A 140,687-nucleotide genomic window follows, 5' to 3' on the forward strand; every position below is an offset into this window, starting at 1 on the left:
GGACAGCCAGGGCTACAGAGAAGCCCTGTCTGGAACTGCCTTATTCAAGCCAGGGTAGTTTAGTTGGATCATGAGGTCCAGGGCAGTCTAGCTGAGAGAAAAAAAAGTTGTGTCTTCCCAGTACAATTTGCAGTTCACTGAGTCAATATTCTGGCACTTCCTACATTCATTTGAGTGGTTTATTGAAGCAGGTGATTTTCCATATTTTTGAAGCTGATGCTGTCAAGTTTCGTCTCATTTGTTGGCTTATTTTACTTAATCGTTCGCTGGAGTCCCAAGTTGTCACTTTTTCCAGCTGTTGCTGCTTCTGGCTATGAGCAGGGACAACATCTAGCAGAAGGACCTGGGATGGGACTGAGTAGTAAGCAGGTGACAGCTGAGACCAAATTTGCCGCCTTTGACTTCTATGCCCTTTTAAAACCTTAGGGTGTCCTGGCCCGAGATGCATGCAGACTGCTTCTTCGAAGGTTCAGTCTTTGGCCAGAAAGAGTTTACAATTGAATATATCCTTATTTATTTAAAAATATAAATATGGAAAAATAAATAATTTAGAAGACTTAGAGTGGATGCCCCTAGGTGTCTGTACATTCAAGGCTATGTCTGAAGGGGTGGGAAGATTGAGAACAATGGTGAGTCCTAAGCTTGCTTTCAAGGAGTGAAACCCAGCAAGGTGCTACCAGGCAACACAATTTCTAATGCCTTTCTGGGACTAGCAGCACAAAAGCAAATGATCTGAAGCTGCTAAAAACTTGAGTTTTTAATACAGCTGGGCTTGGCCAGTAGAGAGGAGAGGAGAGGTCCCTACTCAACTGGGGGTTGGGAACCTGGGACCAGGATGTAGAACCTCAAAGCCTGTCACAATGTCTGTAGGGAATATCCCAGAATTCTAGTCCTGGCAGGTTCTAGAGGTTGCCTGGTCCTTTCCTTCAGGAAAGGAGCCATTAGGAGGATACAGATCTAGAACCTGGGCTGTAGCATGAGAACAGGAATAAAAGGAGTTTGAAGAGATGGCAGTGCTCAAGGGCTCAGGATTGCTCCTGTAGGGTGAAACTGCTGCTTGGTGTCCACATGCCCCACTCAAGTCCCTGCCATGTGCCTGTGGGAATGGGATATAAATGAGTTTTGTCCTAGCCATAGCCCACTGCTATCCTGAGGGACAGGGTCTGTGGTGAGAGCAGGGGAGCCCCTAGCCATGGTTTATTAGAACCCTAGCATTACAAGAACATCGGAGAACAAGCTCATCTCTTTGCAGTGACCTTGGTCCCCCAGCAGCAGTGGCCAGTCCTGGTCTGGAAACTTCAAGACACAGTGCAGACAGCACTGGAGCTCTGACTCTTCAGTGCTTCTTGTCTCTGAATCTCCTTTGAAATCCGTCTTTTAATTCCTATCAAGTACAGTTCTCGGTCAAACTTGCCAGCAGCTAATGGGATGCTGTGAAGGAAAGACCTTTAATAAGAGCCGTCCTCAACTTAGCTGCACACCTGCTGGGCCCCACAGAAAAAGGTCCAGAGGTTGGGGTTTATCCCATCTAGGTTGCCCTAGCTCCAACCACAACCCTGAGTATGCAAGTGCCAAAAAGTGATACAGATGCCTCCTTGGACCTGCTGCTCCAGAGGCTTGCTTAACCCCAGGGAACCAGGCCACAGAACAAGCCACCTCTCATGCCTTTACAAAGGCTAGTAACCTGGGAATTACCCTAGGAACTGCTAGGACCCAGGCTCAGGTGAAAACAAACTCGTAATAACCTGGGGGCTGCGTGAAACGTTGGCATGTCCTCTCCTAAGCCTGCCACCATCCCCCAAAGTCATCCGAGAACTGGCAGGAGCCCCCTTTGAGGGGTGAGCAGGGGCTTACTTGTCTCGTCCTGGCCTCACTTTCACCCGGAACAAGCCATACACAGGACGGTGGTCTGAAGTCTTGATCCCAGGGCAGGAGGAATACTTCATGGGACAGATGTCACCCTTGTGGCGGCTTTTGTACAGGACTCGGTCCTTCAGAAGAGATGGTGAAGCAGAGACTGCGTCATTCTGCTGTACGTATACTGTGCAGCGCGGGGTAGCCTGCAGCCCTGGCCTAGCTGTTTGAGTTAGGGAGTCCTCCCCACTGAACAAGATTGTTATGCATTTAAAGTCTTTATGTGGATGCCATCTATTCCTTTCCAGCCCTCTGAGAACAAGGAGCTGCCTTGCTCTCATGACTGTTCTAGGGTCTCCCAGGTGCCACCAAAGAGTCAGGGTCTGGTGGAAAGGCCAGGTGAGAGTGAGGTGTTTCCCACTTGTTCTCATCTGGTGCCAGGCAGATGGACTCGGGTGTGAATCCAGCTGTGACCCGTACAACATCCAGAACACCATCCTCCACTGTGCAGGCTGTGAGCATGTAGTCACTGGCCTCAGGACTGGCTAACCTGGCTGGCTGCTGTGTGCTGAGTGTCCAACACTGCTTGACTGGAGTCCCGAGGCAGGCCAGAGTCACACACTCACCGTGTAGGAGGGCGTCCTCTGCTTGCAGGTGCTGTCGTAGGTGTCCTTCCCAATGTCAAACTTGTAGGACGGGAGAAAGTGAATCTCCGCCTCCTCAAAGCCCCTGAAGATGGACCCTGCAACACAGGCAAGTTCAGGGAGGGCCGGCCGTGCCTGAGGGCCTGCTCCCCAGGCCACTCACCTTTCTTCATCTCCCGAGTGAGCTGGTCATGTTGCAGGAGTGCTAGCACATCCACCTCTGGCTTCTGCTTCAGGAAGGCCTCCACAGCCACTCGTCCACCACTCAGGCGGAAGTTGAAGTCCCCAAACCAGAAGACCTCATCAAAGCGGGTAGTGACATCCCCTGGGCACATGTGGGGGAATACATTGGTGCTGGCCTCCCCTCATCTGCTATCATCTGCTGACAAATGGACAGGCTCTGGGCCAAGTGACAGGGCCTCCTTTGTTTTGGTCCCCTTCCCACAGAATCACAGCTGGGTGGCAGCTCCCCCCAGGAAACGAGTGATAGGAACGGCAGAGGCCAACAACTGCCGAGGTTTGGGAAGCTCTCTGCAGTCTAGATGCAAAGGATGACCTTGATACACACAGCAGGCTAGTCATCTATTAGCTCCTCACAGTTCAGTGCAGGCCAGGAAGGGGTCAGTACAGAGGACTTGGGGACAAGCCACTAGACCTGAGCTCCCATCTGCCCTGCTGCAAACCCAATGGCTATTTCAGTTACAAGGACTCCATGATTCTCATAAGTCCTCCAGTGGTTTCTGCTAAGCTGCCAGGGCACAAGGGACAGAAACAGTCATGTTGCCAGAGTATCTTGTGCAGCTGTAATCCTCACCTGCACTAGAGCGGTAGGGGTTTGTGTCTGGCACGTTCCGGGGCAGGGCTAGGGCTTGGATGGTTCTACTGTAGTCCAGCAGCCGCTCTGCTACCTTCCCATCTCCAGCTAAGGGACAAAAACAGAATAGACACAAGCTGCCCCATACCCTGACTGTCCTCAAATACTACCCAGTTGTCTGCTGTAGGCTCTGTCTCAGAGGACTGGGGTTGACAACAGGGAATGTTCTGAGTATCAGACGCAATCAAGGCAGAGCCCACCATTACTAGCCCACAGCAACTGGCTCCGAACCTGGACAGAGGCTCACAAGCCAGTGCCAGGACTATATATGACTGGCTTGCAAACACTTACAGGACACTGGCTTGCAAACACAGGTGAATATAACACAGGACTATATGACTGGCTTGCAAACACAGGTGAACAGGACTATATGACTGGCTTGCAAACACAGGTGAACAGGACTATATGACTGGCTTGCAAACACTTACAGGTAAAGTGAGATGTGATGAAGAGGAAGGAGGTGCCAAAAAACGTGAAGCTGACGCCCAGGGCCCCCTTGGTCTTGATCTGAGACACGATGCGCGTAGTTACTGTGGAGTACTCGACCTCTGCAAGGCAAGGATCAGCGGTTCAGGGCCTGCACAGGCACAGCTACACTAGGTGTGTGTGCACGTGTGTGTTCCCAGACATGGGATCCCAAGCACAAAGTGCACATTTGCCCGAGAGGGTACAGGTTGCTGTGAGGGCACCCATATGTAGACAGGGTCCATGTGTTATTGAAGCCTGTATATGGAGACACCTAGAGTCCTGGCAAGGGCCAGCAAGATGCTAAGCCTGAAGACAATACCACAGTTGATTCTAGAACCCATATGGTGGAAGGAGAACTGACTCTTGTAGGTTGTCCTCTAACCTCCACATGTGCTCTGTGGTATAGGCACATATGAGAGAGAGACAGACAGATACAAAGAGTGGGACAGAAATGGAGAGAGGAGGTGGGGAGAAGCCCCATGGTATCACCTACCTGAGCAGAACCAGATGAGGTCCCTACGGATAAACAGGGACATGTACAGGACCCCATGTGCTGCTGATGACAGCAATACATACTGAGGACCCAGGGTCTCCTGCAGGCGTGTCTCCCACTCCCGCCTGTGGGGAGGAGGCAGGTTAGATAGGGCCTTTCAGCTCCACCCTCGCCCATAGGCTGCCCAGAGAGCCTCTGGAAACATTTTTTTCTTTTTCTTTTTTTTTTCTTTTCTTTTTTCTTTTTTGTTTTTCTAGACAGGGTTTCTCTGTATAGCCCTGGCTGTCCTGGAACTCATTCTGTAGACAAGGTTGGCCTTGAACTCAGAAATCCGCCTGCCTCTGCCTCCCAAGTACTGGGATTAAAGGCGTGGGCCATTTCTAGGGGACCCCATAACTGTGCCTCATCTTGTACTGAGAATGACCAGGCTAGCCAGGCAGTGGTGGCGCACGCCTGTAATCCCAGCACTCTGGGAGGCAAAGGTAGGAAGATTTCTGAGTTCAAGGCCAGCCTGGTCTAAAGAGTGAGTTCCAGGACAGCCAGGGATATACAGAGAAACTCTGTCTTGAAAAAACCAAATCCAAAAAACCAAAAAACAAACAAACAAAAAAGAATGACCAGGCTAATCTAATGGCATCGTCATGCACCATGAGACCCTTCGGGTTGGCTTCAGGCCCAAGATCTCAATCTGAGGGCATATGCAGATCTCTAATCCCACCTGACTATGCGAATTATCAGAGAGCTATGGGCTGGCAGAAGTGGGTCCCATCTCTGACAAGCTCCCTTCCCCAGAGCATACATGGTCTGCTGCTATCCTCACACAGGCCAGGAAGCCCCATAAACTACAGTGAGGAGCACATAGCTGTGGAACCACTTTCCAGGGAAATCAGTTGGTGCCACAGGATATGTAACCAGAACAGAGGCAGCCCAGAGCCTCTTGGCTGCCTCTGCTCCCTTGGACAAGTGTTGACAAAACCTGAAACACTACTGACTTTGATACTCATTTTAGTGAGGTGTGGAGGTCCCTCATCTGGCCCACCCTGCTTCAGTTCCACGAGGGCCTCAGTCCCTCTCGAGTGCTCTGTCCATACAGGACACGGAGGCTGAGTAGAACCTCACCTGTCAGAGCAGCCCTCCTGAACTCCAATGACATACAGGTCCTGAGTGTAGTCAGCCTCAACGGGGAGCAGAAACTCATCCAGGTTTGCTGGGAGCTCCTGCAGTGAAGACCACAAAACAGTCAAGACCACTGGGATCCTGCAGGTCAAGGGCAGAGGTCCAAGAGCAAGGCCACACAGTCACCTGGGAGTTGTCCCAGGAATAGTGTCTCTTCAAAGAGAAGTGTGCACAGCTGTGTACACAAATGTCATGTAGCCTTGACATTTCAGATACTTCAGAGTCCCTCTTTGAGCACAACTGTTCACTGGCCACTTCCCAGCCCGGCGTGCCTGGCGTGCCCGGCGTGCCCGGCGCCCCTTCTTACCAGGTGCTTTGTGACTGCGCTGCCTGGGAGGTATGACCATCCTCCCAGGTGCGGGCCCAACCCTGATCCCTCACGAAGACTCATAGAGACTTGCCTATCTTTATGACTATGCTGTGACCAGTGAACTGTGCTGGGGCCTCCTGGGGCAGGACTCCTGTGTCACCTCACCGTGACCCCTCACCTTCTGGCCCTGCATGTTCCAGGTAGCGACGAACAGAGCCACGCTTCGGTCTGGGAAGTACCTGGCCAGCTCGTCTGCTCCTAGCAGGGCCCCACTGGCCAGAAGACTTCCCTCCAGATAGCTCCTACAAAAAAAAAAAAAAAAAAAAAAAAAAAAAAAAAAAAAGGCAAGTGAGCAGCCAGCTTCAGTGAGGCCACAGTGACCCAGGTCGGGACAGGCACCTTTGGGGTCACCCTCTCCTAAGGTATCAGTCCTATAAGCCACAGGGCCTATAAGCCATTAGTGTTGCCCCTAGGGTTGGGATTTCCTTAGCCAGCGTGCAGTACCACCTTCACACCAACACAGATGACCCCCATCTCCTCCTGTATTAAGTCTGTCTCCAGGTCTCAATGGAATGAAGCTACATCTGTCAAGCTGAAATACAGTCCTAATAGTGTGATGAATCTCTGACCTACCCAGGGCATATGTGTGCACCACACACTATAGGGGCTGCCCAACCAGCCTATACAGAGATATTGAACATATACAGACATTTTATATATATATATAAAATGGAGAGAGAGAGAGAGAGAGAGAGAGAGTACAGAAACATGAAAAGTTCCAGAGAGAAATGATAGGTATGGTTGTGTGCCCAGAAAGCTGTGTTTACAAGGGTGATGGGATCTGAACCTCAGGGCTGGAGACATGGCTCAGCAATTAAAAGTACAGGCTACTCTTCCAGAGGACCTGGGTTTAATTCCCAGCACCCATGTGACAGTTCATAACTGTCTATAATTCCAAGTGGTTTGACAGACTACTCACACAGACACGAATGCAGGCAAAACCCCAATACATGTGAAATATAAATAAATCATCAAGAAATCAAAATCTTACATAATTTTTCATACACTGAGAAATACTAGATTTGTTTTCATTATTCTCCAGCATTTAAGAAATGGAAGTCCTGGGGCTGGTGAGATGGCTCAGCAGTTAAGAGCACTGACTGTTCTTCTGAAGGTCCTGAGTTCAAATCCCAGCAACCACATGGTGCCTCACAACCATCTGTAATAAGATCTGATGCCCTCTTCTGGAGTGTCTGAAGACAGCGGCAGTGTACTTACATATAATAATAACTAAATCTTTAAATTAAAAAAAAAAAAAAAAGCCGGGCAGTGGTGCATGCCTTTAGTCCCAGCAATTGGGAGGCAAAGGCAGGCAGATTTCTGAGTTTGAGGCCAGCCTGCCTGGTCTACAAAGAGTTCCAGGACAGCGAGGGCTACACAGAGAAACCCTGTCTTGAAACACACACACACACACACACACACAGAAAAAAAAGAAACGAAATGGAAGTCCTGGAGCTGGAGAGACGGCTCAGTTGAAATCACTAGCTACTCTTCCAGGACCCAAGTTTGGTTACTAGTGTCCCACATGGTGTCCCAAACACCCTTAACTCCAGTTCCAGGAGATATATTTTATTTTTATTGTATGTGTAAGAGAGCTCTGCCTGAATGTGCCTGGTGCCTGTGGAGTCCAGAGAGGGTGCGAGTGAGCACACAAATGCATAAAATGAATCTAAAGAAAGACATTTAAAGTCCCTGTGAAGCCGGGCAGTGGTAGTGCATGCCTGTAATCCCAGCACTTGGGAGGCAGAGGCAGGCAGATTTCTGAGTTCAAGGCCAGCCTGGTCTACAGAGTGAGTTCCAGGACAGCCACGACTACACAGAGAAACCCTGTCTCAGAAAAATAAAACAAAAAAGCAAAACAAAACAAAACAAAGTCCCTGTGAGCTTGGTGCATGTGCACTCAGGCCGCAGTCACCCTGGGAGCCACTCCTCCAAATGCTCCCGTCCTGGATCCCCACAGTCCTGGATCCCCTGGATCCTAGCTGTCCTCTCCTCTGCACTCTGCTTGCCTCACTGCCCTGCCCCCGCTGCTTGGGCTGAAGCCTCTGAGTGCTCCCTGCCCACATGCCCTGGAGGCTGCATCTGACTAAAGGAGGCCCAAACTCTCCGTTGGGTTCCCCTTCTCCTGCATTTCTATCTCCCAGAATCCCAGGCCCCCTCCCGTTTCTCCCAAGGTAATTTCCCTCTCGTCCTCACGCCCACCCACCAACCAGTTCTACCTGAAGAGACTGCCACAGTGCAAGGCAGGGTCTGGGACACACTGAAGCTGCCCTGTGGCACCTCCAAAGGAAGCTCGCTGGTGCCTGTGCTGGGGTTCACTTTGCTCCCACTTACTATGTTACTGCCCTTTCCTAGGGCTCAAGAACACAGCATCACCCCAACACCAGCTGAGAGGAACCCTGAGGGCTTTTCACGTCTCTGGCCTAATTAAAAACAAAACAAAAACCATCCAAACAAACAAAAAACCGACTTATTTTATTTATGTAAGTGTTTTGCCTGACCCCCTAGAACTAGATCATGAGCCAGCATGTGGTTGCTAGGAACCAAACCCAGACCTCTGCAAGAACAGCCAGGACAGCCAGGGCTCTCAACTGCTGAGCCATTTCTGTAGCCACCTCTGACTCCTATTTTCGGTGATGCTAGAGGTAGAACCCAAGGCTTCATATATGCTCCGCCAAGCCCTCTACCTCTGAGCTACGTCCTCCGTCTTCTCTCCTTTCTTTCCTTTCCTTCCCCTTCCTTTCTTTCTCTTTCTTCTTTCTTTTTCTTCTCTTCCTCGTCTTCTTTTTGTTTTTTTGAGACAAGGTCTTTTTGTGTCCAGGCTGATCTTCAACCTTTAACCAAAGATCTTCTGTTCTGTCTCTTGGTAGCTCCACAATGCTTACCCTAACCTTTCTTACTGTTTTTGGCCAAATCTGTTAAGAATGCATGAACAAAACCATGTTCCTCTGAGTTTCAAATTCTAATCAAGTCTTTAAAAACAATAGGCAATTGGTGCCAGAACCCATGTTCCTGAACCCCATGGGGCAGAACGTCCTAAGGGTGCAGCTCTATAAGCCTTCAGGAGGTAGCCTGGCTGCCTTAGGGAGGAACCTTCATGACCTCCCCTCCAAGCCGGTGAGTGAGAGTCACTAACATGTTAGCTGGGTCCACACACTGACCTGGTAGGAGCAAAGTCATCAGTCATATAATTTAGGAAGGAACCACTGAGCACAGGGCAGACAGACTAGCCCTTCGGTTGGCAGCCCAAAGCCCCGCACCCTTCCTTGTAAGCTGTCTCTGTTTCCTCCAAACTAGGGAGTCACACAACATGACTGGACAGCAGCAGGGTAAAAGCTCGTTCCTGTGCCCAGCCTCAGGGAGCACAGCTTCTTCTCAACCCACTCAGGGCAGGACACTCCAGATCTTCTGAGGAAAAGTGGCATAGAAGCCTTTAATCCCAGGAAGCAGATATCTCTGAGTTCCAGCCCAGCCTAGTCTACACAGCAAGTTATAGGCTAGCCGAGGCTACATAGTGAGACCTTGTCACAAGAAAGAAAAAAAAAATGGAGGGTTTGGCTGGTGAGGTGATTCAGCCATCCACCTGATGGTGTATGTGTGATTTCCCACATGTACAAAAGGGCCAACTCCCACACTGTCCTGATTTATATGTGCTCGTGTTCACTATGCAATCCCATGAGCATGTGCGCACACGTGCATGCATACACACATAAATAATGCAAGCTTTTTTCTTAAGTAGTAGGTGAACTACTGTAACCTCTGGGAACAAGATGCCCTGGAAGGAAGCCAGTGCCTCTTCTGAAACAGCAGTGGCAGACTCACCTAGGCCTGATCCAGCCACTAGGAAGAGTTTTCACAGAGTTGGAGAGCTGCTGACTTAGCAGTTAAAAGCACTAGATGCTCTTCCAGAGGTCCTGGGTTCAATTCCAGCACCCACACATGGCATCTCATAACTATAACTCTAGCTCCAAAGGATCCAATACTCTCAGACACACATGCAGGGAAAACCATCAATGCTCATGAGATAAGCAAATAGTTTTCATGCTTTTCAAATTGTTGAAAAAGAAAACAATAACACTATTTCATGGCTTGTACAAATCCAATCTGTGTCCCACAGTGCTGTGTTGCCAACCCCGCTGTCCTCTCTGCCACACTAGTACCAGGCACTCTCCCGGATGAGGGGCCACAGGCTAAGACCGGAAGAGCTGAGAGCCACACCATGCCGACCGCTGATCTAGAAGAAGCTGCAGTTGTGAGGTGTGAGGCACAACTGGAGGAAGCCCTCCTCCCTTCATCATGTCCCTGTGGCCCATGCAAGGCACTCAGACTTATTTTCACATCCTATGGATTGCACAAAACAATGCTTTGAATGTAGTGGAAACTATGCTTTAAAAAGACCCCCATGAGGAAGGATTGAGGCCCCGAAGGGGACAGAGACTCCACAGGAAGACCAACAGGATGAACGAACCTGAACCTCCAGGCTCTCAGAGACCGAACCATCAACCAAAGACCATGCACAGGCTGCACCTAGGCCCTCTGCACAGATGTCGAAGACGCACAGTCAGCCTTCATGTGGGTCCTGTACAACTGGAGTGGGGGCTATCCCAAAAGCTGTTGCCTTTATGTGAGATGGGTTCTTCTAGCTGGGCTGCCTTGTCTGGCCTCAGTGGAGAGGACGCTAGCCCTGCAGAGACTGGATATGTTAGGGTTGGGGGAGACCCAGAGGGGCCTCCACCCTTTCAGAGGAGAAGGGTAGGGAGAGTGGGGGAAGGGACTGTGGGAGGGGAGACTGGGAGGGTGGGAGGGTGGGAGGGGAGTATCAATCTGGATGTAAAGTGAAAACAAAACAAAACAAACCCTTGGGACTGGAGAACAGGCAGAGAAGGTAAGAGTGCTTGCTTCAGGCAGTGGCAGCCACACCTTCAGTCCCAGGACTAGGGAGAGGCAGGTGAGTCTCTGAGCCTGGTTTACTGAGCTGACAAAGAAACGTCTCAAAAACAAAACAAAACAAAAACAAAAGCTTGCTGCTTTTCTAGAAGATCTTAGTATGATGTCCAGTACTATTGGGCAGCTTACAATTACCTATACCTCCAGCTCCAGGGAATCCAACACCTCTGATTTCTGCAGACACACACACAAAACACACACACCTAATTTAAAAATAAGAATATTTAAATATTTCAAATATTTAAAAGGATTGCTAATGACCTGAGGTGCTAGGACACCAGGGCACGCTGTGGAGGAGCCAGGCTTAGTGAGGAGCTGTAGCAGAGGGCTGTGTACAGGGAGGGTACCGGAAGCAGGCCACTCCAGCAACTAAAGGGAACTGAATAGTGGTCCCACGCAGATGTGTCCACCTGAGGCCTCTCAATATGTGGCTCTCTTTGGAAGCGGTCTGTGCAGATATAAGCACCCCAGCATCTCCAGAAGAGAGCATTTCAGTTAGCAGGCCTGGAGTCACTGACTGGAAAACTTAGAAATGACCACCTGGGGATACAGGCAGAAACTAGACTGCAAGAGACTCCATCATTCTCAGAAGAAAGGAAGGTTCCTTTGGCCTAGATCAAGGCATCCTCATGTCACTGTAGGTCTCTTATACGAAACCTTCTAGCACCTGTTTAGGTGGCTCCTGGAAATAACACGGGAGCCCTCCCCACTCACACTGTCCCACCCACCGCATGTCCAGCAACATGGTTGTGGGAAAGCTTTAGGTAGGATACACCTTACAGGCCAAGACCAAAATCCCAGAAGGGGATCAGCTTGGGAAAGGAGGCTCCAGATCTATAGAGGCCATGCTCTGGTCCTGTGTCCCCCATGGTAGATGTGGCCCCAAGAGAGGGGAGCCAGCAAGGGGAAGACATACAAGAAAGGTCCGTCTTGTGATGGCTCCTGGGCTCTCCTCAGTATCAGTCCATACAAGTTAATTACTGGAGTCAGAGAGGTTCTGTACAGTCTCGGGGGTGTGTGTGTCAGGTGACAGTCTCAGTGGACATCAGCAAGTGCCCATCTCGGACACTGGGATCCTGTGGCTCTAGACAGTGTGGAAGCTCTCCCAAGGGCACAGGATAAGCTAGTCAAGCCTGCTCCTTGGCCCTGTAAGTGGCCCCTGGGTGTCACTGGTTGAGTGGGTTAACTGGTGTCTAAATGGTGTGATGGGACAGCATCCAGCCCTCCTTCGGGTATCACTAGAAGCCCCTGAGTGCCCCTCATGGGCAGTGGTTTAAAAAAAAAGTACAACTAAAGAAACCTGTGACTCTTCACACAGAGAAACAAAGGGGCCAGTTCAGAGACTCACTGAGAGAGCTGCCTGACAGCACGCATGGAAATACAAAATACAGGTACAGCAAGGGCGTGATGGGCGTGCTCTCATCTGCCTACGTAAAGAATGAGGTAGACAAGCAACTTTTATGTGTTCATAGTGTCTGTGGATGACACTGAGCCCCAAAGAAAAGGTTCTGGAAGGATACAGACAGAGGAGGAAGGCATGATTTCTAAGAGAGGACAGGGGATCTGCTTTATTTTCCATTTCTAAGTCTTAGGCATTCTCTATTTGAATCCATTCACATAGCCTTTGGGTGGCTTGTCCTCTTCTGTTTATATATTTATGTAGATGGTGGCTCACTGTAGCCCAGGCTGGCCTTGAACTTGTGATGATCTAACTAACCTCCAGCCTTTTAAGATCCGGGATTACAAGCAAGAGCCACCACGCCTGGCTCAGTTTGCAAGGGCCTGATTAGATGGGGCCTCTGGATGACAGCCCCTCCCTCCCTGACCCTCCCTCCTGAAGGCCCTACCTGCTCCTGATGTCCTTGGTGCGGATGGGGGCCAGAAGGCTGAAAGAAGATCTGGCTGAGTGAATGGAGTGGCTGTCACCAGCCAGGGGGCTCCGGGGTCTGCTGGGGCCCAGGTTGCTGTGAGCCCTGACCAGTCTGGTCTGCATTCGGAGCTTGTAGTCCTCGTGCTCAGGGTCAACCTTGTTTGCTGTTCTCAGGGAACTGGAGGCTATGTTGAGGTCCATAGCTGGTGGTGTGTGTGAGGCATTCAAACTTGCCAACCTGGAGGGGGGCCCACCTGAGGCAGCCTCTCTGTGCAGGAGGTCCAAGGAGGTGCTGATCATTCCAGAAAGACAGTCACTCCACAAGGACGGGCTCCCTCCCTCACTGCCTGTGGCCCTTCGGGGCTTAGGTATCTCCTGCAAGGATGTGCTAAGGCAGGGCAGGGGACGGCTACAGGCAGGGGACTGGGCTACTGAGTCCTGCAGGGAGCCCCTGCAGGGACTGGCCCCATTCTGGACAGCCAGATCCTCCTGACTACCCCGGAAACGCCTCCTTCTCCAGCCTTTGTCATCCAGGGACAGGGTTCGCTCCAACTTGGGTCTAATGGGTGGCTGTGGGGTGGTGAGGTTTGCCTTAGCTTGTGGGTTCTGGTTGCTTGGTTTTGCTGGAATGCTGAAAGGAGACATGGGGTTTGTCTCTGAACCTTGACAGTCAGTGGCTGCTGAGGAGCCTGGCGTTGGGATGAGCTTCTTTTCCGTATTCGGAAGCTGTCCCTGGAGCATTCTGCCTTCCAGCTGCCCAGGTGCCTCCGTGTGACGCAGGCAAGCTGACTTGGACGGCATAGTCCGGACCTGGCCAGCCCTGACCCACTCAGCCTGGCCCTCCTAAGGAAAGGGATCCTTTCTGGGAGGTTAACAAGCAACTCTTGTTGTCAAGGATGCACGTCAGAGTTCGCCAGCTGGATGCCATGAAAACTCGGGTGGCTCTCTTTGTGGCATGGGGCGGTCCTTTTGGAGCAGGGCCTGTAGGTGCATGGCTGGAGACTTGAGTTCTCACTGATGCCTGAGGAAACCCAGAAAAATCTCTTAGCTCCTCGAAGCCAGCTCGCTCGTCTTAAAAGCGACCTCGTAAGAACAGGCACCAGGGGGCCGGGGCTGCACTTCGCGGAGCTGCAGAAGTCTGTCCAGCACCCCCGGCCAGCCCTCCACCCCACCGTGGCAGAGTAGGGCAGCGCGCTCAGCGTCCTAGGCTCACCTGCGCCCTCCGTTCGGTCGCAGACCCGCCGCCGGATGCCCGAGGTCTGATCCAGCCGGGCCCGGCGCTGGCGGAGGCGGGCCTAGCCCAGTCACGGTGGCGGCCGGAACAACGACTGCGGCCCCGTGCCCTGGCCCCCGCCCAGGGTTCGCCCCAGCTCAGTCTAGTGGTCACCCTGGCCCAGGTCCCGCTCTGTGGTCATCCTGAGAACCGCCCGGCCCAAGACCATACCGCCGCCACAGCGCCTCCTAGCGGCCGGAGGACCACAGCCCCGTGCCTGGAAGCCACGCCCCCACACGAGCTCCCGCCCTGCCGAGCAGAGGCCATACCCAGACACAGGCAGTCACACCCAATGGTTGCCCAGCGCCCCACCAACACTACAGATCTCGCTGGCCTGCCCCTCAAAACACAAAGAAAGCCATAAATGAAGTTACTTGAGAGCCCAAAATATTTTATTTAACAATGTGAATTTTGGAAAAATAGCAGCTCCCAGGGAAGAAGCTTCTTGAATCAAAAGTGGTTGGTTGGCAGTCAACACAGAGCCTGGGCAGGGTTGCACCAAAGGCAAGGGTCCTGCCTGGTCCCAGCAAGGACACAAGTTGCTACTGACCCATAGGGGCAGGCCTTTCTTAATGACAGGAACAGGAGGGTCCAAGCACACTCATCTATGGAACGTTCTGGAAGCCATTCTGTGAGTCTTTCCTCGATGATGCAGGGAACCAGAAAACCAGGAAGAGCTGTACTAATTCCATGTTCTACAATTTCTAGATTTAATACCAATCAAACCATTTATGTTTTCTACCTGCTGATTTTTATAAATATTTTAAATCTCTTTTCCCTCCTCTTTTAGGTTTAGGAAGTCAGTGAAGCCTTAAAGCTGAGTCTGAATGTGGCGGGCCTGCGGGCCGGCAGGCGGGCAGGTGGGCGGCAGCTCCTTGAAGTGATGTGGACGAGTCAGAGAGTAGCTGCTGAAGGTCCCCGGTGGGCTTTGGGGTAGAGATGCAAAGTTCCAGAGTATGTGCTAGGACAGCCACTCCAAGACCCCACCAAGTCTCTCAGTGCTGTCTGCAAGTGCAGGTGACACTGGGTCAGCTAGAGGGCTCCATACAGCCCCCTGGGCTAGGAGGCAGTAGGTGCAGCACGCAGCCAGTTTCTGACCTGCTCAATCAGATCAGCAGCTCCAGAACATCAGCTCCCTGGGACTCTCCCCAGAGACTGGGCCGTGAGCAAAAGCTCTGAGCAGGAAAATGCACCCAGCACTAATCAGGCCACAGAAATGGAGTGAGGCTGGAAACTCCTGGAGATACATGCCCTTGTAACCACTTCCTCCCCAGCCTGTGAGCGGCCCATCTGGTGAGCCTTTCAGGAGCTGCCAGGTCCCCGCCATGGTTCACAGGACAGGGCAGCTTGGGGCTCCTCTCGGGCCAGACATCCCAGCAGTCAGTCCTCTCCAGGCAAGCAAGCAGCCACTCTTCTCTCAGCACTAAGGAGGCCTGGCTGGTGTGCACCACTTCTCAGGAAACTGTGCTCTCCTCTGTGAAGCCCTGTCTAGCTTCTCTTCAGGGGTGTTCTCAAGTGACTCAAACCTTAATTTGTCTAAAGTGACTAAAAAAGAGACATTGTTCTTTTACATAAAAGACTTTGAATTAGATTCATTCTATCCAGCATCTGAAAGGAACCTTGAAATCAATTTTTCAATAATTCATATACATAGGCTGCAAGGAAGGAGACACACAGTATGGCCGGCTCTGAGTTACTGCCATGTCCGTCTGGGATCCACGAGACCTGAGGCAGCTAGTTTGGTTCTTGGTGAAGAACAGATATCTAGTCATCTCAGGGTTCCAAGTAAGAATCCAGCAGCAATCCTAGTTCAATGCCGCATATTTTCTTTGGCCAATTCTCCCTGGCCTTGAATTCCCCGAGGTGACAGAGGCCTGGAACAAAGGAACAGCAATGACCTACATGTGTCCAGCTGTCCAGCAGGGCGGGGTCCAGGGTAAACCCCAGGTCACTGACAAATGGGCAAGCGCTGTGTTAGCTTCAAGTCTAAGACCTTCTGTGTGTGCCAAGTTTCTGCAGCTCAGCATTTCCTAGCCCACAGCACTGCAGGCATGATTTGCTTTTGTTCTGCAAATTCTAAGTAAAAAGAACTGAGCTAGTGCCACAGAGCTAAGGGTTCACTGAGTCCAAGGGTGGTCAGCGGCCTAGGGTTTCCTGTTCCTGAAAGCATGAGATGTGACATGCTATGAGAGAACACTGTAGGTATTCTCCCTTACTAGACCTTTGTGGGATCTAAGCCAAGAAATCTGTCAGAACTATTTAACTACAAGGTCAAAAGAAAAATGAGATCTTGTAGTTGAAAATATGGACAAAAATGTTGATAGCAGCAGCCTCATCTGCACAGGGTCTAGCATAGGGCCCCAGGCCTCTCAAGAGGACTAAACAGAGAATGGCCAGGGCCGGGTCTGACACAGCTGAGGGCAGGGTTCCTGTTAAGAGTGGCTGAGAACATCACATTCAGAATGTCAAGATATCTGCCCAGGTAACTCATTTTGAGCTCTTCCTGGCTTCAAAGAATTATTGAATTACTTCTCAATAGACTTTGTATGGCACATATGAAAAACAAACAAACAAATAATTACTACTCCTCCAGATAACCTGGGTTCAATTCCCAGCACCCACATGATGACTCACAACCATCTATAACTCCAGTTCCAGGAGATTTGATGCCTTCTTCTGGTCTCTATAGGCACTAGGTATGCAAATAGTAGACAGACATATATGCAGCAAGATACCCATACACATAAAATAAAAATGTAAATAAAACTTTGCTTACTTGTCCTTTGATTAAAAACAAAAACAAACACAACAAAAACCCCACACATGCTGCTTGCCCCAGGGCTGCATCTCAGTTTGCAGAGTCCTTGTCTAGCATGTTTAAGACTCTTGTCCCCCAAAATAAAGATGCTTGCCTAGAGCTTGTCCCCTCCACAGATCACACACAGAAGGCAGACTACACTTCTCCGAAAGATGGTGAGGGAGAGAAGCTATACAGCACATTCTAGGCTCTCCTGGGCAGGGACACAAGAGCTATGACTGAGGGGACGGGTGTACAGACCCTCGAGGAAGATGCTATTCCAGCCTGCAGAGGCAGAGAAGGGAGACCTGGGCTCTTACAGTGGGCAACAGAAAATGGCACTACCACTTTCAATCTGAAAACTGTACCCAGAAAACTCTCAACCCAGCACCTAGGGCAGACCCAAAGGATCTTCAAGAGTCAAGTGCTGAGGTCCAAAGCTACTGAAGATGGTGTCACTCAGACAGAGGGATTAATCAGAAAGGAAGCAATAAAAAATCCCAGACCAGGGGTCTCCTTGGTAGAGCTGCTCTTAGGGAGAAGAGGAGGAGGGGGGGAGGGAGAGCACTAGCTTGGACCTGTGAGCTATGGCTAACCTGGGAAAGCCATGCATCCTGTCAGTGCAGGGATGGCAGGTTGGCAACAGCGGAGCCAGCCTTCAGCCTCGGAGAGTAACGAAAGAAAAGCCCTGAACCTGAAGAGCCCTTAGCTGCAGTGAGAGGACACGAGACAGAGGATGCAGATTAATCAAGTAGGAGACCTACAAAGTGAGTTCTAGGACAGCGAGGCCTACACAAAGAAACCCTGTCTTAAAAAAAAAAATGTAACAAAACAAAAACTCCCAAAAGAACAGGCAGGGAACAAAGGAGCCTCCTTGAGGCGGCAAGCTGGGGCTGTGAGGAACTGAGCAGGGGTCACTCACCTGCACCAGCTGAGCAGGGTTGTAGAAGGGCACAGACCCACCAGGAGGGAGCCCTGCAGGATAGTGGTCTCCAGGAGCCTGGGGAGCACAGAGAAGGACCTCAGTAAGCCAGTGTTACACAGTAGTTGCTGTCCCAACAGCAGACACAAGCCATACCTCAGGAAGGACCATTAAAGCTCCAAACGGGCCAGAGAGAGAGAGAGAGAGAGAGAGAGAGAGAGAGAGAGAGAGAGGAGAGGGCGCTCTGGTAACACTTGGTGGGTCATGGAACAGCCAAAGTCAAAGCACCATGCAGTAAAATAATTTGAACAACATGCAGACAATGAGTGCAGGACACTGAGATTTCATTAGTGCTGGTCAAGCAGTTAGGAGGCCTGGACAGTGTGCCTGCTCTAGAGCCATGGGCAGTCAGAAATGCCCCCTGAGACTTTCCACTGAGAGCTATTGACACAGCCTGGCTCTAAAACAGAAGAAAAGCATCCCTTGTCTCCTTGGTTACATGATGGCTACCATGTCCACATTCCTACTGGCCACAAACAGACTTCCTCAAGTCTCAGGAGTAAGAAGAAATCTTTCTTCCCAAGTAGTGTCCTAACCCAGGAGATGTTGACAGCATGGTAGGGTGGGGCTCAGGCCACTTCACAAGGAGCAAAGTTAGGAAGCTCACCTGAGTATTCTGAACCCTGTGAAGCGAGTCCACCACCAGCACATCTAGACCCAGGCCACTTAATAAAGGAAAACTGCACCTTTGCCCACATGATGCTTGGTTAAGACAAGGGGTTAGTGACAAAGCAAAGAGGATGACAGACTCTCTAAGGGACACATGGGAGCTCCACAGCCAGCCCCGTGGAGGGAGCCAGCAGCCACAGGTACCTGATGGAAATGCCGGCTCACTTCCTGTGAGAGCGAGCTCAGAGAGCTACAGCGCGAGAGCTATGAACAGCAAGAACACACACAGACACAGATGTGAAGGTCAGCGTGCGCCATGGCTCCAAGCTGCCAGCTGGTTTCAAAAGCTTTATGATGACATCAGAATCAATGTCACTCTAATGAAGGCAGCCAGAGGTAGCTTCAAATGTCTCCCACCGTTTTGGTTAAGAAAACCATCATTACACTGGGAGAAAGGAAAAAATCTGTCTAGCTCTTAGTTCATACTTTGTGACACCTCAAAGTTCTGAAATTGCTTAGGATACTGTGAGGGAGACCTGGCTAGAAAGCCAGCCCCACACCTGACTCAGAGCTCTGAGCAAAAGTGATCATGCAAGTTAAAGTGTTACTGCATCAAACACAAAAGTGTTGCTATCCTGCACTTCCTTCTCCTACTCACTTGCACACACTTCTAAAGAGTCACCACAGGGAAGTGCACTGAGCTGGCTGAGCCTCCATTCCAGGCCATAGTACGCTACCACACCCACATACACCCACATAGACATGCGACATGCACACACCCATGCACATGCATGCCCTCACCTCCTCTCCTGCACACACATAATACACAAATTCACAGGCAACACACACACACACACACACACACACACACACCAGCGGTGTTCCCTACCTCTCCTCCCTGGGCGCCATCTGGTTTGGAGGGTAAGAGTTCAGGTCCAGGGACTGATTCTGTAGAACTTACCACCTATGAGGCAATATGCAATGTAAAAAGTGGTACCTCTCCACTCCTAAAGAGTCTCAGCTTTTACACCTAGGGAGAAGAAAACTGCCTGCTCCTGTAGCACAGCCTAAAGACTATTCTGCTATGCCCTGGTACCTCTGAGAGGTCACACACAAGGGGTTTTCTCCAGGACCCCGCTGTCCTGCCTGGAGTGGCTCTTGATGCAACAGCTATCAAATCATGCTAGGCACAGCCCACAAGCCTGTGTGCACCCCACATGATTGTCCCTCAACTCTATGGAGGACAGCGAGGAGCATGGAGCCAGGCCAGGCTTTCCTAGAAACACGGGGATTCATCTATTCTTTTTACCCTTCTTTACTTTTTGTACTGCTACTTAATTCTTTGTAACTTTTTTCTAATTTTAAAAACTTTGGTGGCTGGGCGGTGGTGGCACAAGCCTTTAATCCCAGCACTTGGGAGGCAGGGGCAGGTGAATTTCTGAGTTCGAGGCCAGCCTGATCTACAAAGTGAGTTCCAAGGCAGCCAAGGCGACACAGAGAAACACTTTGGTAAAATATGTTTAACATAGAATTACCACCCATACCACTTCAAAGCAAGAAACATTAATGAACTATACTGTTAAAATAACCATCACCCCACCTTTAGAGTTTTTCCTCTTTCCGAACTGAACTTTGAGTGCCCTCCTCAGACCTTGCATTCACCTGCTAATGTCTCTACCAAACAAATATAGACAGTGCAACCAGAGTCATCACCCAACACTGATATGCAGAGGGCAAAGGAATCCTAAAGGATACAGGGAGCCCCTCACCTTCTTCCCATAGTATTGTATATACCTTGGGTTCCAGGGTGGGCTCTGCCTTAGACTGAGTCCCAGCTGGTGCCTGTCCCCTACAGCCAGTCCCATCTGCAGACTGTGGCTCTTCTGCATCTAAGAATGAGGAGACATGAAGTCATCACCCCAGCCCAATCTCTGGGACATTCTGTATAACAGTAATATGTAAGGGTTCAACCAGGGAGGAAGTCCAATTGCCAAAGAAGTAGATGCAAGCCTTTGGTCCTTTGCACCTTGGCCACAGGCTCACAGATGGAAACTGATCAAGAGCAGGGCAAACACATGGGCTGCCTACCTGGGTTTGGTACAAATAAGTTTGAAGGGATTGGCAGTGGGGCAAGAGGAGCAAAGAAATCTGCAGGAGCAAGAGCTGGTTCACTCCGCTGTGTTCCACTGGGGTTCAGAACATCCACATAGCGAGCTCTGGACCCCCCTACCAATGAGAGGGAGAGTCACATTCAGTTGAGCACTAAGCAGCCTCCACCATCCAACAAACTTGGTTCCCACTGAATCAGAAGAACTAATGAGGCTCCACAGTAGAATTGACTATTGGGCTTCATTTCCATCCTACCCAGGCACACAGGCTGCACATTTACTAACAGACAACTTGGATCTGCAGGCCATCTAGTTACATCCCACCATGTACTGGGTAATTGGGCTTTTCTCTCAAGGGTGGAAACACACACTCCCTAGCAAAGACAGTGTGAGCATCATGACAGCTGACTGAGCTCTGGATGCTACAGGACAGTGTTCTACACAAACATCTCTGATTTCTGCTGTAGCTATTACCTGCTTTTCTAGAAAACACATTCACGGAGGCTGTGGGTGGTCCTGCAGGCCCAGTGGGAGCCACCTGGGGAACCCTGGGGAACGATGTTGGCGGTGGGGGTGGAGCCTTCTTCTGCAGAGGGAGAAACATCTCAGCAATGCCTTTAACACGATGGAGACCACTGAGGACTCTCCAAAGAGAGGCCTTGCCCAGGTGACAAGAAATAAAGCAGGCAGCCTTCCCCTCAAACAGGGACCTAAGGATACTGCTTACCTCCTCCTCTGGTTCGTTCAAATTCACCCACTGGTTCTTCTTTTCATCCCAAACAATCTGCCAGGATTTTTAAAAGAAAAAAAAAATCAGTACAATGAAACTAAAAGGAATTAGAATCTTAACTCTTTCAGGTCTGTTCTGAATACTAATACATGGCACCTATCAAGCAGTGACGGGCCACCGTTACCTACCCACCCACCCCACTAAGCGACTGCCACATCTGGACAATACTCACTGATTTGTTCTTGTCATCTGGTAGATAAGCTTCTGTCCTTTTCTTCCCAGGCAGCCAACGAGAGAACCAGGACTCTGTCTAAATAAAGTCATCAGAAAAGCATAAGGACACTTCCCAGCGGGAGGAGCTCAGCACTGTACAGCAGCCCTGCATCCAGAGATGGGATGCGGGTGCAGGACAAGGGCTGAGGAGTCAACCATCATGGAGGATGCTCTGACCATACAAGTCAAAAGGGTTTGGATGTGCACTGACCTGTACACTTCCACAGGGCTGGGACGGGACTTGGGACCTCCCACATGCTAGCAAAGCACTTTACTACTGAATGACACCCCACAACCCTCAGTGTATCTTTTTTTGAGACAGTGTCACACTACATAGATATGGCCATCAGGAAACTCGCAGGGATGCCTCTCTGCCTCCTGAGTGCTGGGATTATTTTTAACAAACACGCTCAGGATGATAACATGCCACCTACAGAAGCATTCCACATCCAACCTCTGACAGACAAACTGAGCATCAGGCTCTTCCCACTCCAGGGGAAAAGGAAGCTGGGCAGGATGGCCTCCACACAAAGGCCCTCCTGAGTGCTGGGATTAAATCATACACCACCATCAGCTCGCCCCTTGAAGATATCTTTATGTGTTCCTGGAAACCAGAATTATAGTTGGAGCTTTCCTGGGTGTTCTGGGTCCTGCTTGGGGGAAGCAAGGGTCTTTAGGATAAGATTGGCAAGATGTGCCAGGAGCCAGTGTAGATGGAAAGCCTGGAGGTCATTCCTAGCTGGCCTCTGAATGGCACAAAGGTGAGAAACAGTGACTCCAGGGGCCATGGTGCCCATGACATTCATTCAGTCAATCAATCAACTTTGGCTTCTTTTTTATGTTTTAGACAAGATCTTACTATATAATTCTGGGAACTTCCTCGCAGAACAGACTGGTCTCAAATTTATAGATTAGCTTGTGTCTGCCTCCAGAGTGATTGACACCAGGCATGGCCTCCTTTTTAAAATGTCCTTGTGTCAGAGCAGGAGAGCTCACCCAGCTGCAGCACTTGGGCGAGTGGGCCCCAACCTCCACTGGGCAGCAGGGTAGAGCTGGCTCTGGAGGCATGGGTGTGGTGAGCCAGCCCCAAGGCATGAGAGCAGGAAACTAGCTCAGCTACTGCTCAGGCCCAGATCTAGATCCAGATCCAGGCTTTGAGTTGGCCCACCCCAACGTCTACATCAACTGTTAGGGCCAGTGAAAGGGTTAGGCCTGCTGATCAAAAGCTGAAGGGTCTCCAAGACACAGGGAAACAGGATAACTGGGAGGAGTCTCAATGAGGAGCCAATATTGACAAAGAGGTAACACACTGTGACACAATACTGCTTCCATGACGACAAGATGCTTTCTACACTTTGTTTTGTTTGTGTGGTTATGTTGGATTCCATAGTTTATGAATGGATTCCAAGGGCAGTGAGCAGTTATAAGAAGACTGGTAGGTATGATATGAAACTCACAAAGAATCAATAAGAAAAATATCTCTTGTACAAGAACGGTCCATACTATTAACTATTGAGCTACCTCTCTAACCCTTAAAACTATCTTGGGCTTCTTTTTTGCTTTGTATTTTTCCCTGTACTAACTGAACCCTGGGCATTGTGCTGTACCACTGAACTATACCCGCAGCCTTCACACATTTTTAAAAATTAAACTTGTGTTTATTTTCCAAAAATTGTCATGGAGGGTATCTGATAAGCTGACCTTTCTTAAAGTGCTAAACTGTGGGAGAGAGATGGTCCAGTGATTAAGAGCATGCACTGCTCTTCCAGAGGACCTGATTTGGTTCTCAGCAGCACCAACTCTGGGCAGTTAACAACCTCTTCTTGTCTCTGTAGGCGCCTGTACTCATATGCACATACCCACCACACATACACACATAATTTTACAATTATATAGCTTTTTTACATTGAAGAACTGTATTCTTTGTTACATCATAAGACATCATATGAACAAAAAGGTGGTCTGCAGATTGAGAGGGGCTATGCCCCCCCACACTCATTCAGCAAAGGGCCGCACCCACCATGCAAGTACTCTCACAGATCACTGAAACACAGAATGGAGAAACCTTAGGACAAGTGCATGGCCAATGAGCACTGAGGGCTAAGTTTGTTTCATAGGTGCTCAGCTTGGCTGGTACCAGGAAATACACCGGCCTTACTCTGGCTGCCCTGGGCACAGATGACAGACACACTTGCCTAGCTGTGACATGCTTTACACACTTAATTTCATGTATGTTACATCTTGGGAAAGTAGTTTATGAATTTTCATTTTAAAATAAATGGTCTTTGCTTTGCCTCTAACTCCCAAGGAAAGCTGCTTCAGGTATTGAGCCTCCGTCCAGCATTTGCCCCACCTCTCTGCAGGACTGAGTTATACCTTCTTGGGCTCCTTGGGCTCCTTTTTGACAACTTGTGCAGGTTTCTTCCCTTCAGAATCAGATGTCAGAGACGGCGGCTGTGTCAGACTGGAGCTGCTGAGATCCCACACTGGGGAGGTCTCCAAGTCCTGTGCTGTTCTGGAGGAGCCCTGCCATGAAGCATGAAAACCAGGTCTCCTGGAGCTCTTTGTGAGGAACGGAAGGGGGCAAGGAAGCACACCTGACTTGTGTCTCCCTAGTAGGGCAGAGAACTGACGCGAGCAGAGAAGAGGGTTCACCCTGGCCGGCAGGCTAGGCACGTTGAAACCTTCCCAGCCAGATAAAGAAATGCCAAGCACAGCCAGCAAACACCTAGCCAGGAGTGCCACACCACTCCAAGAGAGGAAGTGTACGCATGCCCTGAGGGTGGGACTGCTTAGAGCTGGGAAACAGCACAATTTAAATATCCTCCCATGAGCTGAGGAACGGCTTAGTGGTAGGCACTTGCAACTCAGGCTTGCCAACGTGAGTTTGATCTCTAGAACTCACATGAAAGTGAAAGAGGAGAACCAAACTCTACAAAGTTTCCTCGAACTACCACAGGCAAACTGTGCGACATGCACCACCCTCATCAGCATAATGTTAAAAATAAAATAAAGGGGGTGGGGAGATGGCTCACTTATTAGGAGAGCTTATTGTTCTTGTAATCAGTTCTCAGCACTCACTTCCAATAGGTCACAAATACCTGTAACTCAAGCTCCAGGGGATTCAATGCCCTCCTCTGGCCTCTATAGGAACTCATGCATGCATACACAAAAATAAAAGTTTTTAAAGAAAAGTGATCCAGCCCTGGGTAAAGGCATGATGACCACACAGTGAAGCCCTCCCTGTTATATCTCAGGAACAGGCTATCTGAAATGAGGAACATCTACTGATGGCACATCCATTTAGTGCAGGGTATCTATAAAGAAATATGCATCTATCCCTCTTGGTTGAGAGCAGATAGAAGAGTATCTGCACCAAACCTTGTGTGCTGCAGTGACTGCAATTTGAGGGAAAGCAAAATACCAGGTTCTATTGTACAGTGAGGATAGAGATCAGGAAGGTTCTCCATCTTTGAAAATTATATCTGGAATTTCACTATAGGTGGGTCTTCTTTCTGCTTAAAAGAACTGCTTTTACAACACTTGATTCCCTTTTTGCCTTTTTCTCTATCAACATTTTTACCAACTTTCACATTTGAAGAGTTTAAAGTAATTTTTAAAATTACTACTTTGGATGTGTTTTGGGGCACATGTGTGGCAGTCAGAGGGTAATTGGTAGGAGTTGGTTCTCTCCATCTCCCATGTGAGAATGATCGTAGTGGCAAGCACCCTTAACAAATGACCCATCTCCCTGGCCTCAGCTACAATGATTTTAGAGACACTTTCTCTGTAAGAATCCAATTTAAGAATAATTTCCTTACCTTCATTACCTTCCTATTTCAGGCTAAGAACAAGAAGCCAAAGTATGTACTGGACAAACTCACAGAAAACAGTTACAAGGTATGGGAAGTACCAGATCAGCGAGGTTCTCGCCAAACTCCTCTTCACTGAGCTCTGGAGGGGAGTGTCTGACAGGTGAGCCCTGTGGCACCATTTCTGTCAAAACAAAAGAGAATGACTGACTGACTAGGTCCTGGAGCTGCTGTCGCAGGGCCAGAGGGAAGCAGGGCACTGGCAGGGCACACACTGAGAACAAAGTGAATGCCAGGCTCAGTCACCAGTGTTTCTTTCCCATAAGGAAAAGGAAAGTTTGCCCAGGTGTGCGGCAACTAACTGCTTTGCTCTTTAAAGCAATTGTATGGTTTGTTTTGCTCAGACAGTCAAGACAGGTACAGGATCCATCAAATTTCGCTTCCAGAGAAACTCTGCCACCCCAACCCATGCAGCCCACAAGGACTTTAGTACAGCACCAAGACAGACCCTGCAAATGCCCCAGGACCATTCTTTTACACTCTAAATGGGCAGTTAGGCTTCAAATGATTGCACAAGGCCAAGCCACAACAGAACCAGCATTACTGTTTCGACTATAAAGAGACTCCTAGCAGTTGGCAATGCTGGAACTTTTAGTGCAGACAGTCCCTTCTGCCAGCTACTTCCTTCAACACCAAGGCCAACTAGCTGTGCTCTCAGGACTACATCTACCCTCGGCAGACATACCTGCTGGGTCTGGGCTTCTGGCCTCCTGCAGTGGAGGCCCACTTTCCTGGAGACCTGGTGTAGTGGGTGGCAGGGCCCGCCCAGGATGCAGCACTGCAGGATCAGATCTGGAGGATTCTGGGAAGCCAAGTGCAGATCCTGGGGGTCCATAGGCAGGACTCAGCTCCAGGGGGCCATGAGACATTGGCACTGGGAACATGGGCACCCTGGCGAGATGAGCAGGCTGGCCATCAGGCAGTGTCTGAGGAGCTGTAGGGCACAGTGGAGAAGAGGAACTCTATGGTCACTGTGGCTGACTTTCCAGGCAGGCACTTCACAAGCACATAAGCTGCCCTGCACAGGTGCGTCTCTTTTATAATGAGGCAGCTGAAAAACAGCACCTTTCAGTGGTCTATGTTTATGTCCCAGGAGTCAGGATGGGTACACCACCCCCCATCAGCCCATCAGCAGATGTGATGTGGGGCAGGAGCTGAAAACTACATCAAGTGACCCCTAGCACAGTGCTGCTTTGGTAGTATACTTTGCCCATTGCTAGGGTCAAATAGACAACATTTATGTACACAGGCATCTATCTATACAGCTCAACTGTCTAAGTGAGTCCTCTCTACCAGCTCAACACTGGACTTAAGGCACATACCTATGATCTCAATTGCTCAGGAGGCTTAGATAATTTGTGAACCACAAGTCCAGACCAGCCTGAGCAACAGTGTGAGATTCCCATCTCCCAATACAAAACAAGAATCCTGCTGCAGGGAATGAGCCAGGGAGAAGGAGCAAAGGCACGGAGGAGTTAAATCCAGTGTGGTGACAGGAGACATATAGTAGTGAGGACTGGCTATTCAGTAGGGACGAGAGGCTACAGAGGGGGCACCTGAAGCAGTCGGAGTCAAGAGTGGCTGGAGTACCAGGTGGGAGGGGAGCTTTGGAACAGAGGGTAGGAGGGTAGCAGGGTAGCAGGGCTGACTTCTTATCAGGTTGGCTGAGGATACCTGCTGAGCATAGGCGGACTGAGAGACAGGACAACAGAAAAGATGCTTGCCTAGCCAGGAATGAGAGAGAGGTCTGCACCTCAACTCCCGGAGGGATGGGTAACCCTTCCCAAGATGAGGATGATGGGAGAAGCAGCTGCAGGATGAGAAGTAGCAGTGCCTGTTCTGACAGAGCTATGAGGCACCACAGGAAGCAAGCAGCTAAACAGCAGCTGGAGTTTGTCAAGGGCCAGGGCCAGGGGACACAGGCACTCATGACATCAGCAGGAGAACATCTAAAGGTCTGCAACTTGACATGCTCATCATATGAGGAAGCATAAGAGAAAGAGGGAGGAAGTCCAAAGAGCACCGAGCATCATGGTACACAATGCCCCACTTTTGGCAGCAACACACTCTCCTTCAAAGAAGACATCAGTAAGCAAGTACATGGCTGCTGTGGGTCCCACCTGTAGGCAGCAGCTGCACGCCATGCATCAAAGGCTCAGCGCTGGGCATCAGTAGAGGGTTGTCGGCCCTTGGCCCTGCCTGCTGGTTGAGTCCAGGGCCATCTGACTGCTCCACCTCAGAGCCCGATGTGACGTGACACTGCTGGGGTTCTGTTCCGTCCTGGCTCCACAGCACAGTGCCCTCCTACAGGAGACAGGATCAAGCTGCAGCCATGCCCCACAGTACATGTGAGTACGAGTGTACTCTCCACATCAAGAGATCCGCACTGATGCTCTCCTGGGAAGGGGGGCTTCTGTGTGCACACTTCTGAAGCCACAGTGCCACCATCAGATGCTTCAGCAAGGAAACAATAGGGCACAAACCCTCTCATCAGATGCTTCCAGGCATGTTCTAGGACAAGGCTGTGCTGTCAAAAGGCGCACCTGAATCTGCCTCTCCACGTGCCGCAGCTGCACCAACCAGGCAGGCTCCACAAAGGACTCCTCCTCTGGTTTCTCCTTCAGTTGAGGATCGAAGAGGCGTAACTGGGAAGCCATCTAGACCCCAGAAAACAGAGGTCCTTGTTATTGCCAAATGGCACCAACAAAATGTTCCCAAGTGCAACACACTGGGCCTGAAGGAGGTCATGTGTGGACTGTGCAAAGCTGAGTGATCAGAGTGCTTCCAGGGTGGAGTTCACACTTATACAGATGTCAGCAGACCTGTCCAAGTACTCAACTAACCAGGGAAGATGAAGTTCTTTGATAGAACCTTTAAAGGATCTGAATGGATCAAGATGAATATGCCAAGTAGTGACTATTAATGATGCAAAGTACAAAACAGCCACCCAAGAGCACTGAGGTATCTAAAGTAGATTCTGGATATCTCTTTGTTAAATACCACTTCACCACCCCCAAGCCCAGCAAGATGAAGCCTGTCCTTCCCAGCATTAGCATCTTGCCAACAGGAAGGCACCAGAAGATCCTACCTGAGTCAACTGGCTAATCAGTACAGGAGAGTATGCACCAGGCTGTGTCAGGACACTCTTGGCGATTACTTCGCAGTAATGGAAGGCCTGTGTGGCGAGTCCCATTTCAGCCAGGCGGCACAAGTAGATGAATTTAAACACCTGAAACAACAAGTGTATCAACACAGTCCTGGGCTTCACACAAGTGCACTGTCACAGTCCTGGGGCTTCACACAAGTGTACTGTCACAGTCCTAAGACATCACACAAATGCACCGTCACAGTCCTGGGCTTCACACGAGTGCACTGTCACAGTCCTGGGCTTCCATCACCCCTGAGAGCTTATATGCTGTGCACCACAGCAGCCCCTGTGATAGTGTAGAGTCAAAGTAGATAAACACCTCTGACACAGTCAGCAGTTCAGATTTGATGTCCTACTGCTGCCACACATCTAGACAACTGGCTTTCCTATGGGCAAACTATAATAAACCTTTCCTACTAATATATACAAACATATATACACAAACAAACCTACACACTCACTGACCTCCATACAGACATGCACACACACAAATGGGCCAGATCACACCACAATTCTCATTAAAAGTAGCTTATATATAAAACCTCTTAAAATCTAATCTGAAATATTAAGAACAAAAATATAAAAATTCCTCTATTTAATATAGCATTTTGATCAACTGTATATTCAAGGTGTCAAAAACCAAACCGAACTAACCAAACAAACAATGGAAAAAAAACCCACAAAACAAAACACCTCATCATTACTTCTGTGAGAATTCAAAACCATAGCAAGCAAGCACTGGTGAGCACTGGCCGCCCCTCACAGCCCCTGCTCACCTGGAAGTTAGGTACAGAACAGGTCTGCGCCCCAAGGGACTGAGCATACTCATAAGCTTCCGTCCTTTGAATGGCTTCATTGGTGGCAAACTTTAAAAATGGCAAACTGTGGAAGAAGTGAATTATTCATTTTGAAAAGTGGCCAATTACTGGCACCATAACCCTTAAAGCAGGTAAACCCAAGTATGCCCCATCATGTAGCAAAGGTGCAAGGCTGGCCATTTCTAAATTAACTGAAGGACAGGAGTCATTTGCTTCTTGGAGGAAAACGGACACTGCTATATTGACTTGATTCCTTACCTGTGATTCGAGCCTATCAAGACAAGCTTTGTAGTTTTCTTTGTATAAACCCCAAATCCAACCTGGGCCATCAGGTAGCAGAAGTGTGCAGCATCCAGCAGGCCTTTTGATGCTGGAGAGAGAGAGAGAGAGAGAGAGAGAGAGAGAGAGAGAGAACCCACATCTCATTAGTCCTTGGAAACTCTTCAGGGGCAGTGCCAAAGAGACACTGGACTTAGGAAAACCACGTCTCCTATGGTTCTAGCACAGTTGTTCACACAGTCAGACTCTGGGTTCTATCACATGACAGCCAAAGGCCTACCTCACACCTGACCCACCTAGTGTATCGCCCATCGTAGCCATGGTCCTAGATTCAACATCCATGTTGTTGTTCAGGTTGGACAAAACCATTGCAAGATGTGGCCTCCAATCTCCCCATTTCTCATCTCCACAACACTGTGGAGTAATGAGAAGTAATGAGAAGAACAAACAAATTCTTATCCTTCAGAGACTGTCTCCTTTAATTTCCTGATAGCCAAGCCCAAGCCCAATGAGAAAGCAAGAACAAAAACAGGTTTCAGACAGACCCCATAGTGAGCCTGACTATGGGCCTCCACCAGTGACAGCCCCCCCCACCCCACTCACCGTGGAAGCAGCAGGCATCCGTCCAGACATGAGCTGGTAGACAGTCTGCAGAGGGTCATTGATTGGAAGACTGTTGGCAAACCTACACGTACAGAGAATGGGGAGATCTACCTCTGCTTCAACAACAAGAAACCACAGCCCCATTCTCAGCCCTTTATCCAACCATCAGAATGAAAAGTTCACTGAGGTTTTACAGAAATATTAAAGAACACCAGGTAATAAGAAGTTTAAAATGTCCTCAACAGTATAGCCTGAGAAAGAGCCAAGGAAGCCCACGAGACCATGGCTGAAAGCTGATAGCAGAGGAAAGATGTTTATCAGGTTATTGACTCACCTGGTCATGACACGGGCATGTGTCCGGCTGTCCATCTTACTTGCAAGCAGCAGAGCATGACCCCATAAGCCATTTTTCATGGCAGACTCCAGAGCATCCTGCAATGAATTTCAGGGCTCGTGTGAATAGTCAGTGCTTACCGTGGACCAGGTAGAACCACATGGAGTCATGCACACACAGAAAAAGATGACTGCGGTAGGTAAAAAGACAAGTGAGCACGTGTTCCTCATTTATGGACGGCAGCAGAGTCTTGTCCTTCTGCCCTTTCCCTCTAGTGAGTACCTGTAGATCCATGCTGCTTTCATTCCCCACCCCTGTGAGGAACCAGCACCCCAGCTAGAAACAAGTGGCAGCACTACTCCTGTGGGGTGCAGTGCCAACATGGGTTCCCTCAGGTGTCATGCAGTCTCCTCAGGTACTCTCCATCCTCAATCTAGCCTTCCAGTACCCCAAACAATCTATGGTACAGTTTGGCACTTTTAGTTAGGAGGCAAAACTTGGCAATAGAAGAAATTATTCACAAAAGCCAATAGGGTCATATGATTTCACTGGGCTGTGAAACTCCATGTTAAAATTCCAAGGACCACATATGAGCTTTCCCTGGGCATGGGGGCACCACTGTAGTCTCACCTACTCAACAAACAGAGAGAAGGAGACTACTGGAGCACAGAAGTTCAAGACCTGTCTGGGTAACACAGAAAGACTGTTTGTTTCTTTCTTTCTTTCATTCATTCATTCATTCATTCATTCATTCATTCATTATTTATTTATTTTTGAGACAGGGTTTCTCTGTGTAGCCCTGGCTGTCCTGGAACTCACTCTGTAGACCAGGCTGGCCTTGAACTCAGAAATCCGCCTGCCTCTGCCTCCCAGAGTGCCGGGATTACAGGCGCGCGCCACCACCGCCCGGCTCAGAAAGACTATTTCATAAAAAGATATTTCTAGTCAGGTGTGGTGGCACACATTTGAAATCACAGGGCAGGAGGAGGATGATTCGAGGCTCCCCTGGGCCACAGAGACCCTATTTTAAAGTTAAAAGTCTCTATGTTAGGGAGTAGTTGAGAATATCTGCTTATCATGCACATTGCCCCAGTTCAATGCTTCGATCCAAACTAGACGAAAACCATGAACTCTGTGAGCCAGTATGATGTATCTCCCACTATTAGAACACCTTCTGCCCTAATAGACATACTTTCACACTGGTGTGCACACTATCAGCCTCAGGTCTACAGAACCCTGTTTTTTTTTTTTTTAATATTTATTTATCATATCATATGTAAGTAAGTACACTGTAGCTGTCTTCCGACACCAGAAGAAGGAATCAGATCTCTTTACGGATGGTTGTGAGCCACCATATGGGTGCTGGGATTTGAACTCAGGACTTTCGGAAGAGCAGTCAGTGCTCTTACCTGCTGAGCCATTTCTCCAGCCCTACAGAACCCTGTTTTAACAAAAATACAGACGAGTGGTTTGATGCTTCAGTGTGTAAGAAGACGTCACCCTGACTCTATACACAGATGAACAACCACACTCTAATGACTGTAAACTGAGCTGGCCAGATTTCTTCATTGCTCTTCTCAGAAGAAACACTACTGATACCTTCAGATATGTCAGGCAAAAGGCCAGATATCACCCCTGAGCAGCACTCACACAGTCGCTCCCTAGAGAAGGTTGCTCTCTTCCCTGGGCCAATAGATGGACACTTAAAAACATGTGCAGGGCTTCCTACCTTCTTCCGGCCGTACAGCAAGAGCTCACGGAACCGCTCAGTCTCCTTCTCCAGCACGCTGGTGGTCACTGTCTGACTGTCTGTGAGAAATGAGAGCTGGGCCTCCCCTGACTCCTCCTCTTCCACTTGTTCCACAGCCTCGTTGGTAAAATCTATCAGGTTTGCTTCATTGGGTGACTTCCCAGGAAGCCACACAGTTCTATGGTCCCGTAACAAAAGCTCTGCAATGTCTGTTCCCACAACAGTCTACAGGATCAATGGAGACAGGATGGAGAGTAACATAAGACTAGAAACAGGGTTTCCAGCCAGATAACATGTTAGAAAGATCTCAAGAAAGAAGCCTGACTCTTCATGTCACACTTCAGGGACGTGCTGATCCTCAGCCTCCCACAAGTGCTGAGGTGGCAGCTCACCCCCAACTCTCACATCTCCCTTTTGTCCTACTTTCCCAGGTTGCTGCCCCGACACTCTTCCTGGGGAGGCATGGCACGGGGTAGGGTGCTCTTCCTGAGGGAGCATTTGATGGCAGGATTAATACCGACTATAGCTCTGGATAGGAACTGGGGACAGATTTTGAGACTAAAGGCAAACAGGGAGAATATTCAAGAAGTAAAAGGGAACATACCCCATTCTGTCTGCATAACAGAATAATGAAGTTCCAAAGAAGACTTGCAGACTCTTTGTCAATTAAACTTTCATTCTGCAAACATTTTGTCGCTTTGTTCTGTGCGAAGTTAATAACGTCTACTTTGTGGGTATCATCTCTGGGGAGAGAGTGGACACCCAGTGAATGGCAGTTCTGAGACTCAGTCAAAGTCATCAGCCGCCATTATGGCAGACACCAGGAGACATCACGACAGGGAACCTTACTTGCCGAGAGGTCCTGGGAAGGAACGCATCTCTTCCTGTTCAGGTGTGTGCTGCAGCAAGGTCTGCAACAAGACAGGCAGAGTGGCTCACGTGTAGTTAAAACCACGGCAGTTCTGGAACCACACCCACACCTCTACCCAGAGGGTGAAGGTACTTGGTACAATCATAAGAGCATGAACTACAATGGATATTTTCAAATTTTAAATGAAAACCCTATAAGCCTGAGCTTTTCAAGAAAGCCTGTTTTCCAAGGCCATGGGGTGCAGAGAGCACCACAGAGCCACGGTTACCTCTAAGCTGTGGATCTCCACCAGTGCAGGCTGACCTTCTGAAGGCAGGTTGGGAATCACTTTAAGGAGCTGACCACCAGGACCAAACCTGGCACAGACATGAGGCACCGTAAACTTCTCAGGAGAGGTTGGTCTTGATGGAACTGAATTTAAAAAAAATAGGAAGAGACACCATGAGCTGGCTGGTTGTGTGTACAGCTTCTAGACCAGATCCCCAGCTCAGGCTTCCTGCTGAAACTCAGACTTTCACACAACACCCCAGAGCAAAGGAGCTGAGCGACTCACACACAAATGGTCTCTAACACTGACTAATGCTTCACCCAGGAGAGCTTTCATACACTTTAGGAGGTGAAGACACAGGACAGTCAGAATGGGACACTGGCACAAATCAAAACAAGAGTCTCTCAGGGGAATTGGGAGTTCCACAAGCGCTCATCCCATAGCCAGTGGGGAACACAGAGAAGAGCCATCCAAGGCTTGACTAGAAAGGAGACTGGAGCTGGGCAGTGGTGGTGCACGCCTGTAATCCCAGCACTTGGGAGGCAGAGGCAGGCGGATTTCTGAGTTCGAGGCCAGCCTGGTCTACAGAGTGAGTTCCAGGACAGCCAGGGCCACACAGAGAAACCCTGTCTCGAGAAAAAAACCAAATCCAAAAAAAAAAAAAACAAAAAAACAAAAAAAAAAGAAAGGAGACTGGACTTCAAATTACACATTAATAATGCACACTGGGCAAGTAGACAGCGCTTAGACCCAGAGACAAATGTCAAGCCAAGGACCAGCATCGGCCTGTACCCACAAGCCACAACCAGGACCGGGAGCAGAGTGCACAGAGGCGCTGACTGGGCTCCATTGTTCTATCCCAACCTGGTGGCTGACTGCTGAGATGCACACACCTTGCTCCACCGCAGGCCAGGAGCTGTCTGCAGGGTAGCTGTACTCTGGAAAGCCATGGGCACCGCTGAAATTGCTGGCATATGTGCCATAGGCATAATCACCATGAAATGAGCCTGGAGCATGAGGGCCCTCAAAGGATCCGCCAGTTACATGGTGGCTTCTGTACATCTGACTCTTGGGAAAGAGATCAAGTGGAGAAAGTGAGTTCCCATGAACACCAGAAAGACTGTGGGTACACTGTTAGCCCTAAGGAGACAGTGCAGGCCAAGACATAAACACCTGCTCTTCCCCTGCCAGGCTGCCCAGCACACCTGGTGTGAGTGGGAGCTGAGGCTGCTGCGGCGGCTGGGCAGGCTGTGAGTACTGCGCAGGCTCCGGGCCGAGTGCTCGCTGTGGATGCTGCGTCTGTCTGCTTCTTCTCCATAGGGGTCCCTGTGGAGGTCAGTGTCGTCATCGAAGCTCCCAGTGAAGCGAGGGTCGTACCTCCAGTGATCATCACATTTCTCAGGCCTAGTGTAAGCAGGGGAGCAAGGCCGGAGATTAGAAGGGCAGCTCCTTGGGACACCACGCAACTACCAGGAACTTTCTAAGGTGCAGCTAGCTCTCACTGCTCACTGCCCTCCCTCGAGCCTGAGGCAGTCTTCATCCTGAAGAATGTTAGGTACAGCTAGCTAACCTTGCAGGCCTGGCACAAGAAACCAAATCCCAGGTTCAGACGCAGGTGATCTCCGAGAATACAGTAAAGGTGCAACCCAAGGGCAGTCCCTTTCCTGGGTCATGAGTAGGATGGAGGAGGGACACCGAAGAAAACAAGAGGCAGCCCTCTGGTCCTCTTAGAGCTACTAGGAAGAAACACACTTGAGCCAGTCCTCCTGTAAGCTGGGGGTGGGGGTGGGGATGGCCAGTGCTTCCTCTTTCAAACACTAGATTACTTCTCAGAAGCCTCAGAACTAGAGCTAATTACTCCCAACGACAGGAGGAGGACAAGCAAAAACAGACCTCAGCTTCCTCCAGTGTTCCTTCTTTTCACCAACCTGTCACTGTAGGCATAGTGGTCCTTCCTGTATGGCTCAGGGTCAGAGTCATACCAGTACCTCCGGTCCCAGGAACGAGGGTCCCTAAAGCGAGACCCATAGTAACGGTCCCAGCGGCTGGGGTCTGTAAAGAATAAAGGGATGAGTGCAGTAGACACACATGGAAGACCCATTGAGCGCCCCTTAAGCAGGCAGACAGCTTAGGAGTAAAGGACAGGCCTGGACTCGAGGCCAAGCCCTGACCTGGAGAGGCCAGCTGTCTCCTGCCCATGATGGAGCAGTCACTGGCTATTCTCTCAATGAAGTATTAAGCTATATATGTTCTTTTTCACTTATTTTGGTTTGTTTTACGATGTGAGGAAGTAAACCTAAGACTTCAAGAATAGGCAGATTATAGCTAGATGCCACAGCTATAGCCCCAGCCCCAATAATACTTTTTTTTTTTTTTTGGATTTGGTTTTTTTGAGACAGGGTTTCTCTGTATAGTCCTGGCTGTCCTAGAACTCACTCTGTAGACCAGGCTGGCCTAGAACTCAGAAATCTGCCTGCCTCTGCCTCCCGGAGTGCTTACAGAGGATAATAATACTTTTTTAAGAAGGTTTGTTTGTTTGTTTGTATGAGTACACTGTAGCTGTTCTGAGCTTTCATATGGTTGCTGGGAGTTGAATTTAGGACCTCTGGTCCCTCCAGTCAGCCCCACTCACTCCAGTTTATCTGGCTTGCTCAGTCCCTGCTCGCTCCGAGCCCAAAGATTTATTTATCATTATATGTAAGTACACTGTAGGCATCAGATCTCATTACGAATGGTTGTGATCCACCATGTGGTTGCTGGAATTTGCACTCAGGATCTATGGGAGAACAGTCAGTGAGTGTTCTTACCAGCTGAGCCATCTCACCAGCACCCCCGATAATACTTTTTAATAGTTAATCTCAACTAAGATTATACTAATTATCTTCTGAATATGATACAGGATATATGTATATGCATATGTATATGTATGTGTGCATATATATACACACACATATATACACATACATCCACACATATACACATATGTATATGTATATTTATTTAAACATTTATTTATTTTTATACATACTGCTGTTTTGCCTGCATGTATGTCTGAGTGAGGGTGCCACATCCACTGGAACTAGAGTTATAGACAGTTGTGACCTGCCATAGGTGCTGGGAATTGAACCCACATCCTCTGGAAGAGCAGACAATGCTCTTAACCACTGAGCTATCTCTTCAGCTCATGTTTCAGGATATTTTAAGAAGATAATTTCATTAAAAGCAAACTCTAAGCTGGGTGTAGTGGTACACACTTTTGATCCTAGTATTCAGAAGTCAGAGGCAGGCAGAACTCTGAGATGGAGGCCAGCCTAGTCTGCAAAGTGAGTTCCAGGACTGTTACACACAGAGAAACCCTGTCTCAAAAACTAAAATAAAAAGCCAAAAGTCAACTCTAAAAAGAAATATTAATGTTATAACAAACACAAAGTACTGGTTTAGGGGAGTATATGCAATACTCCTGTTTAAAATTCATACAAATGTTTATGGGGCAAAGAGTTCCCTGGGAGACAGAAAGAAACAACATGTGGATCTGTCAAGGGACTACAGAGCCTTGTGGGAAAACAGCACACAACAGGGTTGCTAAGGGAACTCATGGCTTTTCCTAGAAAATATTTTGTGAAAGGGATGTCTGAAAGAAACTATAACTGCCACAGTAAGCAGGCTATAGCTATCACCAAGGAGCAAGTGTCAGCCTCAGGTGGCTTCTGAGCATTTAAGTGTGGCAGTGTGACTGGGGAGCCAGCCTTGCACCACCAGCCTTCTTCGCTTATACTTGAGAAGTCACATGTGGACCAGAAGCCTCAGAAGCAGCCACTGCACTTCATGGCAATACAACAGACACTGTGCTGTGGGTACAATGTGACCTTTCAATGAAGTTGTTAAAATGATCATTTCCAGATGTGCAGATTTTTTTTAAAGATTTATTTTTTTCATTTATATGAGTACACTGTTGATGTCTTCAGATACACCAGAAGAGGGCATCAGATCCCATCACAGATGGTTGTGAGCCACTATGTGGTTGCTGGGAATTGAACTCAGTGCTCTTAACTGCTGAGCCATCTCTCCAGCCCACAGAATTCTTTATTATTTTGGCTCTTGGGATAAAAACAAAGTGAAAAGAAAAGTGGCCTTTTTTTTTTTTGGTTTTTCAAGACAGGGTTTCTTTGCATAGCCCTAACTGTCCTGAACTTACTCTGTAGACCAGGCTGGCCTCGAACTCAGAAATCCGCCTGCCTCTGCCTCCCAAGTGCTGGGATTAAAGGCATGTGCCACCACTACCCGGCTAAGAAAAGTGATCTTGATTCACCCGCCAGACCATGACTTATACATGGTTGCATGGTCACAGGCAGTGGTTAAACCCTGCTAATGGTTACAACTTGTAAACATACCTCCATAATCATATTGGCCAGAGTAATAATTTGCATAGTAATCACTGTGACTGCTCCATCCACTCTTGGAATTATAGTATCCTTCAGGATATCCTTGCCTGAGGGCAGAAAAAGAGCTGTTAACCATAGATGTCTATTTCTTAATGTGTACTGAGAAATTATCCAACCCAAAAAGCACATACAGGCATTCATGAAGATACCTCGGCTATGGAGAACTCTAACCAGGTCACAAGCAGAAACAAAGACGAGACTATGGAATTTCTTATTATGTAGCTGCCTAAAACTGAATTCATCAGGATGACTGCTGGATTGTGCTCAGCAAGAATCAACTCATCTTGTGCTTCAGGGCTGCACCCTGCCAAGTTTCTGTGTCATACTGAGCAGGAGCAAAGCACTAAGCCAAGACCAACTCCTATTGCCTTTTCTTTTCTTTTCTCTTCTCCTTTCTTTCCTTCTTTCCTTCCTTCCTTCTTTCCTTCTTTCCTTCCTTCCTTCCTTCCTTCCTTCCTTTCTTCCTTCCTTCCTTCCTTTCTTTGAAACAGGGTCTTACTGTATAGCTTAGGCACACCTTAAACTCATGACAACCTTCCTGCCTGCACCTCCGTAGTGATGGGATTGCAGAGGTGAATCACAACAAAATGACTTTACTAACTAGAGTGCTCAGTGTGGCCTTGGAAGAGTGGATCTATCTGTGAGGTGGCCCAGGGCCAAGGCCAGCAGAGCAATAAGGAGTTAGCTCTTCTATGCCCAATAAACTGAACATGTCCCTGACTCATACAGAGGAACATGTCAGTGCACTTACTTAAGGAGGGTCTGGCACTCTCAGGATTGTCAAAAGCACTAAACATTGTTGAATTTTCTGATACCCTTTTAGGAAACTGCTCAGCTGAGCTTGGCTGTTTGGCTAGTACAGCATCTGCTCAGCCAGATGCCCAGCTGAGGAACACCACCAAGCTGGCCTTAAGGTTTCATTTAGGCTGGCCACCTCAGACCTTCATCTGACATTGATTCCAGAAAAACACCTTGACAGAGTGAGATCAAGAGCCTGCCACTACCTCAACTGCTCTCACCAGCCTACCTACATACAGCTCAGGAAGGACACAGACAAACACGGGAATTGTGTCCTGCCCCCCGGCAGGTCCTCCAGTGATGCTATCACCCCAGCACTGAGTGTCATCAGCACTGAGCGTCCACACACAGACACAGACACGAGAACAGGCTCCTGTAGGCTGTGACACTCAAAGGACCTGAAGAGATGAGGGAAAGCTGCAGTCACAGTGACGAACCACACAATGGTAACCTCGCCTAGCCTGAGCTGCAGACACAGTCACTCTTGAAAGTTAATTCTGAAATGAAGCTGCAAGCAGACATGTGGAAGGCAAAGTGACACGCCCTGGCTCTGGCCCCCATGCTTTTCCACCCTTCTACACTCCAGCAAACAGATCCACATGCTTCTTGCCTTCTCACAGATTTGGAATCAGCAAGCTGGGCTGTGTGAGTCCAGAAGCTACTTCCCCTCTAAGATCCCCCATATTTTCTCACAATGAAGTATATGTCTGTCTCTGTCTCTCTGTCCCTCAAACATATGTGTGTGCATGTGCTTGAAGTGTATGCATTAGGGATCACATCCAGAGCCTCCTATCTACCAGGCAGGTACTCCAGAACTCACTGAAGCCTCAGTACTGCTGTTTCATAAAGACCCAGAAAATTAGCGATGGATGCCTGTGCATGGTTCAGTGTGTGCCCTGGAGAAAGGGACATTAGGGCTAGCTAAACAGACAAAGGTTTACACGCAAAGCAGTGTGTCTTCAGACAAGTTTCCAAATACCTCTAAGAACCCAAAGAAAATTCTGAAAGCAAGTGCACATATAACCTTAGCAGCTGGGAGACTCTAAGCAAAAGCATGATACATCCTTATAGCAAAGTCAGCTACCATGAGCTTTCCTTGACTACTGGGGCTTGACTAAGCAGGACACTGTAGGAACTCAGGTAGCAGAGTACAGTGACCAAGGCCAACACCCCACTCTTTTTCACAGTACAGTCAATAGCCTAGAGTGGACACAAGATGAAAAGCAGGCTCTGGGCAACTGAGAATGAGATAGAACTTTGACCTGGCTTACAGACTTATTCAGAGGGCACAATGCCAAGGTTGTAGACAGCCAGTATAGGAGATATGCAGCCCGGGGTGGGGGTGGGGGTGGGGGAGGGGAACTTTCACCAACATGGGCATAGCCAGGCACAGAACACAGCTTTCAGTCCCTGTGAGAGATCATTTGATGAATCTGTGGATTATGCCATCTCTGTGATCAGGATTCTCAAGACTTCAAAAACATCTGCAGCAGTCTAAGAGCCCTAATCACTCACAACCAAATTTCCAGCAGCAGAATGGGTGTGTCTAGGACAGGAACAACCATCCATCTATCAGCATAGAGGCCATTTCTTTATGGCCTTACACAGAGCCTGGCCTGGCTAAGGATTGCAGACTAATGCTGAGTGACAGCTCTGCTAGGACTACATGTAGCAGTGTGCTTAGTTCTGGTTTGCTCATGCTGACTACATGGGTTTGTAGGATTCTCTACAGATATAGAATTAGTATCATCCCTAAGTTACTATCATAGTCAACAATACACACGACTGAGTATGAGAGTCAAGCAGCGCCTGGGACGCAGCTCCCACCTGGGAGTGAGCTGGTCAGAATAGTGACTTGCACGGGAGCTGGGCCGCTCAGGCTCAGAGTAGCGGTGGTTCTCGGCATAAGCAGATGCTGAGCTGCTGTCATAGGGTCTGTAACGAGGCTCATACAGGCCATACATATCCTGTGGAAAGAAGTTTGGGGTATTATTAGACTCCATAAAGAGCAGACGTTGAGTGGGAGGGCTAACTCCAGGTGCTGCAGTTGCCCACTGTCCAGGGCAGGATCATGAGTGAGTAGGATTCCCTCAGTGTAGTCCACATCAATGGGCGGCCAGCAGCCTCCCCAAAGGCTCTCCAGGGCAATCCCGCTCCTGCAGTCTGAAGCGTGGAGATGATATGGTCTCAACAACACTGGGTATCAGCTACCACCTCAGTAAAGCAGCAAGACCAGGGCTCCATGTAAGTGGTTTTAAAGCCACACAAAGCTCCTTGTTTTCAAATTTAGGAGGGATTTTTTTTTTTTTGTTTTGTGTTGTTGTTTTGCCAATAGTCTCATACTTAGCCTAAGCTGGTCTAAAACTCACTACAAGGCTCATAGTGGCTTCAAACTTGTAGAACCTACCTTTATCAGCCTTTAAAATTACAGGCACAAACTACCATACCTGGCTTTAAAAAAAACTGTATCTTATTCTAATGAGGATTTCAGCCCCATTATAACAAAACCATGGCCTCTGCCCTGTCTTTGGAAAAAAAGGCTCTGTAGGACATGTGGAGACCTAAAAAGAAATGAAGTGACACAGGCAAGGCCTCAGCTCTGCCGCCAGCTGACAGGTAACATGAAATCATGGGAAATGGGGCTTCTGACCACTAAGGATCATGGCAATAAAGAAGCATGGATGCACACTCACAGAAGAGCTGTGAGGCGAGGGAGTCTGGAGGAGCCTGCAGCCCATCTTCTGTGGTCCCACCCACTCTGTAGCCCAAATTCAGGCCACAAAGCAGAAATGCCTTGTACTGAAGCAATAGCTATGGCTCCTCCTTATAAAGTCTGGAGTTTACTAGTCTTTTGGGAAGGAAGGTATGCTACTGTTCTGTTACTGCTCACACATGTACACCTGGTGCCACACTGAACTGACAGGAAAGCATAGGCCCATGGCGATGGCAGCTCTGGCCTAGCTGCCCTGTTTCTAAGGTTCCTTCTGACACACCTTCCTGTACAGCACCAGTGCCAACTGTTCTCAGGCCACACAAGAATTCAACACCGCCTGGCCCCAAACACTGGAGGACCTGGGTCTTTCACCTTTTAGTAACACAATCCACCTAACTTGAGCAATGCTGAGTCTGGGCCAGAGGTAAGGAAAAGCTAGCAGTGATCAAGCATGTCCACTTCAAAGTACTGCAGGGTGAGACAGAACCTAAGCATCAGCTGTGAGCCTGCAGCACAGAGAGGAGGCAGGAGAGAACGCTGAAGGCCTCCCCCCTGCAGGACCACTGCTGTACCTGAGAGGCTTGTTGCCTCACCTCTTCTCACTACTGCACAGGGGTAATCTAACCTTTCCCTCAAAGACTTTATTCTCAAGGAAGGACATAGAAGATTCCTAGAGTTTCCTGTCATTACTTTCCTAAGCTGTTTTTGTTATTAAAATCAGATGAAAGGTGCCAGTAAAATGGCTGACTGGAGTTTGATCCTTGGAAACCACATGGTGAAAGAAAACTAACTTTAAAAATAACTCCTGAGAGTTATTTTCTGACCTCTTCGTGTGTAATGCGTGTGTAATGCGGCATGTGTGTCCACATGCAAATACGTAAACACATACACATGCATAATAAATAAATGTTTTAAAATATATAAATTAGCTGGACATGGTGGCATATACCAGTAATTCCACCTCTCAGGATGTGGAGGCAGGAATGTAAAGGACTTCAAGACTTCAAGGTTATCCTTAGCTAAATATGGGGCTAGCCAGGGCTAAATGAAGCCTGTCAAAACCAAAACTACCATATACACAAAAGTGAGATATGATCAAACATGTTAAGGGCTAAGACAGAAGGATTTTAAGTTCATAACTAACTTGGCCCACACAGTGACATCTGTCTCAAAGCACAAACAAACAGCAGCACACACAATCCACCTACTAAGCTCCTCCCTCCAGGGGTCAGACCAGCACTGTAACCATAGGAAGCTCACGAATGCTCTGGGAAGCCCTTTGTCAGTCAGATGTCGAACACAAGCAATTCAACATGCTACAGGACCGTCTTTGATGATCAACAAAACAGAAAGCTTTGTTGATGGACAGGGATTTTTTTTTTTCAGCAGGGCCATGTGGGTCTGAAGAAAGGTCATTCCTGAGAGAAACAGCGTTAAGAGGAGAAAAGGGGGGTAAAGTGAGGAAAGAAAGATGGTTAATGTCAGTGCTCTTACCTGATAGTATAGGGAAGCTGTCCCAGGATCTGATGGGTATGGTGAAGGGTACTGAGACTGGTAGGCATCATACAGGGGTCTGTAATAGTAGTAGGAAGCCAAGTCTTGAGGTGCTGGGCCAAAAGTACTGGGAGGTGGTGGGTGTAGCCACGGCTGCTCTGACCGCACAGCTGCCTGGCTGGAGTTAGTAGATGTAACTGATGCGCTGGAAGACTGTGGTGGCCGAGGTGGCAGCTGGCCTGGGTTGACTGGAGCTGGACTTGCTGGTGGCTGGGCCAAGCTTTCAGACTGTCCTTGTGTGGGTGGGCTTTCTGGATTTGAAGGCTCTGGACACGCTGCTTGGGGCACTTGTTGGGGAGAATTTTGTGGGCGAGGAGGCACCAGCTCTGGCTGGGCTCTTTCTAGTCTATACTGGTCCTGAGCATCTTTTGTTACCTGCTGGTAGAAATGATCCTGGTTACGCAGCCCAGGCTCAGATTGTCTGGCATGATTGGCAAGAGACTGCTGAGAAGCTGGGCCATCTGAATGAGATGGGCTACATATTCTCACAGGATTTTCCAAAGTTCTATTTAATGTGAAGTCTAGGGCGCCAACAGCTTCTTCCTGGTTACCAGAGTGATTTGCCTTATTACTATTAGGTACCAAAGTACTGTTTGCAGGTGGAACTAGCATCACATTTGTATTTCCAGGAGGGCTATTAACAAACTCAGAAGGACCCTTTTCTGCATTAGGATGCTGACTTTGAGGAATGTGAGGGGATAGCTGTTGAACCAACCAACTGGCAGGCTGGCTAGCAATCATTTCAGAAGACCCAGAACCCCGAGGGGCAGAATTCTGGGTGATGCTGCTAGGCAAAGATGAGCCAGAGACAGCACTGGCTGGAACTCCAGACAAAGCAGCATGTTCTTCAGGATCACCACTGAGAGCCCGAGTGTTGCTCACTCTGGATTTCTCCCCCACCACAGCATCACCCCAGGACTGATTCTTCTCATTAGGATTCAGTAAGGACACAGAAAAATTAATGGGCTGAGCCAAATTATAGCTTTGATCAGGCTGGGCAATCAGGACAGGTTGATTGTGCAAAGATTCAGTGGGTGGTGAGGACAGCAAACTTGCATAATTAGAACTTGCCTGCAATGGAAGGGCCTCCTCTTCTCCTACCTTGGGAGGGTTCTCAAGGTTCTCAGAAGCACCAGGAGGGTCTTGGTTCTGCAAAGGTGGCATAGACCCTTGTTTCCAAGACTGCTGTCCAGACATTCCCTTTTCCGGATGATGAAGAACCTCTGAAGGTTTTGGTTTTACAGGAACATAAAGTGCAGGGGCAGCAGGGGCTAGAAGGACATTGCCACCAAAATCGGGCAGCTCATTTTGTGCCCACAGAGTTGTTGCTGGACTCTCACACTTCACAGGCCCCTGGGCCCTGGCTGAGGGTCTCTTATCAGGCACTGGACGCACAGTATCCAAGGGTGGCCCTGCTGTGTGTGAAACCAGTTGCCCAGCCTCACTAGTGGTACTAAGAGGCAAAGGGCAGGCCTGAGGTGCACACAGGGTCTCCATGTTGTCTGGTGGCTGTTCCAGGTTTCCTGGGGTGGCATCAGGTGGCACAACAGCTGCCCTGCGCTTCTTCGGGCAGTTCCGGGTACCTCTCACTTCAACCACCATGTTGGCACGATCTGCTTCAACTGGTTTCACTCCAACCAAGTGGGATTTTACTGGCTCAAAAGAACTATTTGCACTTGTCTGGAAGACTCCTGTGGGTTTTGGAGGGCTTGGGGTTGAAGGCTGGGACAGACTGCTGCAGTAATTTTGGCTACCAGTCACCTCATCTGTTTCACCTCCAACAGGCGAAGAATCAATTTGCTTAAAAAAACTCCCTGAAGTATCATCTTCAAGTTTTCCAACTTCTTGTTGAATGAATGTGCCCACCAATTCTTGGGGTCTAGTTGACCCAGGAGGACTTCTGTGGCTATGGCTGCTATAGCTGGATGACACACTGTCAGGTCGTGTAGGGTGCAGTGGTAGGTCAGGGGCCTCAAGATTTAGCCCCCCACCTCTAGTGAGGCCCACAGTAACAGGCCTGGAGGCAGCTGGCCCAGGAAGGGGCCCATATCGGGTCTGATCACTCAGGGAAAAGGGATCCACATTCAGGGTCTCACGTGGCAAAACTTCTTGATTCTGAACAAATTCTAAGTTCTCAACATTCTCACACTGTGGCCCACTAGCACAGTGGGTCTCAGCACCGGGAATATCACCCCACGTATCATTAGCAGGGGTCATAGTGGTCTGTTTGTCAAGACGGATGCCCACAGACTGAGAAAAATAAGGTTGCGTATCTCCCTCCTGAGCAGCCTCACTGCTAGAGTCTTTAAGAAAGGCCTGGTAGACACCACCAGCTCCAGGTGGTGGATGGCCCAGTCTGGAGGTAGAAGAGAAGCTATCCAAGTCCAATCTGTCATCAAGGCCCGCTTTTTCAGATGAGAGATTCTCCTCGTTCTCTGCCTCCTCCCCTTGAAAAAACATTGAGAGAGCTCCAGAGGCTGCTTCTTGCACGGCATGGTTAGTTGCAGCCACTGGGGGATGGTGCACCTGGTTGTCAGGGCTAGTTCCCTGAGTAAAGGGGTTCACATGGGCAGGGTCTAGCAGATGCTCTTTATTCAGTCCTGGATTCTGCCTCAACTCGGGGCTTGCCCACATATTCCCAACTCTGGAAGTCTGCTCAAAAGTGTGTTTAGGGGGGAAGCTACTCACTGGGTGATTTTTACTTTGCTGGTGGACGATCTCATTCCCTTCACCACTGGCCAAGGATGCTGGAGTAAACGAGTGTGGGACATGGGACTCATGGCCAGGTCCCTGATGCAGACTAGATGGAGAGGGAAAATGGGCCAAGCTGGCAGCCTGGGGTCCCATGTTCTGAACAGGTCCCTCCAGGTAGGGTGAGTGATGCTGACAGGAGGGCTGAGGGCCTCCTTGTACAGGCCCCCACTGACCTGGCATCTGTGGCTGAGGGAGGAAAGGAGATGCTGTGTGGGCCACAGCACCATCATGTGGGACATGCCTATTCATGGGTTGGTCAGGCCCAGACCCACTATCATTCAGATAGCCCCCGTGAGGCTGCTCAGGACCCACTCCTGGAATGTAGTGAGGTGGATGTGGCAGCATCTGGACGTCAGGTCCTGAGCTGGGATCACCCTCAGCACTCCTGCTCACCTGCAGCCCAGGCAGTGAAGAAGGGGCAGGTGCAGGAGGAAATAGACTGCTATCTGCTCTAGGCTGTGACAGAGCGCCCGACTGAGGCTCATGCAGACTTGTGGGGCTATCCCCAGCATTTGTGGGCGGCACAGGCAAACCAGGCCACTGAGATAAAACAGGGAGGGCTGGGCCAGGCAAATTGGGCAGGCTGCTTTTGGATGAATTTCCCACTGGTGTGTTTTGAAGAGTCTGTCTATTAAAAGCAAACGGATCCGTTACTGGCTGTAGTGGACGTGTTATGGGAGCCACTGGTGCATTATTACTGGCTGGCTTCCTGTAAGGGCTGTTGGCCCAGAACATGCTCCGAGGATTCCCAGCTGGGGGTGGTCCAGCCGCAGCAGGCGGGACTGCCTGAGGCGGTGGCTGCATGTCGGAGTCTTTTGCGCAAGGAGATGCTGCTTAGAAAGGAGGCAGGGTAGAGCTTTTCTTTAATTTGTGCTAAAAAAAAAAAAAAAAAGACAGAAGAAGAGCATAAGGCCTTTAGACTCACAATATATATAACCAATAAAACAATATATATATATATATCAGTATATATATATAAATAAATAAATATATATATAAAACCAATAAAACTATGAAAATAAAAAGACTAAATGTGATTTCTTTTTCTTTTCTTTTTTTTTTTTTTCCTTTGGTTTTTTTCGAGGCAGGGTTTCTCTGTGTAGCCCTGGCTGTCCTGGAACTCACTCTGTACACCAGGCTGGCCTCAAACTCAGAAATCCACCTGCCTCTGCCTCCCATAGTGCTGGGATTACAGGTGTGCCCCACCACCAGCCTGGCTCTAAATGTGATTTCAAATCATTTAAATTCCAAAGACTCTATCTGTTCACATCCCCACCCCACAAAGCTAGCGACAAGAAACAACCAGACTGCCAGTCTGCCAGGCAACCAGATGTTCCTTAGTCCTTGACACTTTTTAAAATCACCACTACCACACCCAGAAAGAGCAACTCCACTATTAAGAAAAGCACACATGCGGGGCAGTGGTGGCGCATGCCTTTAATCCCAGCACTTGGGAGGCAGAGGCAGGCAGACCTCTGAGTTAGATAGAGTCCATCCTGGTCTACAGCGTGAGTTCCAGGACAGCCAGGGCTACACAGAGAAACCCTGTCTCAAAAAAACCAAAAAAAGAAGAAAAAAAAAAAAAAGAAAGAAAAAAGAAAAAAAGAAAGAAAAAAAGAAAAAACACATATAATCATGCTTTTTGTAAATATGTTAATTTTGTCTAGAAGAGTTTACACTTCCTAAAACACACTTCCTAAAACACAGTTCTAAAGTTACTAATGTATTTACCCCACCAAGTGAAATGTTTAGGGTAGGCCTCTGAGAACAGTGAAACAAAGTTGCTTCTGACCACTGCGGTTGTAACAAGGCTGCAACTAAAAATCCCAAGGACATTTACAGCAGTTTTACTGGTCTCACATTTCCAACAAGGAGAGCCCAACAAACCCTCAGGGGTAGTGTGAGACAGGACAAGATCCTCACCAATGTTTCCTGTTTTTGAACAAGGCACAATTCAAGTGTGACACCTTAAAAGCCTCTTTCTTTGTGTCAATCCTTCTTCCTGGCACCACCCTCAAGAAGAAATTTGTTTAGCTAATCCACAAAAAAAGTAAAGCAAAGGCCGTTTAATCCAAAGATGTACACTTTGTTCTGGGCTATCTTTGTGATACTCAGATTAAAAAACAAACCAGTGATATACGTATTTTAAGTAAAGCAATTTACAAAAGGTCTCTAATCCCTACCTAAATGTTAGTTCTACTAATCCCTTAACTCAGTTCCATTATTGCCCACACACACTCCTTCCCAAGTCAGCAGAGGACCCTATCACCTGACCAGCACCTGACTGTGGACTACAATGGAACTTCAATGAGAAGCACTGCCAAGAGTTCATTAGGCTCTAACTTGTCATTTTACATAATAAAGAGCATTGCTGCTTCACCCAAGGTAGAAGGAGAGTTGCCGCCCCCATTGATCTGACCAGCTGCAGAGCCACCACAGACACAGTAACATGGATCTGGACCTGGTGTGTGCACGGACTTTCATGTTCTTCCTGAAACCTGGCTGGCAAACAAGAAAGGCAGCTGAGGCTACCCTTAATCTTTTTTTTTTTTTTTTTTTTTTTTTGGTTTTTTCCGAGACAGGGTTTCTCTGTGTAGCCCTGGCTGTCCTGGAACTCACAGGCTGTAGACCAGGCTGGCCTCAAACTCAGAAATCCGCCTGCCTCTGCCTCCCAAGTTCTGGGATTAAAGGCCTGTGCCACTATCCTTCATCTTAACAATATCACATCAAACAATTAAAAACAAACAAGCAGAAACTAAACTAAAATATAAGCCACAGAACAGGGCCAACACACCAAGGGTCAATAGGTTGGGTATTCATTGAGCAGCTAAAGGCAACTACCTGTCTCTGCAGATAGTTCACAAAACGAACGAGAGAGCACAATCTTTTCCCACTCAAGTGTCTTTCGAATTCACTATTAAGATTTTAGCCATACGTTCTTCTTTCAAGGGCCCATTCCCTAATGCTGCCTACCTAATGCTGCTGCAGATTCTAAATTGCCTAAATTTTTACTTAATTATTTTGTTTGTAGAAACTTGAAATTATTTTCTCAACTTTAATGGACTAAGGGCTGTTTTATGAGATAACACTACCATCTACAAAGACCCACAGCTCCTATGCGGAGAGCTCTTCCACAATATGCCTGTTTCAGATGAGACCATCTTGCAACTTGAACATTATTCTTTTAATCTTCTTTACTTACCAACAGAAAGATAATGAACTGCCTATCACTTATCTCAGGATTATAGACACTTTTATTCTGTTCAGCCATTTATCTACATTTTAAATAAGCACCTGTTTCGCTGGGCAGTGGTGGCGTACACCTGTAATTCCAGCACTGGGGAGGCAGAGGCAGGCGGATTTCAGAGTAATATAGACCAAGGCCAGCCTGGTCTACAGAGTGAGTTCCAGGACAGCCAGGGCTACAGAGAAACCCTGTCTCGAACCACCCCCCCCAAAAAAAAACAAATAAGCACCTGTTTCAGAGAGACCTACTGATCTCAGATGCAGTATTCCTGAATCCAGATCTGTAGTTCAACTGCCTCATATCTACATACACACACAAGACATTTGAAGTATGACTCTGTGTGACTGAGGTATTTAAAACATCCCTGATCCTTTCACCGCCAGACTTGACAACTGTAAACTGTAGAACACAGGGGCACCCAAGAACATTAGTGAGCTCCACTGGCCGGCAATCTCCCCTATGGTGACTGTCTGTGATACTCTTATCAAAGAGATAAGATAAACACCTCTCTTCTAAGTCAAAATCTGAACTAGAACCCTTTAGATGTTGAAGAAGGCATTTGCAGAATGTGAGGAAGACACAGGAAACAAGGACATTCATATTTGCTTACAAAAGCAAGACAGGAGACCAAAATCTGCACAGTATCTCAGAAAATTCCAAGGTCAATTGGGGAGGATCATTCAAGAATAATTAATCACAAGAAAAAACAATCTCTACTTTGCCTCTTATCTCATCTGCAAGACATGAACACTGAAACCCTAGGAAGGGTGTGTGGACAAAAAGTTAGGGAGGCTGCATTGTGCTGCAACTTGCAAAAGAACCTGCAGAAACAGTGATTTGTGAGTCTGCTGTTTCTTACTGCCAAATTTAGAATGGAAAATGCCTCTAGTCAACACATTTGAAAGGAAATCTCTCCTTCAGTGCATGACCATTCTACATGCCACTTAAAAACCTGTGTAATCAGAAAAGCCAGAGTTATCTACAGGACGCTCCACGGCCATGCAGACATTTTTCTACACCTAGGTAAAAAAACAAACCACGACCTCCCTTGCGACATCCTGCTCCGCTGGCCAAGAGATTACAAATAAATGCTGCTACTCCCTGTTTCAAATGAAAATGTGTCCCATGATCACCAGCTCTGCTGAGGAAGTCTTCGAGCCAACGAGAATCAAATATCTTCAGAACCCAGCAAAAGTCAAGCTTGGCAATTTCCCGCACCTTCCTTCGTTTTAAATAAGTTGCAGGTTTTCCTCTGAGGCGTCACAGTCTGGCCATGCTAACACACCTTTCCCAGCGGCCGAGCAGTTCCCGCAGCCCAAACCAGGCAACTGCCTCCCGTCAGGCCTGGGAATCACGAGCCCCTTAGACAACCCATTAAGGCGACACGGCCTGTAACCTGTCCCGTGTCTCAGCACCAGGCGGCCCGGTACTGTCGTTCTCCCCAGGCCTGACGGTGTCTCTTTAAATGCGCTCGCCACTCCGGGCTAGGCCCGATGGTCACTGAGCCTGCCCTGCCTCCGCAGCCTCACCCGACCTAGGGTCTCCACCGTGCTCTATACACTCAGCCCTCACCCGCTCAGCTGCGGTTGGCTTCTCAGGAGCCGCGAACTGAAACCCAGCCGGCGACGGCGGCGGCAATAGGAGGAACTAGCGCGTTCCCAGCAGCAGCCGCAGCCATCTTGGCACATCCGGCTCCAGGTGCCGCCGCCGACGTGTCCGAGGGAGACGTCAGCGCGCGCCCCGCCCCTTAATCACCCCTCCTCTTGCTTCGTCCAGTCTTTCGTTGCCTCACCCATTGCCTCGCCCCCACTGCTCCGCCCTCTTGGCCGTGCTCCGTTCAAGTCTTCAGAGCGTCAATCATGCCACGCCCCCGTTGGCTCCGCCCCTCTCGCGTCTAGTTTTTCTCTTCATCCTTTTGCCCCGCCCCCAGCGTATGTCCCGCCCATTCCCTTTCGTCGTGTCACTTTTGACTCCGCCCTTCATTCTTCTCCAGTCTTTCGCCGCCTCATCTCTTCGTCCCACCTATAGGCCCGCCCCTCTTACGTCAGTCCCTTACAGCTGTGGCCCCGCCCTCACCCACTTGCTTAGCCGGGAGCGCGGGCCTCGCCTCCTCACGTCGCCCCGGTTACGCCGGTTCTGTCCTGCAGTCCTCCTGCTCTAGGAGTTGACCAGACAGGATTCTTCAATCCAGATCCTCAGGGAGAAACAGACTTGAAAAACCAAAGCCAGCAGTTCCACTGAGTCCAGAGCCCCAGCGGGCTCTCCCGCCTGTCCCCCTCCCCATTTTTCCGTTGGAGTCTTAGTTGCCGGAGGGGCGACTACGCGTGCGCCACCCTGCTCGAGTAGCTAGGCGGTCGTCTTCTGCAGGCTCGACACGCGCGTGCGCGGAGCTGCATCTGTTGCTTGGTTACGGCTTTCTGCTGCAGCCAGCCCCGGTGCAGTTCGCGCCCCTAAGCAGATGCCTTTCTTGGTGCTAGCAGGAACTCTCACCCCTCCGGCCCCTAACCCCCTCCAACCTTTGCTAGAGGAGAGGCGCCAGAGCCTGGAGGCCAGGTCCTTGAATCTCTATTACGACTCCTCCCGGCAGGGCGCGGCCTAAAGCGGAGCGCTGGACTTAGACCAGGGATGTCATCAGGTCAGGCTTCCGTCCGTCGGAGCAGAGGCTCTCCAGAAATGGTGGGTGCTGTCATCGGGGAAGTAACCAGGCCTGGCTCCCTCACCTGTACTCCAGAGAGCATGAAGGTGGTACCCCTGCGAAGCCGCCTTGTCAGTGGCGAACCCAGAGGCACGGAAGGAGGGAGTGTGGTGGAGCTGGCCCGCGCTCAGCAACGCAAGCAGCGCTGAGGGCCAGCTTCATATCCTCTGACGTGGCACTGTGGCTCACTGTAAAGCTAACATTTGTCTTTAGAGAGCCAGGTTTCCAAACTCTTTCTACACAGAACACATGGTAGACTCAGCTTTAAGTCCCTAAAGAGAAGCAGCAACCCCAACCCTAGGATGGCTAGAGTTACAGAGTAGAAAGGCCTTGTCTAAATAAATAAATAAATAAATAAATAAATAAATAAATAAATACATCTCCCATCTCTGACTCTGTCCTAAGATAGGGACAGGACACATTGCCTGCTATAGACTGGCTGGCATCATGCAGCCAAGCTAACCTGGCCTCTGAGTGACAGAGACTCCAGTTTTAGGCCCAGTTTGCACCCTGTTCTGTTGACTGAAACCTCTCTGACCATCAGGAGGATGGTCACTCTGACCACTGGGCAATTTGAGGACTAGAATGGGGTACTTCAATGCATATGCAGAGGCACCGGGCACAAGCTGGGACTGAGGCAGGCAGGGCACATGGTGACTCCTGTGTTTATGGGTGCCCCTACCATCACTTGGAGTACTTCTGGTTATGCCCCCCTCTTTGCCTGGGGACTCTTCATTTATCTCGAGGTTGGGCCCAGCATCTCTAGCTCCCTGGAGTCCTATGTAGTCAGCATCTGGTACAAAGCTGTTACAGCCTAGGCTGCACTGCACAGCACACAGGGCTCCATGCTTGAAGTCTTGTCAGAACTCCCTGTGGTTTCTGACACTGTGACTAGCACTTGGTAACCATGTATTCTTTGCAGCCTCTCCCAGTGGCTGTGCTGTCTAGTGTGGTGGCCCCTGGGTGGCTACATAGAGTCGTTTCACACTGGGCTAGACTGTGAACATGAAGTACACCAGACAGGCAATGATTCATAGTGACTCGCTGGTGAGTGTTTATTGAGTGTCGAGTGTTCGGGGAGTGTCACATTGAATAAAGCTTCTTATTAAAGATGATAAGTTTTTTCTTTAATGTAACTAGGAAGTATACAATTGCGCATGTAGCTGACAGGACACTCCTCCCGGACAGTGCTCGCCTCAGTGCTGTGGACTTGGCACTTGTACTCCACACGGTGCTGTCTCCTTTCTGACACTGAGAAGCTGGGGCAGGCTTCTGAAGACTGCCGAGGAAGAGGTCGCAGTGTTGGTGAAGAGGCCTCAAGCCTCTGTCCCTGGTACCTGCTAGGTGTAGTTCCAGGCTCAGGTGTTCTTGACGGTCTGGGCCTGCTCTGTTTTGGGCACTGTGCTCAGCTCCTGACAAACCATCAGCATGGGCACAGAACCTGAAGAGAAGAAAGGGTCAGCTTCCAGAAGCCAGGGCTCCCTGAGTAGCCCCCAACCCAAAGCATGTTAGGGCCACAGGGGTAGAAAGAGCTGATTGGGGGAGGGGAAGGAGGCTTCCTGGAGGATACAAATGTGATGGGCTGAGGAAGATTAGGAAGCAGAGAGCTGGGATTTAGAGTTGTATGCCATCCGTCTCCAGGCCCTACAGTATATACCAGTGTGCCACCCGGGCTAGCCCCCACATGGCCAAGGTGAGTGGAGAGTGAAGCTTGAGGCCAAACTCCCGAGAGCAATGGTGGGCAGCACGACAGGCGCCTCAGGCACCTTGGCAGCCCTGCCTTCCACCTAAAGTGTCTCGGGACCCTGGGTGCTCACTGCGGGCATGAGTGAGACCTCATCTCTGGACCGACGATGCCAGCCAAGGAAGCCCTGGCACTTTATTCCTCTCCTGGGCTGCTGGGAATGGGGCTTGCAGTCCCTCCTCTCCACAGGAGTGGACACACCTTTGGGTGCCCCCCCACCGGCTGCTAAAACATAGATAAATGGCTTGAGCATTTTGTTGGGTGGTCCAACTGTACTGTAAGATTCTAGAAGCCAGAGATTCAAGGGTACTAGACACGTGCGTTTCCTCACCCATGAAAAGAGATGGTAATCACAGTGTCCTAGACTTTCCTGAAGGCCTCTGGAACTGTCACAAATAACAGGGGCTCAGAATCCACTGTGGGCCACTCCCTGGCCCCTTCCAGTGTTAACTGCACTATTATTACCTTCCTGGCCTGTGGCTTCACATTCATGTCTCCAGAGTCCTGCATTAGGCTTGGCTTATTGTGTGTCTCGGAACATTTTTAGATCACAGAGCCCCCCTATAAAGTGATAAGCAGGTAGTAGGGATGAAGTAGAAAACACAAGGCAGATGTTGACATCACGCTAACCCAGGGGTGCAGACAGCTCTCTCAGCTGTGCTGGGGCCCTAGGAAGAGTAGGAAACCTCTTTCCCAGCACACATATAAAGATGGCGCACAGCCCCTGCTGGACTCCAGGCACAGCTGGCTGGAATTGGGACAGAGGCCCAATTGGGAGCTAGGCCCCTTTGTCCCAGAGTGGGTATTAACACTGGAAAGCTCCAGATGTGGAGCTCCTGTGAGGCACTTGTCAAAGCCGGGGCAGGACCTCTTTGGGACAGTCTGGGTAGAGCTTCTGTATTGAAAGGGAAGGGAATCCTTGGATGTGAGTTTGTAGGCCTGCCAAGGGATATCTGCTATAGGATATTTGGAAGGGAGGGAGGTTCTAGGGACTTGTCAGCTCAGTTCGGCTTGGGCATCCCAGGCAAGTAGCATTTCTGCAGCGAATGTAGAGCCCACCTTAACGAGGCCCCTGGGTAGAGATTGAGTTTTCTGGCTGCAGCTGCTTCTGACAGCACCAGCAAGACATTAATCCGAGATATGGGTGGTGTTTTGCATTGTATGGGTGGACTTCCTAGGAATCTAGGCAGGGGAAGAACAAGGGTCTTGATGGGTCCAGGAGGAACCCCAGTGTGCAAAAGGTGCCATGTTCCAAACCGGCTGTGTCCAGGGATCCTGGAAAAGTGCCTTGACAAACCCCTCTTTCTCCCTGAGCACCCATTTCTGCTTTTCAAGTGCTTGAGGGCAACATAACTACATCGATCCCTTACATTCTTTCGAGGGGAGATGACCTCTCGTGTAGATCTTGGAGTCACGTGGCTCTGGATCTAGTGAACCAACTTGAATGAACTGTTTCATTCAGTTTCCTTGTCCTCAATATGAATAATATCTTGGGATGGGCAAAAAATGGAGGACCTCTTGCTGGCCAGAGGTGCACTGGCAGAACACTGCCAGCAGAGGGAGGCAGAGAGCCACCTACAAATCTACCCAGCCATTGAGGGCTCCTCCTAGACCCTGTCTCACTTGAGTTAGGTGCATACCCTGCAGACTCTGTGCACAGCAGCCCTTGCTGAGGGAAGTCTTTACTTCTGGACTCCCTGGAGATGGTGGGCTTGCTGAAGACAGCAGGTGTGGCGTACATCCTCCCTGAGTTGAGCACTGGAGTTGGAGAAGACAATGGATCTCTAAGCTCTGAGGTCAGAGAGAGAATCTTAACCTTGAGGGAGCCAGTGGCATTGCTGTTAAGAAAGGGCCTGGATCTGTGTCACCCCTTCCACCTGGGAGTTATACATCGGAATAGTCATAGAAATAGCATGGTGTTGCAGAGAATGGATCTCACAAGCCCTGGAATCTAAAAATAAGCCTTGAGGTCAAAGCTGTGTGAAAGCACTGGACCTGGCACTCTGTGGGACACCCTAGGAGGCACGTGCACATAGAAGCCCACCAGTTGCCATTCTTGGCCACTGGAAACCTGGTGTCACCATCTGTGATGGGTTGTATGTGCTCAGCCCAGGGAGTGGCACTATTAGGAGGTGTGGCCTTGTTGGAGGGGGTGTGTCACTGTGGGTGTGGGCTTTAATTCCCTTGTCCTAGCTGCCTGGAAGCAAGTCTTCTGGAGGCCTTCAGATGAAGATGTAGAACTCTCAGCTCCTCCTGCATCATATTGCCTGGATGCTGTCCTGCTCCTGCCTTGATGATAATGCACTGAACCTCTGAACCTGTCAGCCAGCCCCAAGTAAATGTTGTTTTTATAAGAGTTGCCTTGGTCACGATGTCTGTTCACAGCAGTAAAACCCTAACTAAGGCACCGTCTCTCCATGAGATTGTAGTGACCAGTGACTATGTATGGTGGGCTTGGCTGCTCAATGAATCCATTGTCAAGACAGCAGCCATGCTGTCTCTGGGTCCTCACCCCGCTCCAGAGTGAGTTCTATGTAGATGGCCGTCAGCCATCACACAAGAGGACACTGTGGGACCTTCTGTCGCACGGCTGCCAGGCAGTGGTCAGGTGTGGAGAGCAGCAGCCCTGTCCTTGATCTTCCAAACAAAGGGCTTCTCTGGAGAAGCTCTGCACACACACCTTGAAATCCACAGTGCGCACAGCTCATTCAGGCTTGAGGATACTGTAGTAAACGATCCCCATTTCCCCCCAACTCCTAATCCCAGGGTTCTCAAGGCCACTGGCCTTTTTTTTTTTTTTTTTTTGACCCTGCACTGTACATTGCGTTATGCCAAGGACCTCTGCTGGACCACTTAACCTTTAACAGGACCACTATCCCCTCCATCAGAGACCCCCGCGTGCAGCTGGAGACTGGCCTGGGCCCACAGGGTAGGGTCTGGAGTCACATGGTAAAAATCATCTCCTCGTGGAACTTCCCTGATGGCAAACTTTCCAGACAAGGCAAGCCTCATGGCTGGTTGGTTCCTGGAACCTCAAGAGGATAGCAGCACTTCGTCGCTTTTGATTGCAGTCATAACCCTGCTGCTTTGGCTGGGTTTGTGGCCCTGATACCTTTGGGTCCTTTTTGTACTGGACAGAGCAATGCAGAGCCACACATTTGGTGCCTCCTCTGACAAAAAAAACGCCAGCATAGCAGTCTCTCCCCTTCTTTATTTCTTTACTTATTTATAAACAGGGTCTGGCTTTGAACTCCTGAACCTCTTGCTGTTACCCACCCCAAGTGCTCCCAATACTACATCAGGCTCCATGGCTGGTTTTATCTGTGCTGGTTTAAAGGTTCTGAAGTCTAGACCTTCCTGTGTGGCATGACATTTTAAGCCATGTGTGGCCTCTGAGCGTCTTCAGCATGGCCACTCCAAGTCTGGGTTTCATCCACAGTGCAGGTCATCAGAATGCAGTGGGTAAGGGTGCCTGTTGCCAAGGAGGACAACCCAAGTTCAGTCCCTAGAACCCACATGGCAGAGGGAGGGAACTGGCTCTCGTCAGTGGTCCTCTGACCTCCACACGTACGGCATGTGTTAGTAGTACACATACACATAAACAAGTAAATACAAATAATAATACAAAGAATGTGAACTCTGCCTTTTTTCATACTTCACTTACGTTGACTGCTGGTTAAGTGGTAACTGTGGCTTCATTGGATGAACCAAGATGTCGTATTGAAATAAATTCACCTGCTCCTTTGTACTTTTTGAAGGGTTATGATGTATTTTGAATGACTGTGTGGCTTCAGTCCTATTTCTGTTGGAATGGGCTTCTCTGAATGACCCAAGAAGCTAAGGAAGCCCTTCTCTCTCAAAAGGATGGACCCACACACACCGAGGATGTACACAACAGTGGGGCGAAGGACACTTGGGACAGGAAGAGGACTAGTTCTTGGGTTTGTTTTTGTCGTTATTTGGTTTGGTTTCAGTTTTTGAGACAGGGTTTCTCCTTGTAGCCCTGTCTGTCCTGAAACACAGTCTGTAGACAAGGCTGGCCTGGAACTCAGAGATTTACCTCCCTCTGCCTCTCAAGTGCTGGGATTAAGGGTGTGCAACACCACCACCAGGCTGTTCTTGGGTCATGTATATCTGGTTGTTTGTTAGCTTTGAAACAGAGGCTATCTATATAATTCAGGCTGGCCTTGCACTTGAGGCCGTGCCCCTGCCTCAGCATCTACAGTGTTGGGTTTACCATGCTTGCTGGGACCTACTTACATACTTTGAATGTTGAAAAGTAGGATTTATATTAAAAAAAAAAATCCGGGTGGTGGTGGTGCACACCTGTAATCCCAGCACTCTGGGAGACAGAGGCAGGCGGATTTCTGAGTTTGAGGCCAGCCTGGTCTACAGAGTGAGTTCCAGGACAGCCAGGGCTACACAGAGAGACTCCGTCTCGAAAAAAGCAAATCTTAAAAAAAAAAAAAAAGTAAGATTTAAAGTCAAGCCTAGTGGGGCATGCCTGCAATCCTAGAACTCGAGAGGCTGAGGCAGGAGGATCACAAGGTCCACCCAGCCAGAGGACATAGTATGTCCCTGCTTACTCTACTTAATGCCCCATCACTGCCCTCTAGTAGTATATACATAATAACTATTCTTCTAAATTGAAAACAAAAACAGTACAAGATGACAGATCTCTGGGGAGGGGTGGGGTCCGAGTTAAGGTTTTTATTGCTATGATGAAACACCATGACCAAAAAACAAGTTGGAGGGAACAGGAGTTCTTAGGCTTACACTTTGACATCACTGTTCATCACTGAAGAAAGTCAGGACAGGAACTCAAACAGGGCAGGATCCTAGAGGCAGAAGCTAACACAGACAGAGGTCACGGAAGGGTGCTGCTTATTGGCTGGTTTCCCATGGCTTGCTCAGCCTACTTTCTGACAGAGCCCAGGACCATAAGGCTAGGGATAGCACTACCCACAATAGCCTACCCCGCCCCATCAATCACTAATTAAGAAAATGTCTTACAGCCAGATCTTAAAGAGGCATTTTCTCAATTATGGTGGTTTCCTCCTTTCAGATAATTGGAGTTTATGTGTCAAGTTGATATACAACTAGCCAGCTCAGGTGGCATTTCACCGTGGGGAAAAGGCAGCACCTAGGGCACTCTGTCCCTGAGAGATGTTGGCATCCAAGAGGTAACCTCAGCCTGAGACTGGACCAATCTATCCAGGTTGCTGTGTAAACATTCCTGCACCAGTTGGCTTTCACAGAAATTTCTTTGTCTTGGAGGCTGATGTCTGTGACCAGGTGCCACAGGGCAGATTGCCTCTGCTCCCCTGTCTGGATATGGCCATCTTCTGTGAGTGTGTCATAGAGCATCTCCATACCTCTGTCTGCTTGGGATTTGGTCCTGGAATAGTTCTACTGAGAGACAGCAGGGCCCGCTGTCCTGTATTTCCCCTAAACAAAGGAAGGCTGAGGCTGCAAGACTTTCTTTTCTCTCTGGGTTGTCTAGCTGCTGGGTACCCAATTTAGTCCTTACACTGTGTGTGTGTGTGTGTGTGTGTGTGTGTGTGTGTGCCCCCAGTGCAGGGTTACAGGTGTGTGGTCAGGCCAGGCTTTTCTGTGGATGCTGGAGATTCCAAACTCAGGTCTTTGTGCTAGTGCACTAGGAATTTTTGCTACCCGACCCATCTCCGAGTTTGTTTGGTTTTTTGTTTTTGTTTTACTTTGTGAGATAGGATCTCTCACTGGGACCTAGGACTCACTGATTAGGCAAGGTTGAGTAGGAATCTGCCTCCCCACATTACTGATGCTGGGATCATACCCAACAAGGTGCTCAGGTTTATAGAGCAAGGGATTTATTGAAGGTTATCTCCCAAGCCAATTTATTGATTACTTATTTGGTTCTGGAGATGAAATCTAGAGCCTTGCACATAGTAAACAAACCCTTTACTACTAGGCTACATCTTTAGCCCCTTAAAAATATTATTTTACGGGCTGGAGAGATGGCTCAGTGGGTAAGAGCACCGACTGCTCTTCCAAAGGTCATGAGTTCAAATCCCAGCAACCACATGGTGGCTCACAACCACCCCAAAAGAGATCTGAGGCCCTCTTCCAGTGTCTGAAAACAGCTACAGTGTACTTACATATAATAAATAAATAAATCTTTAAAAAATATTATTTTACATTTTTTATTCATTTCCAGTGACTTTAGGGGCAGATGCTCCTTAAGAGTACTAGGTTTAATTGGGTGTGGTGGTATACACCTGGAATCCCAACCTTGGGAGATTAAGGCAGGAGGATGGGGAGTTTGAGGCCAACCTGGGATACCTAGCAAGATCCTATCACAAAATAAAAGAGAACTTGTTGTGTCCATGGGACAAAGTTCTGCAAGTTCCCATTTTGCTTGGGTTTCTTTGCTAGTTTTAGTAGACTCACAGATTGTGGAATTGTGCATTGACAGGTCTGGGGCCTTCATAGTGCCATCCAGCCTTCTGCCTTAGACACACACAGTGCTGGCTAGCCGTGCAAAGCCAAACGTGTAGGCATTGCCAGTTATACCCATACCCCGAACCCAGGAATGGCCACTCTGTCCTCTGCCTTTGAAGCTTTACTTTCTGAGGACATTTCATAAAGATGAGACATTTTTCTCTGGGCCCCATGTCCCCCTGCAGGTCACCCATATGTTAGCAGGTCTCAGAGCTTTGTTCCTTTTAATGGCTGAAAATATCCCACCGAATGTGTAAGAGTGCATGTACAAAGAGAGACGGTATACACAGAGAGAGGTGGGGTTGGCAAGTCCCAGAGCTGTACGTGACAGGCTGGAGACCCAAGAACAGGCAATCTTTCAGTGGAAGACTGAAGGTGGGAGATGATTCTTGTTCTGCCACAGTAGGTGGGATGTGTCCCCTCTGACCTTTTATAGTCTGGTCTCTCACTGGAGATTTGCCCACACAGGTAGGCCCTTGCTTTGGTCTGCAAATGTAAATATTTTTCACACCAAACCCAGTCCTAAAGTGTTCTTGGTGGTCCAGCCATCGCAGTTGTGGACACCGGGCTGCACGCACCATTGTGGATGGTGCTCTGGAGAGCACCCAGGCCTGCATATGGGCCTGCTAAGCCCGTTCTGAGCCGTCATTTCCATTCCAGACGGAATTTTGGGGGTGCTAGTTCTCTGGGCAGAATTTAGGCTCAGACCTTCCCCTTGAGGGCAAGAATGAGACACTTTATTACAATTCTGTGTGTGAGCATCTGTTCTGGGACCCTGGGCCCCCTCTGCTTTCACAATGTGCAACACTGGGCCGGGACAGGACATCTGAACTTGATGGATTCACATTTGTCCTCAGATGCCAGGCTCAGAGAGGGCATCACATTCCCATTGTCACTTTGGTTAGAGACTCCTGCTGTGCCCATAGGTGAGGGCCAAGTGGAGAGACCCAGGCGGGCAGAGGGAGATCCACACCTGTGCTGTTATGATTTCTTTCTACAAAGGGCTAAGATGCGTTTGTAACTGCTGGGCTCTCTGGCTAGATGAGTGCTGCTAAAATTCCTCCCCGGGGAGATAACACTTCCCTCCTCCTAAGGTCCTAGGCGGTCTACCAAAGGTCTACCAAAGCCCACATTGGAACTCTTTACCTGTAGTTGTTTGTATTCCAAATGTTAATTATGTTCCCCAAAGCTGCACGGGAAGGTCTACTCTACTCGTAGCCTTTGGGAACCTGTCCCCAGTGGGTTCTGATTGGTCAATAAAGATGCCAATAGCCAAGAGCTGGAGAGGACAAAGGTAGACTTCTAGGATTCCCAGGCTTGGGACTTGGGGCAGTGGGAGAAGGGAGAAGGGGGAGAGGAGAGACACCATGCCTGAGAAAAGTGCAGGACAGAGAGGCACAGCCACCATGGGAAGGAACTGGGAGAGCGCTGGCCTTGAAGGCTGCCCAGCTGGGCCTGGATCCGTGAAGACAGAACATAGCATTAGTAAGCAGTAAGTCAGAACTATCGGCAGGAGGCATTTTTAGCAACATGGAGGCTAGGCAGCTGCCCAGCTAGTGTGCTGAAAAAGACATACAAAAATATCAAGACTGTGTGTGTGTCTTTCAATCAGGAACATAAACCATTGAGTTGGATAGTAACCTGCTGCCGGGATTTATTAAATAGATTAATACATTTACCCAGCAGGGATCAGGCTTTCCTCACAGCCACACAGATGGAGTCTCTCCACTAGTCTTGATACTCTAGTACCTCCCTGAGGTCATGCACAATTAGGGCAGGACTGCATACAACAGGCATCATGGATAATCAGGCAAGGGTCCTTTGAGTCCCATGACCTTCCCAACTCTCTGAGGGGGAATATAAGCAGTCAGCTAGCACAGCTGGGATGACCCTTTGCAAGAAGACATGCTGAACTCTAAGAGGTTGGGGGTTATTGGGCTCAGAGGATAGTCACCTACGACAAGGTAAGGTGCCTTGACTTCTCTGCTGCTCACAGGAACGGAGCTGACACCAAGTCCACACCCCTAAGGGGACGGCGTCGACTCTTCTGGGAACTGTCCTCCCATCTTGATGCCCTGCACCGTACAGCTTCTTAGAATGACGTGTCCCCAGGACTGACGTCTGCTACTGTGTAAGCGAGGGTTTGGATTTGGTATTTCAGTGTGCGGTGGCCCTTTCTCTGCCACACTTCCTGAAAACTGAACCAAACCACACTCCAAGTTTAGCAAAATGTGGGCAACCATCAGCATAATTTTTATTGCAAATTAGTTAACAAAAAAGATGAAAAAATACATCATTTTCATTACCTACAGTTTTGCATGTAGATATTTTTTTTAAAGTTTCTTTTTTCTGTAAACTACACTTTATTTTATAAAACATGGTACGAACATCTTAGGATGTGTCTGGTCATATCTACTAGGCATGGCACAGACATTGCCCCCCAAAAGGCCAGGAGGAGCTGCCCTGAGGAGGGGGGCAGCTGCCCCCAAAAGCCCCCCGCACACAGTGGCTGGGAAAGGGCTTGGTGGACAGCAGATAGGCCATCCTGGGTTGTGCTCTTAGGAGCTACTGGTTAGGCAGCTGCAGATCACGAGGCCTGGGTCACACTGAGCTGAGCCACGGTCTGACAGCCTCATCAGCTTGACGCAGGACAGACTTGTTCCTTTAGATTTTTTAAACAAAATCCATCTTTAAACATGTATTTACAGATACTTATTCTGCCACAGGCGTATACTTGATACTGCAAGAATCTACTGTGAGCACAGCCCTGAACCAGGACGGGTGGCCCAGAAGCAGAGTCCACCCACATTCCAGCACACTCAAAGCACGTCCCCCACCCAGGCCAGTTTGGGGATCAAAGGCCACACAGCTTGAGGTCTCAATGCAGGCTACTCTGGTGAGTCCACAATGCAAATTGGAGCCCTTTGGCAGTCAGAGGTGTTGGGAGCCCAGGCACAGGCAGGGACGGTCCATCCTCAGTTGTATTTGGATGATGCTGTTCACAGAGAGATGCACAGAACAGTCCAGGCAGTGTCTTTCTCCAGAGGCTGGCACCACACCCTGCATGGCTTACTGGCTCAGGATGTCAGGAAGGGGACAGTGGGGCAGGGCAGGGGGAGAAGTACTCCCAAGGCCCATAAACACTGCTACAGAACACTGGAGCCTGCAGGTTCATGACATACTAGGCAGTATACTCAACACATGCCAAGGACACTTCTTTAAGCACACACTGGTGGTTACAGAAAATGTACAAACCACATCATTTGACTGGCTTCCTGTTTTAGATACAAAACTAATCCATGTACCCAAGGTTCAAGGTCTTGACCTGCAAATCTCAGGTGACGCTGGGAGGAGGGGCAATGAGTGTGGGGGTAGCCGGCATCTGGGGAGAGGGCGAATTCTGGCCATGGCAGTCCCCAGCCTTTCTCCTGTCATGGTTTTTTTTTTCCTTTCTTTTCAATTTTGGAAAAAAGCAATCAATAAATAAACAGCATTTACAAATCATGAGTCCTTGTTCATATTTTATAGACACACAGGGAACTTCACCCTGACCAGGAAAATCACGGCTCTGAGAACTAGTTTATTTTCTTGGAACAGATATGTTTTTCCCTAGTGCCATAGAAAACAATACATATAAATAAAAAGGCAGTGTTTCTGTGGAAAATAAAAGTACATAAATAAATACTAAAAAAAAAAATGGAAATTCTTGTCCTCTTATTTTGTATAAAAACATTTTTTTAAAGGCTCCTTTGGTCGCCCCAGCATCCTGCAGCGCTGGAAAGGACTCCCGACAGGGCTTGGGAACCGGAAGCTGGGGTCCTGCATCCCACAGCTCTGTTTATTTAAATGCCTCCGGAATGTGGGTGATCTGGGACGGCATGCTGGTGGGCGGGCTGGAGATGCCCTCGGACCAATCAGAGATGTTGGAATGCGGGGAGGAGCTGGACCACTGGTCAGGGGACTCAGGGGATGGGGTGAGGAAGGGGTGTTCTGGCACCTGCAGCTGGTGGCTGGGGGTGTTGTCCACAGGAGAGCTGGAGTAGCTGTGCTGGGAAGGAGGGGTCAGGAACTGGGTAGTGGTCATGGGTGGGACCAAGGAGGATGACAGTGATGTGGGCAGGGCCTGGCTTTCCTGGGGCAGAATGGTGGGTACAGGCAGACTGCTGGGGCCCAGTGGCTGTACATCCGCCTGGCTGGGCTCCCCACTCAGGAAGCTCCGGCCCAGGTGCCCATTGGCTGCTGAGCTCATACCGAGGTGTGGCTGAGATGGCGGTGGCTGCAGGTTCTGAGGCTGGATTTGTAAGTTCTGTGGCTGCACCTGCTGGGTCTGCACCAGGTGGGGCTGTGTAGCCAGCCGTGTGTTGGGCAGGCCCTGGTAGATAATTGGGGACAAGGAATTGGTGGAGAGGCTGCTGTGTAGTGGGCCCATCATGCCATGCTGGAGGCCAGCTGCCTGTGTGCTCAGTGTGCCCGGCGTCACACCTGGCCGTAGTGGGTTGTACTGGCTGGGCACCATGCCATTCTGGAGGCGGGGAAGCCACTCACACTGGCCATTCAAACTTGCTGGTGCACCCACGGTGAAATTCATAGCCCCTGTGCCATTGGTACTCAGCACGGTGCTGGCACTGGAGGCTACAGGCAGGTGGGAGAGGCGTGGAGGGGGTGGCTCAAAGGCCAGCCGGCTGCCTCCAGCCAGTGATGCCATCTCGGGCTTGGCTGCCACATTCAAATGGCTGATGCCCAGGTGGGTGTCAGGCATACCAGGCAGGTGGCTGAGAGGCATGGATGGAGACTGCTGGAATGGGGAGGGAAGGAGGGGCGGCGAGGCCACATCTGACAAGTAGCCATGGGGTGACTCGAGGGAGTCCACAGGCGACAGCATGCTGGAGCTGTCCAACAGGCAGCCCTTGCCATCCTGGGACTTCTTCCTCCGCGCCTTGAGGTCCTTAGCTTCCTTGCTGCCACATGCCAGCCCTTTGGTGCTGGGCTTGCGGGCCTTCTTGCCCTGTGTGGCAGACTTGAGGTTGCCCAGGTAGCCATTGGGCGAGCAGAGTGTGGGAGATAGAGTGGGCGTGCCACCCAGGGCAGTGCCATGCAGCTGTGGGCTGCGCACCAGGTTGTACTCATCTAGAAGCCGCACGATATCGTGGTGCATCCGCTCCTGTGCAATGTCGCGTGGCAACCGGTCCATGTGATCCGTGATGTCCCGGTTGGCAAAGTGATCCAGCAACACTTTGGCGGTCTCGTAGCTGCCCTCACGGGCGGCCAGGAACAGGGGAGTCTCCTCCTGCAGGACATGGACAGGAGGCACATGAGGGAGCTGGGCCTGGTGTAGGACTGGCTGAGTCATTATGATGCATGGCCTGGGAGGAGGGGCTAGGGAAGCAGTGCTTCCTCTTTCTCTTCTCGGATCTGGAGAGGCCCAAGCATCCTAGACTACCAGGCTCAGGGAGAAGAGCATTTATAGTGGAGCCCTCTTAAGTTATCCAAAGTAGCTAGGAACTCAGTGATCATCCTGCCTCAGCTTTCCAGTGCTAGGAAGCACACCTGGCTGGCCCTAAGTCCTTCTTTAGAGAACCTAGATTTAACACCTCACAGCCCCAGAGTAGGTTTGTGGGATAAACCCATAGGGTTTCCCCTGTGTGGAGTCAGACTGCTAAGAACACAATGAATTGTGTACCCTTTACCCTCCTCCCCAAAATGCATGTACAAATGCTGCAATCCTGGGATGCCTCCTTTAAGGATGGACATGGGGAAGGTACTTCCTGCCCAAAGGGTCACCAGTGGCTAAAGCATCTCAGCTCCTTCCAGGTCTGCTCTGCCCAGTAGACACAATCATACAGGTCTCTGTGAGGAGTGTGAAGGGCCTAGGCGCCTACAGCACTGTCTACCAGGCTCAGATTCTCTGTCTAACCACTGGCTCGCCTTGGACCGTGGAGAACCTGTGTTCAACAGCAAGGCCTGGTGCTGACTCCTGCTCCATTTCCTGGCCTGCAGTGGAGCTGCTAAGGGAGGCACACACTCTGCTTCTGAGCAACTAAGCAGTCCTGAGGAAGCAGCCGGCCTTGCACAGAGGCTGGGACGAGGTGGGGAAATGCAGTCCAGCTCAGCAGAGTTTCCTTATCCCAACGGAGGATGGTAGTGGTGGGCCAAGCCAGGGGCCTCGCAGGCCTTAAGAGACAGGGCCACTCCATCCCTGCCCCTTGGCCAATCCTGAACCCCTAGGCTCACCACACCCACCAGGGACAGAAGGGGACAGAAGGCAAGGCTCAAGTAACAGTGACATAGGACAGCTGCCACCGCCTCATCTCATCTCCAACAAGAGTGTGGGTTATTGTATCTGTTGTCGACTTGGGAGGAGTCAGATACTCTCAACAACACTCTAAGTGGTCAACGCATGCACCGAGTCCTCGTCATGCCCCTGTGGTTAAGGCAGCCCCTGAACTTGCCTTGTTGTTCTGCATGTCCTTGTTGGCCCCGTTCTTCAGAAGCACAACAGCAGCATCCACATTGTTCACAGCGGCTGCCCAGTGCAAGGCCGACTTGCCTGGAAAGGAGGAAGCAAGGAGCGGAGAGGGCGCGTTAGGGCCGAGCGGCCAGGTACTGGCTGATGGCCTCAGGAGCCGGCTGTAGCTTGGGCCTACCTAGGTCATCCACAGCATTGACGTCAGCATGTGAGTTGATGAGGTCCTCTAGCATGCCCTCCACGGCCAGGCGCGCAGCCAGGATCAGTGGTGTTGTGCCATCGTGCATTCGGGCATCCAGATCTGTGGCTCTGTTCCGGAGCAGGATCTGGAAGGCAGGGATGGATCAGGCAGAGTGATCTAAACGCAAGCCCCTATCTCCAGGAGCCAATGCCTGGATTGGGCTCAGCTGTTCCCATGACTCAGATGAGTCCCCGAGGAAGACAGGAGCTACATTCCATGTGCAGGGGGGCTGGGACTCTTACTCCAGTCCCTGGTGACAGTGGGGACCCACGGGACCACAGGTGGTCTCATCTTTTGGTCATGCCTGCCAGAACTACCTCCAGGTTAAAGAAATCAAACTGCATAGCATGGGGGACAGAGGGGAGGGTAACCAGGATGGGAATCCGGCTCATGGCCCACAGCCGTACTCAAACTGCCACGGTGGGAGGAATTGGGTGGTGGCCTGGGTAAGGGTTCACAGCACTGCCTGGATTCCCACAAAATGTGCACACATCTGTGTATGCAAGCAAGGCAGGCATGTGGAGAGCTGTACACAGGCTCTCCCTGTTCTGAGAGGAGCGCAATTTAACCTGAGGCTGATCTCAACCTCTTTTTGCTATTTTGAAATAGGGTCTTTCTACGAAGACCAGGCTAGCCTCATGCTCACAATCCTCTCAGATTTTAGAGTGCTGGGATAATAGGTGTACATTGCCTTGTCTGGTTTAATTTCTCCTGCAGACTGACAAAGTGTGGTTCAAGTTAAGAAATGATTAAACGACAAGCTTTTTGATTTCTAGTCTATTCCCCATTGGAGCCTGCTCCAGGGCCGCCTAAAGGACGGGTCTGATAGCAGGGGTCACTGGCTGGCAACACGCAGAAGCAACTGCTGGGGATGGTCCCTGCAGACCCAGGCAGCTAACTCCTTAAATCCACCCTGGCTGGCTCCAGGCCTCTAGGCAAAGCCAGGAGGTAGGTTTGCAGGCTAGGACCAGCAGCCTCTAAAGCCCTCCTTCTGCCGCCATGGGCTATGCCTGCAGCCACAGCTGAATGGGGTGGGGCTAGGTCGCAAAGTATTGGGGTGGAGACCTCAAGTCAAGGCCATAGCCTTGGGACTAGAGGGTCTTACTGAGTGTAGAGAGGCCCTGCCTCTCCCTGTAGGTTCCTCAAGACCACCTTCAGCCAGCCTGCTCAGAGAACACAGGTGGGGCTTGATGCCCTTTCAACCTGGTCTTCCTTCAAACTACAGTGTGGAGGTGCCAGCTATCCCTGTACAGTTGCAGCTGGAATTAGAGATTGCAGGTTCCATGCTAGTCAGACCACTGTCCTGGTCTGACTGGCCACAGACCACAGACAAGATCTCTGGCCCCAAGGATGCAGTGTTTCCTACCTGGAAGACACCTTGAGCATCTGCAGAGACTGCTGCATGTAACGGGGTACGGCCCATGTTGTCTTGAATGTTGGCATCTGCGCTAGCCTCCAGCAAGCGCTTAGCAGCATCTGAACGCGAGTATCGGGCAGCCAGGTGCAGGGCAGTCTCCCCGGTGCGGTCCGTCTGGTTGTGCAAGCTGGCACCCTGGTAGATGAAGTCGGAGATGACAGCAGGTGCATCTTCTTCTTCTTCACTGTTGCCTGTCTCAAGGCCCCCTCCACTGCATGAGGCAATCATGAGGGGTGTGAAGCCATCTGCAGGGAGGACAGACACAGGGGCAGGTGTGGGAAGGGTGGTGTTAGCCTCAGGGAGGGCTAACATTCAGCCAGAGCCCTGTCAGTCCTGCTATAGCCTTCAGTTTTAGGGACCCCAGACGAGGTCCCCAAGGATGCAGTGTTGTCTCCCTGGAAGACACCCAGGACCAACATGGTAGAAGGAAAGAACCCACTGATACAAAGTGTCCTCTGACCTCCACGTGGGCACTATGGTACATGTGTGCCTCTGCACTCAAATGAATAGATGCTTTAAAGCATAAAATAAGGGCTGGCGAGATGGCTCGGCAGTTAAGAGCACTGGCTGCTCTTCCAGAGGTCCCAAGTTCAATCCCCAGCACCCATATGACCGCTCACAACCATCCATAACTCCAGTTTCGGGCGATCTAATGGCCTTTTCAGGCTCCCCACAGCCACTGGGCATGCATATGATACACAGACATACATGTGGGCAGAACCATGCACATAAAATAAAATATATATCAATATATTTTATACACACCTATATGTGTATAATTTTAAAACTCAACACTTTAGCTGGGCATGGGGCCATACCTATAATCCCAGCATACTAAAAACTGAGACAAAAAAAAAATCATATTTGGTGCTAGCCTGGTCTATAGGGTAAGACCCTGCCTCAAAAAAAAAAAAAAAAAAAAAAAAAAGGGAAAAAAGGAAAAAAATTAACTATTGCAAAGCAGCATTTCATGAAAAGTATTCTCTGGGGCAGCGGGAGCTGGACGTCAGCTCAGGGGAGGATGCTGCTCTGACAGAGCCACTCAGTGACCCAGCCCTCCCCAAGTCCTACTGGCCTCTTAAGTCTATGCTAGGGGATGTGCGCGTGCGTCTCCAGTGGCCTTACCTGGTCCTCGAACATTGACATCCATGCAGTCAGCATCCACCTCACCCTGAGGCGGTGTCGGGGCCATGGCAGACATGCGCAGGTCAGCCGCGTCCAGGTGCTGCTGGGTCCACTGCCGGTGGTCAGTCTGATCATTCAGGTCAGGAAGAACCACTGGTTCCTCAAACTGAGTTTGGACAGAGTAAGCAGAGCCTCGTCACTTGGGGCCGGAGTGGGAGGTGCCACCCAGGGAAGCACTGGACTGGACTTACCCGGAACTTCTTGGTCTCCAGGTCTTCGTCCCCCCACTCGTTCTGATTGTCGTCCATCAGGGCACCATCGGAGGCATTCTTCAGGGGCCTGGGTCGGGGGGTAGGGAGACTGAGCGGGTACTCCGGGAAATGCCCTGAAGCCACAACTCACATGGGCATCCTCTATACGTAGATGGGCTTAGGGTAATGGACGGGGATGGACGGGCCCATGGGCCCGCAGGAGCTAAGCACCCCCTCCAACCCTGCCACTCACCCAGACACACACAGTGGGAGCAGTGTCCACTCACTTGAGGCCGACTGAGTCCTCGCCGAGGGGCTCTCTCCGCTTCTTCTTGCTGGCCTCTGACACTTTGAAACCCTCAGGGAACCAGAGCTGGCCATGCTGCCGCCGGCGCTTGCGGGACAGCAGCACCCCACAGCCCACAAAGAACAGGAGCACGAAGGCAGCTGCTGCCACATACATGAGGTGCAGCTGCGAGGGCAGCGGAGGCTCCACCGTCTCACCTGCGGGCAGGGGCGGCAGGCAAGCACCCCGCGTCAGGCGTGGTGATGCTGTGGGCTGGCGGGGGGCGGAGGACTGGCTCCACGGCCAGTGCCTCCTCACCCACTCTCCTCCATCCCACCCCCCAAAATAAGGTCATTTTCTACGTGATTAATCAGAATTGCAAACTATCGCTAAATTCTCTCCTGCACCAGCTGATCTGTCTGGAGACAGTGCTCACTTCTCTCCTTTCGAGAAGGAGGATTAGCGAACTTCAAATCACTGCGCTCGCATTGAGCCGTTAAGACAAAGGATTTAGGGGGATTTTCAAGATACAAACTTCAACACTTCACATGACACCGATCAATTCTTCTCTCTCTCTTAAAAAAAAAAAACACAAAAAACCCTAGTAATGATTTTGAAATAATATCCAACAAAGAAAAATCAGGGGTAAAGAATGAGGAGAGAAAAAAAGGTGTATGTATACTGTCTGGTATACGTATACAGCTCAGGGACAGCTTTTACTTATGTCTCCCACTCTGCACAGGGAGAGAAGGCCACGGAAAAAAATCCAGAAAAGCACTTCCTGAATGGGGAATAGCAGCAGGCACAAGGAATGAGAGAAAGCCGCCCGTGACCCTCCCAGACAGACCGCCTCCACCCAAGAAACCCATCCCTGAAGAGGCAGGGCTGGCAGGCTAGGGCACTCGTCTAAAACAATTTAGTGTGTACAGTGTTTTGCCTGCATGAATGTCAGGACCCTGTACATGCTTGGTGCCTGCAGAGGTCAGAAAGTGTTGGACGCCTTGGAATTAGAGTTACAGTTAGTTCTAAGATGCTGCATGGGTTCTGGGATTTGAACCCTGGTCCTCTGCAAGAGCAGCCAGTACTCTTAAGCACTGAGCCATCATCCCTCCAGCCCCTGATCACTCACTCTTTACGGCTTCGATTTTGTAGGGAATGTTGAGGCTGCCAAGTGAGGCGAGAGCGCCTAGGAAGGCAGCCACATCGGTGGCACTCTGGAAGCACTGCGAGGACGACTGTACACACTGCCGGTTGTCAATCTCCAGGTAGACAATGGAGCTGAGAACACACACGGTACAGGAGAGTGAGATCAGATACACCCCAGTATGCTGCCTGCACACCAGCTCTGACTCCCTGTCCTAGCACCCTGACCCAGAGGGCACAGCAGACGACAGCCTGCAATAGGACAGTCTCCCTGCAGCCCCCCGTTTTCAGCACTCAGCAGGGGCTCAGTCTACTGCCCAGCCTTGCCCCTTAGGTGCACAGCACCCCCTTTCTTCACAGAGTAGACAGTCTTTAGGCATCCTATGCCCTCGAGAGCAGTGCCCAGTGCTCCACAGAACTGCAGGCATGCAGCTGTGACTCCCTGAGGTGTAGCTTGAGGCATCAGCAGGCTCAGATGCCAGACATCTAGCTCTCTCATGCCAGCCAAGTCACCAACACTCAGTCACTGGCCTCTCAGACACAGGATTCTAACACAGCCTCCAGGTGACAATTCATATCCGACCTTCGCCACAGTCCCATGCCAAGAAAACCAGGACTAGGAACCCCCGGGGTCAGGAGAGACTAAGGTGCCACCAGGCAGATGCCCAACAGCTCAGGCTCCTGGGACCTCCAAAGGCCTGGCTGGTGCGTCCCTGCCTATCCCCAGGTGGCTCTGTGCAGCACTCGGGAGATGTGCCTCCTCACTGCCACCTTTGGCTCTCAGCCTTCAGGGCTCAGCAACAGTGCCCTCAGCACCCCTCCCTGCCTCCTCTGTAGTATGGATAAGGGCTGTAGTGACTGAGGTGCAGGATTGGTCTAGGATGATTTAGCCCCAGGGGACAACCTGGAGGCTTTAATCAGCTTGGTCTCCAACATCTGGCACATAGTGGGGCCTGAAAATCACATCTGGGCAAACACTGGCTCCTGCCAGGTACTGGCAGAGGGATGCCTTCATCATCCCAGATACTTTCTGACCATAGAGAAAGGTGATTACTACCTCCCCTGAGGTTACACCTCCAGGGTTGAGATGCCCACAACAGCAGGAGCTGGAGCTCACTCACCCACGGATGTCCATGGGGTCCAGCTCCCTGCGCTGGCGCCCACCATTGGTGCCAGGAAGCAGCGACGAGGTGGTCCAACCCACCGTCGAGCGCTTGATCGGGTGCTTGCGTAGCTCTTCCTCGTGGCCGTAGTAGGGGAAGATCATCTGCTGGCCTTGCGCGTCACGCTTGAAGACCACGTTGGTGTGAAGCACGTGGCTGAGCTCCCGCAGGAAGTGGAAGGAGTTGTTCCGTAGCTGGTCAGGTGGAAGCAGCACCACCAGCACCAGCGTGCCGGCTGCCAGCCGCTCCGGTACGTGCTCGGCACAGTCTAGGCCATCCCACTCACATTCCGCGCTGTTACAGCCCTGGTCGCAGTGGCCGTCACTGAAGTGGTCCTTGCAGTACTGGTCATACAGGGGGCTGAGGAGGTACAGGGCGCACTCAGTCCCATCCCAACCTGCGGACCTCAAACCCACCTTGAATGGGCCAGACCTGAGAAATGTGCTTGGTGACCCCTACGGGCAGGGACAGACACTGGCTTCGTGAGCCTAGTGTTTGGTTTGGTCTTCCCGTAGCATCCTGAGCCCTGGGTCTCTGAAGAAACTCCACCTTACTTACTTGCACTGTCCCTCGGTGAGCTGGCAGTCGAAGCCGTCAAAGAGGCAGCCGGCCGAGTTGCACTGGCTGTCACAGTGGCCGTCACTGAAATACTTCCAGCACTGCAGGGACTGCGTGCAGTTCTTCCAAGGGTCGTTGAAGTTGAGGGAGCAGTCGCCGCCATCCCAGCCACACGCGTGGTTATTACACTGCAGGTTGCAGACCTTGTTGCCTGCGTCTTTCTGGCACTCGGGCAGCTCGCAGGCCTCCTCGATCTGTGGTGGGGGGATGTCACGCCCAGCGCCACCTGTGAAGCTGTAGTCCAGGATATGGCACAGCAGTCCGTTGAATTTGGCAGGGCATAGACAGCGGTAGAAAGGGCTCTCGGATGTGGGCTCACAGGTGCCCTGATTGTAGCAGGGGTTGCTCCCCACACAGGGGCTGCTGGCTGGGAACTGGCACTCGGGCCCAGTGAAGGAGCCCAGGCACAGGCAGGTGGGGCTACGTGGGCCTGAGATGCACGTACCACCGTTGAGGCAGCGCAGGCTGCCGCAAGTGCGGGCATCGTTCTCACACGTGGCGCCCTCGAAGCCCTGTGGTAGAGAAAGGATGGTGCATTCAATCAGGGTGCATGGATTCAGGGACAGCATGCACACCCCAGCCAAGGCCTGGCCACGGTCTGGTCTGTGACCTGTGGAAGGTATCCATGGCCTTGAAACGTCCTCACCATAGGAAGGTCAAGGATTGCCAAGGGCTTCAGGAGTCCTAGGAGTTTTTAGAGCCACAAAACCTGAGGTTGACGCTGGCTCATTGTATGTGTACAAATCCCTGTGTGTCGACACCCAGAGCAAATACTGCATATTAGTGCCAGCTTAGATTGTGACTCTCAACAGTGTCCATGCAGGACAGCACCACAGGAAATGGCCAGCAGGGTGGGGACTTGGCCCTCCTACTAAGTTCTCACACAAACCTAAAACTGCTCTATTTAAGAATGTAGGGCTAAGACACAGTGGCAAAACATCTGCCCAGCATGTGTGACATTCCCAATACAGCGCAGCAGGAAATAAACTTTTCAAACAGGGCCTTGTTCTGTGGCCTGAGGTACGTCAAATACAAGGCAATCTTTCAGCCTCAGGCTCCAGAGTACTGGAACCACCGGCATGTATGGCATATGCCACTCAAGGTTTTTTGTTTTTGTTTTTTTTTTTTTAAAATCCTGAGACAGGATTTCTCTGTGTAGCCCTGGCTGTCCTGGAACTCACTCTGTAGACCAGGCTGGCCTTGAACTCAGAAATGCGGCTGCCTCTACCTCCCAAGTGCTGGGATTAAAGGTGTGCGCCACCACTGCCCAGCCATAGCTTGTTTCCGCCCAGTTAAGAACCTGCTCAAGTTTTATGAACAAGCTGGGGGGTGGACAGGAAGAAGCACGTGACTTGGACCCTAGCCTCTGCTAGAGGTCTTCAGGCTGACTACCCAGAGTGAGGGTGGGGGAAGCAGACCCACCCAAGAGTCAGGGTTCAGGCACCCTTAGACCTGACACCCTTGCAGCCGCACAGGGCCAAGGACACCTACCGCAGGGCACCTACAGATGAATCCACGGGCGGTGTTGGAGGCCACGGCACAGACGCCCCCATTCTTGCATGGTTTGCCCCTGCAGCCGTTGATGACTGACTCACAGCGGCGTCCTGTATGAAGGGACAGTAAGGAGCCAGCCCTCGTTGACCCCGCCCATCCACCCGTTGGACCCACCTACCCAAGGCACGCACCAGTGTGGCCAGCCCGGCACTCGCAGTGGAAGTCATTAACTCGCTGTACGCAGTTCTGGGTGCCACGTGGGTCACAGGGGTTGGAGAGACACTCATTGACGTCGCCCTCACACCGCTCCCCGACGAAGCCTGGTGGGCAGGTGCAGGTATAGCCACCCACCTGGTCCACACAGGTGCCGTTGTTGAAGCACTTGGGACTTCGAGAGGCAGGGTCGAGGGGAGGAAGGCAGTCATCAACATTGATCTCACAGTGCACACCTGCAGAGTGACCACAGACACCATCAGAACATACGGACTACTCTGCCCCGTGTGGCCCAGTCCAGCAATCAGTTAGGAACTGGGACCCAGGGAAGGTAGCACCGTGGCCTTTGGAGTCCATCTTCCTACTGAGATTCCTGTTCTGTGATCAGTTCTGAATCACTTTGGCCCCACAAGACAAGACTGAGTGATCTCTGGCTGGACCCTGCCCATGCCATCCAGGTCCCCACCCTTACCCTGTGTGCCTCTGGGGCAGGAGCACTTGTAGGTGTTGGTCAGATCAATGCAGGTACCCCCATTCTGGCAGGGCTGGGACAGACACTCGTTGATCTCCTCAGAGCAGTTAGACCCATGGTAGCCAGCCACACACTGTGGAGCAGCACAGGTCATCGCTTAGCTGGGGTTGCGGTACCATGTTCCCCACTTGCCTCGCAGGCCACACGCCTAGTTAGGCTACACTGTCAGCCCTGCAGTGAGGGCTTCGCCCAGCAGACCCCAGCAGGGACTCAATAAGTTAGTGTCCAAGGTGGGGAGGGGACAACAACTGCTCCCCCAGGGATGAGGTCTCGGAGCAGGTGTTAGGTATCACAAAACCATATAGGAAAGGGGTGCCCCAAGCCACTGCTTGGCATATTTCTCCTCCTCTAGCACATCTGTAATGTGACTGGATCCTGCACAGGTGTGTGCTCAGTCGGCCATGGTGCAGTAGCTCCCAGTCAAAAGCCCTCCTGCAACAACACTCACGCCGATACCCTCCCTGCTACCCCGGGACGGCCCACACCTTGCAGGAAAAGCCGCCAAGATAGTCAGTGCAGGTAGCCCCATTCTGGCAGGGGTTAGGCGAGCACTCGTCCACCTCATCCTCGCAGTAGCTGCCCGTGTAGCCTGCCTGGCAGTGGCAGTAATGCTTGTCTTCCTCATCCACACAGAACCCTCCGTGCTGGCATAGGAGCGTGACATCGATGCCTGTGGGGACAAGACGGAAAGGAGCTGTGACCTGGGCTCCAACTCTCGGGACTACTGCCCCTTCTCTCCTGATCTGGTAGGCACTAGGACGTTCCTGGCCGGAGCTGAGCCAGAGCCAGGACAGGTGGGCATGGCCGGTTACCTCGCTTCTGTGCAGCCACCTCGCAGGACACACTGAGCACGTCGCAGTTGAAGCCAGTCCAGCCGCTGCGACACTCGCAGTGGTACTGCGTGTTGGTCTGCCAACACTTGCCACCGTTCTTGCAGGGAGCCGAGTCACACCAGCGCACAAGGTTCTGAGGAGACAGGCGGTGGTCAGCCTCTCCCCAACCAACTCTGACCGCCAGGGCACTCTCCTGCCCAGGTCCTGGCTGGCTCTGAGTAGCACAGTGGCTCTCAACCTTCCTAATGCTGCAGTCCTTTAATACAGTTCCTCACGTCATGGTGACGTAAATTATCTCATTGCTTCTTCATAACTGTAATTTTGCTACTGTAATGTAAATATCTGATATACAGGATATCTGATATGCAACCCTCCTATTGGGGTCATGACCCACAGGCTGGGCACCGCTGAAATAGGGCATTCTATGCCCCGACTCCCCCACTCCTGCCCCCACCATCTCAGTAGGAACACACCTAAGAGCTCTCAGGCACAGGACTCACAAACACCTCCCGCCCTGGGAACAACATGGGACTGGGCTCCATGCCTCCCTTGCCCTCTTTCCAGGCTCTCTACAGCCCCCTGGCTGCCTTCCCTTGGACATCTTCCACCAGAAGCGAGCACTGCCCCAGGCTGCTTCAGATAGATGGCCACATAATGCACTCCACAGGAGTTAGGGCCTGGCTGGCATCCATGCCCACCTGTCTCCCCAGGAAGCACCCGACTGGGCATTTCCCCAGAGCACGTGGGTTCATTCTGGCTCCATCAACCCATGATGACACCAGGGAGCCCTCTCTGTTTCTGTGTCCCTGGCCCTCTGAAGGGAGTGTGGCCCAGGGCTGGGCAATGGGCAGTGGAGAGTCCTAGGCCTTCTGGGTCACAGCCTGCAACCCCAGCTCACCTGGCAGTTGAGGCCAGTGTAGCCCTGTGGGCAGGTACACTTATAGGTACCATAGCTGTCTTGGCAGGTGCCACCATGCAGACAGGGCCGCGAGTCACATTCATTGACATCATACTGGCAGTAGCTGCCGGTGAAGCCAGGAGGACACAGACAGGTGAAGGAGTTGATACCATCCACACAGGTGCCACCGTTGAAGCAGGAGCTGGAGGCAGACGAAGCAGAGAAGAGTGAGGAATACCCTAAGGTCCTTGCCAGGAGAAACAACTCTATGCCTGTCTGGCTGCAATACCCAAACCACGAGCGGAGATTTTATAGCGTGGTGGTTGAAAAGAAAAACCAAGGGCAAAATGAGAACACTGTAGGAAACACATCACACATCAGGCTAGAGACTGATATTTAACTCTAGCTTCCTGGCAACCAGGGCAAAAGGGGAACTAAGATGGATTACAAAGCTCTTGTTTGATAGGAGGCTAGTTCCCCAATTCTTCTGGATAAACTTCCTTGTTCTAAGTCACTGGAGGTCACAAAGGTCCCTTTCAGAGGGACACTGCAACGTAATGAACAATGTCACCTCAGCTCGATTCGTGCTGAGCGCCCACTGGGTCTGGGCAGGACGCCCGCTTGAGAGGCCATGCTGTCAAGACTTTGCATCCTTCACCATCTGTTTCTGTCCATCTCAGCCGAGGCTGGGACCCACCTCTCAGTACAGTCAGGAATGTTGTTCTCACAGTGGATGCCATTGAAGCCCGAGGGGCAGGTGCACGTGTAGCTGTCCACACAGTCGGTGCAGTTGGCACCATTGCGGCAGGGATTGCTGGCACATTCGTTGATGTCCTCCTCACAGAAAGCACCCTGGAAGCCAGGCAGGCAGTCGCAGAAGGCCGTGTTGATGCCATCAGTGCAAGAACCCCCATTGTGACACGGGTCTGGACGAACAAAAGGATGAGCCTTAGGGTGGCCACTGGCCATGCTATGGGGACCTGAGGCTGAGAAGGTGGGTGGGGTCGCAAGAGCTCACAGCAAGCCTCCATGACACTACTTGATGGGGCCCCTCACTTCAGGCTGATCCAGCCCTGAGCCTGGGATCTGCTCCGCATACGCTCCTTCCCTCAGACCCGCGGCAGTGGGCTTCACAGAGCAGTCATGGGAAGCCCATTCTGTTCCACACACACTGATAGTGCCAGGCAGAACCTCCCTCAATCTCTCCCTGTCTTTAGCTTTGACTCAGGATGGGGGCATCCCCAAAGCCCTACACAGCTCTATGGGTCCTGACAGCCCAGTGTCAAGGTTGAATACAGCTAGGCCCACGGCATCATTTTGAAGCCGGGTGCTTCTGCTCCATATCGCTCAACTGGGCTGGGAACTCCAGCAGCAAAGCCCATGTGAGGCACACACTGACCATGCGCCACAGCCACCTCCCGGCCCTTCTCCCGCCTCTGGCCTGTCTCTTTTCCGGCACAGGCAAATGAACTGAGCTGAAGGCACGGCTACCCACAGTCCTTCATGACTGCTGGGCACTAGGACTATTTCCCACCTCAAACTCGCAGCAGCTCCGTGCCATGTGTGCTTCGGGACAGAGGCACCTGACCACAGGATGGACAGAGCTGGGCACCACTTACTGGGTCGGCAGTCATCGATGTCGCTCTCACAGTTGCGACCCGTGTAGCCAGCCTGGCAGAGGCAGCGGTAGCCGCCATTGCTGTTCTGACAGGAGGCACCATGACGGCACGGGCTTTTCACACACTCATTGATGTCAATCTCGCAGGTTTGACCTGTGAGAACAAAATTCATTTGGTTACCTTCCCCCCGCCACCCTCTGAGCCTCTGTCCTAGCTGGTCTATCTCCAGTGCTTCCTCCTGACCTCTAGGAACAGAAGGCTATGGAGTTGGGATGGGAAGGGCCATCCAAGGTCATCTCCTGCTCATGGAGTTTCCCAGAGCAGGTGGCTCAGCACTGATGGGCTCATCTCTGGCCAGACCTCCTGACTTCCCACCCATCCTTGTCCCAGTCTGGTGGGACCAGGCAAGCCTCACCTTGCCAGCCTGTGGGACAGACACAGGAAAAGCTCTCGTAGTCCTCAGACTCCTTGCATACCCCGCTGTTTTTGCAGGGGCTGGTGGCACATGGGGCCAACACCACCTCACACGTAGCTCCTAGAAAGATACACAGTAGATAAGAACCCAGTGAACCGGCCCATAACGTCTTCCATAGAGAGAGATGGGGAGAGGAAAGAGGAATAGGGAGAGGAAAGAGGAATATGATTGGCCAGCCAGACTCTGGTCCCAAGAGGAATGACCATTAAAGACAGAAAGTTAGATATAAAGCAGAATCAAGTTTCTCTCTGAAACCCCCTTTTTTAAGTGTTTATGCATGTGGGTGTGTAAGAGTGTATGCAGAAGGAGAGACGGGTATCAGATGTCCTCTACCAACCCTGCACTTTATTCCTTTGAAAAAGAGTTTCACTGATTCAGAAGCTTTGCCATTTTAGTTAGGCTGGGCAGCCAGTGAGCTCTCAAGATATATCTGTCTCTACTCCCAAATGTTGGGGTTATAGGCATTTAGTGGTACCCTGTTTTCATGTAACAGGCTTCATGTTTCCACAACAAGCACTCTTTCTCCATGAGCCATCTATGTAGCTCTGGAAACCATCTCTCATCTCCCAAATGCTGCAAGATGAAGCCTGGGCCTTGCCCAACCGGAAAAACCTCAAAACAAGACCTTCCTACAACAGGTAGTTGAGCCTGGAGGATCCTGGCCTGCTCCCCATTGCAGGAACAACCTTGAGCTGATCCTAAGGCTTTAGGTCACAGGAGGCTCACTCCTGAGACAGAGCTACTGTGGCTACCCCAAGCATATCCCATTTGTGGAGAAGCCACATGGGTGCAGCCTCACGCTAGGACAGTGGGGTCTGATAACCGCCTGGGGGAGTCATGTGTAACCCAGGTGACTCTCCTTGTCATCTCAGCTGGCTTTCCTGTTTATGGTCATGGTTGGCTCCAGGAGCTAAGCAAGGAAGCCTTATCTTCCTTGTCTCCCACCATGTCCCCAGCCTGCTGGTGAGAGTCTCCAGGGCCTCTCTCTATCGGTTTCCACGGTGACCTGGGCAGACAGGAACTTTGACAGAGTTTCCGACAATTGTGCAAAGGGAAGCAGGAAGCAGGCCAGCAGGAAGCGGGTCAGCACGGCTTGACTCCTCCCGCTGGCCCCGAGAGCAGCAAGACCAAAAGGGACACGGGGTGTGCCTTGCTGCTGACAGTTTCCTCACTGAGCAACACAGGAGACAAAATCCAGGCCCTTTAACTTTGTCAAAGAAAACAGCATCCTGGTCACTAGCTGCCAGGCATCATAGGAATACTGGAAGGGCCTCTACCTTTGCAGACCCACGTGCTATGTCCAGAACCTAGCAGTAGCAGCAGCAGCAGCAGCAGCAGCATGAAGCCACCAGTATTCAGTGGCAGTATTGGGAGCTGCAGGGGTTGGGGCAATGTGGCCACGGCTTTCATGCTCAATGCACATCTCTCCTGCAGGGGGTCTACTTCTCTCCATTCCTTAGGCAGTGCCCATGGCAGGAGCCGCCTCTGTTCATCTGAACAGAGAGCTCCTTGTCTCCTCACACAAAGAAGCTGCCATCAAAGGAATCCCAGGCCCAGCCAGTAGAGGAGGGCAGCCAGGGCCCCCAGAGGCACAGGCAAAGTGGACACTGACCCATGCAGTATCTACCAGTCAGCCTCCTGGGCATTCTCTGGAGTCCAGTGCTCAGCTCACTCCAGATATACCAGATAAACACCCGGATACACACACCCTGGGGCTTCCTCCCTCTCAGGCATCCTCTGTGATTGCTCCTCTGGTGACTATCCCCAGGCCCAGGCCTAAGTGCTGCAGGACCTAAGACCCTCAGGGAGGAGCAGAACCTTCTTCAATGCCTGGTGAGCCCATATACTCTTAGCCCCACTAGCTCCCACCCGAGCCGACTGCAGTCCCTGGCTGCTCATACCTGTATAGGGCAGAGGGCAGTTGCACTTGTACCCGGCGACATCATCGATGCAGGTCCCCTGGTTCAGGCAGGGGTTGGAGGCACATTCGTTCATGTTGGTCTGGCAGTTTGGGCCTGTAGGAATATGAGCAAGAGGGGGTGGGCATGAGCCTCTGCCCTGCGCCCTAACTCAGGAGAGTCAGGAGCCTAGCCTGAGAAATGCTAGCTCATTAGGTGGACCATGCAAGAGGCCACCAGGGAGGACCCATCCTGCTGTCACCCCCACACTCACCACTGAAGCCTTCTCGGCAGGTGCATACGTAGCCACTGGTCATGTCCTTGCAGGTGCCACCGTTGACACAAGGGTTGGACTCACACTCATTGTTGTTGATGTCACAGTTTGTTCCGCTCCACCCAGGGGCACAGTCACATTTGTACCTACAGAGAGGCTTGGGCTGTAGCCTGGGCTCAGAGTCATCTGCTAAACTACAGTTCCAGTCTGAGGACAAGGACACATCATCTACTGGGCTAGAGGTGCCCACCTTGCCCAAGACCGTGCAAGGGTTCCAGACGGCGACAATGCAACCTTGACAATATACTGACCCTCTGTATAAAACTTTCATAGTTTTAATGAAGACTTTAGTAATCCCCTCCACCCCCACACACTAACAAAAGGCTGCTGCCACCACAAGTATCAGACAACTCTTTCAGTAGCCACAGTGTGCTTAAGGTCTATATCCTGAGCTGAGGCTAGCCAAGGAGGACACAGCCCAGGGATGCTGGGAAAACACTAAGGGCTGACCTCAGACAGGAGCACCCATTCTCTCAACCCGGGTCTGCCCCAGGCTTCTAGCTGGTACCTCCCAGGCCAGTCTGCCATACCCGTTGAGGCCGTCCCGGCAAGCTCCGTGGATGCAGGGGTTACTGTTGCACTCGTTGACCTCAGACAGGCAAGTGGGGTCATGGTAGCCCTCGGGGCAGCGGCAAGTGAAGCCTGCAATGCCGTCCTCACAAGTTCCCCCGTTGTGGCAGGGGCTGCCCGCACATTCATCAATGTTGACATTACACATGCTTCCTGTGGGAGGGAAGGGGCTCAGACACCAGGCCTGCCACCCAGAGCCCACCCCTCCTGGTGCTGGACCTGGCTGGGCCTAAGTTTCCCCTTGTGCTAATCTATGACATGTTGAGCTATGGTAAAGTGCCTTATGTAGCAATGAGCTGCATGACAGTAGCTTCAGGGCCTCATGTGTTGCAGTCTGGCCACAAACTCACATGTAGCTGAGAATGACCTACAGGGTGCGAGGGTTACGACATAGGCCACTGCGTCTGGTTTATATGGCCGTAGAACTGAACCCAGGGCTTTGTGCATGCTAGGCCAACACCTTACCAACCAAGTCATTCTTCAGCCAAGCTTTACTATAGCCTTGAGACCCATTCTCTTCGGCCCTCTTAGAGTACCTCTGGGACAGAGGTACCACTGTCCCTCTGGTGGACAAGGTCCCCAGGGCTCAGAGAAGCTAAGGATCTTATCAGATCTAAACATGTGTCCAAAGGCCTGGTGTCAGAGCTCTGGCCACACTACTTCAGCCTACTTCAGGCCATTAAGTCTGACACAGCCAGGGCTGACACTGACAGGGAAGAGAAGGCATGTGGAGGCCACCTGGTCTTTATGATAGATACCTCCACTGGTTGGCAGACCAAGACCTGGGTAGTGGCCATCCAGCTTGTGTCACTCAGCCCTTGGAGCCCTGCTAACCCCAGACCTCATTCATCTGATGACTCTAGGGTTGGCCTTGACATCTGCCGCTCACCTGTGTAGCCTGGTTCGCAGGCGCACTCGTAGCCATCGATCTTGTCCAGACACGTGCCAGAGTCACAGGGGTTGCTGGCACAGTCGTCCAGGTTGATCTCACAGTTGGGTCCTAGGGGCAGTGTGACATGTGGTCAGCTTCCAAGCCCGGCCTCACCCTTTTCCACCCACTGCCAGCTCTGGCCAGTCACCTGTGGTTCCCTTGAGGCATAAACAGAGGTAGGAGTTGTCACGGTCCTGGCAGGTGCCCCCGTGGCGGCACGGCTGGCTATGGCACTCATTAATGTTGGTCTCACAGTGATGGCCCGTGTAGCCTGGCTGGCACAGGCAGGTAAAGGTGGCCACACCGTCCTTGCAGAAACCGTAGTGACAGGGGTCAGGGTCACACTCGTCAATGTCCACCTCGCAGTGGGTCCCCGTGTAACCTAGATGGCAGGCAAGGTAGGCACTGGTGAGCTTCAGGGCCAGCTGCTCTCTCAACACTCAGTTGGCCACACCGTGGCAAACCATTGAGCAGGCCCAGGGCATCACACACCTTGCAATGTTCTCATTACTCCTGCCTGGAGTCAAAGCAGAATTAAGTTCCTGACTCTCAGATGATATAGCCCCAAACTAAGCCTCCCCAGTTTCTTGCCCCCTTCTTGCTACTATCTAGCCCCAAGAGTCCCTGTCCCCAGATCCTGCACTGCCTCTCGTACCTTCTGTGCACACGCAGGTGTAGGTGTTGGGCCCGTCCAGGCACTTGGCACCGTTCTGGCATGGTGTGCTGGCACACTCATCCACGTCATATTGGCACAGGTGTCCGCTGAAGCCTGTGGCCAGAGAAGACAACATGGTTGTATCTGACAGTATCCTAGCCCCTTGGTTGCTACCCACAAACCCTAGAGTTAGTTGAATGCCTGCTCCCTCACATGGGCTCCCTAGAGGGTAATTTAGCACCAGGGGCCACTGACCTCCAGCCTTCAACCTGCCCTTGTGTCCTGCCCCTTGCACCCTGCCCCTCTGATCGGCTCCTTGTTCAGCACTGCTCAGTGGCTGCCTCCCTGGCCCCACAGAGGAGCCTTTTTCCTAAGTAGCCTCTGGTTGCTATGGTTACAGCTGCACTAGGCTGTGAATGGGACTCCCCTAGCTCAACCAAGTCTAGGAAGGCTGATTTACATCTCAGAAGGCCCAAGGCCTGGTCCAGCCCTGGGGTAGGCAAGAGACACCTTCCCAGGGCCTTCACCCTCCCCCCCAAGTCCCTCCAAGCCCTTCCTTCCCAGCCACACAGGTCAGATCCCCACACTCTGTCCTTAGTCCCATGACCATCAAGCAGAGGACAGAGCCAAGCGGGCAGACTCTCCTCTCTCAGAAGCACTGCAGCTCATAGCTGTTCTTCCCTTCTGCCAGGCTCCTTACAATGCCCACCGCTCACAGGGGCCTTTCCCTTTTGAGCAAAGCCTGAAAACATCCTAGTCAACTCACTGGCAAAGTCCTCCCTCAAAGGAGTCTGGGAAGAGAGCGTGAGGACACAGGTCCTGTGATAAGTAGTTGGCCTCACCTTTGGGGCACTGACACAGGAACTCATTGATCTTGTCCACACAGTGGCCATTGTGCAGACAGGGGCTGCTGGCGCATTCGTCCGTGTTGATCTCACAGTATACACCTTCATAACCTGTGGACGGGAGATGATGAGACCGAGGATGGCTCGGGAGGCCCTTCTGGAGCCCAAGCTGAAGACTCGGGAGAGAAATGGCCTTCCCTCCTACAGGCCTGGTGTGCCCACTGTGGTTCTTGTCTGTATCTGCTCTGGGTCTATGTGCCCAATTCTGGGTACATTCTCCACTCTGTCCCGTTATCCTGGCCTCGGTTTCCCAGATGCTACCAACCATGACAGAAATCTTACTTGAAGCTATGCAGTCTTGACTCATTCTCCTGCTCCCTGCTCTTGGAAGCCCCCGTGGTGGTGGGAAGTGGCGGAAGACATACCTGGCATACATATACACTGGAACTCCCCGATCTGGTCCAGGCAAGTGGCGTCATTCTGACACGGGTTGGAGATGCACTCATTGACATCAATCTCACAGCGGGGCCCTGTGTAGCCCTGTAGACACTGGCACTCAAAAGAACCGAGTGTGTTGAGACACTTGCCTGCGTGCTCACAGGGGTTGGCACCTGGTGAGGGAGGCATGGATGAGGGCTCATCTGGCCTTCTGGCCTCCAGACCTCCCACAACGCCCCAGCCCATGCCATCAAACTTGTGGTTCTCCCCTCGGTGACAGCCAGCCTGTTCCTGCTGCCGGTGCTCTCCCACCTGCACCTACCCAGAGCACACTCATCCACGTCCTGGCTGCAGGCTGGCCCCGTGTACCCCGAGGGGCAGGTGCAGATGGCCTTGCCGTTGACAGGGTTGGTGTCGCAGTTGGAGCCCTCGTTGCAGGGATTGCTGATGCACGCATCGTTGAGGTGGCACAGCAGACCTAGACAAGGCAGCTACGGTGAGTGGGCACTGCTTTTCCCTATTCTGGGAGTAACAGGTTGTTGCAGCTGGGCCATCCTCACCCAACACCCTGGAATGAATGTCTGTGACCCACTCAAGCATCCCACAAAGTTCAGATCACCAGGATCTGAACTTTGTCCACCAAGGCTTACTGGGTCACTGCTGGAGTTTTCTCTCCCCCATCACCTTCCTAAAACAGGGTCTCACATATTCCAGGCCGAACTCAAGTTTGCTATATACTAAAGATGGCCTTGAACTTTGGATCCATTCTTCCCTGGGTGTTGGCTTGACAGGCATGTGCCACTACCTACAGTTTATGCGGCACTGGGGATTGAATCCAGGACCCTGTGCATGCTAGGCGGCCACTCTACCAACTGAGCTGCAGGCCCAGCCCTGTACCTGTATCTGAGCGAAGCTGACCCCTCCCACCTCACTCACAGCGCCCCAGGTGTTGCCACCAGGGGTGGTGAGCCAACCAAGTCCCCTTCTCCCGGGAGAGCCCTTCACTCACTCACCTGTGCGCCCATGCGGACACTCGCAGTAGAAGGAAGCCACACGGTCGTGGCAGGTGGCACCCTGGAAACAGGCGGCACTGGCACAGTCATCAATGTTCTCACTGCAGTCCTCGCCGGTCCAGCCATTGACACACACGCAGTTGTAGCCACCGTGGGTGTTGTGACAGGTCCCGCCATTCTGGCAGGCGTTGGGCATGAGCTGACACTCGTCCACATCCTCTGTGCAGTACTGACCTTCGAGGGGCCACAGCACCATCAGCCTCAGCTACAAGATGAGCTCCCTGCTCTGGGCTGTGGGGCTGAAAGCCACTCTCTCCAGGAAGTCTTCCTAGATGGCCTGTGCAGCCAGCAGGTTACCCTATTCTCTAGCCCAAAGGGCTGTCTGTCATCTCATGGTCGACCTGGTTATCATTCACCAGTGGGCCCCCTGAGGACAACCTTGTATTTATCCAGAATGCTAGACTCCTGTACGACTCAGTGCTGGGGACCTGATTCTGGACAGGAGCTGCTAATAGCTCACAAGAACCATCTAGTGCTGAGCTAGCCCAGGAGCTGCCCCATGCTACTGTCTCCTGAGCTACCCTGGGTCTTGCAGCATGGGCTTCCGTAGCATGGAACAGAGTTCAGACCTCCCTACCACTCCGTTGTGTGCAGTTTAGTTAGTAGAAAGCTGCCGCATGCAAGTCCCATGTACATACCTGTCCACTCCGGTGGGCAGCGGCAATTGTAGGTATTCACACCATCCACACAGGCACCCCCATTCTTGCAATTGTTTCCTGGACAGTCATCCACATTTTCTTCACAGTTCAGTCCAGCAAAGCCTGTGGGACAGGGGCCAGCAGGTTAGCCTGACCTTAGGAGTCTCCTGAGGAGTCTCAGGTGGGCTCTGGTATCTTCAGATTCTGGACGGACCTGCAATGGTCTGCTCTGGACAAGGCATCTATCTATCCTTCCATGACATCCCTACTCCTGCGTCCACAGGTGACAGTTCCTCTCTAGACAGTCACTATGTAAAGAGCTGCCTTAACAGACAGGGATCCAGGGACATAGTGGCAGAAGGTTCTGCCACAAAACCACTAACCAAGTTTCTGGTGATTGCACACTGGGGTTGTCTACACTGAACCAGTGGGGGCAGCCATGAATACCTAAAACTGCTGGAGCTAAAACTGGGGCTTGAGTTGGAAACCAGAGTGGTGGGATCCAGGCAAGCCTGCTCAGTCAGAACCTGTGATTTTCTCAGGGCACAGCCAGGGCAATCATCTCTCCTCCACAGGCTAAGGCAGCCCATCTAGCCTGGGGCTGGGCCCCAAGGTGTGGCCTGCAGCGTGGCCTTCATGAGGGCCTCCTCAGCAGCCAGTTAGCTATTAATCTCCTCAACTCCCGCCGGTTCAATGATCAACCCAGAAAGGCGAGTCTGGCAACAGCCAAACCTGCAGCCAGTTACTAATTAACACCATCTCTGGGGATGCCTTTGAACCCCTCCTGCCCTTGGAGAAACCACCTGTCTGCCTCCTCCTCAAAGATGCCCCTCCACTCCACCATCTTGCACCACAGCAAGAAGCTGGAGGCTTGTGAAAGGCTTACCTAGGTGAGGGAGGAACCAACTTGGAGCCTAATGCCCACCTAGGGGTCAGCAAGACCAAACAGCTTGTCTCGCTGCCTGTGCAGAGATTTATTCTAGCACAGAGCAAGCTTTTAGGAATAAGCAAGCCTGGAGGTGCCCTGAGCAGGTGGAGAAGGATTTCACTGGGGGAGAGGAGAAGGAATCAGAGGTCCTATGTGGAGCTTGGCCAAAGCCACCTCTGCCTGTACAGCATCCTCCAGGGATTGTGAGAGCGTGAGGGGACCAGATGTGGCTCAGCAGGATACACAGGAGCCAGAGTCACTTCAATTCTCTGTCAGAGCTCTTAGGGTTAAGTTCTGTCCCGATCTTAGTTCCTTACATCACCTTAGTTCATTCACTCTTCAGGAAACCTGGTACAGAGCTACCTGAAAACGCAAACGCTGGCTGTAACTGTGCCCAGAGTAGATTCCCTTCAACAGCAATTTGGGTGGACAATTTTTACCTCTCCCTGCTCTGGAAACAGCCTATCTCCACACAAGATAGTAGTGTGCATTCTCTCTTTAGGGGTGACACATGAAGCCCACCCAGCCCTTGCTTCCATCCTGCCCACCTCCCAGCACTCTGAGCTCACCCAGCCCACCCTGTCAGAGGTGACTTGGTAGCAGCTCCGTGCACAAGCTCCTAGAATGAGGCTGCTTTCTCTCAGTCGGCAAGACAGATCCAGTCTAGCCTCTCAACATAGGTTCTAACACCTGAGGGCTTATGTGGCCACCAAGACGGATCTGAACCCAGAGCCCTGAGGCCCTACTGCGCATGAAGAGCCTGTCCCAGCCTCCCCCAGAGAGGCTGCAGGGTGCGCAGGCAGCTGTTTGTTACCTCCAAGCTTGCCCAATAACTTTCAGGAAATGCATAAGCCAGTGTCTGCACGCAGAGTCTCGGGGCAGGTTCTGCAGGCTCGGGGCAGAAGAGAACTTCCCTTTCTCAGGGTGTAAGGGTGGCCCTGGGGTTGCAAAGGGAGTGGCCCCAGCAACCAAATCTATTCCTATTTCCTGAGCCCACTCCTCCTTCCTCTCAACTGCCTGGTATGTTGAATCACCCCACCCTTGCCAAAAGTGGATTGGTGGAAACTCCACGCTGCCTCAAATCTCTGAGTTACCATTGTCAGGGCAGCCACAGAAAGGACTAGGCCTCATCCCTGCAGAGAGATCAGGCACAGTAGGAAGGACACTGCAGAGGAAGTTATGAACAACGTGAGGTCCCTAAGGCCCTCAAGGCCCTGCTATCTAATCACCATCCCCAGAGACAGGGGAAACCCCAGGGACTGCCCATGACATCGTGCTCCCCTAACATACAGAGACTCACATGTGGATGCCAAACAGCTCATAAAGGCAGGCTGGCTCCCCACCCTAAGAGGCTCAGGATATCGACATGGTGGGTATTAGTTGGCTATGGGTCGGGGAGGCCCAGCGTGAGGAAAACACCAAGGGAAGGCATTCCTATCAGCAGAAAGAAGGCTTGGTGGGCTGAAGAGATGGCTCAGCAGTTAAGAGCACTGGCTGCTCTGCCAGAGGTCCTGAGTTCAATTCCCAGCAACCACATGGTGGCTCACAACCATCTGTAATAGGATCCGACGCCCTCTTCTGGTGTGTCTGAGGACAGTGGACTCATATACAGAAAATAAATCTTAAAAAAGAAAAAGAAAGAAAGAAGGAAGGAAGGAAGGAAGGGAGAGAGAGAGAGAGAGAGAAGAGAAGAGAAGAGAAGAGAAGAGAAGAGAAGAGAAGAGAAGAGAAGAGAAGAGAAGAGAAGAGAAAAGAAAAGAAAAGAGGCTTGGGGGTTATACACCACGCTATCTGGATCTCAGCCGATGGCCCAGACAGAAACAGACCAGCGGGACCTGACACACTGGGAGTGTCACCTGGCTTCTGGTGTCCCTAGCCTGACCTGTTATCACAGCACACCTAAGGCTCCACGGCTGCTGCCCTTCTCTGAGCTCCTTTCCGGGTTCCCTCCAAAGGGCATTCGTTCTTTTTCTGCATCCTTCAGGCTTGACAGTGGAACATGCGCAGGCATGGGCACCGGGCTCGAGGCCAGCACGCTGAGATGGGACCTACCTGGCAAGCAGGCGCACTCGTGGGTGGTGTCCCCTGTAGGGCGGCAGGTGCCTCCGTTCTGGCAGGGTGAAGGGCTGCAGGGCACGTAGAGCAGTTCACAGTGCGGACCGGTGTGGGTGGCACGGCAGGCACAGCGATAGGAGCCGATTTCGTTGTGGCAGGTGCCCCCATGTCGGCACAGCCCAGGGTTCTGGCTGCACTCGTTAACATCCTGCCTGCAGGTGGGGCCATGGAAGCCGGGCGGGCAGCCACAGATATACGAAGACTCAAAGGGCAGGCACTGGCCACCATTGGCACAGGGGTTGGAGGCACAGGGATCGGCCTGCTGGCATGATTTTCCTAGGGGGCAGGGAAGAGGGTCAGCTGTTGCCAGGGCCTCCCTATGAGCCCATGGTAGATTTGGACATCACGGAGGTACCAGCCAGGGATAGATCTAAAGGGTTATCTTCATGATTCCTATTAGTACCTGTTGCAAAATGTGCCCATCTTTCTTTATATAGAAGACTGGAAGTCCTAAGAGAGCAAGTGACTGCTCAGGGACAGAAAGTAGGAACGGCAGTCTAAAAGGCAGTACCTAGCTGTCTCCTGGACCCCACATATATAAGCAGTGGCAACTCGAGGCCTTGACAAGGAGGTGGTAAGACCAGGGCTACTTGAGGACCTGTCCTTGACTCATAGAAACAGTGAGGGTTTGGGGCCCTGGAACAGGAAAGCTGAAAATCAGATAGTTTGGGGCTGGAAAGGACCAGAGTTCCTGAGGAACCCCCACGATTTTTCTGGATAGTAGATCCCAGCTTCACTCTAAGCAAGAAGATAAAGTTTGGTGTACTGGAGTATCTCAAGTCAACAAGGATAGGGTAGGCCGGGGCCTAAAGGTCCCAAACTATGAAGTCCACAGCCTATCTACAGCCCTTACCTGACCACCCTGGCGGGCAGCGGCACTTGTATTCTGTGAGAGTAAGCAGGTCACAGGTGCCCCCGTTTCGGCAGGGGTTGGCCAGGCAGGCATTGTCCAGAGGTGTCAGGCAGAGGGGTCCAGAGAAACCCAGGAGACAGCTGCAGGTATAATCCACGGTGCCGCCATGGTCCACAACGTGGCATGTTCCAGCATTCTTACACGGCGTGCTGAGGCAAGGGTTGGGGTCCTGGCATCGCTGGCCCACAAAGGCTCCGCTGCAGCTGTTGACAGACATGTAGGGAAGTTAGCCCCCCAGCCCTCTTTCCTCATGGCCACAGCTACCTGACCCTGGGCAGTAGGTGCACCTGGAATCAGGCTCTAGAGTGGAGGTGCAGCGACTGCTGGGGGGGGGGGGGGCTGAGACAGAGGTTTCTGTGATGATGTAAGCTCTGGAGCATGCATCAGCGCCATGGAGGCGCTCACTTTAAAGTGGTTACTTTCACATAAGTGAACTCCACCTCAATAAAAAGGAAATAATAACGGCTGTTAATTGGGGCCAGGCTAGAGGCGAGGCCAGCCTGAATTTCAAACCAGGCAGATTTCAAACCTGGGTCTATACTCGCAGCAAGCCATGGAGAAGGGGCCCCTGCAGGCCCAGCAGAGCCCCCCCTTCCGCCCCACCCTGTGGGGGGTGTTGACAGGACTCTGTGAAACTCTCATTTAGGAGGCTGGCCTGCTTCTTTCTCCCAGCTTCTGTCACAAATCTGTATCATCTGGGCAATAAAAGAGTTCACGGTTCCTTCCACTTTCAAACATCAATGGCGCAGTGACGGCGGGAAGCAGAGCTGACTGGAGCTTTATGTGCTTTCTATCTGTTCAGTCCCTGCCCTGTAGCAAGGGGGCTGTGCCAGGATGCAGGCTGGCACCCATTCTCCACAACTCAGCTCTCAGACACAGGTTCCTATCAAACCCCCACCCAAAATGACACCCCCTCAGAGACAAATAAAACCTCCAGACAGAAGTCCTCTGTACCACACACCAGCAGCATCAGCACCGTCCTCTGAGGACATGGTACATTGACGGATCGAGGCTGAATGCTTGTTCCCCCTCCAGACAGGTGAGGGGAGGGTTTCCCATCCCCAGCCTTAGGCTCACTGGTTCCCTGCAGGGACAAGCTCAGGGCCCACCACTGCCCAGCCTCAGCAGCCTCCCCAAGCCACCTGCCTGCCTAGCTCCCAGAGCCTGGGCCGTAAATCCCTGACCCCACTCCTGCCCCACCTCCTGGCCCCACACTCCCACAGAAGGCTCTGGGAGCCGCCAAGCCAAGCTCTTCCCAGAGGCAAAGGCTCTGAGGCAGAACGTGCTAGCTGACAGCGCAGCCCCTATGGCACAGTCACAGCCAGGTGCTGGGTAGACACAGGCCCTGTCAACAGCCATCCTGATCTCCAGGGCCTGCTCACTGGCATGCAGACTGCCCCTTGACACATACACCCCCAAGCACCCAAAGCTATGGCTGTAACTTGCCTCAATCCCTACCTCCTGTCAATCTGTTAGTCCCAGCTTGCTTCTGAACAGCTATTTATAATCAACGCCCCCTCCCTGTGTGAGGGTGGCCCCAGGAGAGCCTCCCCACTAAGAGCTGCTGGAGGCAGCGTGGGGCCTGGGGTCAGGTATCTCAGCAGAAAGAACTGGGAGGCATCTGTCCTCTCTGAAGCCTTTCATCTGTGTCTACCGCTTGGGTATGGAAGACACAAAATGGCCACTCTGGTCACCATCTGTTGCCAGAAGCCAAAAGTCTCAAACCAACTGGCTTAAAGAAAACAAATCACACCCCCACACCCCGGGGAGTTAACTCAAGCCTTTGCAATAGTTCCTGCCCAGCATGGGAAGTGTGTGTTTGGTGTGGGGGATGGGGTGGGGTGGAGATGGGGGGTACCCTTGCAGGGCACCACCCCGCCAGGGTGGCCAGCCCCTGAGATCCACACCTGCTTCTCTGCGGCACCTAGGCTCTGGTACAATCAGCCTTGGGGAGGCTAGGTTTTTGCCTTCGCAGCTACTCATGGATCCAGTTACCAGCCCGCCAGAGAGGCTGCTGGGAGCCTGGGATCTGCCCGCCAAGGCTGGCCCCTGGAAGCAGCCTCCTCTCTGGATCAATGCCCCTTTGTCGAGCAGGGTTGGCCTCGGCCCACTTGGAGAAAAGGTTTTTTTTTCTTTCCCAGCCATTGGTGAAGTTACGGGAGGGGGGAGTGTTAAGGGACAGAGGGGGCTTCATCTTCAAAGCCAAAGGGAGTTGCCCTCCACCCGTTCCTGCAGGCTAAGGGAGTGGGGGAGCTCTAGGCAGCGAGACTGAGGCTCCAAGAGGCGGGAAGATTTCCCTGGGTGGGAAAAATGGGGCAAGCCCAATGCCACACTAGGTCTCCAGTCCTCAAGCAACCCCCTGCTAGGTCTCATAGGGTAAAGACACTGAACGCAACCAAAGGCTCCAAACTTGCTCTGCTGTTTGGAGCTCTCCGACCATGGGCTTTGTCCCCTACAGCACCCCGAATAGGAATAGGAATGACAATTAGAAGACTAGGGAAACCCGCCTAGACGGGACGCGTTCTTGCCAACACTGCTGTATTCCGCTGGACCAGCAAGGGGGAAAATACGGCCAATAAATCAGGCGCCGGCAGCACGGACAAAGGGCAGCAGGGAGCAGGTGCATCTGTGGAGGGGACAGCTGCTCCTGCTGGGCGCGGCCAGCCGCCAACACCAGCGGGTGGGGCAGGAGCTGGGAAGCTGGTGGCCAGAGAAGCTCCTCCGTGGGGGAATGTGGTGTCTGAGAAGGCCCATTGTCTACCCCGCGGCCACCCTGGGCTTGGGCATACCACAGTGCAGGCATGTTGCTTAGCTGGGCCTACAAGCATGGCTGAGGCTGAGGCACCACCAGCATTGGTGGAGGAACAGCAGGGCCACTGGATAGGACCATCCCTCAGATGCCTGGAACCACGTGGCAGGGTAGGTCTAGGGCAGTGGGCTGGGGGACAGACAGCAACGGCTCAAAGGCCCTTCTCCTCTACCTGTGGCCTACCTGTCTGACCGCTGTACCGCCTGGCCACGTTCTCTCCTCACACCATGCAAATGTCCCTAAGAAGGAACACTGAGGCCACAGCTGGACTATAGTCCCCCAGCGCCAGTGGATGTGAGCAACATGGAGGCGTGACAGCCCTACATGGGAAGCCTCACTCACTGGGGAGTCCTTGAGCACCAACCAGACTGACCCAGGATGTCCTCTGCCTCCTGTCACCTCCTGTCACCTCCTGTCTAGGTCGGGAAAGACCCTCCCAGGACTGAAAGGTGGGACTTCCTCAGGATGAGAGCCTGAACCATCAAGGAGACAAGAACCACCCGTGTTCCGCGATGCTCCCCCCTGGCGCTCAGGGCCTCCGCAGTGGGAACCCAGCCATGGCAGGTGTGCCCTCTCCTTACTTCCTTCTTGGGACTCCCTAGGGCACCTGCTTCTCCACTCTGCCTCTTCTGCACCACATACTCCGTTGCCTGGGGTGTGACCTGTCCCACTGTGGCTGGCTGCAGGTGAGGAATAGGCAGGCTGGGGCCCCGGGGAGGGGGTGGCTTCCGCAGATGCAGAGGAGTACAAATGGCCCCTGTGCCTGTCATCCCACCGCTGCTGCCTGAGCGGCTTCAGCATTTCCACTGTGCTGCCTCCCCCTCCCTGGCAGCGCCACTCCATGGAAATGTGACTCCCCAAAGCATCCAGAGGCAGATGTTGCAGTGGCCTCTCACCCGGGACTAATTCTAAATTGTGCTGTTTTCCTTTCTAAACTACATGGCCATCTGCTGCCCCCAGGGGACAGATGACAGCTTTCTCCACCCCAAAATGAGGAGGGGGCAGAGGGACTGGAGCATGAGTTCCTTAGCTCCTGCCCTTGGTGGGTTTATGGCCAAGTAGGGCTGGGGAAGGGAGTAGAAGGTTTACTAGACTTGAGATAGCTGGGGTGGGGGTGGGGTGGGGGTGGGGTAGGCTGTCAACACTGGAGTCCCTTCACTGGCTTCCCAGAACCCAGTGGCCAGAGGAACTTGAGAGAGAAAGCACTTCCAGAAGGGGGTAACATAGTCTTGTGGGACCCTCCCAGTGCTACTTCAGCTGCTACATGGTGGGGTGGAACTCTCTCAGCTTGGCCTCAGTTTTGCAAGAAAGCAATGTGTGCAAGCAAGTGAGCACGCATGTCAAAGGGGGAGGTTGGAGAGAGGCCCTTGCAGCAGGCACCAGCAGATCCAAGGTGCTGAGGGACTCACACTCTGGGCATGGCTAGGTCTGAATCACAAAGGTCCAGTCCTGTCCCTTAAGGATTCAACAGTATTCATTGCACAGGTAAAACATTTCGTCTGAGGACTGGATGCACCACAGGCCCCATCTGAGGTATCTGAGCTCCTAGGGCCCAGAGGACACACCAGATCTATGATCCAGAGGCAGAGGGTGGGCAGAGGGTGGCTCAGTGCATGACTGCATACCTCAGGCCCCCAGCACCGCTGAGAGCATCTGGCACCAGGTCATGGTGGTGGAGGGAGCCCCTGTCTTCATTATCCTGCTCTAGCTGAAGCCCTTGTTCTGCAAGCTCCCACTCAACAAGTGCTGACTCTTCTCCCGTACCCAAGGGATGGCGCGATGCAGGTCCCTACCCCAGCCTGGCTTTGTTCTGTTCAGAGAAAACACCGTAAAGTTGGCTGCCTGCCACCCAACTTTCGCACAATAGGTCTCAAACCAGGCCTACCTCTCACTCAGAGCCCACCTTGTGGGGTTTTCACAGGGTCACAATCCCAGTTCCATCCATGGCAAAGGCTTCTGGGGCAGGAGCCTCAGCCCTGGGACCTGAGCGGAGGCCAGCCTAAGGCCCCTAAATCTCAGTGCCTCCCTGAAGGAAGGTGCTCACCTCACAACAGGCTGAGTGACTTCCTGGTATTCTCCCTGGTTCAGAACAGCAAATGCAAACTCCAAAAGGCAGGGGACCCCTACAGACCACCGTTCCATTCCTTCTCTTCCCCACAGACCTCAAGGCAAAGAGTATACAAGAGCCTGGCTTTCCTGCTGGTAAACCTGCCTGGATCCAGACATTTGTCTGAGGATCATTTAGAACATGATGCGAGAAGAGCCCTCTTCAACCTCTTGGTCTCGTGCCTTCACAGCCCCGACCCAGCTTCCTTCCCCACTGTGCCCACACAGGCATGCAGGCAGCTAGCCATGCACTACTAGCACTGTCCCCAGAGGGAACAGCAACACTGCCTCTTATGACTAGTACCTGTGCCTCCCCTGTGCCAGCAGAGGAGGCGGGCAGGAATAACTGAACTGTGGACTCCTCCCAGCCTCCGAGGCCTTAGGGACCCTGTTTCCCACAGCAGCAGGAAGCTGAGAAGACAGACAGAGTTGTGGAAGGCAGACTCCCCTGCACCAAACATCAGCTGCTGGTCAGTCTAGGACGGCAGTGGACAGAGCAGGGACGTGGGTCACAGCTAGGGTAGGCAGGGCATGCCTACAGGTGGTCACAGGGCTGGCCAGGATGGAGGCCAGGCTCCAGGCTTTACAGCTCAAAGAACCACTCCCAGCACACTCAGCTCTTTTGTCTCCAAATCTTTCCCCCCAGTTACATCCTTGGGTGGTTTAAAATATGCTGAAAGCGGAAGCTCCGGAGAAGCACAGGCTTCCTGGCCTGGCTCAGGGAAGCCCTTTGTGTGGGAGACAGTTGAGGCTGGAACCTGCCCTCCAGGGAAGCCACCTTTTCCCACTACAGGGAAAACAATACCCCCTCCCCGCTGCCCCCTGTGAAGGCCCTGCTGAGGGGACACAAAGGCTGGGGGGGGGGCATTAAACAATTTCCTGAAGTTGGTCTGTGGGAAGTGGCAACCCTCTGGAGCAGGGGTGGGAGACTCCACCCAATCTGCCCCTTCCACTATTGGTGAAAGCACCATCCAGCAAACAGGGGTCACCAGGAAGCAGGGGTCACTGCTAGGGTGTGAAAAACACCTGCTTAAGCTCCTGCCTCCACTAGGGACAGTTTCCTGCTTGATCGTCCCAAAACACAGACAGCCCCGAATTGCAGACAAGGCTAGGAATGTGTCCTCCTTTGGCACTCTGCAACGCGTGCCAGCAATTTTGAGAGGTCCCTGGGACTCACGGGACAAGCCTCTGTGTGTGCAGCAGTACCAAGGTTAGGAATGGCCGCAGCAGACAACTCTAGGCCTCTCTGGCCTGTGTAGGGTGGAACTCTGCCCTGGACCTGAAGCTGCTCCGACTAAGCAGAGGGAAACGTTTCGTCCAGAGAGAGATTAAGCCAGACATCCCACACGGAGATCTACACCGAAGCCAAAAGCAGTATGGCACCTGCCCATCTCCGCTTCCCCAAATAAATGTGAAGATGGTGAGAGGGAGCTGTCCAGAGGCTACTCTGTCTCCCTGTCCCCTCGCCCACCATCAAAGTCCAAAAGAGAAGATGCTCCCACCTAGCTAAACTGGTCCTTGGATGCCAGAAGCCTCACCTCACTAGACCCTTACTACAGTCCTGGAGGTAGGCGAGGCCCATTTTACAGATAAGAAGACAGAGGCTTAGCAGGCTCTGAATATACATTCCAGATTCTGTAGTGCTTAATTCCTGTTGCCCACAGAGGAACAGCCTTGGTTCACAGAACAGTCACAGGTAAGACAGAGTAGCAGAGGCTCCCTGGGAATCTGAGAAGTTCCCTGTATCCCAAACAGCCTCATCTCTTTGGTCACCTGATCTCCCCAGGGGGGTGGTGGGGAAAGGGCAAAGGCACATACAATGGGGGAGTTTGGCTGAAACAAAACTCCTAGGATGGGGGCAGGGTTCTCAGTGAGGGACCCAGGAACTGGGAAGCCCCTGCCACTGCAAGGGAAACCTTGAAACTCCCAGCTTCTCCAAACCCCCAAGACCCTCCTAGCAGAAGGGTCGCCTGTCGCCATCCCTGTGGTTATCCTTTCCAACCGGTGGCACTGAGGAAGCTGATGTCCAGCCGCCCACTGGGGCAGGGCCACACGGGCTGCTGGGTCCCAAGTGAGGCAGGCCTTGGCTGCATCCTTCCAGGCCCCAGGAAACCTGCCTTCAGTGAATCCTTTGGATGACTTGCTGAAGTGCAGATGCAGCTTTGGTGGGGGCCCCAGAGGTCGCCCCCACCCCTCAAAACTCAGCAGCCCCCACTCCAACCAAATGTTTTCCAACAAGGAAGAAGTCCCCTGCATGGGAGGTCCCCCTACCCCAGCAGGTAGCTAGGTCCCAGCCCAATCTGGGCCTCCATGAGAATCTTTTGTTCTGCCTTAGGACCCAGAAAAGTAGAGAAGAGGAGAACCAGGTGAATGAACCCTGCTCTAGAAGGGGTCCAGAGAAGAGGAGGTGCTCTGGGGAGGGAGCTGTGTAGGATCCAGGGTGTCCCAGGCCAGTGGGTCTAGGACAAGCTCTAAGCTTGCAGGTCCCGGCCCCTCTGCGCTTCCCTGGCATCCTAGTGACCTCTCCATTCCTTAGCTGAGACTGAGGAAAAGGAAAAGGACGTGCCCCATCAGGTCTGAGCTGCCTGGACAGCCGCGCACTTTCTGAAGCCTCAAGGTAGCACGCAGGGCTCTCAAAGTAAGACCCCCAAAGACAAATGAAGCCCATACCCCAGCAGTAAGGCCAGCCAGCACCTTTAGCTGCAGTGGCCCCATGAGATCTTCCATTCACCCCAGGGAGATGGGTCCTGTCATATGAAGAGGAAGTGTGAAACTACTTGCAGTCCCAGCGCTGGAGGAAGGATCCTTGATCTGAGCTTTGACCAGGCAGGCACGGCCTAGTGGAACAGGGTGCTGGAGGGGACCGGCCTAGTGGAACAGGGTGCTGGAGGGGACCGGCCTAGTGGAACAGGGTGCTGGAGGGGACCGGGCTTGGCCCAGAGGCGGAGTCCAGAGCACACTGTGAGGGAGGGGGATCCAGCCTTCCCTGTGGCCTCTGAAAACTCTACGCCACATCTTAGAAACCTGGGGCTACCCATCTGCCCCCAGGCCTGCCCCAGTCCATCTGACCAGACTGCCCAGCTTAGCCCAGCTGCCGATACCACAAAGTAGGCCAGACTCTGAGCCAAGATAGGGTGTCGTCACGGCCTGACCTGTCACATCACTGTCCCACAAACCAGCGCCCCACCTGGTTTCCACTATCAGGCTCTGAGACAGAGTCGAGGTCACCTTCGTCTGACCCTTAGAAGAGGAAGGAAAGCCCCACCTCGCAGGTCCAACCAGACCCGGAGAAGAAGTAGTGCAGCAGAGGGTCAGGCACACAGCAGCACCTGCCCCTGTCCCGGCCACCTTGGGCCAGGCACACACTGGAAGCCCCGCTTCCCCCCAAACCTCTTGTTTCCAGTAACTGTGCTGTTTCCGCTCACTCAGAACTGAAGCAGAGAGGAAATGGTGGGAGGCCGATCTGCTGCCATTCAGACCTGAGTGATCTTTCCAGCTTTTACCGCCCACATTCCCCCCCATGCAGAGCAATGGCCCTGGGAGGCTGGCGGGAGCCAGTTAGATTCCAGTGTGAGCTGCTTCCTCCCTTCCCGGGTCGGGTCACGTTGGGACCGGGCCTATGGTAGGTAGGGGACACTGTGCACCGAGAACTCCACCCGCAAATCTACTTCTAAAGTAAGGACACTGGCACACTGGCTCCATCGGTAAACTGTCTGCCCAGCGAGCGCGGGGACCTAAGGTCCGTCTTCCGCATCCACATGAAACAGGAACAGCGGCACACACTTGCCATCCTAGCGCTGGGGAGGTGGAGGCAGGGGGATGCTTGGAACTCTAGGCAGCCACTCTAGCTGAAGCAGGGAGCTCTGGGCTCTGTGAGTGACCCTGTTATAAAAAAATAAGATGGGGTGTAAAAAGAGGACACCCAGTGTTGGCCTCTGGCCTCTACATACACCAAGATACAAGCATACATACTTGAACACACCTATACAAACACACCCAAAATATTGACTCAATAGGCAAAGTACCTGCTGTGTAAGCACAAGGACCTAAGTTCAAACCTCCGGAACCCAGGTAAAACTCTGGGCATGTTGGCATGCAGCCCAGCCTTCCAGAGGAGATCCCTCAGGCTCAGTGAGAGACCCTATCACAAAAAATGAAGGGGAGCATGTGGAGGAAAGAAAGCCCCTGTCAACCTTGCTTCCTCCCCTTCCCACACACCTTATAAGCATGTACGTACACACACACACACACACACACACACACACACACACACACACACGCTTCTAGGCCGTGGGAAAACCTGCTCCAGGGAGCAGGCTGCCGCCCAGCTTTCTTCCTGAACTTGATTAAACACAGATGTTTCTCTAGGAAAATCAGTGGCCTCCATGCAGCCTGCGGCTCCCTGGCCTCCCTGTGGCTGGGCTGTGATTCATACAGGGTGACCCACATGTGGTGTTAAGGCTGCAGGCCCGGAGTCAAGCTATGGCCTCAGTGCCTGGGTATCATCTTAGAAGAAGGACAGTCTTTTGTCCTCTGCTCAGGTCTAAGAACTCTCAAGGGGTAGGCATATCCACATCTCAAAATCCTTAGCCGACTGCTCAGAGCAAATTGCTCACCCAAGACTTACAGTCCAAGTGGCAGGACCTTTCCCCCAGGCCTGGGCTGGGGCTGGGGTCAGGCTGGCCTCTGGCACTACCTGCGGTAGAATTTGTTCAGCAAATTAACAGCATCAACAGATGACAAGGGGCTCATTTACCTAGTTCAGAAGGGTAGCACTTGAAGCACTTCAGTTGCACAGGGACACCAAGCCAGGTGATGGGATAAATCAATACAAGCCCAATGACAACTCCTCTTATCTGCCTATCAGGGCAAGGCTGGACCCAGCATTTGGCCCTATTCCATAACTGGAGACAGTCATTCCTACCTGTGCCTCAGCAGTGGATGTAGCTCATCTGGCGAGTACCAATCAAAGAAACTAAAGTGTGGAGGTGCAGGCAGAAGGAGGGAAATGAGCCTAGCTAATTCACTCTGGAGTGTAAATGGCAAGAACCCAGGATAAAGCTGAGAGGCCTTCTACCCAGAGCACTTCAGCCCAGGAGGCTGCAACAAAAAGGCACAGTCTAGGGGCTAGAGAGATGACTCGGCAGTTAAGAGTTCTTCCAGAGGACCCAGGTTCAATTCCAAGCACCCACATGGCAGCTCACCATTGTCTGTAACTCCAGCTTCAGAAGATCCAACACCCTCACATAGACACACGCGCAGGCAACAGCAACGCTCACGAAATGAAAAATAAATCAATGATTAAGGAAATAAAAGGCCTGGTCAAGAGGTGAAGTGAACACTAAGAAAGCAGCTCCTACATACCAAGTCCATGCAACCATCCCTAGCCCTTCCACTGGGGATGCCTGTGCTGGCTAGGATAACAGTTCTACAAGAGATAATACATCCCTCTGAGCATCAGAGGCAACTGAAGGATAATCTCTACCTCTAAGGTAAGGGCAGGGTCCTCTCATCTCACAGAGCTTGGTGCCCCTCCCAAGGGGCCTGTGGCTATCGTAGACTGGCAGACCTGTTCAAATCTCCTAGTCTGAGGAGGGAAACCACAACACTAGGCTATGGAAGGCAGGGCCAATGCGTCCCTCCCTACTTGCTCCTGCTGGCTAAGGCTCCCTGCCTGGACTTATACCGGCTACTGTAGATGCCACCCCGTGGTGGGCCTCACACCAATCTGTGGAAGGCCTAGGGCACTCAGACACACAGCTCCCCAAGCTTTGCTCTTTGGAGACTAAGGCTGACTCCAGCAGCCCAGCTTCCCCAGTTTCCTCATAGCTGGTGTCTAGGTGGGTCAGCTGCCTTGCCTGCCCTAGATCTTAGGCTCCGGAGCATACGAAGCTCAGCAAAAATCCTCCGCTTCCACTGTCCGGTACCAGGCATGCAGACCCCACTAGCTCTTCCTTCAAGTTGTAAAAGGCCAGGAGGTCAGATGGCCGTTGGAAGGCAAGGCTTCCATAGCTGGCTATGAGTCTGCCATGGGCACTGGGCACTGTGAGGCCTTAGGCACATCAGTGACCAACACAGGAGCACATCAAGTAGCTCTACATTCCCTGGGGGCAGCACGAGCCCAGAGACGTACATTCTGGCCACTTGGTGCTGTTGTCAGGACTCAGAACAGGGCTCGTCCTGATGGCACCACAAGCTGGAAATGATCCTAAGAGGAGTGCAGAGCTGGCACCCACAGTGGCACAGCGAGACCCTGACATCATCCGTGCTCAGAGAGCAGCACTCAATGGCCACAGACTGGGTAACTCCATTCACAGGAAATGGAACAGCAAAGGCTCAGGGACAGAGGGCAGCTCAGTGGCTGCCAGGGAGGGGAGGGGGGCTGGTAAGCAGCTGCCTTTGGGCTGATTTAGGAGTCTGGAACTGGATAGGTGGACTGGTTGTGCAACCCTTGCCTCTACTAAGTACACTGCATTGCGCACTTTCCACGGCTCAAATGGCATAGTTTACAAAGGATGTAATCTACCACCCAAAAGCCCCGTCTCCCAGATCAGTCCTCAGAATCCTGGACTCTGATACAGCTACCCAGCATGGAGTAAGGCCACAAGAAAGACATCTACTGCCTGTCCACCCGGCCACTCACTCCCCTCTCTAGCAGGGTGTCCCCAGCCTGAGGCCAAAATATGCCCCAGCTCGCAAAACTGGCCCTGCCACATGGATAGTTCTAGGAGCTGCTACCTCCAAAAGCAGCCACTCTTAACACCTGTAGGTTACCCCTCAGCCCAGCCTAGATAGAGCAGAGAGGAGGTTCCGGTGCCCTCACATGCACAAGGGGTAAACTGAGACTGGAGTCCGGCTCATCACAACCAGCTGGTTTGTGTCTTCCAGCCAGCAGGTACCAGGGTGTGCCCTGCCTGAGAAACAAGGGGGATCAGACACGTCCTGACCCAGTCACAATGATGCCCTGAAGCCAGCCGCTCGTTAAAGCTGGTGATGATTCCCCCTCAGCCTCTGGGAAAGGTCTGGAAAGTTCTGGATACGCCTGCACATGAAGGTGAAAGCTGATGCAAGCTGCCCTTAGGTCCCCCGCCCGCCCGCCAGCCGCTTCACCCTTAGCCTCAGTTTTTCCCACCTATAAACTGGAGATGAAACACGCAGGGTGGGCCAGGCCCTCTGGGAAAACCCAGCCCTCTGCCACCAAGTTCTCAGGGCTGATCACGGCCCTGTGAGAGCCGCTGCCGCCTTCGTGTTTTTCAGGAAAGCAATGTGGACGCCACTCGACTACAAAGCCACATCCTCTCACTAGTGAGAGATGACACATGAAGCACACCCCTCTCCACACAAGAGCCCAACCCCTCAGCCCAGCATGCCTGCCCTCTGGGCCCCGTCTGATCCTATTGCCTACTCCCTGAGCACAGGGGCCAGGAGTGAGGGACAAACCCATCTTCCCCGGTGGAACTTCCATCTTTGACCCTGGGCATGAAACCTTGTGAAGACCCCTCTACCACCACCCTGCTTCTGGGGATCCCAGTAAGCAGCTCTGGTTATCTACATCCTGCGTAGCTCCTTGACGCAGGGCTCTCTCTCCTGTCTGCTCTACCCCACCCTCTTCCTGCTGAGGTCATAGCTTGCGCTCCGGCTCTCTCCTTTAGCATTATTATTATTCCTTCAATGGAAAAACTGCTGGCTGCTGGCCAGAGATGGGGCTCTCCTCCACGGAACATCCCGCCTCTGCTCAGGTGTCCTAGTACCTGGACATCCCCACAGGTTCCGTGACACGTGAAGTTGTGAGGCTGTTTTTTTTTTAACCTGTTTTTTTCTAACCTCATATCCTTGAAGGCCAGACATGGCACTGCACAGACAGGCAAGCCTGGGTGGGTCAGCCGCTGCCTCTCCTACTGGGTTGGATGGGACCAACCCAAGATGGCACGTGACTCAATGGAACAGTAGCAGAGCCAGGGGAGGGAAGACGTAGAACATCGTGTTGGGTCCCTCCTCAGCCCACCAATCACTTCCGGCCTCACCCCTGCTTCCTCACCAAGAGGGCGGGAAGTGATGGGCCAGGGATGTGGCTCTAACACATACTCTGGAGGGAGGGAGGAAATGGCATCAGCAGAAACACTTCACGGCCAAGCATGGCTGACTTCTTCCCGTGCCTGATCCTGGCTGATCTGCTGATAGCCCTGTCAGGCCACGGAGAGTCAGGACTACCATGTATGTAGATGTCACATACATGCTGGATGACTCTTACCCCTGAGTGGTTCTGTCCCAGTTCTGGGCTATACTTGGAATGGCACACAGAGCACAGTAGTTGTTGTAAAGTGTCTGAGGGACCAGTGAGATGGCTCAGAGGGTAAAGCCATTTACCACATGAGCTTGACAGCCTGATTTTGATTCCCCAGACCTCTCACTAGGAGAGAACTGACTCGCAGAAGTTGTCCTCAGACTTCCATACATACACCTGCTCTGAGTGCACACACACAGAAATTCCAAAAAAGGAAACCGAGGAGCTGACAATCCCAGGCTAGACTCCTCAGATCCAGCCAGCTCATCCCTGAACAGAAACCCAAACAGAGCCACCAGACAGCACTACTGGGATGGGGAATTAATTCATTACCCAGCGGAATATGGGAGAAGGAAGGCCTTGGAACCGGGCGCTAGCTCACCAGCGCAGTGTGAAGAGGACATGGGAGTTCTACAGTGCCTACTCTTCACAGCTCTTCCTCAATCCTTGTGCACCACCAAGATATCAATCCTGATTCTGCCCTGACTTCAGATGGTGGAGCTAAGGTCAGACCTCTCAAACACAGGGTGTCCAAGGTTATCACCCACCATCCTGAGTGTCTCCGGGCATAGTTCACCTGATTCCTAAATGCACTTAAAATGCATGCCCCCCTTACATCTGGCTTAGCTCTCAGTGAAGGAGGCCTTAGCCTCCCTAACACTATTCCTGGGCTCCCTCAGTTCAGAGCCTGCAGCCCCCTATAAGCCCTTTTGATCAGCGGACTCAACCGACAGCTTTTTGTCAGTATTCCCTCTCAGCACACATTGGGCCCACAAGGAAGGCCCCAACTCTTTTCCCCCAAAGGGCCTCTGATATCTCCTAACACACAGCAGCCGCCCAGACTGTTCTCTGTGTACAGAGTGCAAAGTCAGGCCTTTCCTATATGATCACTGGCTAGCTAAACCTCAGTGGGACTAGTACTTAAGAGAAGGCACTTGCGGGCAGTGGTGGCGCACGCCTTTAATCCCAGCACTTGGGAGGCAGAGGCAGGTGGATTTCTGAGTTCGAGGCCAGCCTGGTCTACAGAGTGAGTTCCAGGACAGCCAGGGCTACACAGAGAAACCCTGTTTTGAAAAACCAAAATAATAAATAAACAAATAGAAGGCACTTGGTACCAAGAGGATTCACTTTGCAATCCTGAGCCCTGAAACTCCCCGCCCCGTAGCTTTCAGGACAGGGTCTCTGTTTGGGTGGAGGAGATGATTTACAAGGCACCAATTCACTGTCCTATGACTCCATGGGTCTTCTCAGAGTAGGAAAGCCAAAAACCTTTAGGATCAAGGCTAGGTGTGACAGAGGTCTACAAGCTCCAAGATTGCCTTTGAGGTTCCCTTGAGGAAAAGGGGAGCTGCCTTTCCCCAGTCAGGAGAGGTGGATCCCTCTGTGTGTGCTCTGGCAAACTCTTGGGTAGGCCTCCTGAGGCCACATGAAGTAGGCTGGAAGGAGACACCACCACGGAACGGTGTGGGACCCTCGAGCACCCAAGCCCATACAGTGAGCTGGACCCCTCTATGGATGGGCTAGAAAGCCCCCAAACTGCACAGTGAGCCCAGGCCTGTGTCTCTCACCAGCCAGGCCTGGCTGTAGCCTTGGCCTCCAGCTCTGCTGACCAGAAGAGAGCATATCTCTTTCATCTCACTGGACTTAACGGAGTGAGCACAATGGGGCCTCTGTGGATAGAGCTCAGTGGAACTCTGAGCCAAACTGAAGCAAGTTTTCTGCCAAGGAGGAAGGGCCTTAGGATCTAGTGCAAGACAGAAGGCCTGGCACCAAGATTCTTTCAGTGGCCTGGCTTGTACTGCAAGGGATTTGCAAGCAGCTTCCCCAAGTTTGGGAGGCGGGAAAGAAAGCAGAACACCATTGTGCCTTTGGCTTGAAAGGTCTTTATACAGATACTAAGACACAAGCCATTAGCGGGACCACAGCAAATAGACAGTAGCCCCATGTACAACTCTACCAGTGACTGGCAGGCAGCAGACCAGGCTGTGCCCCTTTCCTGGTGGGGCTAAGAAGAAACTACCCTCAATTTCCCCAGTCTGGCAGGACCCCTCTAAGTCCTGGGCAGAAATAAGAAGCCTTTCAGCCCTGCCCTGCCAGGGAGGCAGGCAGAGCAACAGTGGCGGGGCTGGGGGGGGCTGGGGGGAAAGGGGGCTGTACATTCTGGGAAGCCACGCATAATTAATCACACAGCATTAATCGCCTCCCAACAATAGCCGCTGCCCTTCTACTGAATCCCAGCTGTCGGCCTCTGAATGGAAGGAAATAAGATTTAGGGCATCAAGCGTCCGTGAGGCTTCTGCAAGGGGGAGAAAGCTCCCCCCCCCAAAAAAAGGGGGAAAAAAGTAGTGTGCATTCATTAGTGTCTGACAGAGGCACAATCGGCTTTGTCCAATAAACTGCTCACAGACCTGCTTAATTGGCTTCAGTACAGGGCGGGCCAGCCAGGGAGGTGGGGCTGCAGTCCACAGGCTGGGTCCTGGAAGCGGCAGCTCCCGTTGTCAAGGGGATGGGCCCTTAAGCAGTTGGAATGAGGGCGCGCCATGCAGCCTGGAGCCTTCTCCGTCTCCAGCCTCCAGGGGAGGCCTCAGCCTCCAGCACCTTGCTAGTCTCAACTGGAGGAACTCAAGCTGAAGGGCGCGAGCCTTAGCACCAGCAGTCTTCCCCTGACTGCCTAGTCCTTGTGTGCAACCTGGCCAGGGATCCTTCCCAGGTCCATTTTACAGTTGGTGACCTGAGACCGAGGGCCCCTGGCATAGAGTCCAGAGGTGGGACTGTGCCACCCAGACGACGGTGGCAACAAGGGCCATTCCAATTCCTCCCAACCTCACCTCAAGGAGAGGAGAGGTGGGTCTTGTCTTAGAACAGGCACTCTCCACTGGGCAGAGGCAGGCAGATCTCTTGAGTTCAAGGTCTATGTAGTGAGTTTGAGGACAGCCAGAGCTACATAGTGAGATCCTGTCTCACAAAAAGCACAAAAAACCAATAATGCCAATAACAACAAAACCAGAACACCAACAAACAACAGCCTCAGGCACTCCTGTTCAGAAAGAGGGATCCCAGGCAACAGGGGGTGAAGCTCAGATTCTCCTTAAATGCCCCAGGATGCTCATCATCAAAAACAATTGTTTCTAGAGCATTTTAAATAAGAATTAGGGCACCATGGATTCCCAGGAGCCTGAGGGCCCACGAAGGAGTGTGCCAACCTCCAGGGGCCAGAGTAGTTCCACACGCGGCATAATTGCTGGTGATTAAGTAATTGCCAGACTTTGTCCAATAAAACTCAGCACGTGACTGCACTCAGCCTCTGGGCTGTCTTCCGAAGACAATAGCCCAGTGTTCTGTCCCCAGAAGGCAGGGGCTCTGCTCTGACCAAAGCAACAGGTCCCCTCAGGGGCGGTACTCACACACAGGCTTCAGTGCCGTTGGCCACCTCGCACGTCCCTCCATTCAGGCAGGTCCCACTTGGCTGGGAGCATCTGAAGCCTGGGGAAGGGTCAGAAGAGAAAGGTCAGTCTTGGTTCTGGGCACCTAACTCCTTATGGTGCTGTCGGTGGACAGAGACTAAAGCCGTGGTGCCTATGCACTAGAGTTATTGGCAGTCCAGAGGTGGGGCGGGGCAGGGGGGCGGCTTACGAATCAGTGTTCTGCTCATAGTGTTGTAGTCAAAAACTAGTGGAGAAGGGATAGGCTGGCTAGGTGGCAGGTGTACAGTCCCACTCACAGTGAAGTGAAGTGAACGGCAACAGAAAGGAAATTCTCCCAAACTTCTAACCACACAGCCAAAGTGGGAGTGGATTAAGGAGCCCAGCAAAGCCCCCGACCAGCCTCCACCCTTGCCTCAGTTCAAACACAAGATTCGAGGGGGCCGCAGGAGGGAGGGGGTGGCCACACTCAGCTCCCGGATCGTGGGAAAAAGCGACAGCTGCGGAGCCCGCCACCCCGCCCTCCAACAAAGCGCCGGCCCGGGAATCAGAGCGGCCCATTGTCGCGCCAGGGCCGCCTCCTGGGGCAGCGGGGCCGCACCCGGAGACCTGCCCCGCCTCCTCCGACACCCAATACCTGTTCGCAGGCATCTCCAGGGGCAGCCCCCGCTGTACCCAAGGAGGGGGTCTTAGAAAGCTCACTTAGAAAGAATTCCGCCCTATTCTCGGGAAGGGGCTAGTAATAAGCCCCTCCCACGCCATCTTAAGGAGCTCCAGAAATTAAGCCCTGATGTGGGACTGAGTTCGACCATCACAGAAAACTCTACTTTTAAGGAAAGAGCAGGTAGTTCTCTCCTCCAATTCCTGGGAGAAGAGTGCAGTTGGTTACTACGACAGGAGTCCCCCATTCCATGAAGCCGGCAAGGAAATAAGCGCCCCCCTCCTCGGCTCCCGCTTCAATCCGCACAGGGTCTCCAAACTTCCAAAGTGAGTCAGTCCTACCCCCACCCTAGGCAGCAAGTCGCCTGCACATAGCCCCTCTTCGAAAGTTCGATTCCAGCTAGGGAACAGCGATCCTAAAAACCCATACTTGGAGTCCAGGGCACATCGTCTCTACCCCGCTCTAAGTAAGCAACGCGAGCATAGCGCCCCTGACCTCATACGGCACCCCAACATCCGCTCCAGCACGGGCCGGAGGCAAAAAATGAAAATAAATGGTCCCAAGAAGCAACAGGAAACCAAAACCGATTCGATTCAAATCGAAAAGTAGCAGGCGCAAGCAGCATGTCCGCCCCCGCGGCGAGCCCCAGGAGCGTCTACCCAAGTGCGAGCCAGGGTTGGGCCTCCGGGGCCATAGGGCCCCGAAGCCCCAGCGCCCCATATCAAACTTCCAGCGTCTTTGGGCGCTATGAGAACAGTGGATACGCCTGGAAGGAGGAGGGTCCTCCTCACGCCAGGACACCAGGTCCCACGTCCTGTCCACCGGCTCTGGCTCCCAACTCTAGCAGCTGGTCTCTTATTCTTATCCTCCCAGAGCGTGCGCTGGGCGCAGCAGAAGTTTCCGAAGGGCGCCCGAAGTTGCGGGCTCGCGGGAGCCTACCTCTTGCGGCGAGCGCGGGCAGCAGTGTTAGGCAGAGCAAGGGCGCCAGGAGCCGCGGCATGCCTGCTCGCCAGCTGCCCGCAGCCCGGGCGGCGGCCTCCTGCGGTGGCCTACGGGGGATCAGACGTTCACGCGCACAACCGGCGGTCTCGCGGGCGTCCACCCTCTGCTGCCCTCTTTCCTGGAGGGTGAGAGGCGCTGGGCTCTCAGGGTCTCCCCGGCCCTACCAGGCACCCGGGCTCGTTCCTTCACTTCGCTCGCACCCGCGCCCAGCGCCCGCGCCCTGCGCCCCACGCCCCTGCGCTCCCTCCCGCGGCAGAGGCACTAGTGAGGCTCAGGGCGAGCGTGCGCTCCGCCCCTGTGGGGGCCCGCCCCTGCCCCGCCCCATCCTACCGCGCTCCGCCCCCGGTTCCTGGGCACCCTTGTGGACCCTGTCACTCTCAACGCCTTGGTGGGCTCTGCGCCTCCCCGGGCTAGGGAGAGCGTCCCGAGCCAGGATCTTTTGGTTAGCAAGACGAGGAGGCATGGAAGGGTGTAGGGAACGGGCACCTAGGAACTACTTCTTGTTCGAAAGTTTACAGAGACCAAAAGTTTGAGCTGGGACTGCGGAAGGATCAGGCTTTGAGTGTAGCCGCCCTCGGTGACATTTGGCCAGAATTTGCATTTCAATAGTAGAGGAGGTGCGGGTCTTGTGGGAAAGGCAGACCTGCACCAGGAACCAGTTCCATCCTGAGTTAGGTCTGGGGCCGTGGGCAGGAGCAGCCGAAGTCAAGTTTGGGGGAATCCCGGGGCAGGAGTTTAAATGTGGCGCCCTGGCAGCCTTGCGTGCGTCCTGTCCCTGGGGCGTCACTCTTGGGAGCTGTTTGGTGTTGGCTATAGGCATCAGGAGGATTGAGGCCAGGCACTCTGAGCCATGACTTCCGGAACGCTTGACCTTAAAGGATGATGGCGTCGCGCCCGCAGCCTCTGCAGAAGGGAGCTCTGGGCTCCCCAAGGGAACTCCCCGAGGACTAGTCCCTTGATGGACAGATTGCACTCTGGATTCCCAGCTGGAACCCGAGTCTAGACCGTCCACAGTCACCCTTCTCACTGGTCCCTGGCTCTGTCCGACTTAGGTAGCCCAGGAAAGTGCAGAGTCCCAATACAATGACTGCTAGCGCCAGTGCAGCCTCTCACGTTTTATCTCCACCTTGATGTTTGGACATCCTGTGCTAAGCTGCTTAGCACTGGGCGTCCAAGATGCCTTCCTTATCCCTTTGCAGTCAAAGTTCAATGGAATCTGGAACGAACAACACCTCTCCATTCCAAAACAGGATGGTGATGCAGCTCGGGGTAAGGGCCCCAGCTAATGTTGTCCTAGGAGCCTCCCATCTCCCTTGACATACCTGTTTCTGAAAGGCACTAAAGAGCCAGTCCAGCCCCCCTCTCCTGCCCCTCTCAGAAGCGGGCCTCAAGCCTGGGGGTTAGCAGCATGGGGTCAGTACCCGAGAGAAAAAGCAAGCGCCCAATGCTACAGAAATATTTATATAAGAGATCTGCAGCTCCAGAGAGCAGTTTCCATAGAAGGACCGTCTGTCTGCAAGTGCCTCTTCTGGGGTGGGTTCTGAAGGCCTCCGGCTGGCTGCCTGGTCGTGTGGCAACTATAGTCCAGCTTTGCCAGCACAGCTTGACTTGGAGACAAAGAAGGCCTCATCCTTCTGGAGTCTGTCGTCTGTCCACCGGTGTCTGTCTCTCTTCCACTGTCTTTGTCCAGCAATGAGTATGGCTGCACATAAGACCATCTGAACACAGACACTTGTTGGCTCTTTTTATAGGTAGAGGCCAAGCACACAGGCAGGAGAATTTAGCTGTAGAACCCTCCGACAGCTGGGCCAGAAGAAAGGCCTGGGTGGGGGCAGGTCTCAAGCTCAACTACGTGTGAAGAAGCTGTTTCACACAGTAGGCAGGAGACGTTGGGCCTTCTAGTCCTGTGTTTACCAGGAAAAGGGCTTGGAGCGTAAAAAACAACCAGCCAGCCACCACCACCACCACCACCACAACCACCACACACACGCGCACACACACACACCTGGAAGCAAGGCCACCTCCCTGGGAAGTCACTTTTCCTGCTGAATACTCAGCCCTATGCTCTGTTGCTGATAGACCTGGAACATTGTAATCACCTGCATCATGAATACAGACCAGCACGGCCTGGCTGTCCTGGAGGGAGCAGGTCTGATGGGCAGCAGAGAGTCCCAGGAGTACCAGGGTCAGGCCTCCTGAGTCTGGGCTGCCGGTGCCTTTTCCTCCTGCCGGCTCTCACCTTGGCATGTGTGCCCTGTGGGACCTAGAAGTTAGGGTGCAAGTAGAGAGACTAGCCAGTTCTCAGGAGAGGCTCAGAGACGTCTCTAGGAGAATAGCTCCAGGTCAAGCGAGCTCAGGACACACAGTATGCTTGGCTGGGGTGACAAAGGAGACAACACAGGGAGGGGTATGAGCAGGGCGTGGTCCATGGTGGGGTACACCAGAACAGGCAGCTATGGGAGCATTCCATATCACCACCCTAGGAATCCCATTGCTTACAACACTTGGGCTTAGTGATCCAAGAAGTGCCCAACCTAGAGGGTGCTTCCTGCCAACTGCGTGTCCACCTGTGTAGTGACTGGCCCCTGAGCTGGAGCCCTAGACTCTGAATCAGAGCTATTAACTGACTGGCTTACTTTGGGTCCCTTAAGACCCCAGGCCTCAGTTTTCCCCCTCCTAAGTCTGTAGCTTCCTGTCTACCCCTTTCACTTTAAAAACTGCTTTGAACATTTTTCAGAGGTTTAACTATATCTCCATATGTATTTTCAGTGGCCTGAGCTGGTGTTCCAGACAGGCAGGCCAGGGCTGGCTCCCTTGTGACTGGTTTTGGTTACCCCAGCTGTGCCAGTGTGAAAGTACATTCCAGGGCCCCTGTCTTGCAAGATGCCCTCCCAGTTCTGGGCTTTCTTCCCAAAAACTCTTGTCAGCTAAGCCTTGGTGATACCTTGTCTGCTTGGGTCTTTGTGGAAGGGCCCTGTTGGGTCTCAGTATCAAATGCCCAGAAAGGTTTGCTGATAGACACCTAACTCAGGGAGGCTGAAGGCAGTAACACGTGGGCCTGCAGGCAAGGCTCAGGGGGTTTGGTGCAGTCTCCTGGCATCCCAAAGAACCACTAATGTGGCAACCAGCCCTTCAGCAAGGGGCAGGACCTCCCTGAGACTTCTACAAGGTCAAGGGCTCTCTGTGTGGCTGGGAGCCTGCCCAGGGCTTCCCAATGCCCATGAAGCCCAAGAAGGCACAAAAGCATCCCGGAGGCAGGCCCTACTGTTCTCCTTCTGTTGCGAGGCCCGAGAGTGTGCTGCCTGGGCAAGTCCCCCAGACAGGTACCGAGCTCCCAGGCAGGTGAGCTGCCAAGGACCGCATGATGTGCACTCAGGCTGTAGGCCTGGCGTGCCACGCAGGTTTGTTGTCATCCTAGAGATGGCCTCAGGCCCGAAGACCTATACCCTACCTACCCTCTGATAGAGGCCATCTATCTACCTGTCCCCAGGAGTCCCCAAACTGCTCAGAGAACAGACTATGGCTCTGGAAAACTAGCAGGAGGCCCTGGAGATGTTCTGAGCATTGCCTTACTGATATTAAATCAGGCCCTAGGGTCCCCTCAATTGCTCACACAGCCTAGGGTGGGTCTCCAGGGGAGTTGCTAGTCACTTCTGTTTGGGAAAAAAAGGAAGGTCACGAGTGGCTGGCTGGGCCTCGTGTCAGTTAGCATACACTGAGAAGCTGAACAGGCCTGTTCAAATCGGGAGTTTAATAGAGGAGGAACCCCAGTAGAACTGTGAGGCTGAACCCAGAAATTGTACCTCCAGGCAGGGGTTGGACCCACAGGAAGTTGTCACTGTGCTATCCTGCTTATCCTGTGTTGGGTTGTGGAGCCTGGCCAGCGTCTGCCCACACACCCTCAGAGTCCCAGGATCCCGGGGCCCAAGGACCCCTACAGAGCTGGGAGGAGGGGAGCCTCCACCCTTCCTGGCCCCCTGCCTGCTCCAGCTCAGAACTTTCTCCAAAAAGAAAAGGCCTCAGGGGACGAAACTGTGAAGCTCCACCCCTCGGGCTCCGCACCAGCTCAGCCTTCACCAGCCTGGAGGCTGAGTCACCAGAGAAGCCAGCTCTCCCACCCCCTTTGCTCCCCTCTCTCTTCCTCTCCTTCCTTTCCTCTTCGTTCCTCTTTTCCTCTTTGGTGATAAAAATAGCTAGGAAGTTGTCTTTTCAAAACAACAAAAAAGTCCACTTTAGTCCTCCTGGGACCGGATGGGCTTCCCACTCTAGTCGTCTGCCCTGGCAGAAATCTGTGAGGCCCTGCTCCCTTTCTTTCTCCCTACTTCTGCCCTGGCCACAGTCCTAAAGACCCTCCCACCCCCCACGGGACGGCTTCTCACTGGCCTGGGTTTCCTGGAATTTGCTGCGGACACATTTAGACATGTTTAGCGCTTCCGTCCTCTAGGCTTGCTTCCCCCACAGCCCCCTATAAAAGAAAATGGACCTGGAAATCAGGGTTTGGGTTACAGGGCAAGCCTCGAGTTCTGGTGGTAAAGCAGCAAGAACTCGAACAATAGCAGGTACAGCACATCTGTGAGCTATTTTTGGGTCTCTAGAGAGAAGGGGAAGAAAACCCAACAATCCTTAAGTAATACCAGAATTCTATATTTTTGCCTTGACAGCTAAAGGAAAAAAAATTGCCCAAACCAGAAACACTGCTGAGGGCTGGCGTGGGAATGTTAGTCGATCTTGCTCAGGGCCATTTAAATAAAAACAGGCACCTCTGTGGCAATGCCAGTCGAATGTGCAAGCATGCCTGGTACTTCTGGGACAGGACTCAGGAAGGGGGTCCAAGATCTTAAGCTGCTTATCACAAGGAACATCTCACGGTGAATGTCTGTTGGAATAATGAACATCAGCAGAGACAGACCAGTCAGTCTTTCGTGTGGCCTCAAAGGCGCTGCCTGAGCTGGACAGAGAGAGTTCTCAGCAGTTCTGGGTGCTCAGTTCTGAGGCATTTGAGGTCTTTACAGCACATAAATCAGAGGAACTGTCGCAGGAGCGGAGGGGGCAGAGCCAACAGACTGTAGTAGGACTCATATTCCCCGGGGTTCCCAGTGACAGGCAAAGCAGAGCTTCTTAGCCTAGCCTGGGCACATGAAAACCCTGGGAACCAGGATGCCAGGGCTATGCATGTGGGACCAGGACTCAATCTGGTGAGCACGTGCCAGGCACCCGTTGTGCCAGGCTCGGTGCTGACAACACTGCTGTGAGCTTCTTGTGGAAGAGCAGTCTCAGAGGCTTCTTATAATTTACTGCTTTTCCACTCTTCTGTTCTCACCAATGAAAAGAATGTGGCTTCTCGTCAGCTGAGTGTTGGGGCAGGGGCAGGGTGACAGCCCAGGACCTCTTTGGTGAAGGCCAGTGTGTGTTTGTGTGGTGTATGTGTGTGTGTGTGTGTGTGTTGGGGGTTTACTTTTGTCATTCTTTGATGACACTGAGCTGGCCTGGTAAGTCCTTCTAAGTTAGGGTGACACTTGGGGACAACAGGAAAGGTGGGCTGCTACAAAGGATCTGACCTGATCATATCTTCTTGTCCTCAGAGCCCACACTCCTGGGAGTGCCTGACCTTTCCCCCCCAAATCTGGGGGTCCTGAGTTCAATCAGGACGACATCTGCTGCCAACTTAGAACAAATCGGAGAGCCCCTCCAGAGAGCAGTGAGGCAAAGCAGATGCAGTCTGTGCTGAGCCCTCCGCAGCCAGGAGCCTGGGAAGCTTCAAGACCATGGTCAGTGGGGATGAGGAGAGCCAGTGGGGACTGGAGAGAGAGCTCGTTGGGTTCTGTGGTGCTGTAGGGAATCGCAGAGCCCAGGGGACCCGAACAAGGTGTTGGGGAACCACAGGCAGCGTGTCCCTTTTCATTGCTCCAGCCTCCATCTGCTCAGTGTTTTTGAGTCCCTCAGTCCAGAGCTGTCTTCCCAGGTCCAGTGGTTGCAGACGTGATGCCTGGGTCCAGAGGTTTCTTTCTAATTCTGAGGAAGAGATCCAGCAGACAACTCTTGTCAAAGAGCTTTAAAAAAAATGTCAGAGCATCTCGGGTTTTAGTAAGATCCAAATGGAGGAAGATTGGGTGCAGGAACAGGGCCTTAGAGTGTAGAGCTAGTATTATGTAGGTTCAGAGGCCTGGTTTTTGGATGCTGTGACCAAGATAGAGACCCTTATTGGTAGAGCGCCTAGAAAGAGGAAGACAGAAAGCAGGTGTCTCCAGGGTGAAAGGGCGTATGAAGATTTAGTATCGAGATGGGGTGGGAGAGATTGAGTATCCAGTGCCATTTAGGGTGGGGGGGGGGGCCTTAAAGAAGCCCTGTGTGAACAGAGAACCAAGCAGGTGAGGGTAGGGGTGCATACAGTTAGTTCTCTGCTGTCCCGGACCCCATCTGTGTGCATATGGGATGGTCCCCCAAGTCTGAAGGGACTAAAAGCCATGAACGCTTGAGGGGACATGAGACTGGCCGGGCTGGGCCCTACAGTATGACCCTCAAAGCCACTCTCCCCAACTCTGGTTCTTCCCACCAGAATCTGGTTCCTGCATCGTCCCTCATCATGGGGTGTCATGAGTTGAGGTGTGCCCACAAAGGTAGGTTGATAGGCTACCTTGGAATCTGGGTAGCTGTATTTGGAAGAAAAGTCTTCGCCGTTGTAATTGATTAAAATAAGGTCCTTATATATCAGGATGGCCCCTGCTAAGCCTGGCGCCCTAGAAGAGGGAGAGAAGGCTTCATGGAGAGGGTAGGGAGGAGGAGGAGGAGGAGTATCAGGGTACCCACAGAAGGAAGAGGCACACTCGGAACCTATTGGTCCAGCCATAATCCTAGCACTCGAGATCGAGGCAAGGATCAATAGCTGGCTCTTATCCTGGATTTTGTTAGAAAAAGGGAGGCCAGCCTCCGAAATAAGGAGCGGTAGGGTGAGGAGCCTGTCTCAGTGAAGAAATAAATGAATAATGTTTTAGCCTCCAGGAGAGAACATACATTTATTTCCAGGGTTTTAGGCTGTTGAGTTTCCAGGTAACTTGCCATGCTGGAAGCAGATACAGCCTGGTGTATTTTCATGCTGACAAAGGTTATCTTGACTGTCATAGCTTTGTCCAAGGCTCATAGGAGTGTGGGCCCAATGGAGGGGAACTGGGCCTTCCTGTAACTGCCAGGTAGGTGCCTGTGTCATCTATACCTGCGGCATGGACTTTAGATGAAATAGCAGGAAATGTTTTAGTGTCTGTAAATCACCCAGCAGGGTGACATGCCCCCAAGGCCTGGTTTTCCAAAGGCAAGAACACTTGGATCCTGGGCCCCATGGCTTTCTGAAGACACACAGAAAGAACTAAGTGGCAGACTGTGTCTTTAGCTACTGTACTGGTCTGGCCAGCCTTAGCTAAAAAACCAATAAGACAACCAGACAGGTCTGGTTTGGGTCACAAACATCCTGAGGTGGCTTTAAGGGTGGGAAAGGTAGGATCCAAGTCCTTCAGACCTCTACACCTACCTCTCCTCTTTGAGAAAGCGGGAGGGGGGGGGGAGGGCAAGTTTGTGTTTACTGGTTATATATACATGCATACAATTGTATGAACATGACTTTTCCATTCATTATTTAAAAAATTCAATAAAACAAACTGTATGGAAAGCAGCTGCCCTGCTTAGGATCCTCCAGGGAGGTGTCCTTCTGTCCTTCATGTCATGGAAGGTGGTGAGGTGGGGCATCCTACTCCCTGACTTGGTACCCTCCCTCCTCACAGCCCACACTGCTGGGCCTGTCAGTAAGGTTCAAATCAATTATTTTTGCAGGTTTTTATCCAATATTTACCCGTTGGAAATTGGACTCAGAGAGCAGCAGGAGTGTTGGACCCAGCTTGTCTCATACAAAGTAGGCACTCCACTGTGGATGGAAGAGCAGGTCTGGCAGGGCCCTCTGTGCCAGCACAGGGCAGTGTGTCCCTCTTCCTCCTACCATGCTGGCCCTGCACCCAATGGTCATAGCCTTCCAGAGAGCTTATCCCTTGCCACTGAGAGTCCTTGTTTTGAAGAGAAGCTTGGGCCGTGAGTGGTCTTGGACCACCAAGGACATCTCAATTTGATGGAACAAAATTTAAGCCAAGATGAACTGTAGTCCAATAGACTTTGAGTGTCTCGGGAACATCCTTTGACTTTCAGTGTGAGGTCAAGTAACTATGGTTATGATAATCCATATTTTGGTTTTGATATGTGTCTGAGCCCCCATGGTGTAGGGAGCCTGCTGTAACCAGTGGCTTTTGTGACAGGTAGACTGGAGGGCACTCTGTAGTGTATGGCCATCTACCCTTCCCTGAACCCTAGATCTCTATTTGAGCCTCTTGGGTAGCTAGACACCCCAGAAACAGAGAGAGGACTCCCAAGGGAGCTTGCCCACCCTCAGAGGAGAGGACCAGGAGCTCAGGTCTATAGGTCATCTCTGTGAAGCCCAGCTGGCTCCCTAGTTCCCATTCCATTAACTATGTATTCACATTAGAACCTGAGTGTAAGGACTGGAGAGATGGCTCAGTAGTTAAGAATACTTCCTGCATAAGCAGGAGGAGTCCCTGTGAGGATCCAATATTGATGGCCAGAGACCAACGACTCATTGCAATGAACATTTGCAAGTGAAGATGTATGGTCAGAGGGATATCCTGTGGGACACACTGACATAGCACAGGTTCCACAATGAGATGTTTTTCTGTGCTTTGCTTTTGGTGTGTGTGTGTGTGTGTTTGTGTGTGTGTGTATTTTATTTTGGGGGAGAAATTGCAAGAACAAAGGGCAGATATGAGGGGATGGGGAGATGAATGGGACTGGAGTGCATGATGTGAAATCACAAAGAATCAATATAAAATTAAACACACACACACTTTTTGCTTTTGCAGAGAACACAGGTTCAGGTCCCAGCACCCCTGTGGAGGCTCACAACAGTTCCATGGGATATGAGGCTTTCTTCTGGCCTCCATAGGTGCTATATATTCGTGAAATAGATGTAGTACTTCAGGCTCCCCATTGTGGGGTGGATCTGCTTTTGGCACTGTGGGTAACTGTGATAACTGAACCCTCAGTGTACTGCTTTTGGTCAGTATTTGCAGTGGACAGCTGAGATGGGGACTTAATGTTCCCCTTCTCTACCCCTGTTCAGACGGTGTCTGGGATGAGCCAGCACAAGGACCAGGATGTTTTCCACAGTCATAGCTCCGTCAGAGTATATGGAAAAGGCCTTGGCCCAAAGTCTGTCACAACAGTACTGTGTCCACACCCTTCCTTGCCAAGCTACTGAGGGCAGTCCCCAGCCTGCCACAGTGGCTGCAGCCTCAGGACCATGAGCCCCCTTCCCACCTGGCCGAATGACACTCCCTCCCCAGTTAAGGACATTTACCCACCCACCCCTTGCCCACTTCCTCCATCCAACCAGCTGTACTTGTGGCTGCGGTCGGTGGCTCCTTAGGGAAACGGCCACCCAGCGCTCTCCCACATGTTGAACTGTGTCTGCTGCCAGCGTCCTAGGGCCAACAGGTGTTTCCGCACACCCAGGCTCTTGGGAGGACTCAGGGCCTCACCGTGGGGTCAGAGGTGCTGGGGGCCCCACAGCCAAACTGCAGGTTTTGTTTGCTCTTGGAAGAAGAAAGCTTCCTCTGAGGGTGTGGGGTAAACCTGCCCTGGGGTGACTCTCTACCACCTGTCCCTGCTTGCCTGAGACCCTGAACTTTTAGAGAGCACCAGCTCAGAGCTGGTTTAAACAGAGAGAAGGTTCCAGGGTACTGTGACAGTCAAGGCAGGGAGGTGTGCAGAGAGATCCAGTGGGTCACTTGGATGGAGGCTGGGCTTCAGGCAATGGGACTCTATCCAGATGTGGACAGTGACCAGCTGTGAAAGAATGTGACAGGGGTTCCACCATGTTGGGTATAAAGCTCGGAATCTGTAGTGTCATCTTATCCCAAGGACAGTGAGTCCCAGAATGCCCTGCTTCTGCAGCTGTAGTCACACTTGCCTACGATACACAGCCAGCTTTGGGGGAGTCCCTTGGGTCTCTAGCATCCAGTCCTCCTTTCTTGCTCATCCTAGGAAGGTGGTCACCGCAACAAGAGCATCTTGTTTCCTTTGTCAATAGAAAGGAAGACTCTTCCCAGGATGCCAGGCTCAGTCAGGAAGGGCAAACCTGAGCAGGAAAGGGACTGTTGGAGCTGTCCTCCACCTCCCTAACAGGAGAAGCCTGGGTTCTAGGCTTGCCTGTTCCTCCAGGAGGCAGATTTTGTGGGCACTCCCTAAGTATTCATGTAAACAGGGTCTGTAATTTCTTTCACCTGTATTTCCCCATGCATGGGCCAAAAATATAAACTACAATGCATGAGTGTGTTTTCCAGGCACGGTGGAGCACACATTTAGTCCCAGCATTTGGAGGCAGGGGCTGGCAGATTTCTAAGTTCCACGTAGCCTGGTCTACAGAGTTAGTTCCAGGACAGCCAAGGCTACAAAGAGAAACCATGTTTCCCCCCCCCCAAAAAAAACCCAAGACAATGTGGTTAAAAGTGTAGGCTGGAGCTGGCACTCAGTGGGTAGAGGGCAGGGTCATTGCCTAGGAAGCACAATGGCCTCTCAGTCCCCAGCGCTGCATAAGCTATAAGCTGACCATGGTAGCACATGCCTGTGCTCCCAGCTCTCACGGGGCAAAGGCCAAAACTCCAGGTCCCCCTTAGTCACATCCTAAGCTCAGTCAGCTTGAGACATGAGACTCTGTCTGAAAAACTAAAATAAAGTATAAAGGAAAGTTTAGATTATTCCAGCCATGTCATCTGGTCAGACTGGCTTGGGAAACATTGGCTGATTCTGAGTTGGACTCGTAGGAACTCAAAGAATAAGGCAAGTACTTCACCATTTGCACTTCCTAGTTCACCAAACCCTTTTCCTGATGGACTCTGAGCCCTGACCTCTGGGTGGCCTCTCTCCCCAGCCCCTACTTGCCTACCTGCAGTTTGCTATTGAGAGGTCCTGGGAGAGGGACTAGACAGCCCTCCCTACTTTAGGTATAGGAAAAGTAGACTCTTCCATACCTTACTTCCCTAAAGTTGCCAAACAAGATGATAGTCTGAGGGTGTGGCAGTGTGGGAATCTCACAGTCTCCTTACTAGGCCCTGCTTAAGACCCTGGTTCTGCGCACTAAGTGTCCAAGAGTCACACAGGTCAGGGGCCTGCATAGGTGGCTAGGAATGTAGATTTGGGTGGGGTGCACCCATGATTTGCTTCCTCAGGCCTGGGAGCAGCTAGCTTCCTATAGGAGGAGTAGCCAAGAAGGGCTGGGTTGCTGAAGAGGCCTGGGCCATTAAGCCAGGGTCCAGAGTAGAGTCAGAGCCAGCTGTGAGAGGTCAGAGGTAGATGTCACAGTCTACCTCTGCCAGCCCTATTGCCCAATAGTGCTGTGACCTATTGTGAATGGGATGACAATGAATTCTAACAACCAGCCCCAACCATTCAGACCCAAGCTGGCCTCTGAGACACAGTAAACAGGAAAGCCCACAGAGGCTGGAGGTCCTGAGAGAAAGGAAGGAGCAGGCCAGAGGCATCACAGAACATGTGAAATCAGCAGGAAACTGTGACTTCCCTGTGCCGTGTCCAAGTAGATGTGGAGCCCAGAGCCTGGGTTGCAGAACAGGACTGGCTCAATGGCCCAGACAAAGGCAGAGTCCCTGGCCATCTCCTCCAGGCTCTGGGGCCTGGCCTCTCAGTACAGTCTTCCCTCCATGTGGCCCCAGTATGATTCCTTCAGAATATGCTGGATCTCTAGCCAACCTGCCCCACCCCTAACTAGAGATGTATATAGGGAAACTGAGGCCCAGTAGTGTTGGGCATCGGTAAGCTTAGCATTGGCCCCCAGTTGAGCTGTTTACACAGGAAACATCCTGCAGAACATCCTGCGGCTTAATTTTTTCCCTACCAGTGTGGTAGGGACCTCCCAGGTGCCTGACCTATGGCTGTAATTGTTTTTTCCTGTTGTTCTTCCTGGCCTCTGGTATATATTGCCATCCCCCAGTAAAGCTTTGGCATTCTCCTTATTGAATGACCCGAGTCTGTGTCTTCTGTCAATCCCCCAGGCCTACGCCCGATACTTGGTACGGTGGGGGCAGCGCAGGACTGTCACAGTAGGAAAGGTAGGCCAAAGTCACCCTGAGGGTGTCTCTGATTGGAGCCTGCTATCAGGAGGAGTGGGACTAGGGCTCAGTGGTAGCGCACAAGGCCCTGAGTTACATCTCCAGCAGCACCACTAAACAAACAAAAGCCCTGGGACATTTTAAAGCAGTCCCCGGAGACCCGAATTGTCCACCAAAAACTGTGAGCTTGTCATGTGGGTCTCCTAGCACAAGAACTCCATAGAACTGTGCAAGTTGAGCAGTTTGAGTTCTGAGGAGACAGTTGACTCGGAGCGATTGCGGTCCCCACTGCAGCAAGGGCCTGGCAGTTTTCTCCTTTCTCTCAGCTGCTTCCCAGATTCGCTCCAGCAACCATGGGGAAAGAGAGCATGAGAGTCCTCGTTGTTCCACCTCTGGGAGTTCCTCCTGAGGAAGCATCGTGGGAGCCAGAAAGCTCTGGCCACCGCGGGGACCCCTGGATGTGTTATTTATAACCCCAGACCTGGAAAGGGACCAAATGTGTGGAGTGGGGCGGCGCCATCTGCCTAAGCAGCGGGCTGCTGACAGTAACCAGTGCCGCCTGCAAAACCACGGAAAGTTCGACAGCGTGGGAAAGGCTCACAGTCATGGACCTGGAAGGGAAGCGGCCAGGACTGAGGCAGGCAGAAAGCTGAGCTCTGTGTTGCTCCAGCCGAGGAGAGCAGTGGAGTCTGCATTCCAGCTTGTGCCTGAACACACAGGAGGAGAGCACCACCAGCCCTGCGGGTGGGAAGCTGCAGCCTTCTGCTCTGCTTGGAGTCCGGGTCTGTCTCTGGGTCACTGAGTAGGCTGGGGTGAGTAGGCGGCAGGGCAGAGGGCGGGGTCATGCCACCTGGAGCAACCAATCCCTAGCCCTCCTAGGGATGCAGAGACATCCCTAGGCCTTGCCCCAGTTCCTGGAGGATGCAGAGCCAGATGTGCTTCAAGGAAGCAAAAAGATGGGGGGGGGGGTGTCATTCTGAACTGCTCCCACCACGCCCCTCAGACCTCTTCCCTCATTGTCTGTCTCTCCTGCTCCCTGCATATTAGCTGAGAACCTGTGGCATTCTCTCATCTAGGCACACGCCTAACAGTCAATTCCGGAGAATAGAGGTGGGGTACAGACCCCAAAGTGGGTGGGGTGGGAGTATGATGGTATCCCCATAACCATGGAAACTACACTAGGAATGGAGAGGATGAAGGCAAGACCCTCAACACCTGGAGACCAGATGGCTGAAGGGACTGCTGATCCAGCCTGGTTGGGGGGCAGCGGGGGGGGGGGTAACTGTCCTCGGGAACCACTGCCCTGGCAGATGCAGCAGGGCTTGGCAGGCCTGAAAGGCTGTCATGAGCAACTCCAAGATAGCGCAGCTAACTCTACTTGTTTACTCCTAACCAAGTTGGACAGAGGATGCATACTTCACCCCAAACAGCAGGGCCAGTCGCAGAGGTGGGTTCAGTGCCTGCTCTGGCTTACTCTGTGGACCTGAGCTGGATCGCGTTCTCGTGGTCAGGGTATTTTCACACATAGGGGTGATTAGCCCCAGCTCACATTCACTGGTTGTCCGCAGACCCTAGACTGAGGAAATTAGCCACTTACTGTCCCTGATGCATCATCATTACCCTGTGAGGCGTGCTTTAAGAATGGGGAAACCGGGGCTGGAGAGACTGCTCAGCGGTTAAGAGCACTGACTGCTCTTCCAGAGGTCCTGAGTTCAATTCCCAGCAGCCATGTGGTGACTCACAGCCATCTATAATGCAATCTGATGCCCTCTTCTGGGGTGTCTGTGGACAGCGACAGTGTACTCACATACATAAAATAAGTCTTAAAAAGAATGGGCACAGTAACACACAGGAAGCGGGGGAGGTGGCCTTCAAGGCCAGCCTGGTGTGTGCAGTGAGCTCCGGGACAGCCGGGGCTACAGAGAAAACAAACGAATGGGGAAACTGAGTTATCGTAGATACAAAGACAGAGATAAAACCAACCTGTGGGTCTTGACCCCTTTGGGGGCTTGAATGACCCTTTCACAGGGGTTGCCTAAGATAATCAGAAAACATTTTTACTTTATGATTCACAACACTAGCAAAGTTACAGTTATGAAGTCACAACAAAAAGTTTTATGGATGGTGGGGGTGGGGGTGGCTCACCACACATAAGGAATCACTGGCTCAGAGGTTCTGAGGATACTCTGGGGTTCCTGTAACTTTGACAGTCTGAGTCTCTCCCAGGCCCCCTGAGATACACAATGTGAAGAGCCTCCCCATATCCTGTGGGGTCCAGACCCTCCTAGATCTGCCATTCTGGCCTCTCTGCCTAAGCTGAAGGGCTGGGGATGGACGCATCTCCTCTTGAGAGCCCCAGTGTCCTGGAGAGCAGCCCAGAGCATTGCTGCTATGGGATGGGATAGGCGGGGAGCTTGGGGTCATCTGGGAAGCAGCTGTCCCAGGCTGTAGTACATTCCAGCTTCAGGGATGATCTAGAACAAAGGGGAGACGGCCAGGCTTCTGGGAAAACATGCTGCAGCCCAGTGGTGTCCAGCCAAAATTAATCACCTCCATTCCCCAGAAGCAATTACTAGGTTCAGTGGGGCGGTGAACTCCTTCCTTTGCTGGGCAAGCCTCCCTTAGGCTGCTGGGATGCCCAGGCAGTGCTGTGGGGAGGTTCCCTGAAAGTTCTCTTCCCTGAAAGTCTCCAACCCCTACTCAGTCACATTAGCTCTACTTCACCCAGGCTTTAAAGCCTGTCTGTCCTAGGCATGTAGGCTCTTGGAGCGCCAGTGAGGCCCTTTGCATCTGGACAGAAGTACGAACTGTGTTGAGGACCCAGAACTTGTAACCGGCTGCAGCCTGCTCACCGGTGAGCAGCCGAAGACAGGCTTCCTAAGAGACACAGTCCTGAAGTCCAGTCACCAGGGGCTGCCCTTGAGGAGTCAGATTCTCCTCAGGAGCCAAAGGATGCTGGTGCTAGAGGCTGCAAGGGTGGGGAGCCCACGGGACAAGGGAGAAACAGACTGGCCTAGCTAAGTACCAGCTGCAGAGGTGAGGGACCCGTCCCCATCATTAGACCTCTGGTGTCCCTGAGCACCAGGACCCAAGGTAGGGTGTGAGCCAGTGCCAAGGAGGTGGGGAACGGGGAAAGCAGGAACCACCTTCCCACTTCAGCACCAGCCAGGCCCAGTCTGGCCTGCAGCGTGGCTGACGGGTACCTATCCATTGCTGGATATTGACAGGCCTGGAATGGACCTTGGCTTCGGTGCCTTGCCCGATTATGGGCTATTTGCATAGAACCCACCCAGCCTCGAACAGAGCATTCCAGAGAAGACAGTATGAGTCTGCCAGGTACTACATCTCCATCCATCCAGAGGGTCCCCCTATCAATCTGGGAACTGAGAAACACCTGTGCCCTACACCTCCATGAGCTATTGGGGCAGGAGGGCTGTGACCTGAGACTGTTTTCCTGACCCTTATTCATTCTTGTTGTTTTTCAGTTTTATTTTTTATCATTTATTCATTGCATGCGTTTGGATCAGAAGACAACTTTCAGGAGTCAGTTCTCACCTTCTGCCGTGTGGGCTCTAGATGTCAAACTCAGGTCATCAGGCTTGGCGGCAAGGGTCCTTACCTGAAAAGCCTTATCGAAGTGCGATTTGATTTTCTTTCCAAGACAGGGTCTCATGTAGCCCAAGCTAGATTTGAACTCCAACACGGGCAGGGATGACCTTGAACTTCCCGATCTGCTGCCTCCACCTCCTAGGTGATAAGATAACCACACCTTGGCTCTAAGTGCTCGGATCCCAGGTGTACACTGTCGCGCCGTGTCTCTGCAGCACCCGGTTTAGAACCTGGGGCTTTGTGCACATTAGGTAAGTGCTTCGTTCCTCATTCGGCCATTTGTTCATGCACTCATTTGGCAAAGGGCTCCTGATTCCTTTGGCACAGGTTACAGAAAGAGGAAGGCAAGAAGGAGAAGCCCCACAGGCCGACCGAGGCAGGAGATAGGCCAGCATGGCCTCCTACGAGGGTCCCAGACTACAGTACAGGGTCTAACCCTTACGGTGCCCAGAGTCTCGGCTTTGTTTTTAGGATGACCCCGGTGTGGACACAGGGTGAGCAGCACCACATTCTTTGGGGACTGTGCATAGGAGGCAGGCCACCATGAGGGACAAGGATGTGGCTTGTTGGGGCCTCTCTAGTGGAGAGAGAGGGACAATTAATTTCTCAAGACCCCTAGTCTGTGGTGCTCTGATACACAGTACATGCATCGTGGCAGTAGATTTTCCAAGGAGAGGGTTTGCCTAGCATGCCGGCCCAAAGAGGGAAACCTGCCTGTTTACCTGTGTGCTAGAGTTTGCCCATTCTGTGAGCATCTGTGTCTGCTGTGTGTAAATGTTTCCTGCGTTCAGGTGGCACTTGCCTACCCTCCCCCAACCCTTAACAGGCTTTCTATGTTTCTCTGGGCTTAGCGGGGATGCCTGTCCAGGCTGGCCAGCCAGCCTCTGCCCGGATCTATGGTGTCCCATCTCACTAGAGCCTGCGATAAGGGCCCAGCTCAAAGCTGCTTTGTTCAGCCAACAAAAGGACATTTCTGCAGCGTCCTGGGAGCCAGCCACAGGCTGGACATGCCAGGGAGGCCCCAGCCTGGTGGTGGCACCAGTTTGGGAAACCCTAGCCCAACCCTGGCTGGGACCTGGGGGTTGGGGACCATGCCTGCCACAAGCTTCCCAGGATCTTGGACCCACAGGAGGTGTCTTCTTTCTCTGCCCATGTTGGGCTCAGCCCACAGCTGCTGCTACCCACAGCTCCACTCTTGGCCTTGAGGACAAGAGCCTTCTAGGTTCATGGCAAAGAGGCAGGCCACCCATGAGGGACCAGGATGTGACTTGTTGGGACCTCTCTGGTGGAGAGAGAGGGGGAATTAATTTCTGCTGTTTCAAGACCTCCAGTCTGTGGTGCTCTGACACACAGCACATGTATGGTGGCAGTGGATTTTCCAAGGAGATATGACAAAATTGGGTCATGGTCACTGGTAAGATGTCCCGGGGCCGTATACCCTATGGCATGGTCAGCAACTGCCTGGAGCAGTCTCCTAAGCACCTAGGACTCCATCCCAGCCTAGCCAGGACCCATTGTGGAGAGTTTCTTGCACTAAGGCAGTGAACTCCTCAAATGGACAGCATAAAATAAGTCCTCAACTTTGCTGTCCTGACAGTCATTTCTAAATCAGCTGTTCTGTCAGCTGCTGTAGGCCACAAGGAGCCAGTCTCCAGGGACAACTATTCCCACCCACCTGCTGCTGCTCTCCTCCCCTCCTACAGCCTGGGATCTGCAGGCCCCACCCCTAGCCTGCTTCCTCCCTCTCCCAAGCTGTCAGCTCACAATAAACAGCTCCCAAGGGCTGTCCCTGCAGTCACCCTTGTCCTGGGATGTCTGGAGCCAGCCTTCCATCCACCTCAAAACTGCTTCCCACGGCCAACCAACTGCTTACCACCCAGCCCCTGTGCCTCAGGTACTCTGGGGCCTTGCTGGGAACCAAGATACCCATGTCCACAAACGTATGCATAGGATGGAAAACCGAGGCATCCTCAGAAAGGATAATCAAACTGTCAATCACACTCTGGGGGGGGGTAGGGCTAGACCTGCCCAGATGCTGGTTGGATTCCCATCTCTGTCCCTGGTCTCTGCTTCTTCCCCACTTGTACCTGTAAAGGTAGAGGCCACTTTTATTGCTACAAATTAAAGTCTTTTGTAGAAGCCTTGGTATGACTTTGAGCAAATATTCCAGTTTGCTGTCCTTGGTTCCCTTCTGGTACCACAATGTGGACCTCTACAACCTTGCCCTCTGCATTGAGCGGATAGGGACATAGGGAACAGGATTCCTGGGGTGTATTCCTGGAGATAGCTTTGGGTGGTACCGGTTATCTCCATGGGCCCTGAGTCCCTTTCCCCATTTCTTCCTGCTCTTCCTGGTAAAAAGCACATCTGTCTATCCATTCATCCATCTAAGTAGTATGCAGCTATAATCCTTACCAAGTTGGGTCATGTGTGAGGTACAAGAGCGTCCTTGGGAACTCAACAAACTGATAGCCCCAGAAACATAAACCCTTTTTCCTCCCAGATTGAAACATTCCATCCCACAGGGAAAATCCTTAAGCAGGAAGGTAAACAATTGACAATATCTCCAGGAAGTCCCTGAAACTGACAAGATTCACCCCTTCCTGCCAGAGTAAACTACAAAAGCTGACAGTCCCTCTTAGATCAAAGAAACTGAGCTGTCAAGTAGACTCCTCAGTGGACAAAAGCTGTGAAAAAGGCCTTAGACCAGACCGGCTGCCTGGCAGAATCAGAAACTGTTTCTCCACAAATATGTGGAGAACGACCACTAAGCCAAATCATGGCCAAATTATAAAACAAGCTTTATTTGTGTAGGTAGACTCATTTTTCTTTCTTTTGATGCAACTGTTTGTTCCAGCAATCTGCTGAAGGGAAGGTGTGCATCTGGGCTTTGGAATGCCCTCAAGGAACGTGCTCCCTAGGGAGCCACAGCTCTTTAGTCCCTGGGGGCTCAAGGGGGGGGGTTTGGCTTCTGAATTTGGGTTGGGTCTTGATCTCACTGGGCCCTCCAAAAGTTAACCCCACAGATGTGAGGAGAACGATCAGCAACCCCAATCATGGCCAAATTAATAAGAGCAAACTTTTTAAAAACTTAGTGTACATGGGCTGTCTCTGCCTAAGGTGGGATTCAAGAGATCAGCATTTGACATGGAAGAGAGAAGGGTTTTTACTCAGGAGTAGAGAGGTTTCCAAACGGAGGATTTGACAGGCAAGTGGGTTACATAGCAGAACACAAGCATAACAAGTTGGTCGCAACAACTTCCTGAGCCAAAGGCACAGTTACAGGATGGTCTAACAAGGTGGTGAGGACACCCTTGGAAACAAAGCCGTGACTGCTGATTCCTGGAACAGGCAGTAATGAACCATTTGCAGTTAAGGCTACAGGTGCGGCATAGCCCAATCCTTGAGAAACAGAGGTTTAACCCTAAATAGGAGTAAGCTTAGTTTGTCTTTACTATAAGATGGCTTTCAAGACCAAGAATGAGGTAGGCTGGGTTAGCATCTCCCTGGTCTTGTGTGACCTTGTCAAATCCTTGATAGGGTCCCTTTGCTTCTTGTTTGTTGTGTTTGTTCATTTAAGAAGTGCTTTTCCTGGTTGGTATGTCAATGGACATTATAGGTAGCCATTTTGTCCTCTTTGTCAGGGTGTCTACTTTTAACTTAACATTTCAGCCTTTTACTGAAGATAAGGGGTGACACACTCCCTTCTGTAACTGCTTTCCCAGATGAAATTAGAAGGTCATCGTCAGGGCCCAGGAAGGCTGGAATGTTAGTCAGAGACCCGGATGGGATGCATCAGAAGCACCTGGCTCACTAACTCTGCTGAAGAGACATCTGCTGGACTGGTTCACGTCAGCTTTCAGAAAGTTCAGGGCTTTCCAGGACTACCTGTGGCTAGCATGGTGAAGATCGCTTTTGGAGTAGTTTGTAGTCTACAGCCGATTTCTGTATAGCATTACTAGCTGAGTGGAACTCTGTTGGGACAGATACAGACCAGGGACAGAAATCTAAGTTAAGAAACTTAAAGGAAAGCCTGACATTTGGAACATTCAGGTCCATGGTCCTGGTAGATGGGGAGGGGAGGAGTCCCAAGATGAGGGTATGGGGTAGAGATCCCACCCTCAGGAATAGGAGATGGGGAAACTTAGGATGACAGGAGTGCTTGTCTAGAGTCCACTTGAACTGGGAGAGTCGGATTCAAGTTTTATGACTCCTTTGACTCCCTGGAGCTACGTTAAAGAGATAAAGGTTTTAAATATATTAGCATTACTAACCAATCATGTTTGTAATCTATACTGATGTCTACACTGTAGGAAAGGCAGCTGACAGGTACCTGTGAGGCGGCTACAGCAGACTCGCTCTTGCTGTGAGTCATAGCAAAAGTGATGGCTTCGGGTTAATTAGAGAAAGGTCTTTTCTCTGTCTGCAGGGCTGGAAAAGTACATTGGACAGAGATATTTTAGCATGATGAGAAGCATCTTTAAGTTTATACTTAGAAGACAACCAGAAAAAAGTTAAAATCTTGCCCCAACAAAGGGAAATCGAGGCGGGGGGAGGTGGGAGTGGGTCGGGTGGAGGGGCATACATGTGGAGGGGGGGTGGGAGGAGGGGTTGGAGGTCTTTGCAGAGGGGGGACATCGGGAAAGGTTTTACCATTGGCAATGTAAATGAAGATGATATTCAATAATAAAAAATAGAAAAAAATTAAAACCTTGCTCTTCTGACTGATAATAGTAGATAGTACTTTTCAGAGCTTATTTCTAGCTTCCCAGAACTTCACTAATGTTTAAATTGTAAATTTTTGAAATCTTAGTATAATAATATTATAGAGGGGAAAAATTCTGAAACATCTCTCATTTTTAAATTATTTATATCTTTCTACCTTGTATTTATATACTTTAAATTTTTTTCTTAGACCCTCATACTTTATTTAGCTTTTCATATCCTCAGATGTTTAGAACTTGCATTTATATACTTTAAATTATTTTTTTGGATCATTATAATTTCTATAAATCTTAAAAATTCTAAATCTAATTATTTACCATTATAAAACTAACCAAGAGGGACTGGAGAGATGGCTCAGTGGTTGGGAGCATTGGCTGCTCTTGCAGAGGACCTGGGTTCCATTCCCAGCACTCATATAGCAGTTGACAACTGTCTGTAACTCAAGTTCCAGTGGATCTGGCTCCCTTACATGTAGCCCAAAGACCAAATATTCATAAAAATAAAAAGAATTTAAAGTAAGAAAGAAAACCAATCAAGCATTGCCACCAAAGGCCATGTGGATGAGCATGGCTGTCACTAGAAACTGTCTGTAAGTCCATGATCCATGCTCCACTGACTGTGAAGGGCGAAGAAGCTACTTTTGCAGTGGTATCAATGACTACAGACTCACAGTTGAGAAAGAGGGACACGGAAGGCTTCTGTGACACCCCTTCCTCCTACCCCCACTCAACCTCCCACCCTACCCCAAAATAACAGCCTGGAGAGGAAACCACCAACGAGAACTCTTAAAAACTCTGAGAAGGATACTGAAGTGTAACTGATGGCTTGCCGTGAGGATGTAGGTAGGGAAGGACTCAATTTTCCTTAAGGGACTGACTGGCCACTGAGATTTTAAGCATGCTCCAGTATATGGACGACACAAAATGGACTTTTCTTTTTTCTTCTTTTTTGCAGAGGAGGTGTGTGTGTGTGTGTGTGTGTGTGTGTGTGTGTGTGTGTGAATTCCAAGTGGCAGAAGCCAACCTGAAAAAGCAGCTCACTCATTTGGTTATGTGGAGAGGACCTATTCTGTCTCTACTCCATGGGTTTGGTAGCTGGAGGTAATTATGGCTATACTGTGCCAAGGCTAACTTCTTGTAGCTTGGCAGGTGTCTGCCTGTCTTCTGGGCACACACCTCTCCTCTGTCCAGATCTGCAATGCTGCTCCTCCCGCAGGCTTCAGGAAGAGTCCTGTCCTGTGAAGCTTTGTGGTGGTTTTTGGAGTCCCCTGGGTCAGGCCATCTTGACTCTGCTCTGAGACTTCTTCACTGGTCCAGAGCCTGGCAGAACTGCACTGGAAAAGGCTTGGGGTGAGTGGCTATGTGAAACAGTCATTTACGCCAGAGTGTGTGCTCCAGAAACAGCTCTGGGGCGTACAAATATCTGTGTGTGTGCCTTCATGCGTGTGGGTGCCTATATGTGAGTTTTGCTTAAGTGCTTGCTGTCATGTGTGAAAGTATATAAGTATTTGTGAGCATGTGTGTGTGCTCACACACATGTGTGAGTTCCTGTTTTCATACTCTTACTGGCATGTGACCTGTGGTATATGCATGTGTAAGCATATACAAATAAATAATAACATCTGCACTTGGTTGTGTTGGTATGGGGAGGGGGAGTGGAGGGAGGTCACCTGGGTCTGTCTTAGAGGACATGGGTCTCTAGCAAGGGGTGGCCTGCAGAGGCTGAGTTCCAGAGGTCTTGACCCATGGATTCTCCACAGTGATACACAGCTGAGCTGAGCTTGTGGATTCATCCTCCTCTGTGTGCCCCTGCTGTGCTGACCCTGCACAGCCTCTCACATCTCTAAACTACTCCAGAGGCCAGGCAGGCTCAGGGAGGCATGGTGTAGCCTGGTCTCTGTGCTGGTCAGACTTGGGTGGCCTGGAACCCTACTTTCAGACAGGTTAACCTGGTGGGCTCCCCATTCTTGGTCTCCCTAATTGTGCCACACAGAGAGCTTGCATTGCTCTGTTCTGATGTTCTTAGCTGTGTCCTCAGTATAGATCTGCACCCCTCCAGGTCCTACTTATTCCAGGCTGGGCTCCCCAGAGAAAACATTTCCTCACACTACCCCCCATGGGCGACAATCCCAACATCTGGTTGGTGTTTGTAGCAAGCTGGGGGCGGAGGAGCATCTGCTGAGGGGCCATGTGGGAGTCTGGGTCCTGCTTCTGAGGCTGTGAGAACTGGAGTGTGGAGGGCGGAGCTGGCCTGCTGGTCACACTGACAGATCACATTTCCTGGTCAGTCCCAGGCTAGTGTGTGTATTTTGGGGGGAGGGGATGGCCCAGGACATGACTCAGAGAGTTGATGAGCAAGCCAAAGCGGCACTGAGATGTTCAAATCAGGTGTTGATGCTGGGATGGGGGTGGGGTGGGATGGGGGAGGGGTGCCTCCTCCAAGGACCAGTCTGGAAAGGTTAGTGTTGTCAGCGGCTAACTCCATGTCCTAGGCTAGCTTTGAACTCATGGCAGCCCACGTGCTTCTGCTTCCCAAGTGCTGGGATTACAGGTATTATGGAAGTACTCTACCTACTAAGCCCAAGAGCTCCTCCATTTTTATGCAGAGAGAAGGATTCCAGAAGAACACCTCGCTCTGGTGTGAGAGAGGACCGCAGGTGGACACAAAGGAGGTCTTAGTACATTGGGGCTGCATCTGGGGTCTCAGTGGACTTACTACATATCCACTCCTAACCTGGGCCCAGCTTGAAGGAAACCCCTAGGTTTTGGACTTGGGGTACACATCTGCGGAGGCGCCTCAGACCAGATCCATAACCCACTGAGAGCCTCTGCTCAGCCCTTCCGATGAGGTAATGGGAAAAGCTTGCCTTAGCTGCCTGCCCCCCCCCCCCCCCCCCGCCAGGCTGAACATCCCAGAACCCCAGAGCCGCCTGGCCTGCGAGTTTATTCTGCACTGCAGAGTGGGTGGATGGGGTGGGATAGCTGAGCTTTGCAGCAAGGGCAGGAGCTGATGTTACCACCTCCTCCAGCTTCACCAGGCCTGGCTCCTAGTCAGGTGTGTGCTCCTCCACCACCCCCAGTGTGTCCTAGCTCCAGCCGGGGCCTGGGGAAGTGTTTCCTGGTTCCCAGACTCTACACGCCAGGGACTTATTTATTGCTGAACGTTGTTTTTTGTTGTGTTTTTTTTCACATAACCCTTCCCCCATTCCAAGTCTCAGGAAAGCCAGGCGCCGGGAGCTTGGAGGAGCCTGGCCGGAAAGGGGACAATTAAATCCAGGGGAGAAGGAGTTAAAGCCAGCCCCCAGCCACTTTCCCACCCTCTGCAATTCACCAGGAAATAAACAAGAAGGTTTGCTTCCATTCACCCTCAGAAAATTCAAGGATTTCCTCTGGTCGGGTGGGACTATCCCCCAGATCCCTGGAGCCTTGGAGTGGCAGGGCAGGAAGTGAACCCTGGGTGGGCAAGGGCTCCCCTGACCAGCCCCCTATCGACTGGGAGAAGATCTCTTGTTCTGTCTGCAGAAATTCCAGCTAGGTGGTCAGGGGTCACTTGGGACTCTGGGATACGCCTGGGCCTCTGGGAATTGAGCTCTTCTGGAATCACGGAACTAGTCCAGAGCCACTCGGTATAGAATGGTCCTCCATTCTTCCTTAGCAAGACAGCTCCTGATACAGGTGGGAGACCCACTCCGAAGCCCACAGTTGCACCTGCATTAAAGTGATGGGGACAGGCTGGTTGTGGCTGCACACCCCTTTAATCCCAGCACTTAAGAGGCAGGCTGGTCTCTAAGTTCGAGGCCACCCTGGTCTAAGAGCTAGTTCCAGGATGTTCAGGGCTACACAGAGAAACCCTGTTTTGGAGGGGGAAAAAAAAGGTCAAACGATCTAAAGAGGGTGAACCACACCCCTAGGCCCCAAAAGGAAGCAGCCTGGGCAGGAAGGTACTTGGTGCCTCTGAGGAACAGAAAGGGGTCAATAAGGCTGCCAGGCAACTGGCAGGTAAAGGGACCAACTGTCGCATGCTCCTTCCTAGGCTCTGGGGCGCCTCTGAATTTTGTTGTTATAGTTGAGACAAACTGTCATCGTATGGGTTACATTGCTCTTGAATCACAATCTTCTTGTCTCAGTGTCCTGAGCACTGGGGTGGCAGGTACACCCCACAATACTTGTGGCCTCACTGTATCTTCCTCTGGCCCTTTGGGAGGGACCGTAACAAGTGGATGCCATGACGCATGATTCTCTGTGAGAAGCTGGCTGGACGGGCGTTAGTCACAGGCTTGCAGAAGCAAAGGAAGCCTCTGCAACCATGCTGGGAAGGGCGAGCTGGGGGACAGATTCCCTGCTGGCAATGCTCAGGAGCCTTCCTGTACGGCAGAAGGTCCACGTGCACTTCTAGGTCTCAAAACCCACCAACTCCTGAGCTGAAAAAACTCACCAGTTCCTGAACTCAAAATCCCAGCAATCCCTGGGCTCAACCCAAGCTCAGTACTTGGAATCCCACCAATCTCCACCCTGGAAAACTCTGCCCCCAAGAAACCCTATTTAAAGCCTGTCTCCTGCTCTGTTCAATGCTGTTTCTCATCTGAGCAGAGGCAACTGCCCTCTTGTCTCTACCAACAAATCTCTCGTGTGAGGTTGGTTGTATAGTGTGACTCTGTTATTCCCTTGTTCCTGACAGCCAGGATACCTTTCTTCTCAGGGCCACCAGGGAAGCCTTTTCCCTCAGAGCTGCAACACCCAAACTGCCTTCTCTTAGCAGGAATGTGGCGGCGGGGCCTAACCACAGACCTCAGGCACACACCGTGGGCAGTTTCTGAGCACCAAGAGGCTCCCGGAGTGACTGGGAAACTGGGGCCTTTAAGGTGAGCACAGGGCTCACTCCTCAGGTGCTCAGTTGCTGTACCCCTGGCCCAGGCAGAAGACATGTTCTCAGGCCAGTGAGAAAGAAGGCTGAGAAAGTCAAGAGCCTGCAGCTAAGCTCCACAGCCTGAGTTTGAGGCCCAGGACCCACCCACATGGGGGAAAGAGAGAACCAACTTGTAAAGCTTAGCCACCGACCTGACCTCCACAGGTCTTTCTCCCCACTGCGCTTCCTCTCTCACCCTGAGGACTCCTGTCTTAGAGTTTCCTCCACGGTGGTAAAATACGGTGGCTAAAAGAAAACTGGGAGGGAAAGGGTTTATTTTGTTTTACAGTTGGTTACATTTTCTATCTTTGAGGGAGGTCAAGGCAGGAACTGGTGTAGAGGCCACGGAAGAGCTGCCCTGCTCACTGGCTTCCCCGTCAGACTCCCCAGACTCCCATGTGCTGAGGACCTCCAGCCTAGGGGCTGCACTATCCGGCCTGAACTGGGTCCTCGCTAGCCAGTCATTAATAAAGACAATACCCCCCCCCAGACTTGCCTATAGACCAATCTTAAGGCATTTTTTTTCTATTACAGGGCTGGAGTCAGGCTGAGCCTTTAATCCCAGCACCCAGGAAGCAGAGGCACCTGTAGTTTGAGGCCAGCCTGATCTACAGAATGAGTTCCAAGACAGGACCACAGAGAGAAGCCCTGTCTTGAAAACAACAGCAAAGATCTCTCTTCCCATGTGTATCTAGACTTGCTTCAAGTTGATAAATATCAACCAGCCGAAGTGTCTGTTCCAAAACTTGTCACTTGGCCAGCAGCCTCCTGGTCCTCACTGCTGTTAGTAAGCAGGCCCCAGCCATCACTACTGGAAGTCTGCAGGGGATGGAAGAGGGCCCATGGAGTGCCCTTGGGAGTGCTACTGAGCCACTGACTAGAAGGTGGTCCCAGTTGGCCAGGGATGATTCTTGTCAACTGTCTCCTACCCAAGTGGGAGGACAGAGGTCCCTTAGGGCCTTCTGGCTTTGTCCTGTAGCTAGATTTGGAAGCTGGCAAACCTTGGCCTGCTGTTGGATTCCTGGGGACCTCTTTTATTGTGACTGGCGCTTTAGAGGAGGCCCCAGGGCAGTCTGGGTTCAGCTCTGGGCAGTGAAGTAGGAGGTCTCCACCTAGGCCCGCCTAGGCCGGTCTTGGCACACCTGCTCAGTGGGATCCACTGGGGAAGCAGGTTTTGTAAGGGAAGCTGCTTACTTACCTGCCTCTCAGGGATGAACCTAGAGAGACTGCCGTGCCTTTACATCTAATCTCTGGGGTCCAACAACGAGGGGAGGACCTCTCAAGTCCATATTGGCAGCACCTCGCACTGTAGCCTTAGTTGGAACTAAGGCTTGGGTTGAAGTAATTTGATGAGGAACCTTGAGCTGATGCTATCCTAAGTTCAGGGTCACTCTCAATCCAGTACCTGGTGTCTTCCCAAGAGGAGGGTGCACAGAGGGAAGAGGAGCGGCAGTTGGGGTGATGCTGCCATGGGCCTGGAGGACTTACAGGCACCAGGATCAGGAACTGACAGAAGGCTCCTGAACAGATCCTGGAGGTCCTACCACACCTCACCCCAGATCTTGGAGAAAAACTCCTTCCACAGCCCTAAGCCTCCTGCTCTGTGACATTTTGTTATGGCAGCTGGGGACAAAAACAGAGGGCTGAGTACTGGACACAGGACATAGGGACTGAGCTGCATGACCCTCGTGCCCAGGTCACATGACCGGGCATCAACATACCTGGGTATTCAATAGGGAAGCTGTGGGGCCACCCAGTACTGCAGATGCTTCCTGCACTAAACTGTGCCCATGAAATGGGGAGGGCGGTAGGTTTTGTGTCATATACATTTTAACACTGTTTTTAAAAGAAGGTCAGAACCTGTAAGAGGTGCCTTAAGAACTGGGAGAAGGCGGAATGATTCAGCCTGAGAACCATTCTCTAGGGGAGCAACCGTAGCTGGGGTCAGGACATCCTAGGGTTAGGGGATGTGGGAGCCATGCTTGAGACAGGCATGCTCACAGATCTGGGACTCTCCCTCTGGCATCAGGCTGCACCTCTTCCTGGGCATGGAGGGTCCTGGTGGACATTAAAGTGTGGAAGGCCCACCCAGACCATAGCTAGGTACTCAGTCCCCAGCACGGCAGTATGCCATGAAGAGTTACAAAGTCAGACAGAGGGTATGTCTTCACTGCCGGGCACAGCTTGGGTCACCCCCTAAACCCCCACCAGCCACAGTCTTCTCATCTTCATAGTAGGCTTAAACCAGTACACACCTACAGGGATGGTTCCAAGAAGCCACATTTCTGCAAAGAGTGGCATAAAAACATCACATTATGGGCTGGTGAGATGGCTCTGAGGTTAAGAACCCTAGCTGCTCTTCCAGAGGACCTGGGTTCAATTCCCAGTACCCACATGGCAGCTCACAACTGTTTATAACTCCAGTTACAGTGGCTCTGACACTCTCACATAGACACACATGCAGACAAAACACCAATGTACATAAAACAGGTGAATAAGTGAATCTCTTAAAAAACATCACACTATGTTGTTGAATAGTGGAACTTGTCACGTCTCCTGCAGGATCCACCGTGACAGGACAGGGCACATTGCAGGAGATTTTTAAGATTTAGAAGTAAGAAGAGAATTTGGGTAGTGACTGAGTGCTGATCCCATGTGTAGATTTCAGGTGGTTTATCGTGTGGCCTTGATAGACCACATAGGGCAAAGCAGGACTGAGCTCAGCTGTTTGCACAGTGTCCCTGGGGTGAGTAAGACTGTGAATAATTAATTACTCACGGAGGGAATGAATGGCTGAACAGACAAATGAATGAAGGCATGATTCTAATTTTGTGAAGCAGGATGCAAATTATAAAAACACAGAAAAAGGCATGAGACAAGCAGGTCTCAGGCTGCCTTATATCTTTGTGTGCACCAGTGTGTGTGCACAAGTGTGTGGTGGGGCCATTTGTGTGCATATGTGATGTGATGTGTATATATTTGCACACATGATTGTGTGTAATTTTGTATGTGTGCCACTTGTATGTGTGACTGTGAATCTGTAACTATGTGTCTGTTCATGTCTATGCCTGTACATGACTGTGTGTATAACTGTGTGTACCTGTGTGTATGAGCATGAATACTTCTGTAATGACTGTGTGTAACTATGAGTACCCGTGTGTATGAGCATACATACTTCTGTAATGACTGTGTGTAACTGTGTGTACCCGTGTGTATGAGCATGCACACTTCTGTACATGAATGTGTGTGTAACTGTGTGTACTCATGTGTATGAGCATGCATACTTCTGTAATGACTATGTGTAACTGTGTGTACCCGTGTGTATGAGCATGCATACTTCTGTACATGACTGTGTGTGTAACTGTGTGTACCCGTGTGTATGAGCATGCATACTTCTGTACATGACTGTGTGTGTAACTGTGTGTACTCATGTGTATGAGCATGCACACTTCTGTACATGACTGTGTGTGTACCCGTGTATATGAGCATGCATACTTCTGTAATGACTGTGTGTAACTGTGTGTACCCATGTGTATGAGCATGCATATTTCTTTTGTTACTTCAGTGACTGAGAAACTCTTGAAATCACTGAAAGGATCCCTGATGGTGACTATTCTACAGCGCTGTGTGGGATCTTCAAATTCACCCCCATGTTCTATGAGGCTGGGTTGGATGGGGTCATTTTTAACCTGAGTATGGCTGCCTTCCTAGACTTCCCAGCCCTTGTATGCTCCCCTCCCGTGTGTAGAGTAGAAAGCCTCCGTGACTGCCATGAACCTGCCGCCGTCTGTAACAGACGGGTTGGTGCTGGGAAAGGGGAGGCTATGAGAAAGGATCCCTGGTACCTCATCCTGCATTTGGAGGGAAAACACTGTGCTCGTCACTCAGAGGCTGCACAAAGCCTCTTTGTTCCTCCCGGCACTGATGCAGAGATAGAATTTATCTTCTCAGCAAAGGACAGGGCAAGGGTCCAAGCCTAGGCTGGCCCATTTTTATGTGACCAGGACACTCCTCTCTGGGCCCCTCACACCAGGACCTCGCTCTTGCCCCAGCTCCTCGGAGGAGATTTTGTCAAGTAGCCAGTGGTTCACCAGGGTCGGACAAGGCAGGTGCTGTATCAAGAATGTGGCAGGGACTTGGCACAGCTACCAGCTGCCTAGTGACAATGGGGGAAACTAAAGTAGGAAGGCAGTAGCAGCCCTTCTGGAGCTAACTCTCAGCGTCTTTGGACGGGCAGAGGATCATGTCAGAGGGCGAAGTCTGGCCACTCACTTGGGATCGGGGGTGCTTGCCAGACACTTACTGAAGGCCTGGGCAGGGGCCCTGAAGCCAGCAGGCCTTTCGTTGCCTCTGGCTCCTCTCCTCTTGGCCTCCAATCCTGGTTTCAGCCTCCATGATGGGCTGGGAAAGGCACATCCCCAACAGGAAGGGGGTTCTGGGGTGGCCTCAGCACAGGAAGGGGGCCATGCTGCCAGGTTCAGGGATAAGTCTGAATAGGCCTGAGCCCCCTTCTTCACTGAACCAGCTTCAGACTGGCCCCAGAAATGGGTTGGGGGCAGGGGTTGACAGCCCACATGGGAACAGGAACAGGGTTTATCCACTTAGCAAAAGCAGGGAAACTGAGGCCACTCAAGTCTGTGGGCAGGGTAGTGCAGTGCCCTGGGGGCACTGCCCCCTTCTCACTCTCTCTGGCAGGTTCCAGCCTCAGAGAGAGTGTGCTGGGCCCAGGCTGCAGGAGTTGGGTCTGTAGATGACCTGGCTGGTTGGGATGGTACAGCAGAGTGTGGCCTGGGGCTGCCGCTCTCTGTCCTGTACCCTGAGCATGCACCTGGACACCCGGGGGTTACTGGCCACGTCCTTTTTCTCTACACCTCATTAGCTTCCATTCCAGGCCTAGAAACCTCTGCAGTGGTGCTGCAGCAGACACTGTATGCTATGGTCCAGCCCGTGGGGAAGTTGGAGGCCCCATAGTGTGGGTGAGGCAGAGAGCTGTGGTAGGGCAGGGGCTCCCCACGACTCCCTCCTCAGTCTCGGCTTCCCACCCTGTGCCATCAGCTCTCAGTGTGGGGCTCAGGCATGGGGGCATCTGGGTTCCCATCCTTAGACCACATGAGAGAGCCTGAGGCGCTCCCTGGACTCGCACCCTGCACTGGGCACACGCTCCTTGGCCACCAGGGCCTGAGTGTGGGTTGGAGACTAGTGAGTGTGAGGCCTGTGGGCAAGTGACAAAGTCAATGGAGCAGTCAGAGCTGTCGGGCCTGGGGGATGGCTGACTTAAACTAGCTAGGAGACCTCCTCAGGTCTGTCTGAAGTAGCTGGCCTTTGTGGGCAGGCCTGAGGGACAGGATGTGTTGAAATGCCTCTGGGCCCTCATGTCACTTGGCAGCTGTCATATGGCAGCTGCCAGCCCTCGTTTATCCCAGCCACAGACTCTCAGCCCTCCCAACAAGGCCATCAGGACCGTTCCTTGTCTATAGGACACGTGTCTCTGGAGTCGCCTGTCACGTAGGTAGGTTTCTCAGGACTTGAAAGTCCTGCTGGGTATAGGAAATCTCATACAGTACAGACACAAGAGTCCTGCATCTTTGCTATCCCTGTCCTAGACCCCGTGCTATAACCTGGAAGAACCCATAGGTTGTGCACTGCCTTTGCTGGCCTCGGGCTCTCCAGCCACACTTACTCAGACCCAGCTGTGGAGTTGATGCCATCCTCTGACCACATCTGTTGCATAGTCCACAATAGACCTTAGACTTAGCAAGTCATGGAGAGCTGCCCCCTCTCAGCTGCGACTCGGGCAGTCCTCAGTGCCAAGGAACAGGAACCTATTGGCTGCTGCTTAGGAGCCTGACACATACTGTGACCTACATTCTTTAGGGCTGGGCTCCCTGTATCTTTTCCAGTGCTGGGTGGGGTACATTGAGCTTAAGGGTACCCCATCCTATCTTCCCATGGCAGAGTCCAGTGAGGCTAAAAGAAAGGGGTAAGCTGGCTTAGGTCTGAGTCTTGATCCCTGTGACCCTCCCCCTAAGCCTCTTTTTGCATTTGATCCTGTGACCTGTGGTCTCAGGCAGAGACTCAGCTGACAGTGAGTGGTGGTGCCCAGTGGAGTGCTGCTGGGTCGGTTGAGGGCCTTGGGGGTCCTGGGCTCCCATGTCCAGGAGAGGCCTCTGAGGTTGAAGGTCAAGTCCTTTATCCTATGGACAGCTTGGCTGGGGTGCCTGGGAGGAACCTATGCTAATGGCCATTGTCTGTCCCTGTGGCTTTGGCATGCAGAGGGAGAAGTGCCTCCAAGGGGCTCATTCAGCCGCCTTAACCCAAGGCAGAGGGGCCTTGGCTGCAATACAAAGGCCTCTTTGTCTCTGGCTGCTGGGCCCTGCAGCCCCACTGTCTATGTCTAGAGCCATTTTTCAGTGCTGGTGACACTGAGGTAGCTGGGAGCCAATGCTTCCTCTCTATGTCCATGACCAGCTCCCCCAGGGTCTGAAAGATCCCCACCCTACCGAGCCTCAGTCTCTCGAAGACTAGCAGAGTCCTCTGAACACCATCTTAGACGCAGGGTCAGAGGCCCAGAAGCACAGTACACAGGGCGTCTGGGCTCAGGGTGGTTTTATCCTCCCATTGGCTCCCGCATCCAAGCATGTAGCGGGCTTGCACATGCGCACACGCCTCTGCATCTGTTGAACAAGTCAGGCCCTGCTGACGTTGGCACTTCCTTCCCGGCTTCCTGGGGGCGCTCTCGGACTTGAGCTTGGTTGGCACAGAGCCTAGGGCACCAACGTCCTTCCCCTGGGCTCAGGGGGCCTGAATGTCCCAGCCAAAGGCGACAACAGAGACAAGCTGCCTCTTAGCTTCAGTGGACTCTCGGTAAGGCTGTGGGCATTAGGGTGCCATGTCTGCCCAGGCCAGCCCTGGGAGTCGCTGGGAGAGCCTGGACAGACCCTGTTTTGTCCTTGACCTGCCAGGCTGGTATGAGTGACACAGAATAAGAAACTGTTGCTGGGCAGGCTGGCATAGACAGGCTTGAAGGGAAGAGCATGT

General features: G+C 51.9%; 3 protein-coding genes across 6 annotated transcripts; all 3 read right to left on the minus strand.

The window, feature by feature from the left end:
* Positions 1-1,166: 1,166 nt before the first annotated feature.
* On the minus strand, positions 1,167-14,146 carry Inpp5e (inositol polyphosphate-5-phosphatase E). The gene is made up of 11 exons (XM_052181895.1): positions 13,910-14,146; positions 12,674-13,717; positions 5,998-6,121; positions 5,453-5,550; positions 4,334-4,458; positions 3,801-3,920; positions 3,313-3,420; positions 2,662-2,823; positions 2,481-2,596; positions 1,855-1,991; positions 1,167-1,431 (listed from the first exon to the last, which is right to left on the minus strand). The coding sequence occupies exons 2-11, from the start codon at positions 13,495-13,497 to the stop codon at positions 1,299-1,301; spliced, it is 1,947 nt and encodes a 648-aa protein (XP_052037855.1). The 5' UTR covers positions 13,498-13,717; positions 13,910-14,146; the 3' UTR covers positions 1,167-1,298.
* Positions 14,147-14,339: 193 nt separating this feature from the next.
* On the minus strand, positions 14,340-50,634 carry Sec16a (SEC16 homolog A, endoplasmic reticulum export factor). Of its 4 annotated transcripts, XM_052181905.1 has the most exons (32): positions 50,492-50,633; positions 43,990-46,545; positions 42,859-43,293; positions 40,479-40,618; positions 37,803-37,900; positions 35,340-35,463; positions 34,617-34,815; positions 34,305-34,479; positions 33,412-33,554; positions 33,122-33,183; positions 32,877-33,015; positions 32,252-32,497; positions 30,523-30,620; positions 30,189-30,270; positions 29,882-29,999; positions 29,565-29,676; positions 29,265-29,370; positions 28,429-28,569; positions 27,884-27,997; positions 27,461-27,644; positions 26,026-26,274; positions 25,382-25,464; positions 23,845-23,994; positions 21,428-21,505; positions 21,193-21,249; positions 20,940-21,051; positions 20,446-20,583; positions 20,152-20,246; positions 19,247-19,321; positions 18,562-18,621; positions 17,689-17,766; positions 14,340-15,843 (listed from the first exon to the last, which is right to left on the minus strand). In XM_052181905.1, exons 2-32 carry the CDS (start codon positions 46,474-46,476, stop codon positions 15,775-15,777), a joined length of 6,447 nt encoding a protein of 2,148 aa, XP_052037865.1. In that variant the 5' UTR covers positions 46,477-46,545; positions 50,492-50,633; the 3' UTR covers positions 14,340-15,774. The 4 variants fall into 4 exon arrangements, with proteins under 4 accessions (XP_052037865.1, XP_052037862.1, XP_052037863.1 ...); XM_052181902.1 differs by having other exon boundaries at positions 42,859-46,545; positions 50,492-50,634; XM_052181903.1 differs by lacking the exon at positions 18,562-18,621 and having other exon boundaries at positions 42,859-46,545; positions 50,492-50,634.
* Positions 50,635-63,250: 12,616 nt separating this feature from the next.
* Notch1 (notch receptor 1) lies at positions 63,251-108,486 on the minus strand. The gene is made up of 34 exons (XM_052181907.1): positions 108,172-108,486; positions 106,554-106,632; positions 89,891-90,153; positions 88,975-89,313; positions 85,995-86,117; positions 85,297-85,530; positions 84,606-84,761; positions 84,271-84,456; positions 83,843-83,956; positions 83,001-83,114; positions 82,494-82,727; positions 82,304-82,414; positions 81,375-81,567; positions 80,785-80,930; positions 80,514-80,627; positions 78,553-78,672; positions 78,138-78,290; positions 77,216-77,444; positions 76,519-76,720; positions 75,600-75,753; positions 75,273-75,457; positions 74,728-74,860; positions 74,234-74,491; positions 74,040-74,152; positions 72,489-73,060; positions 71,889-72,290; positions 70,754-70,902; positions 69,626-69,842; positions 69,339-69,426; positions 69,088-69,253; positions 67,912-68,207; positions 66,483-66,630; positions 66,288-66,385; positions 63,251-65,125 (listed from the first exon to the last, which is right to left on the minus strand). Exons 1-34 carry the CDS (start codon positions 108,230-108,232, stop codon positions 63,677-63,679), a joined length of 7,599 nt encoding a protein of 2,532 aa, XP_052037867.1. The 5' UTR covers positions 108,233-108,486; the 3' UTR covers positions 63,251-63,676.
* Positions 108,487-140,687: the final 32,201 nt, after the last annotated feature.

This window comes from Apodemus sylvaticus, chromosome 5 (assembly GCF_947179515.1).
Source record: "Apodemus sylvaticus chromosome 5, mApoSyl1.1, whole genome shotgun sequence".
NCBI classification, from domain to species: Eukaryota; Metazoa; Chordata; class Mammalia; order Rodentia; family Muridae; genus Apodemus; species Apodemus sylvaticus.

What these genes read in the sequence shown, in the direction of transcription:
- Sec16a (XM_052181902.1), bottom strand. Translation starts at nt 46,476, where the DNA reads ATGCAGCCACCGCCTCAGGCAGTCCCGCCTGCTGCGGCTGGACCACCC. An exon ending in TGTTATGCAGACAGAATGGG is followed by an intron (nt 32,498 to 32,876) that starts GTATGTTCCCTT and finishes TTGATCCTGTAG; the next exon opens with ACTGTTGTGGGAACAGACAT. An exon ending in TGAGCCGGCATTTCCATCAG is followed by an intron (nt 17,767 to 18,561) that starts GTACCTGTGGCT and finishes TGTGCTCCCCAG; the next exon opens with GCTCCTGGAGACCACTATCC.
- Inpp5e (XM_052181895.1), bottom strand. Translation starts at nt 13,497, where the DNA reads ATGCCGTCCAAGTCAGCTTGCCTGCGTCACACGGAGGCACCTGGGCAG. An exon ending in ACCAAGGACATCAGGAGCAG is followed by an intron (nt 6,122 to 12,673) that starts GTAGGGCCTTCA and finishes TTTTTTTTGTAG; the next exon opens with GAGCTATCTGGAGGGAAGTC. An exon ending in GTGAGGCCAGGACGAGACAA is followed by an intron (nt 1,432 to 1,854) that starts GTAAGCCCCTGC and finishes TTTCCTTCACAG; the next exon opens with CATCCCATTAGCTGCTGGCA.
- Notch1 (XM_052181907.1), bottom strand. Translation starts at nt 108,232, where the DNA reads ATGCCGCGGCTCCTGGCGCCCTTGCTCTGCCTAACACTGCTGCCCGCG. An exon ending in CCAGTGTATATGTATGCCAG is followed by an intron (nt 83,957 to 84,270) that starts GTATGTCTTCCG and finishes TCCCGTCCACAG; the next exon opens with GTTATGAAGGTGTATACTGT. An exon ending in TGTCAATGTTCGAGGACCAG is followed by an intron (nt 68,208 to 69,087) that starts GTAAGGCCACTG and finishes TCCTCCCTGCAG; the next exon opens with ATGGCTTCACACCCCTCATG.